The sequence below is a fragment of the Schistocerca piceifrons genome, chromosome 4 (genome assembly GCF_021461385.2).
Source record: "Schistocerca piceifrons isolate TAMUIC-IGC-003096 chromosome 4, iqSchPice1.1, whole genome shotgun sequence".
NCBI classification, from domain to species: domain Eukaryota; kingdom Metazoa; phylum Arthropoda; class Insecta; order Orthoptera; family Acrididae; genus Schistocerca; species Schistocerca piceifrons.
Window position 1 is genome coordinate 186743483 of NC_060141.1, and position 144179 is coordinate 186887661.

The 144179-nt window shown below is 38.9% G+C and overlaps 1 long non-coding RNA gene and 1 pseudogene across 1 annotated transcript; one reads left to right on the plus strand and one right to left on the minus strand.

Annotated features, from left to right (window-relative positions):
• Nucleotides 1–9087: 9087 nt before the first annotated feature.
• On the plus strand, nucleotides 9088–69632 carry LOC124795133. Its single transcript, XR_007016648.1, has 4 exons — nucleotides 9088–9220; nucleotides 14689–14823; nucleotides 34583–34761; nucleotides 69551–69632. It is a non-coding gene; the product is annotated as an uncharacterized LOC124795133 (long non-coding RNA).
• Nucleotides 57622–57738, minus strand: LOC124796844 (annotated as a pseudogene).
• Nucleotides 69633–144179: the final 74547 nt, after the last annotated feature.

Below are 144179 nucleotides of genomic sequence, written 5' to 3' on the forward strand. Positions count from 1 at the left end.
AACGTGTTTTGTGCAATCTCACGGTTTAAAGTTTACGGCCCCTTTTTCTTTTGCGAAAAAAACGTTACAGGACACGTGTATCTGGACATGCTGGAAAATTGGATCATGCCACAACTAGAGACCGACAGCGCCAACTTCATCTTTCAACAGGATGGTGCTCCACCGCACTTCCATCATGATGTTCGGCATTTCTTAAATAGGAGATTGGAAAACCGATGGATCGGTCGTGGTGGAGATCATGATCAGCAATTCATGTCATGGCCTCCACGCTCTCCCGACTTAACCCCATGCGATTTCTTTCTGTGGGGTTATGTGAAAGATTCAGTGTTTAAACCTCCTCTACCAAGAAACGTGCCAGAACTGTGAGCTCGCATCAACAATGCTTTCGAACTCATTGATGGGGACATGCTGTGCCGAGTGTGGGAGGAACTTGATTATCGGCTTGATGTCTGCCGAATCACTAAAGGGGCACATATCGAACATTTGTGAATGCCTAAAAAAACTTTTTGAGTTTTTGTATGTGTGTGCAAAGCATTGTGAAAATATCTCAAATAATAAAGTTATTGTAGAGCTGTGAAATCGCTTCAGTCATTTGTAATAACCCTGTATGATTCACTTGTGGCTGTAATCATTAAAAGTTCCAACGCAGGATGTGCTTGAATTGAGGGACTTGATTCCAAATCCCTGACAGCATTTCTAGCGCAACATTAGAGATCTAAAGAGTTAGACTAGATGTCGTACGACCTCAATCAGCACACCATCTATTACTGTTTGTGATCCTTCTCAATCAGTTATCGCGTATAACTCAGTAGACATATCACAGTACCTCTGGCATGGCATCGAGAGATAATGGGTTACAAATACTGTAGAAAGATCTAGCTGGGGTGGTGTGAGGGAGTCGCAAATACCAGTTTCATACCACTTTCCCTAGCCAAATCAGTTTCAAAATTCAACGATTTTATCACGAGGTTGCATTATGGGCTATGTCTAACCAGACTGTAAGTCTGATAATATAGAGTCCTGTGATCACCATCACAGTATCTGTGTGGAAAAGAAACCACCTCATTCAGAAGTAATTTCATACCTCGGTTTATGAAGGAAGTATAGCTTTTAACATCCATACTTGTATGCACCTGTAGAACCAAGACCCCTTGTGATGGTGATATGGTTGTGTTTTTTTTAACATCTCGTTGTTTGTAAGACGATTACACCTCTCTTTCTAAGACACGGTGGTAGCACTCCCAAGAAAAGCTTACAAGACATGTCGACCCATCTTTGATTTTCGGTCAGTGTTATTTTGTATCGCCAGCAATCAGTTACTGATGAAATGTTATACTTAGTAGTTGTAGGGGATGTGTGATAGATTCGCGTTAGGCATCAGGCTTATGAAGTATATGTTTGTGGTCAGACATGAGCAAAGGAAGGTATGGATTTGATGTGGAATACTGTGATGGCAAAGGGAAGAGTATGTCAAGTCATAAGAATGGTACAGATATTTCTATTTCCAGAGCCGTCAGCAGGTTGTTTTTCCGATATTTTGCTCATTGTCGAATGTCATTCAACTGAAACCGCAATCGTAACATTTAAGTGTAAGTATAGCGATCAAATATACATGTGATTGAATTTCGTTGGATGATTCCGTCTATGCGTGGCCTGTGGTGGGAATGATTCACGTTTCCAGCTAATGATAGAGGCTGTCCGAACGGAGACAGCTGAAAAGCGAACAAATAATTAGTATGTGTTGGATAGCTTTGTGATCACATGGAAATTTGAGAAGATTCAATATGGACGTGTGTTTGTGCTGGGCCATTATTCCCTCCTATGTAAATTGCTCAGTTGACTGCTTGTTCACATTTCATGTCTTTATTTAGTAGAGAGAACATCGATTGTGGTGTGTGCTTCTAGCAGGTGGAAGACACGTTTGCTGGTTCGCTAAGACATGAGAAACACCTCAGTTGACTTTGTAAATTATACGAATGATTTGTAATCTGTTACATCACAGACATCGGTATTAGCGAGTGGAAATATCAATTTCGTGTATTTGTTTCGAGTTCTCACGTAAAGGCCTTCGCAGACGGGATAAGTTTCTAGTTACCCAGTGGTCTACAGCACACTTGACCTAGCTAAACTTCCGGGTTGCTAGAGAAATAATTTGCAGTCTATGTCTTTGGAATTATGTTGTGCGGGCGATATTGATATGTGCTTGATATCGAGAAGTACTGCGAAAATGGTGTGATATTCTAGCAAACAATGTGAAATCAGATACACTCCTGGAAATGGAAAAAAGAACACATTGACACCGGTGTGTCAGACCCACCATACTTGCTCCGGACACTGCGAGAGGGCTGTACAAGCAATGATCACACGCACGGCACAGCGGACACACCAGGAACCGCGGTGTTGGCCGTCGAATGGCGCTAGCTGCGCAGCATTTGTGCACCGCCGCCGTCAGTGTCAGCCAGTTTGCCGTGGCATACGGAGCTCCATCGCAGTCTTTAACACTGGTAGCATGCCGCGACAGCGTGGACGTGAACCGTATGTGCAGTTGACGGACTTTGAGCGAGGGCGTATAGTGGGCATGCGGGAGGCCGGGTGGACATACCGCCGAATTGCTCAACACGTGGGGCGTGAGGTCTCCACAGTACATCGATGTTGTCGCCAGTGGTCGGCGGAAGGTGCACGTGCCCGTCGACCTGGGACCGGACCGCAGCGACGCACGGATGCACGCCAAGACCGTAGGATCCTACGCAGTGCCGTAGGGGACTGCACCGCCACTTCCCAGCAAATTAGGGACACTGTTGCTCCTGGGGTATCGGCGAGGACCATTCGCAACCGTCTCCATGAAGCTGGGCTACGGTCCCGCACACCGTTAGGCCGTCTTCCGCTCACGCCCCAACATCGTGCAGCCCGCCTCCAGTGGTGTCGCGACAGGCGTGAATGGAGGGACGAATGGAGACGTGTCCTCTTCAGCGATGAGAGTCGCTTCTGCCTTGGTGCCAATGATGGTCGTATGCGTGTTTGGCGCCGTGCAGGTGAGCGTCACAATCAGGACTGCATACGACCGAGGCACACAGGGCCAGCACCCGGCATCATGATGTGGGGAGCGATCTCCTACACTGGCCGTAGACCACTGGTGATCGTCGAGGGGACACTGAATAGTGCACGGTACATCCAAACCGTCATCGAACCCATCGTTCTACCATTCCTAGACCGGCAAGGGAACTTGCTGTTCCAACAGGACAATGCACGTCCGCATGTATCCCGTGCCACCCAACGTGCTCTAGAAGGTGTAAGTCAACTACCCTGGCCAGCAAGATCTCCGGATCTGTCCCCCATTGAGCATGTTTGGGACTGGATGAAGCGTCGTCTCACGCGGTCTGCACGTCCAGCACGAACGCTGGTCCAACTGAGGCGCCAGGTGGAAATGGCATGGCAAGCCGTTCCACAGGACTACATCCAGCATCTCTACAATCGTCTCCATGGGAGAATAGCAGCCTGCATTGCTGCGAAAGGTGGAGATACACTGTACTAGTGCCGACATTGTGCATGCTCTGTTGCCTGTGTCTATGTGCCTGTGGTTCTGTCAGTGTGATCATGTGATGTATCTGACCCAAGGAATGTGTCAATAAAGTTTCCCCTTCCTGGGACAATGAATTCACGGTGTTCTTATTTCAATTTCCAGGAGTGTATGTTCTAGAAATCACTGAGTCTGGAGATGGGTGTAGAAAAGCGAGCAAGCAAGCAGTTCCAGACCAGAAACAGTAACAGTTTGTGCCCAGGGGAAACGAGACCGAATTTATACAACAGCTCTGAGAGCGACTTTGGTCCCATGAGGGTGCTCTGGCCGCGCGTTGGGAGTGAATGACTTGTGACCGACAGCTGTCATAACATACCTAGTGTTGTGAGGAGTCTATACAGTGCTGCCTGTCTTCGCGGTGTATGTATGAAGGATGTAAAATGGGTGATTTTGTATGATGCAGAATGTGAATTGTATGTTTCCTACATCGACACGGTACATGGTCATATATTGATGGGTTGGAGATTGGTTTTACTCTAATATTCAAGCTGCTGTCCTAAGTGGGAGAGCAGTCTAATTGAGTAAGAGTCTTTCCATATTTGACCATCTGTAGGCCACTTTGCTAGATTTAATTGTCAGTTCAATATGACGATCTGTGTAAAATAGTTTTTTTGCCACTGAAAGTCTCGTCTGCAGCAAGAAAAAGAAAATGCGGATGGCGCTTCCACAGCAGCAGCATCAGTAATTTGGAGGGGAAATTCGATAAGACCTAATAATAATGTCCCATTCATTTCACAAGACATCCTTTGTGCTGGGATATTGGTACGTCTACCAACTGATTCGAACACGATGGAGGCTAGGTATCTACAGAAAGTTCTGAGAAAGCAAGTGTTCAAAGACAAGTTGGAGCAGACCATCAATCTCAGGCCAGGGATACCATCACTAATCCGTGACTGTGGCATTAGGACATCTCCAGACCAGTAGCTGTAGGATAGCGAAAATTCCTACCATTATTCTCTTCTTTAGGACAGTGGTTCGAATGCTGTTTGTGTAATTGTTCTGATTTCCTCCTCTCTCTACCTAGACAGTGCTCTCTTTCCAAACAACAAGAATACTTTTATGATTAACGGTATTTTCGAGAGCATGCATGGAGATGATGAAGACTTTTAGCGGTGAGAATGTTTAACGTTTCTGAGATGAACGCTGACAGCACGATTTCCAGGAAGGGAACACTTGAAGTCCCATTAGGATTGCTTAGGCGAAAGTTGTCGATGTTAGACCCATGTCATCAGTACATGTGCATGGCCTAGATGCAGCCCGAATGTCCCGTTAGGATGGCAAGGATACAAAGCAGCCTGTGTTATTTTGGGAACTCGATTTCTACAGCATCTGTGAGGGTGAGTCACTCTGCAAATAGGTCTTTGCTAGACTGCAGGTAGAGAAAGGGATCACACCAGCAGCAGTGAACACACACTTGGCCCAGAGGATGACTTGGACTTATTTAGACAGACATTTGATGTCAGTATAACACTCAAAGAACTTTAACTGTAGAGGTGACTTTGCCATGCCGTTGGCAGCGCTCCTGCACTGGCTTGCATCCAACTGCCCCTGCAGAGCATGTTGGTACCTCTGACAGTTGCGGTTGATGATAAATCGGAAGCGCTTTTTACGTCCACTGAGTGTTTCTGCACTGGATTATTTTCGGCTGTTTAACCGTTGTGAGCATTACACATACATTATCTTTTGACGATTTAGGAGTTGTTATGGTGCTTCTTGCATTATTTTGTGAACAGGTGTGCAGTGCATGATTTCAACAGTTGACGATTAGCAAACGTGTTAGTGATGCCACTGCCTCATGCTTGAGGGACCCAAATGGGCACCTGTGTATGGCTTGGCAGCTGACAGCTATGTCACTTTGTGGGGGCTGACGGTTGTTTGCGTGTCTGTTGTATTACTTTGCGAACAGGTCTGTAGGCTGTGCTATGCGTTATTTGGACAGATTATGAGTTGATTTCATGTTTGCACATCAGTGTACTGCATTATTTAGGAGGAATTTGCACGTCGCTGTGCTGTGTACTGAAATTATTTTGGTAATTTAGGAGTTGTTTACATGTCTGCAGAGTGTTATTTCGGTAATTTACCAGTAGTTTACAGGTCTCTAGGCTGTGTGGTGTGAACTCAAGCATGTCAGGGCATGTATTTTGTATTAGTGTGATAAATATACTATCTCAAATCCAACCCTTAATAAATTGTTCCTTAAATAAATGAAGTACCCTCCTTCCTCTCTCCAGCAGCCCAGCGCAGGTTGTCATTTTCCCCTCCCTCTACGACACAGAATGGACGACTGCACCCTCTGGTGGGGGTACTGTGTACTAGATCCGGACCCTCTGGTGAACACACTGTTTCCCGCCATTTTCCCCCACGATCTTGGATTACATCACAGAATGGACAGCCGGCCGGAGTAACCCAGCTGTTCTAGGCACTTCAGTCTGGAACCGCACGACTGCTACGGTCGCAGGTTTGAATCCTGCCTCGGGTATGGATGTGTGTAATGTCCTTAGGTTAGTTAGGTTTAAGTAGTTCTAAATTCTAGGGGACTGATGACGTCAGATATTAAGTCCCATAGTGCTCAGAGCCGTTTGAACAATTTGAACAGAATGGATGAGAGCGGCCCTTGGTGGCAGTACTGTGTACTAGGTGAGTTTGACTCTGGACCCCATGTCGACCACACTGTTTCCTGCCATTCCCCCCCCCCCCCCCCCCCCCCGCCCCACCGCAGATCGCCATCTTGGATTACGTCATGGATCAAACAACAGTGCCTTCTGGTGGCAGTACTGTGTAGTAGGTCAGTTGGACTCTGGACCCCATGGCGACTAAACTTGATGGTGGTACTGCCTCTAATTGTTTAAATAAATAGTGCATGCAAAATAAAGACTTATGTCCAACACAGGTCGAGTTCTCTTGCCACCATTTCCTAGGATGAGGTGGCAGTCGGATGACTGAGGTTAGTGGAGGTAGTCCTACTGCCCTTTCCTTCCTGCCATTTTCTTAGGTTAGTAGAGATAGCCCAACTGAACAATCTTCTCTCCAAAATTCAAACTTACCGCCAGTTACTAGGGAAAGGTGGCGGTCGGATGACTTAGGTTGTTGGAGGGTGCCCAAGTGACCTATTTTTCCTTCATTTTCTTTGATTAGTAGAGGTGTGTTGCATTGTAATGATGGAATTTGAATGCCCCGCCATTTTCTGGGGGGAGAGGGGAAGGGGATTGGGAGGGGGTTAGGTTAGTGGAGGTAGCCCAAGTGACCTATCTTCCCGCCAAAATCCGCCATCTTGACTGACGTCACAGCCGCCATTTTGGATGATGTCAGGCTCAGGTTGCCAAGTCTACAGGCCGCCATCTTGGATGACGTCATCACCGCCATGTTGGATACATCTGGGAACAATGGAAACTGGGGTGACGCTGACCTAATGCCACTACTTGCCATGTGATGTTGCGGCACTTCTGCATATTCATGGGGGCGATATGCGATATTAGGCAGATGTGCAAGTCTCTTTGGCTCTTCAGTGTAATAAATATACGAACTTATTTTGAAACCCAGCTGTAATTTTACAGTTAATATAACGCCCTTGTACACCTAAGTGGATGAGAAACATTCGTGTAGTAACACTCTGCAGATACGGGTAGATGAGTGAAAAAAAAATAATATTCGGGTATCGATGCTAGCTACTCTGCCAACAGTTGGACTGAACTTACTATCCGCTAAACAGCATCTAAATTATGACGAAAACTTTGATGGTCGTTTTCTCAGAAGCAGCTGAATATCTACAAATAAGCTGAGACACGTGTTCACTCGTTTTCAAGCCTCTTCCACTGAGCGAAGTGTCTGACAAATCAGGTTATGGCACTTGGTGTGATCTGCTAGTGAGAAGGCAGCGACTACGAGGTCTTCGAGCTCCGGGTACCCTCCAAATAACTTCCAGTGCCCAGAAGATTGTACCAAATACAACAGCTTTGCGACGAGAAATAATAAACGTTAACTGACTTAACACTTGCAACTGCAGTTACTGTAACAGACAAGTAATTCGGTCAGTTTCTAATATAAAAACCATCCTCTGCTGATACTGCCGCTTTTGAAACGTTTGACCACTGAGGCGCTTCGTAGTTAGTTTTAGCAAAAGTACTGTAATATAGATGCACACCTGTGGGTCCAAAACGCTGTTGAGCCCGCGAATCGAGTTTCTGGCATCGTGGCTTTTGAGGTGAGTGCAAGCAGGCAGGAGAGGGTGATGACACAACCGCTCAGTTACAAAATATTATTAACTTTTCGAAGCACAAAAAAATCCTAGAGAATTTGCCGTGCCCGCAGCTTGTGAGTGGACGAAGAAAGACAACGCTGATAGTGCGGGGTTGGGTGCGGGAAAGGGAGGCGGTGGCCCAGTCAGCAAAGGTGCGTGGAGCCATTAAACAGGTGATGGGACCCGCCCACTGGCGCCGGCCAGGTTGTAGACGCGGTGTTGACGTATGCGCAGTCCGAAATAGAAACAAGTCAAGCTGAACATAAATCTATAACTTGATGGATTCAGTTCATAGCATTTGCCAGTTAGTTAGCAGTACAGTCGACTCCAAATTACGTGGATAGAACGTCAGTCTCTTGTTTGATCTTGATGGGTGTTGAATAAAGTCCGATTAGCAATGAATAATTAACCAACAGCCAGTGGGTACATCGAAAGCAGTTGGATATTTCACAGAATAGAGTGTTCCATATAGTGTAGGACATTCTTTACATATCAGGACCCCCAGGTGATTTGTAGCTTTTTTACAGTTTTTATTGCTTCTTTTGGACACTTTCTTCCACCTTACTATGCTCCATTTATTTCCGAATTTCACAGCAAATGCTGGATCTGTTCCTTCTTTTCAATATCTTTAAAAATTATTTGTGACATTTATCTCGACTCCAAGAATTAGAGCAAGAGGTAGGCTTTTTCTTGTGTTCATTAGGCCTAAAGAGACCCACGCGGCTTTGCAATAACTGTGAGCTTCTTCAGTAACCCTATCACTGCTTTCTGTTTTTGGTTTTTCTGTTTCATTTCTATAGATCATTTTGATCCGTAAATAATTACAGAACAGTTTTTAAAGCAGCTAACTTTTTCTTTGTAATAAAACATTTTATGAACATACAATTTGATTGCCAACTGGGAATTTGTTGTATACTCACTGGGTTTTTCCATGGCTTCATCATTACTACTCTGTAATCTGCAAGCACAAGGTCGCCAGCGTTACTTACTTTGTAGTTCAAACTAGTGGCGTACTTTGAGGAGAAACAACTGCGGTGTTAGCAATAGCAGGCAGAAGACGCATTTTCTTAGTGCTTCACATTTTATCGATTTTAACCTAGACAAACTCACGCTGCAGTATTCGTCCTCTGCACGCCAGTGCAGAACTGCAGAAGTGTACACAGAAACTTGCTACGTGAAAAATCCATGCAATACGCACGTTTATTTATATGTAAAAGCCGACTGCGGAATTTTCCTTTCTGTGAGATTGCATGTACAAGATTTGTGTGAGGATTGGAGGTTCTAGATTCGTTTATTTTACTGTTCGCGTCGCTTCTGCATGGTCTTTCATTGATTGTACCAGTATCCAATCGTATATTGTGATATATTGCGGAATTTCGAACATTCGCGAGAACCGCGATAAACTGGTACTGTTATTGTCAATTGAAGAATTAAATTTAATTGTATTTTTTTAATTTTTGAGGACAGTAAGCCTATTCTCTCAAAACAACCGTTCTCTGCTTTCGTGGCATAATTATAGAAATGGTTATTTTTGAGAATTTTTGGAGGCTTAAAAAACCATTTTCGTATGTTACTGATACGAGTGTTTTGGATACATAGCTTACTTCGTAAGAAATCAGCGTTTGTGGTTCACAGTTACTGCCAAAGAATACATCACCCCGGAATTTCATTGTATATCAACACAAATAAACGGGCGGTTTTGAGAATTTTTGGAAGCTAGTATTGTCCTATGTGTAATTTATGAGTAATTTGTACTAAATCGGCGTGTGTGATTTTGTACTGTAGCAGATATTCTAACAAACATGTTGCATTACATCTAGCTTTCCCTTAAAGAGGATAGCTCTAGATATTATCTACATCTATCACAAATGAATTCTGTTTTCGAATTTGCTAACAACTACAATTAACCTCAAACCGTTTTAGAAAACTAGTAATTTTTACCATAGGTCTTTGGGTTGCCTCAATAGAAATCTTGATCAGTGTATTTGCTTCAATTCTTATAGGGAATTATTAACAACTTTTTGTCTCAACAGATTAAAAGATAATCAGCTGGCTTTATTTAAAGTTATTTGTTCACTGCCCTGAAATACGTTGCACCAGGCAAAATGCAGCTTCACTGCGTATGCTGTTGTCGAACAGAAGATGAGTTGGTCGGTGTTCATAAGCAGCTGGAAATCATCCTGACTGTCAAACGATTGGTAGCTGCTGTGAATTGGAGTGTTGGAAGAGCTCTCGAGAGTTGTGTACCTGTGATGCTGGTACCATAGGTTCCTCAATTACTATCCTAATCATTAGCAGTTAAAACGTTTGGCGAATGATGGTACTCCTTAGGGAAGTGGCAGCAAAGGTAAATTGCGAGATGAGGTCGATGTGCCAAAATTTCCTTGGTGTGGTGTTGATTGCATCTGCAAAAGGCTTGTGGTTGATGCAAATGGTTAAAGAGCATCCGTCAGTGTCATCTAAAAAATGGTGGACCACCTCACAGATGTCCAAGAGCTCCTTATCAGAAGTCGGTAATTTCCAAGAATCATTGCCTATCGAAGTTGGAGGGCCCCAAACGATACATACCGAACGTGTGGTAGTAAATCGATTACGGAAGTCTCGTGGAGCGCGTTACGAGTATGTTTCAAGTTGTCACTACAGCAACGACAAAAGAAAAGCATCAGAGAAGCACTTGTAAATTCAAAGGAGACGACTTACCTTACTCATCGTCGGTGTTATCGTCTTGTGACAGTCCGCGTGATGTATAAGGTACAAGGGCAATTCCTTTTTTTCCCATACCCAGGGTAAACACAGCCAATATCGTGCAGGAATATCGGCAGAGTGTCGCGTGCAAACGCAAGTTGTGGAAGTATAGGTACTGGAACAAGTACAGTTCATCCCTCTGTCTTGGACGGCCTTCTCTTTTTATGGTAGACTTCACATACTTCCACAGCTTTTCTGTATTCTGGGTATGGACACTGGCGTCATCTGAAGAGACAAACTCCACTGAGTGGTTCACAAATGCATGGTCGAACCCATCAGCTTTCAGAGTCTGGTACGACTGAAACCCGTCTGTGATGACTTTTGTTCCAGGCAGTATGAAATGTTTAATGAGACCCACTAAAGTCACCTTGTCTCGGGACAATACCCTCACAACGAAACACTTCTGGGACTCTCTTTCTATCCCACAGAAAACCTAAATATGATCTACTTCACTTTTAGAAGGTCATCCTCTCTGATTCTTTCGTCTGGCAATATGAGATTCGCCTACTTCTACTGTTTTATTCGATCCACCAATTGGCACACTGTCATTTGTCACTACCACATAGAACACTTCTCGGCAAAACTCAAGTAGTTACACATGGTATTTGCTGATAACTCAGTTTCTGATGCTGTGGCTTGCAACGTGTAATCTCGAATCCAGCAAGACACAAGAACTACACTTGTCTGAACCGATAATTTGGAGAACTTGAACCATGTATTTTTCCTGATGCTGGTTCGCTTTCTGCAAAGTACGCAATGAAATTGCAACAGAATCTCGGTGTCCACACTCCTCTTACGGAGTTTTACAGACTTCACAACACCACAGTCAACACAGTCCCTTCTTTCCTTGTCCGGCAGAAGTCCATATTTCCGGGAAAAAGTAAAACATTTGTCTATGCTGGATTTGCATGGAATTAGAGTTCTTCATGTCAGGCAATCCGCAGAAGAAACGTGAGAAGCAGCAGACATTACACTCGCTATCAAGAGAAACCGTGTCGATTTCCCAATGGAATCACAAATAATTGCGGCGGGAATGTAATGTACACGAACTAAAGAAACAACGGAAAAATGACGATCACAAATAATTGACCATAATGCGTGCCACAAGACTTCTGTAATTGATTTACTATCATACGTTCGATATGTATCGTTTGGAGCCCTCCAACTTCGATAGGCAAACGTTCTTGGAAATTACCCAGAAGTCTACCACTTCTGAGTATTGGTCAACTTTCAAGAGAAGAAATGCAGTCGCTGCAATCTTTTGTTGCAGCACCACGCCAGTCACACAGTCACTGGCATCTGCAGTCATAATGAGAAATGTATACAGTGATGGAAGGGTGAGGGTGACAGTCTTTGTGAGGCCAGGTTTAATCTCATTGGAGGCCATTTGCATTTCAGGCATCCACCTCAGTCGTCATTTGCCAGTGGTGTTCTTGAACCACTGTGGCCCACTCAGAGGCAAGAGTGTTTCACCACCATGTGGCAGAATACGCTGTAAAAGTTGATGACTCCAAGGATAGTCCGAGAGAGGAGGCAGATTTGTTCCCTTTTCTCCAGCATGTGGTGTATCTCCGAATTGTCAACCAAATGTCCAATGAAGGTGACATGATTGCCATAGTTGGAGTTTATCTTTATTAATTACAATGCTGTGTGCCACTAAATTCGTGTAAATTCTTGAAACACCACAGACTCAGGACGATGAAAACATGCTACCGTCTGGATTTGGTGCTGAATAAGTTTGATTACATCCTCAGCTCTTCAATGTTTCTATGTAATGCAACTGTAATTTCATTAATTGCTTGTACAAAAGTGATTTGTTTAATGCAGAAACCAAACTTTTTGTATCTTCCAATAAAAAGATCTCAATAAAACACTTAATTATTTATATGAAGATAGTAACTGTTCTTGAAAGAACAGAATACCATTGACGATCGTGCAGCTTCTCTAGAATAAATGATAATTAACTGAAACCCTCAGCTGCCGACAGGTGTTGTTGATATATCTCGATGGGGACAGCTGAAAATGTGTGCCCCAACCAGAATCTCCTGCTTACATGGCAAACACTCTATCCATCTGAGCCACCAAGAACACAGACGAATAGCGTGACTGGAGGGACTTATCCCTTGCACGCTTCCCGTGAGACTCACATTCCCAGCTGTCCACAATCTACATACATAATGTACCTAATAGCTATTTGCCCATCCACTCATTACTCGAGCACACTAAGGTGACGATTCCTGTATGAGTTCGGGCAACCTGTGTGTATTCGCACAGAGGAAGGTCAACGGCTGGATAGCCTTTAACTATATATATGAAGATAGTAACTGTTCCTGAAAGAACAGAATACCATTGATAATCATGCAGCTTCTCTAGAATAAATGATAATTAATTGAAACCCTCAGCTGCCGACAGGTGTTGTTATATACCTCTTGCGAATGCAGGTGTTGTTGATATACCTCTGTGCGAATGCACACAGGTGGCCCAAACTCTTATGGTAATCGCCACCTTAGTGTGCACGAGTAATGAGTGGATGGGCAAATATCTATTAGGTACATTACGTATGTAGATTGTGGACAGTTGGGAATGTGAGTCTCATGGGAAGCATGCAAGGGAGAAGTCCCTGCAGTCACGCTACTCATCTGTGTCCTCGTTGGCTCAGATGGATAGAGAGTCTGCCATGTAAGCAGGAGATCCCGGGTTCATGTCCCGGACGGGGCACACATTTTCATCTGTCCCTGTCGAGGTATATCAACAACACCTGTCGGCAGCTGAGGGTTTCAATTAATTATCACTGAATTATTTATTTTAACATATTAGTCAACATTTCATCAAAGATTAAACTGTAAAAAGTGACTCATTTCCCTCAAACAAACACAAACATGTTTCTCTAGTTTTTTTCAAAATGTCAAGAATTCCACTTGGATCATTTTGGTCCAACTGTGCAATCCAATGCAACCAAAACACTACTGAAACAAACTTGTTTAAAAGTGCAGTTAAAGAGTAGCTTTTAACCCAAACATTCTATGCAATGAAGGTTTATTTAGATTACACAGAGAGGGGTTTTAGTAAAAAGTGTAGCACAAATAACAATAACAATAATAAAACTTCTGAAATTCCACACAAGCCTTTCACACTATATCTTTCCTTCTTTTTCTTTTTTTTTTCCTCTTCAGGAAAAACTTGCTCCCAAAACTATGCAGTGTGTAGTACTAACACCATATTGTCCTTCTGAACTCAAATCTCACTCATTGTAGAGGAATGCTGTCTGACTCAGTTTTTGAGGCTAGCAAAAGGAAAGTTGCGTGGCACAAAATGTTCCGGGCATCACACGATGGTGTGTATAGTGTTATGAACCAATGTGAGTATAGTGTGTGCAGTATGTGCAGTAATTGAGAGTGAATGGAACAGGAAGAAACCTTAATAACTGGTACAGTGGGAAGTACTCTCTGCCATGCACCTCATGATGGTTCGCAGAGAATAGATGTAGATTAGCTTTTTTCATTATTAACTAACTTACTTGTAAAACTGTATTGTGTACTAGGGGTAAACCAAATGAGGCAGCAATTTTTTCAATAGATTTGTCTTGTATCTGGGAAGGTGAAGGGTCCAATCTTTATCCACTCATCCTGATTTTGCTTTTCTGTGGTTTCCCTAAATCATTTCAAGAAAAAGGACGGTTCATGCTATAAGGTCATGACATGTCCCATTCTTGTCACACTAGACCTGTTAGTTTGTAAATGTATGTTTATGTGAATTACTATATTTTTGTTTTTCTTAAATTGTGATAGCAAGGTATGTCCAATATTCTTGTAAATGGGACATGTGGATGAATAAAACTGGTTAACAACTACTACTGCTAACTAATGCAACATTCTGTTGTTGTGATCACACTTGGCCTACAGTCCCATGTTCTTATGATTTGTGGCATTTTTTTTCTGTGTATTCAACTTAAAGGCTAAGCACCCTGCAACATTTAATCCTCAAAGAAGAAACTTTGTAAGTCCAAGCTATCTAAATCAAAAAAAGGATGCATTTCTCTGATGTTGTTATTTATTAACTTAGTTTGTTGTGACATGATAGCCCTATAAAAATGAATGTCTACAGTACAATGTGTAATCCTTTGTTGCAGGAATCATGATAACTTTGACACCCCTACAACTGCATCAGCTTGTAGGATTGAGAGGAGATGTAGCTTCTGCTTGGCTGTCACAGTTAGGAGGCTACTCTGAATTTGCTAAAGGACTTGATACACATGAAAAGGAAGGTATGACAAATAATTCACGTAATTGAAATAATGTTAATTAATTTCTTCTCATACTGAATTAATGTACTGTGAATAATTAAAGTGTGTTCATATGACTACCACATGAAATCAGAATTTGATGCTGATAGTTATTGATTAAAGTCTCACTTATATGACAAAACATGAAACAACAATTTCATGGCAAAATTTGTGGGCAGCATGTAAGAAAAAGTATACTTTCAGCAAATAATATATTTTTACACCTAAAAAGATGCCTGTGTACATCTGCTCACTTCAAAATAGCAAGGAAATGAAGCATGTGTTAACTTGAAACTTGATGTGATTTTTGAAGCTGTGAAGTAAGTTTTACCCCTCCAGTATCTTCAGTTTGAATGATTTTCTGTGTAATTGGTGGACTGACAGCTACACTTTAAATAAAACAGTACTTAAAAAACCTGCAGTGACACTGCGTAGACCTGTGACGCTGCTTCGAAATTCCTTATACAGTGAAGCTAAAGTTTTTTGTAAATACACCTACATTTATCTTGTCACCATTTGTTAGAAAAAACCAAAATACCAACAAACAATTTGATTTGTAGTTCTTGAGTGTAGAAACAAATTACATTGTGTTCCTGAACCAGTATAATGATTTTTGCTGTGATAAAAGCAGAACAGGATGTACAATTATGAGGTACAATGTTTGGATGACTTCTGTGCACATCCATCTTTTTGCTGATAACATACACATATTTAAAATTATGGGTAGGATAGCTTGCCAGAGTTCAACTCCAGGGGACAATATATTTAGTACTGCCAACAGACAGAACAATTTTTGTATCCCCTCATCTTCACAAAAGGTAGGTCCCTTCCATCATGGGGTCTGAGTGAGTGACCTGCTCTTCCTCTTTAACCTTCTTCAACATATCCCCTCCCCTCTCCTCTCCTCAGAGGAAGGAGCCTATAGTTCTAAAAATTACGATATGTAGTGTTGTATAATTTTGTATCTATCTATCAGCAGTACTAAATATTTATCCTCATGGAAGTACTGCTCGTAAATTATGTCTCATGATTTATTAGTTTTTTGATTGAATTTTCCATTTAAATTGCTAGTTTTGTGTCATTTCTATATTCAAAAAAGTCTCACTTGTACATAACCTCAATCCCATGAAGAGATTTCTAACCACCTGAAGCTGTACCATCACATGGCTAAGTTAACCACAAATCTTAGTTCTGCTTGCATGTTTTTCATACTGTCACTCAGTACTGTCTTACACCATTATCTTCTAGGACATTGCTACAATCTTAAATTTATTCTTCAAAAGAGTGGAGGAAGAATATTATCTAAATTTGATTATCTGACATCTTGTAAAAGTATTTTCAGGGACTCTGATATTAGTATTCTTTTGTGCCCGTACATGTACTCTATGATTTCTGTGGTTAATAATAAATGTGAAGTTTAAAACCACAACACCACAAGTACAAATAATTTCTGTACAGACTGTATAGTGCTACATAGGGTTCAGGAGGGTGATTTATATTCTGGTGCAAAAGTCTGTATCACGTTATTGACATACACCATTCAGGGAAATAGTTCATGGGTGAACTGCCAGATGTTGCTGTCCAGTGGGCACAATATTTTGGCAAATGACCGTGTTGCCATCACCAGGTTCGCTGATGAACTGACTGATGGGGCACTGGTCCCTTGCTTCTATCTCCTCCTCCTCTCCTTGTGATTGACCACTCCATTGGCTGTCCGTGCCACCACTTCTCCCTCTGACTCAGTATTCCGTCCTAGGTTTGCGCCCCGATGCACGTGCTGGAGGCACCTCCGCTGTTCCTCTGCCTGCCCCCGAAGCCAGTTCATTGTCTAGTATTTCATCCCTCTCCTTGACCATTCTTATAATGGTGTCCCATGCCTTGCTAAGTGTGTACCCGCTATCATGATTTATTAGCAAGTTCCCTTACTCAAATCTCAATAGATTCCTTAATGACACAGTCCCAGAATTTGGATGTCTGAGTCAGAACCTTGCTGTGGCTACAGTCCATTCCATGAAATTCCATTAGGCAATGTTCTGTGACTGCTGACCAGTTAGGTTGCTGAAACCTGGTATGGCGTTGGTGTTCTCAACAATGATATTCGACAGTACACACCATCTGATCTATATAAGTTTGCTCATCTAGGTTTCTCTTGTCAGAATCCCTATAATTTTTCTGGCAGTAACCATCTGTTTTGTATCTGGATCTGTGTAGTGTGTATCTGCAGCTTCCCCTAGGCATGTCATGCCAATATTTTGAAGGTGCATTCCTGTTACTGTTATGTCCATAATACATTATTCTGTATGCTCTGTCTTTATTCTTTTGCTCTATTCTTTGAGTGTGGAAAGAATTACTACAGATTCCTATACCACATTCTTCTGGTTGCTTGAGTACCTTCCTTGCTTGATCAGCTGTATTGATAATTGTTTCAATCAGCCTCTCATGTGTGTCTAATAGTAATCTGTTGATCACCAAGTCTATAAATACGGCAGTCATTTCCACAAAGACATAGTCAATTGCAAGCTAGCTTTCTGTTGGTACAGTTACTATGTCATCATCTAATTTTCAGTGTAGATGCATAGCTCATCAAATCACTTCCTCAGTTACAGCTGGAAACGATCTAGCATGAAAGCAAAACAATGGAATACAAATTACTCGTGGCCGACAGATGTTTTGCTGTTCTACAGCAATGACAATTCATAGATATGACAGGCAACAATGACTGCTGCCAGTGCATTCTTGGTGCATCACATTGCCCACATCTATGAGAAGCCAATGTAACACAAGACATTATGTACTCTCAAGTCACTCACAGCTAAAACACATGAGTCAAACTAGTTTTGCCCCATTTTGGAATGACAGTAGTAGACTGTATGTCTTAGAAAATAAACAAATAAATACTTCCTGATCAGTACTGGCTCAGAATCAAGCAGAATTCCCAGATGGAAACCACCAACAGAGCTTACAATGCCTGCTGTTTAACTACATCCTGCAAATGATATATTAAAACTTTCAGAACACTTATGTATTTGGTGGACCTCAATCTGCATGAGAAATTTCCATGGTAGTTTCTGGTCGCAGATGTTGGAGAACTGATCTTAGCTGCAGATTTTCTGTGTTGATTTCATCTCCACCAAATTTAATATTATCTATCCTCAGGCAAATCAGCAGTGGAGGGTTGATATTCAGTATCACTGATAGTCTGCCACCACATCCACAGGCAGGTCTGGAGGAGACTGGTCTGAGAACAGCTCCCTCAGTCTCTACACATGATATCATTCTTATCTCCTTAATGACCATCATGCTTTAGATTTGGAAATACAGAAGGTGATGGTGGCTAATGAAGAAATGTGAAAGGAGGATCTGGAACTGCACACCAGAAAACTGTTATTGGAAGTGAACTGTATGCTATGAAGTCTTACCTGTGGCATGTAAAGTGGGAATGATATCACCATCTCCAAATACTCAGCTTGAAAGAGACAGCATCTGCCATTATGCTGGCAGATGGCACAAATGCACAGTTGGGACATACCGCATCACACTCAGTACAGTGAAATTTTCTAAAAGTATGCATTTAATCTCCCACATGTGCTCCCTGTGTTCTCCTGACAACATGTGTGGCATTTAAACTGAGAGGCATTAGACATGACACTGTCCACAAAATTAATAACACACTAGGTCTGCCACAATCTGTAGAGAGTGGCACCAGACAGATTCTGAGCAGCTAAAACTGACGTAGATGACTTACTGCAAGATTGCCTAGTCAGGCAGTCAGATAATTCATGGGCTTAGGCCATACACCTAGTTCCCAGGAAAGACAGATGTACATATTATGTGGTGATTATAAGTTCCTTGATACACACACAATACCTGATAGTTACCTGATACCAGACATCCAAGGCTTTACTCACACTTTAGCAGGTGATTCCATGTTTAGCACTCTACATTATAAAAAAACTTACCTGTAGATTACCATGACTACTCATGACATATTCAAAGTGATAATAACACTGTACAGGATGTATGAATTTTTGTTTATTCCTTAGAGTTCGAAAAACGTGGCCCATACATGCCAGTGGTTCATTGATTACAGTCTCTTCAATTTCCCATTTTGTTACATGTAACTGGATAGTGTTTTAGCTTTTTTGGCACCTCCACAAGAACATGATGAATGTCTTACTCATTTTTTGAGACTCGTGAACATTTTGGTGTAGTGATAGAAGACAAGTGCCAACTTTGATGACCAAAATTAACATTTACAGGACAGTGCGTTAGGCAAACAATTTTTTCATGTCCCCTGCTTTTGCCCAAGTAACTTTCATACTACATATTCCCTTTGAGTTATTGTTTGTTGGCTATTTTATGAAACGTTAGTGTCAATATATTTTATAGAAAATTCCTGCTTTGAAAAATAAATAAATAAATATACTTATTATGGGTCCAACAACCCCCCCCCCCCTCCCCCTTAGGCTTCCATGCTATAGAAAATTTCCCTTCTCATCTCTACAACAATGCGTGTTAGTTTCTTGTTGGTTGGTATTCTTGGTATTCACAACAATCAGTTTACTTTCAGAGGAAGTGATTGTTGATGTCAGTCAGCTGTTATTTATCTTGTAAACTTGTGGTGAGTTAGTGCAGTTTCCTATTGTTCACACCCAGACTTAGAAATGACTAAAAGAATATGTGACTCACCTGTAGAAAGAGTTCTGAATGAAATTTTAGACAAAGATTCTGACTTGGGGAGTGAAAGTGAATATGAGGATGGTGTTATGGAGTATGATTCAGATCGGGAAAGTGATGTGGATGTTAGAGAAGATGGAGATAGCGCAGCTTCAGGCAGTGACCATCTGGATGTTATTGTGGCCAAGTCTGGAAGAAGTTACGTAACCACACAGCCTAGAATTCCTTGGAGGTCTGTTGCTAATATAGTAAGAGAACAGGCAGGAGTAACTCCAGCTGGTGTTTGCCATTCACCTGGAGAAGCCTTGAAGTTACTTCTTACACCTGACATCATGGATGTTATAGTAAAACATTCAAATGAAGAGGCAGTTAAGCGAAATGTTACTTTGACTAATGAGAAAGAATTGTATGCTTTTATAGGAATCTATGGAGGCAAAGAAGGACAATTCTGTCAGTGTACATGATCTTTGGTCAGACCTAATGGGTCGGCCAGTTTACAAAGGTGTTATGGCAAGAGAATGTTTCAAGGAACTTATTGCAATCATAAGGTTTGATGACAAAGTACCCGCCAGCTAAGAAGGGAAGCAGACAAGTTCACAGCAATCCGTGATGTTTTCAACAAAGTGAATGTTAGATTTCCACTATCGTATAAACCAGGGGTCCACCTCACCATTGATGAGATGCTCAGCTTGTTTAGAGGGTGCTGCCCCTTCAAAGTATTTATGAAGGATAAACTGGGCAAGTATGGCATCCTTTTATGCATGATGTCCGATGCAGTTGACAGATACATCTTGAATATGGAACCCTATGCAGGTAATGTTCAGAATTTGTCGAAAGAAGAATGGGGTTCAGCAGCTGTTGTCAAACATCTGGTAGCACCTGTGAAAGATACTGGTTGAAATATTACTACAGACCGATACTACACATTGGTGGATTTGGTGGAAGAATTATACCAAGACTACAAAGTTACTACAGTAGGAATTCTCCAGTCAAACAGGAAGCATATTCCAGACATAATGAAGAACATGTCAAATTGAGAGCTATATTCATCAATGTTCTTGTTCACAGATCCATCAACACGTAGGCCTCCAGTAACTTTGGTGTCCTACACAGCAAAAATGTATTTTACTCTCTCATCAACATTTGTGCTATCAATGCAACCACCAAATTCATCCAGCAACATCCAAGATGGAATGAAAAGAAACACAACAAAAGGAAACTTTATCTCCTGCAAGCTGGGATGGAACTAGTGAAATTGTAGGTAGAAGAAAGAAGTGCCAGTGCAAGAGGGTTAGCTAACCAAATTGTTCAATCAGTGGAGACTATTCTACAAAAGAAAATCAAAGAAGTGCCAACAGAAGCATGTAAGCCTCCTGCAGGGAAAGGTCGGTGCCGTATTTGTGTAAGAGAAGCTAAAACAAAGAAGCGGAAGTACAACAATCTAAGTAAACCAAAACAGTATTGTGGACAGTGTCATAAACATTGTGTAACACACATTCAGAAAAAAATTGTGTAGTGTGTCTCTTGCCTTGAAGTTGAGGACTCAGAGTAGTCTATTGTATATGAACACATCTGTATTTTGTATTGTAATATGTCAATTTTTTATTCACTCAGTCCAATATTTATAACAATTAACAACATTTATAAACCGATGCCTTAGTTAAAATACATAAACCATTTTGAAAGTTGTAATTTTTGATCAGTAAACTTATTTAATACCTGTGGGCTCGCGGAACAACCCCCCCCCCCCCCCCCCCCCCCAAACACACACCTCAGGCATCCAAGTTAGAAAAAAAGGCTTGGGCATCCTAGTGATAAGTTATGGTAATTTTGCAACATGATTAATTTCTACAAGCATCATTTCCCACAAGTGGCAGCCATACATGTGCTGTTGACAGATGATTTGGTTGACAAAACACATGCGGTAGCATGCATCACTCAAATGCATTCAACTGATGTAAGCACAGCTTATTATGTGCTACAATGTTATCCCATCTGATCATGACAACTCCCTTGTCAGTTACTCTGATGCTAGTAACACTGCAATCAGAGCTGCATTTCAACAGAGAGTTTCAGATATGCAACTACCATTACACTTATTCTAACAAAAGTCTCAGTGTAAGTGGTCAGCTTATGACAGAGAATTGCACACTGGCTGTGGGGCATTGCATCACTTCAAGGATGACATGAAAGGTAGACCACTCACTATTTACATGGACCACCAACCAGTGCCCCCCCCCATGAACCATGGACCTTGCCGTTGGTGGGGAGGCTTGCATGCCTCAGCAATACAGATAGCCGTACCGTAGGTACAGCCACAACAGAGGGGTATCTGTTGAGAGGCCAGACAAACATGTGGTTCCTGAAGATGAGCAGCAGCCTTTTCAGTAGTTGCAAGGGCAACAGTCTGGATGATTGACTGATCTGGCCTTGCAACAATAACCAAAACGGCCTTGCTGTGCTGGTACTGCGAACGGCTGAATGCAAGGGGAAACTACGGCCATAATTTTTCCCGAGGGCATGCAGCTTTACTGTATGATTAAATGATGATGGCGTCCTCTTGGGTAAAATATTCCGGAGGTAAAATAGTCCCCCATTTGGATCTCCGGGCGGGGACTGCTCAAGAGGATGTCGTTATCAGGAGAAAGAAAACTGGCGTTCTACGGATCGGAGCGTGGAATGTCAGATCCCTTAATCGGGCAGGTAGGTTAGAAAATTTAAAAAGGGAAATGAATAGGTTAAAGTTAGATATAGTGGGAATTAGTGAAGTTCGGTGGCAGGAGGAAGAAGACTTCTGGTCAGGTGACTACAGGGTTATAAACACAAAATCAAATAGGGGTAATGCAGGAGTAGGTTTAATAATGAATAGGAAAATAGGAATGCGGGTAAGCTACTACAAACAGCATAGTGAACGCATTATTGTTGCCAAGATAGATACAAAGCACACACCTACTACAGTAGTACAAGTTTATATGCCAACTAGCTCTGCAGATGGTGAAGAAATTGAAAAAATGTATGATGAAATAAAAGAAATTATTCAGATAGTGAAGGGAGACGAAAATTTAATAGTCATGGGTGACTGGAATTCGAGTGTAGGAAAAGGGAGAGAAGGAAACGTGGTAGGTTAATATGGATTGGGGCTAAGAAATGAAAGAGGAAGCCGCCTGGTAGAATTTTGCACAGAGCACAACTTAATCATAGCTAACACTTGGTTTAAGAATCATGATAGAAGGTTGTATACATGGAAGAACCCTGGAGATACTAAAAGGTATCAGATAGATTATATAATGGTAAGACAGAGATTTAGGAACCAGGTTTTAAATTGTAAGACATTTCCAGGGGCAGATGTGGACTCTGACCACAATCTATTAGTTATGACCTGTAGATTAAAACTGAAGAAACTGCAAAAAGGTGGGAATTTAAGGAGATGGGACCTGGATAAACTGAAAGAACCACAGGTTGTACAGAGTTTCAGGGAGAGCATAAGGGAACAATTAACAGGAATGGGGGAAAGAAATACAGTAGAAGAAGAATGGGTAGCTTTGAGGGATGAAATAGTGAAGGCAGCAGAGGATCAAGTAGGTAAAAAGATGAGGGCTAGTGGAAATCCTTGGGTAACAGAAGAAATATTGAATTTAATTGATGAAAGGAGAAAATATAAAAATGCAGTAAATGAAGCAGGCAAAAAGGAATACAAACGTATCAAAAATGAGATCGACAGGAAGTGCAAAATGGCTAAGCAGGGATGGCTAGAGGACAAATGTAAGGATGTAGAGGCCTATCTCACTATGAGTAAGATTGATACTGCCTACAGGAAAATTAAAGAGACCTTTGGAGATAAGAGAACCACTTGTATGAACATAAAGAGCTCAGATGGAAACCCAGTTCTAAGCAAAGACGGGAAAGCAGAAAGGTGGAAGGAGTAAATAGAGGGTTTATACAAGGGCGATGTACTTGAGGACAATATTATGGAAATGGAAGAAGATGTAGATGAAGATGAAATGGGAGATACGATACTGCGTGAAGAGTTTGACAGAGCACTGAAAGACCTGAGTCGAAACAAGGCCCCCGGAGTAGACAACATTCCATTGGAACTACTGACGGCCTTGGGAGAGCCAGTCCTGACAAAACTCTACCATCTGGTGAGCAAAATGTATGAAACAGGCGAAATACCCTCAGACTTCAAGAAGAATATAATAATTCCAATCCCAAAGAAAGCAGGTGTTGACAGATGTGAAAATTACCGAACAATCAATTTAATAAGTCACAGCTGCAAAATACTAACACGAATTCTTTACAGACGAATGGAAAAACTAGTAGAAGCCAACCTTGGGGAAGATCAGTTTGAATTCCGTAGAAATACTGGAACACATGAGGCAATACTGACCTTACGACTTATCTTAGAAGAAAGGTTAAGGAAAGGCAAACCTACGTTTCTAGCATTTGTAGACTTAGAGAAAGCTTTTGACAATGTTGACTGGAATACTCTCTTTCAAATTCTAAAGGTGGCAGGGGTAAAATACAGGGAGCGAAAGGCTATTTACAATTTGTACAGAAACCAGTTGGCAGTTATAAGAGTCGAGGGACATGAAATGGAAGCAGTGGTTGGGAAGGGAGTAAGACAGGGTTGTAGCCTCTCCCCGATGCTATTCAATCTGTATATTGAGCAAGCAGTAAAGGAAATAAAAGAAAAATTCGGAGTAGGTATTAAAATCCATGGAGAAGAAATAAAAACTTTGAGGTTAGCCGATGACATTGTAATTCTGTCAGAGACAGCACAGGACTTGGAAGAGCAGTTGAACGGAATGGATGGTGTCTTGAAGGGAGGATATAAGATGAACATCAACAAAAGCAAAACGAGGATAATGGAATGTAGTCAAATTAAGTCGGGTGATGTTGAGGGTATTAGATTAGGAAATGAGACACTTAAAGTAGTAAAGGAGTTTTGCTATTTGGGGAGCAAAATAACGGATGATGGTCGAAGTAGAGAGGATATAAAATGTAGACTGGCAATGGCAAGGAAAGCGTTTCTGAAGAAGAGAAATTTGTTAACATCGAGTATAGATTTAAGTGTCAGGAAGTCATTTCTGAAAGTATTTGTATGGTGTGTAGCCATGTATGGAAGTGAAACATGGACGGTAAATAGTTTGGACAAGAAGAGAATAGAAGCTTTCGAAATGTGGTGCTACAGAAGAATGCTGAAGATTAGATGGGTAGACCACATAACTAATGAGGAAGTATTGAATTGGATTGGGGAGAAGAGACGTTTGTGGCACAACTTGACCAGAAGAAGGGATCGGTTGGTAGGACATGTTCTGAGGCATCAAGGGATCACCAATTTAGTATTGGAGGGCAGTGTGGAGGGTAAAAATCGTAGGGGGAGACCAAGAGATGAATACACTAAGCAGATTCAGAAGGATGTAGGTTGCAGTAGGTACTGGGATATGAAGAAGCTTGCACAGGGTAGAGTAGCATGGAGAGCTGCATCAAACCAGTCTCAGGACTGAAGACCACAACAACAACAACCAACCAGTGGCAGATTCCACACATAATCCAGCAAAAGACTGTTCTCCACACCCTTTTCCACCATTCTCTTTATGTTGCACAATTTACTACAGACATCCCAGCATCAAACCAGCCTCAGAACTGAAGACAACAACATCTCAAGGACACAGACAATATCATGGCTTATTACCTACCTCAAGTAAATGCACTACCCATTGATATCAATTACAATGAACTTGCCAAGGCCCAACAACAGGATACTCAAACCTGTACTCTCCTATATGATAGCACAACTAGTTAGAATCTTGAGCAATATACTATCCTTGGTTCCTGTCGTGTGATGTGTCACATAACTGCCTCTTGCCACTAGTCCCTTTCACTATCAGGAAGCCTATTCTTGATAGCTTGCATGGACTGCACACCTGGCAGAGTACCTGACTACTAAACTTGTTACAGAATAATTTGTCCAGTGGGGATGTGAAGTGAGACAGCAAACTGCAAACCCAAACGTGAACAGCTTGCCAGTGCTGCAAAACTTGTGGACATGCATGTCTAAAAAAAAAATGGGCAATATGAAATACTCAAAGGCCAGTTACAACATGTCCACATTGACCTGGTTGGCTCATTACTGTAGTTGGATGGTTTCCGGTATATTCTTTCCATGATAGATCGGGTCACATGCTGTGTTGAGGCAATATGCTTGCCAGACATAATGGCAGAAATGATGATGAAGAATTGTGGATACTGCATTTTGGTTGTCAAACTTCCTTCACTACTGATCAAGGCCACCAGCTTGAGTCTGCACTATTCTACAAACTATGTAACCTTTGCAACGACCAGTGCTATCATACCACAGCCTACTATCCACATAGCAATGGTTTTGATGAATTCTGGCTTTGAACACTCAAATAAGCCCTTTTGTGCCATGGGGAGTTAGTGGACAGAGTCCTTCCCTGGCTTCTTTTAGGTATCTGTTCCAAGTTCAAAGAAGACCTCGATGCCTCTTCAGCAGAACTTTTACGTGGTGGGCTACTCGATTTATCAGCAGATTTTGTCTCCCTTGTACAATGACAGATGATGCATGCCTATCAGCTCTAGTCTGGAGAGTGAAACAACACATTGCGTGACTAAGAATACTGCCACCCCAGCCGCAGGGCTCACCAAGAATATTTGCATTCATGAAGCAGACTAAGAGTACATCATGTTATGGGGTGATACAATAACAGCAGCATTACATTGTCTCTTCTTACTGAGAAATGGTGTGGCTGTGCCCTGCAATGGAACCAATCATGGCACAGCTGGTCATGCGTAGCTGACCCAGCAGCTACGAGCTTCAGCGACATCCTTCTGCCAGGGAATGGACGGTGGCAGCAGGGAGTGAGGGGGGGGGGGGGCAAGCAAGGGGGACTCAGCCTCTGTTGTGACCTCACCATCGATGACATCAAATATTAGAAACAAAACTCTTCAGGAATGAGTTTAGCCTCCTACATGGAGAGTATCTTTGGCTCAAACAATTTGTTGTGTCGTGCACACATGGTTCTTTGTATGTCCTTGTTTGGCACTAAATGTGTGTTACTTGTATTTATTGACCTTTTGCTTCTTCCTATGAGTATTCCCAGTTGGAATTCTCACTTACTTGTTTTATGATATTGATACAAATATTTAAAACACTGACTATTGAGCTGAACTTAGTATTATTATACATGTGGAGAGAAATGAAAAGCAAATTCTAGACTGGGGTGCACATTATTTAATAACAGTTCACCACATTTAATAGTTGCAGAAGGAAGATTATAGAAGAAATTCAATGAGCCTGAGGCACATGTAACAGGTCAATAACCTACAAAGGGCTGTTGTATTTATGATTTATGAGATGTGGCTATGAAATAATGGGACTGATGCTGTCCCAGAGTAAATATGCATGTGCCAAAGATAAACAACCAATAACTATGAAGTGTGGAGCCTTCTCAGTCAAATGCAACATCTCTGGTGTCCGTAGACAAATTGGTGTGGCTGTGGCTTTTGTGTGTGTAAGAGCTGTTATTTTGTTTTGCCGGAAAAAGATAAGTTTGATAATACAGCCCACAACTGTCATGATTTCACATGGAAAAGAAAAAGAAAAAAAGAAAACTGCTACCGAAACCTATCTTTTACTAAAAGAAGTATGTGATAAAGACTGTTTATCACATATGTGAATTTTTGTGTGGTTCAAGCATTTCCAAGATGGCCATGAAGAAGTTTAAGATGACTCATGCCTGGGATGCTCCTCAACATCAAAGTTGGATGAAAAAATCAAAAAATTAGTTATTCTGATTTGGCCTGACCATCAGTTGAATATTTGATTAGTTGTTGAAACTGTAGGAATTTACGAAGTATGTGTTAGGCAAATTTTATGTAACCAATGTAACATGAGAAAAATGTGCGCAGAACTAGTGGCAAAAATACAATTGAACAGAAAGTAGTTCATGAAAATGTTTCTTCTGACACTTTGAATACCATTGAAAATGATCCTAATTTCTTGGAAAGAATGATAACATGTGATGAACCTTGTTTTTTCACCTGTAATTCAGAAACCATGGAATTGTGGATTTCACTTGGTTCCTGGAGGTGAAAGATTAGAGATTGGATTCGATTCAGTTTTTGTTTCATAGTTGATTCTTGTGATGTGGAACAACTAAGTAAGTATAACATAAAAAATGTAAAACATTTGAATATAACACTCACTGCCCTGTTTGTTTGTCAGGAGACTATCAAAATAGGTGAATACGTTACAGTTAACCGGAATGGCTAATGTTTACAGAATTAATACACTGTCAGAATGAAACTTACATGTGCATCTTTAATAAATTTATCACACAAAAAATACCTAATTATCCCTTGTGACCAAGTACTCTCAAAACTGAAATCTAACAGGCAATTTTACTTAAGCTGACCTAACACTCCCTGTTAAGATATTCATCTACGGAGTAGAATCATTTGTGTATCAAGAAGTCTTTCAGACTCTGTTTAAATAGTGCTTTATCTGAAATCAAGTTTTTAATGGTTGCTGGCAATTTGTTGAAAACGTGTGTTCCTGCTTATTGGACCTGTTTTTGGACAAAGGTAAGTGATTTTAGGGTTTTATGTAGTTTGTTCTTACTCCTAGTATTGACACTATGTATTGAGTTATTGGTTGGAAACAGAGAAATATTACTTGCAACAGATTTCACTAAGGAATAAATATACTGAGAAGCGGTGGTTAGAATACAAAGTTACTTGAACAGATTTACACATGATGTTCTTGAATTTACCCAACAAATCATTCTTGTTACATGCTTTTGCATGTTAAAAACTTCTGCTCGATTCGATGAGTTATTCCAGAATATGATCCCATATAAGATTGTGGTGGTTATCGACTGCAAGAGCCCACCACCTCATGTTTGACAACGAACTTCTTTGAAAACTGTTGATCTCAGTGTGTTCTGAACTCTGTATTTGAGCAGATGTGTTTGTACCAACATGATCAAAATAAAGTTAATTCATTATAAACAAGCAAATACTTAATGTTGGGTTCGTAACATCTCGATCCCCATACTGGTGACCCCAATGCTCATGAACACCACTTACAATGCCAAAAATGTGTACTGGAACATCGCCATGGACAAACAATGCAGCAACCTTTTGTCGGATTTCTACGTCCATCGACTTTGCATCACGCCGCATCTGGATGCAGTGTACAGAAAGTGTAATTAGTGTGTAAATTCCCGACTCTTGTGTGAATTGTGCTTTTTGGTAACTTTTGTCACCTTCTCACACATCGAAAATGTGACTGAGGTGCCCACGTTGTCCTTCAAAACCCGCTCAACGCGTTGGTTAATTTCACTTCCGGACAGTGCAGTGCTCCTTCGCTGATTAATTTGGACAATTTTGACTTGCTTTTCTGTAATGAATTAACTTCGTGCAGTGCTTCGACATCGGAAAATCATGCCAAACAAGGACTGCAACAAACGGGGACTATGTTGCAAATCCTGGTTCACACGAACTCCGAATTACGGCTAAATCGCATGCCTGGTCAAATTCACAAACGCCACTCATGGCTACCGCATCTTCCATGCCGCATGCAAATTCGTTTGACCTGGTTTCTGCACAGCCCGTCTTCCAGAGTTCGAATGTTCGCGCCAACTTTACCAGCGCTTCTCCGCACTTGTCCCTCATTTGCAGCATTCAACTACCAACATTTCTCTCGGACCAACTTCGAATGTCGTTCATGGCCACGGAGTATATATTCTCCTCTTATGGCATCACCGACGAAAGTGAAAAATACCTTGTACTCTTTAGGCACCTAAAGGACTACCATTATATAATTACGGACATTATCTGTGACAATTTGAGTGACAAGTATACCTAAGCGAAAGCCCCTTTAATTCAGCACCTATCACCAACATCACAGGAGCAGTTTCACAAAGGGCATCCTATCGGTCAACAACAATGCACCAATTACACCAACGACAATGCCAGCTATTTCTCAGTGCAACACTGGATGTGCCACGCCTCCCTCTATACAGCACCTGAGTCACACCGGCTCTGCTTGACCGCTACAGACAGTGATGTCACGGCCGCCGCCTACTGGCTCACTGACCTTGGCCCAGTCAAAACAAGTAGCTGCGTGATGTATGATCCTGCCACCTCTACCGCACTCGCATCTTGTCAACAACTCGCCGACACTATGCATGCTTATCGCCTGGCCGTTCACTACTTGATTTCGCTCATAACTTGTTCACCCACCCCAGAAGACGATTTCAGCCATATCAATGTTTCATACAGCAGTGAACGTGTTCTCACTCCGCCGCTGCTGAGTGCTGAGTTTTACATTTGCGATCGCACACACGATCTCTTCTACTCAAACTGTTACGTCAATACTGTGCTGCTGACCTTGTCTTGTACGCCAGGTTACCCTTTGATAGAGACAGATTCTGATTTTGATCCCTTCTTACTCAGTGATACAGAGCACACTGCTTCACGACATACATTTTTGCCTGAACAACTGCGACAGCTACATGAGCAAATTGTGACATATAACTTGTTGGTACAAGATCAGTTACACATGCTGCAGCCGCCACTGACCAAGTGTGACATGTGAGATGCATTTTCACCTGAGCTACGTGAGCAAATTGTGACATACAACTTGTTGGTACAAGATCAGTTACACATGCTGCAGCTGACACCGACCGAGCATGACATGCAACGAGATGCTCCTGTCATTGTTCCGCCTCCGACTGCTGACAATTCTTCGCCATTACTACCAGCTACAACTAATACCCTGACGATCGCGCTACATGGATCTATGTCCCAGATGTCACAACTGTTATCATCATGCCACTTCAAGTGGAAATCCTATGTTACTGATGTGATACAAGCAACTTATTTACGCTGCTGCCACCTTCACTTGGTAGTCCCAGACACTTCGTTTCTGTACCATGGCATAACCAGTCGCATTCCAGTGCCGCTTGCTTTGCCACCCTCTTCACTATCTCTGCAATGTACGACCAACACATCTTCTGTTTCTGCTTTGACGAGTGAGCATCTTTCCACTCTGACGCACAACTGTGCAGCAGTTTCGCATGAGCAGCTTGCAGCCTTACGACTCAACAGCAGCGTTGACAGTGACAGCACACACGCAGCTCCAGTTCCATCGAACTGTGTCACCTCTCTGCCATGGACCAGTAGTTCATCCGCTGATTCGACTTCTTCACGTTCACACTACATCTCATTGCCTTCCTGCTCTGACCATGGTTTTGCCGATCACGTCCCCCTTCCACCACCTCTCACCGTTACCATGCATCATGGCCACACCCCTCAACCTTCGATCATGGCTGTTTTGCACATCAAAACACCAATACTATCAACTCCGCTTGGAGCATCCTGCCATCTACCGCTGTGACACACACACAGCCGCCAAGGTCAGTCATGTGCAGCATGCTGTTTTCTTCCCTGCTGCGACATCAAGCGCCTCTATAACTCCGTCATTACCGTGAGTGTTGCTCATCCGGATGCTGGGAAATACTTTAGCAATACATCGCATCGCATCTTCGACGCACTCCGTGCTTTTGATCAGATCAAAACCCCGCTGCGCTGCACGGCCTCAGCATGACAGTGTTCTCCCCAACGACACGCCGCCGCCTTCTGCTTTCACCATGCCATCAGCAGCATGGCACGGTCAACCTGTGGATGCCTTCCGAGCCTCCTTCCCTCCGCTGGTCGCGCCTTCCAAGACGTCAAGAATCGGTCTGATCGCGCCTCGCACTAGCGCCTGCCACGACACGATCGGTCACGCGCACCTGCGCCGTCAGTCGGCCAGGTGGACACACGCCTCTCATCATCCTTACCGTGCTCAGCACTACCGGCAGGGGCTCTGTGGCGATTATGGACTGTAAGAGTCAACTGCCTCATCTTTGAGAATTAACTTCTTTGAAAAATGTTGATCTCAGTGTGTTCCGAACTCTGTATTCGAGTGGATGTGTTTGTACCGACATGTTCAAAATAAAGTTAATTCATTATAAATGAGCGAATACTTAATGTTGTGTTCGATATTACCATACGTAACGTCTTGATCCCCACAAGATAATAGAACGAATGCAAGCAAAGTATGCAAGTTATATTTATATCTCCTACATGTGACATAACTCTCACGCCAAATACAGACATGTTTAGGTGCTTCAGCAATGCATTTCACAACTGAATTTATTATTGAGTTGTAATCCCAGAAATTTAACCCTGTCAACCTCTTCGATCTGCATGTCCTCATATGTAATACATATGCTGGAAGGAAATCTCATACGGGTTATGAACTGCATATAGTGGCTCTTTTCAAAGTTTAATGACAGTGAATTTAACTTCATACAATTTATTGACATCAGTGAAAATCTGATTAGCAGTCATTTCTGAATCTGTACTTGACTTGCCATTTATTGCAATGTTTGTATCATCTGCAAACAAAACAAATATAGCATCTGGCAGTGTAACACACAAGAGATCATTAAGACACACAAGAAAAAGCAACAGGCCCAAAATGGAACCTTGAGGAATATAACATGTAATTAATTCCCAATCAGATGAATACTGACTGCTTATTGTACAGGTATTTTGCAATGACACCCTTTATTTCCTATTGGTTAGATAAGACTCAAACCATTTTGCAGCACTGCCAGTGGCACCATAATATTCTAATTTACCCAAGAGAGTGCTGTGATTCACACAGTCAAAGGCTTTTGATGGGTCACAGAAAACGCCAGTACCCTCTGATTTGTTATCTAATGATTTAAGTAGATCTTACAAAAGCAGTTGTGCTGAAAGTTGCAAATAGGAACCAGGAATACATATTACAACAATGTTTATCATCATCATAAATGAACCACAAAGCAAAATTTGCTCAGCTAAAAGTGTATAAAAGCTCTAGAATGATAATCAGTGGAACTTTAATACTTACACGAACAATATAAACATTGACATTAGGGAACAATGTGACAAATGTGGTAAATATTCATCAATATTCACTGGCCCAAACAAATTTCCAACTGAAAAATGTTTGGAAATGGATGGCGTGCACTTATTTGGACTAGGCACAATGATCCTTAGCATGAAATAATTAAAAATAACATCTGAAGAAGGTGGTAATTCACAAATTTATTTAAGAAAAGTAAATGTAATTAAATTCATGATGCACTTAAAATTATTCACAATAACAATAAAATATAGAGAAGGAAAATGCTAAAGTAGTAATAATAAATTAACAACTGTTCACCAAAATATTCAGTGTCTAACAAATGAGGTACAAAAGCTCGAGATTGAGGTGGAGTGTGTAGATTGCTCAGTTTTTTGTATCACAGAACACCAGTGCAAATAATCTTAAATTAATCATGTAGTATTAAAGTCTTAAAATTTAGCCTGTGCATACAGTAGAACATCTATGAACTGTGGAGGTTGTTGTATTTCTGTGAAAGTAGCCATTGAATTTCAGAAGTGAGCTGTGTGCAATCAGTGAAGAGAAACATTTTAAGTTCACAGCAGTAGAATTAAGGGACCAAATAAGTGTAGAAAACTGATTATTTTATGTTTATATGGATCTCCTAGTGGAGATATGAATATCTTTTTGTCTAACCTCGTGAGAACATTGGCCTCCAAGGTACCATCACTGGCAGTTGACTCATCTCTGATGCAACAGTATCTTTGACCGACAGTTGGTCTATGCCCAGGCTACATTTTGTGACCTGAGCAGAGCCTTTGACTGTGTAGAGCATGACACTGTGCTGAATAAGCTAGTTTACTATGGTTTTGATGACAACAGTATAAATATGTTCAGCTCTTTTCTAGAGAACCATCAATAAGTTGCGTGCATTGGTAGGGAGAAATCAAATTTGGTTAATGTTAGGTACGGAGTGCCTCAAGGGTCGGTGCTTGGACCTTTACTGTTTATACTGATGATTAATGACCTGCACTTATTCATAAATTCTCATACAATATTGTATGCTGATGACACAACTTTTCTACATAAAAGCTCTGATCTAGGTACACTGAAAACACTGACCGAAAATACCCTTGCTCAGTCCTCATTATGGTTCAATGCTAATGGCTTCTTGCTAAATGAAAACAAAACCCAGACACTTTACTTTAGCCTCAAAGAGATTCCTAACTACCAGGAATTAGAAACTGTTAAATTTTTAGGTGTTACTATTGACAATAAATTGACATGGGAACCACACATTAAAAATATATTGGCTAGGCTTTCAAGAGTTATTTATCTAATTAGAAATTTAAAAAGACATGTTCCCAATGACTATGTGAGATCAGCATATTTTGCCTTCTTCCAAAGCATCATCTCTTATGGAATTTTACTGTGGGGTAGTAGCTGTCACGTAAATGACATTTCACATTTACAGAAGAAAGTAATAAGAATAATATCAGATTATGATAAAACAGAACATTGTAAACCTCTGTTTATTAAAATGTAGTGTCTTACAGTAGTGAACTTATTCATCTACAATGTTTTAATGTACATTAGAAACAATGTGTCAAATTGTTGAGAAGTGATATTCATAGCCATAATACTAGAAACAGAACATCTGTAGACGTACCATATCATAGATTATCAAAATCGCATAACTCTTACCTAGTTCTTGGACTAAGGATGTTTAATAGACTAAGTGGTGACTTTAAAGAACTACCTGTAAATATCTTTAAAGCTAAATTATACAAGCTACTAGTGAACAATCTGTTTTACACCATTGATGAATTCTTTGAAGATGAAAATACTGTATTCTAATGTGTACCTATTTTATGTAAACCAATTTACATCGATATAGTAGTTTATGTAGAAATATATGCTCTTGACTTTGTCTATTGCTGTAATCAGCTGAACGACAATACAATTATTATTATTATTATTATTATTATTATTATTATTATAATGACTTGATTGTGTTAGCACACTTATATATATATGCTCTTGTCAATAATAAATATTTTTCTACATTGCATTAGGACTGTGTGCTTATTTGCTGTAAGAATCTCATTTATGCTCTAGATCTATGCTGATGACTCTCAACAATCATGATCACACAGAAATTCATCATTCCAACAATTACACATTGACAATGCTACTGATGTCCTCCCATTGTGCTGCACAGTTTTCACTGACAGACAATGTATCTTCATCCAATATATCTGCCACCATGGATCAACATTCGCGAAACCACATATGAGGTAATTATCCTGCCAATACGATTACTACACAAGATCAGTGTGACCCTGGCATAACCGTCATTTGCATGCCGCACATATGTTTTCTGGACAGCGCAAGGCTTCTCAATAGACTCTTTGACTGTCTATAGACATAAGTTGTGCAAGTGTTGTGCTTCAGTACTGTGGTTCAGCTTATGACTGTGGTCCTGAACAAGGGGGAGTAAAAAACAATTTACTGTGGGACTTCACCACTGTTCCCATCTTGCAAAAATAGCATGCAACTGATGAACTGTGATATTGCATCTAATTGGATTCATGCTTGTTTAACACAATTCAACGTCTTTCGTGGACAAAAGATGATCAGTTACACCAAGAACATTTCAAAGAACACCAACAAGCACTCATATCATTCGCAAAAATACTGTCAGCCATGTGCTATAATGTCAGCCTCGTCATGTTTACTTCCAAGCAGTGGACAAGGCTGATAGACTTTGCCTGACTGTTTCCTTCTCTGTCATCTCTGTGCCCAGCCATACTGACGTCATTTGCTGCATGACACCAACAATCCCCCACTTCCCTGCCATCCGAGTTGCTCTCATGCTGACACAGAATACTGCTAACCACCCTGTGTCTGTACCTGTGCAGAACACCACCAACTACATTGTGCCCAGACCTGCACAGAATACCACTAAGTAAGCTGGGCTCATGCCTGCATGGAACACTTTTAACCACATCTGCCCATGCAGCTGCGATGCATGACTGGCCACATTGGACATGAGCAGAACCAGTTCTGCTGGTACCATATGACAAATGATGACATTCTGAGAAACTAGCCCCACATGCCACTATGACCACATGGGACACTATGCACACAGAACACTGTGCTCAACTGTTGCCTGTCATGTGGCCACATGACAGTGCCTGCAACTGGCTCCCCAATTCAGTAAGTATTAGTACTGGGCTTCCAAATAGGATTTCACTACAACTTCACAACAATGTCTGCAAACCATCAAATTTAACTTATCCCACACTTCAGTGTATTGCATGCAACAACTGTGTACTCCACGTTACATGTTGTGGTTGAATTTATGCACACTTTGAACATGTTTTCACATGGGGTCACACCATTTGCACTTCTGGGAACCGCATTTTCAACTGCACCACCTGCCTCTTACCTTCTGATGTAACACCTTTCAGGAGACCTAAGTTCTGACTTCAACCCTCTACCACTTGATGTCTCATTGCAAGGAACAAACCCACTGCACTGCAACTGCATGAGGCTACCAGCTCATCAATTGATGTGCATGGATTCATGACCCAGTCCCTGGAACTGTCACTATCTTGTCACATCACATGGACATTTTTGATGAAGGACACCATAAAACCAGACCTAGGAATGGACCTTTTACACTACTTCCACCTTATACCAGTCACACATCATACTGCACTCCTGCACTTTGACACAGACTGATACAGGGGACAGGGGGCTAACTGTTCTGTGAGGTATCATTGCTTTGGTTAACTCAGCTCTGATGCAAACAACTCTTTGACCAGCAGTCAATGTGGTGACTTGATTATATTCACATGCTTGTGGGTGTGTGCTCTCATTGGAAATAAATATTGTTCTACAGTGCATTACAACTGTGTGGTTGTTCACCATAATCATCTCCTACACCCTGTGGATTTACAAACAGTGAAGTTCTTGATATGATATCCACTCCTAATGGCAACATCCTCATATGTGGAGATATACATATAAATGCACTGAATCCTAATACTACCTGGAATTATTCCTTAGCATCACATAAAGTTTTAATTTAGTGTGGTCAGTTAAGAATGCAACAAGAATAACTATCCAATTAATGACAGGTACTGGCCCTGTGTTTTCAGATTTAGACAAAGTAAACTGTAGGACAGGTGTAGTAGATCTAGGATTATCTGATTACATAAGTGAAATTATGAAATTATGATTATGTAAGTGGCCACAAAAAAGCCTATCTACCAACAGTATATTTTCTATACTAAATGGCACAAGTTCATCAATCAAATAGGACATCAAACATGTAATGTAGTATACAGGGAGGTAGATGAAAATGATAAATTAAAAAATTTCATGGTGCTATTGAAACCAAAATTTGAAGAAAAACTTCTCACAAAGTATTATGTCCATTAACAACAGTTACACAAAACAAACAAGCAACAGAAAGCACCACAAAAATCATCTCAAATACCTCATCTCCATTAAAAACAGGCAAAGTAATTCAACTTTCTCAGATTTTTATAAATGATATAGGAAAAAGTATGGGAAAGTGTTGCTTGTAGTGGGGAGGGCTCATAATTCCAAAATGATACTCACTGCTGAAAGCGAAAACAAATCAGTATGGAAAACTGTAAAGCAGGAAGCAGGCCACAGAAAGATCAATCAATCAAACATAAAAGTCAAAGACAAAGGGATTCTAATAAAAAAATCCACAATATCTGGCAGACTACACAAACATCTAATCTGGCAGTATAGAAACAGAGATAATGGTAAAATTTCAAGAAGTTGCTTATATGAACAAGCAGTTTACAAACTGAGAAATAAAATTTCAGTAGGTTTTGATAAAATAACAATTTGTCTGATTAAGGACTGTTTAGAGAACCTAATATTGCCATTAGTTGCCATGATAAACCAATCATTCAAACAGGGCTGCTTTCTTGACTTATTGAAATATGCTTAAGTACTACCACTCTTCTAATTCTGATAATATAGGAAATCATAGGTCACCCTCACTGCTCTTTAGATAGGATTAGATTAGATTTACTTTCATTCCAATTGTTCCGTAGTGAGGAGGTCCTCCAGGATGTAGAACATGTCAGAAATACAACAATATATGACAAATATTTACAACTAAAACAAATAAGCTAATGTACCATTCCACAGGTCCCAAGTGGAATGATCGTCATTTTTTAATGAACACTATATGAAAGAGTCATTTTACAAATACTAATGCACTGAATTTAAAAAAAAAGTTTATTTATAAGGTAATAAACATGTAATACAACTACTATAATACTTATTTACAATTAACACATTACTGCACTACTAAAATGATGCAGAAGTTAGATTTTACTTACTTACTTACACACACACATTTACAGTGAACACATTACTGCACTGAAAAAAAAAAAAAAAAAATTATATATATATATATATATATATATATATATATATATATATATATATATATATATATATATATATATATATATATATATATATATATATAAAACTCTTTGACTTATCTAAAAACACAGATGATGTGACTTACCGAACGAAAGTGCTGGCAGGTCGATAGACACACAAACATACACACAAAATTCAAGCTTTCGCAACAAACTGTTGCCTCATCAGGAAAGAGGGAAGGAGAGGGAAAGACAAAAGGATGTGGGTTTTAAGGGAGAGGGTAAGGAGTCATTTCAATCCCAGGAGCAGAAAGACTTACCTTAGGGGGAAAAAAGGAAAAAAGGACAGGTATACACTCGCGCACACACACACACACACACACACACACACATATCCATCCGCACATACACAGACACAAGCAGACATATTTAAAGACCAATCATCATCACTTTTGGTCTTTAAATATGTCTGCTTGTGCCTGTATATATGTGGATGGATATGTGTGTGTGTGTGCGAGTGTATACCCGTCCTTTTTTCCCCCTAAGGTAAGTCTTTCCGCTCCCGGGATTGGAATGACTCCTTACCCTCTCCCTTAAAACCCACATCCTTTCGTCTTTCCCTCTCCTTCCCTGTTTCCTGATGAGGCAACAGTTTGTTGCGAAAGCTTGAATTTTGTGTGTATGTTTGTGTGTCTATCGACCTGCCAGCGCTTTCGTTCAGTAATTCACATCATCTTTGTTTTTAGATATATTTTTCACACGTGGAATGTTTCCCTCTATTATATATATATATATATATATATATATATATATATATATATATATATATATATATATATATATATATATATATATATATATATATATATATATATAAGTTGGTTTTACTGAGAAATTCATCAATGGAGTAGAAGGAGTTGGCCACCAATAAATCCTTTAGGCTTCTCTTAAACTGAATTTCATTGGTTGTTTAGCTTTTTATGGCTGCTGGCAAGTTATTGAAAATGTGTGTTCCTGAATAATGCACACCTTTTTGTACAAGACTAAGTAACTTTAAATCCTTGTGAAGATTATTCTTGTTTCTAGTATTGATTCCATGAATTGAGCTGTTGGCTTGAAAAAGTTATATATTTTTAATGAAAAATTTCATTAAGGAATAAATATATTGGGAAGCTGTAGTTAGTATTCCTAGTTCCCTAAACAGGCTTCTGCAGGATGTTCTTGAGTTCACACCACATATAACTCTTACTGCACATTTTTGTGCCTGGAAAACTTCACCTTGGCTTGATGAATTACCCCAAAAAATAATCCGATATGACATTATATAATGAAAGTAAGCATAGTATGCCAGCTTTTTCATTTTTATATCCCCTATGTCTGACACAATTAGTATTGCAAATAGAGATTTGTTAAGACGCTTCAGCAGGTCTGTGGTGTGCTCCTCCCAGTTGAATTTATTATCAAGCTGTAATCCCAAGAATTTAACACTGTCCACTTCTTCTATCTTCTTGTCATTGTATGTTAGACATATACTCGTGGGACACCCCTTACAAGTTCTGAACTGTGTGTAGTGTGTTTTTTCAAATTTTAGTGAAAAGGAATTGACTAGGAACCAGTGATTAATGTCCACAAATATTTTATTAGCCGATCTTTCTAAGACTACATTTGATTTGCTATTTATTGCAATGTTTGTATCATCAGCAAACAAAATGAACTTGGCACCTGGTAATGTTACTGATGAAAGGTCATTGATATACACAAGAAAATATAAGGGCCCCAAAATGGAACCTTGTGGGACCCCATGTGTAATTAGTTCCCAGTTAGATGATGCCTGATAGCTCGATACATGTCTCTTTCCTAATAACACCCTTTGTTTCCTGCCAGAGATATAAGATATGAACCATTAGATACTGTCATACTTGACAGTAATAATGGAAACTATTATGAAAGACAGACTTATAAATTATTTAAATAAATATAGCCAACTTTCAAAAGAACAGCATATCTTACAAAATATGTCCTAGAAGCACTGTATAAAGAGAATTATGCAAAAGGTATATCCTTCTGTTTAGCTAATGCATTTGACGTAGTGGATCATAAAATTCTATTAAATAAGCTAAATGATGTGGGCATAATGGGGTGGTTAACAAGTGGTTCCAGTCATACCTAGAAAATAGTATAGCTGACTGAAATTATATGTATGTCAATGAGCTCTAACTTTATTAAAAAATGTATTTCTGACCCTAAATACATAAATATAGGCGTACTGTGGGGTTGTGTGCTTTGTCCAGTAGTGTTCCTAATTTACTTTAATGGTTTCCTCCAAAATATCAAGTATGGGTAAACAACATTATTTGTGGATGACTCTGAAGTAATGATTACTGACAAGCCACCAGAAGCACTATGACAGAAAGCTGGACACTTAGAAGTGTATATAAGTGGACAACAAGCAATTAAGCACATTGAGCAGAAGAGAAAGTGTGTTGACTTTGCATACATTAACACAGGTGGCATAGGACAATACTGTCACTTGAGACTCAAGATGACATGAGTATGCTGTATTGGAAGGTGTGCATAGCTAGTGTCTGTACTTATTTGTGAGTTTGCGAATGGTGTTGCGAGTGAGCGCTGCAGAGTTGCAGGATTCGGTGATAAAGTGGTGTTAAGAGTTATAGCTTCTATTATTTAAATAAGAATAATAAAAAATGCCCACTTGTCTCATTCCAATATGTGGATCTGTCTACAGAGAAAGTAAAGGTAAACATTTTGTTTAGAGCTCAAAAATGGGCGAGAGCAGTACCTTGGAAAGACAAAGATCTGGTTCACATTTGTTTTGTGTGTGATTCACATTTCAGTGAAGAACTTATTACAACATCAGACTTTTACTTGAAGCAGGAAATGGGGAAAGAAACAGAAGGTGTGTATGGGAATCTATGGCTTCCAACCAGTGGTAATTCAATGGCAGAAGTCAAAAATTAGTGCTGGACTGGGACTAGAAACCTTGATTTATTGCTTCCCTTGAGCAGATGCTGTAACAGCTTCAGTCATTTGGACACAGTCCTTGAATGATTCAAATTTCCAACATATTGCACCCTGCAATGCAGTGTCCCTTGTTCATTAATCTCCTATTTACAAATTATTGGTTCTCGTAGGAGTTTGGACAATATTAGTGCATCCACACTGAAATAAACATCAAGAACCTGTCGTGCTCTTACAGAAATGCAGTGGAAAAGTTGCGCCAGACAGCACAAATTTTCAACTTTGCCACTGTGTTTCCACAATGCCCTATGGGGCTGGAAGTCATGAATTCTCACTTGTCTCTTTGCATTCTTTCCCCATTGTCTATTTCACATAAATGTATGCACCAGCTGCATCACCACAAGTGGTCTCCATTCTGTTGGACATGCCTGACAGAACTGAAACCACCCACTTTTTGAGATTTCTGGTAACAGCATTTTCACTTTACATTTTACACACAAAAATAGCTGTATAAAATCATGTGCATATTTGAATTTACATTTTTATTGATACAGGAGTAACTGGTTGTTTGTTCAAAATTATAAATCTCCAAACGTTTTTCACCAATTATGTTGAAATTTTGACACAATGTTGCATTCAAATACCTACGTCTTTTTACATACCTACTGGAGTGCCATGTGGTATATAAATATGTACATGTATGACACATAAATGGGATACATTGTTAGCAAAGATCTCATATTCGTTTGTTCAAAATCTTAACTCTCCACTATGTTGCATCTGAATACATGCATTTTTATATACCTGTGGGCACACCCCTAATCTATTTTATGTATAGACACACACACACACACACACACACACACACACACACACACACACATTTCACATGGGAAAAATATATATAAAAAACAAAGGTGCTGTAACTCCTACCCTTGTACCACCGCCGGTGTAAAACCTGTCCCATGCACCCTCCCACCACCACCTACTCCAGTCCTGTAACCCGAAAGGTGTACACGATCAAAGGCGGAGCCACATGTGAAAGCACCCACGTGATTTACCAACTGACATGCCTACACTGTGAAACCTTCTATGTGGGAATGACTAGCAACAAACTGTCCATTCACATGAATGGACAAAGGCAGACAGTGTTTGTTGGTAATGAGGATCACCTTGTGGCTAAACATGCCTTGGTGCATGGCCAGCACATCTTGGCACAGTGTTACACCATCTGGGTTATCTGGATACTTCCCACTGACACCAACCTATCAGAACTCTGGAGTTGGGAACTTTCCCTTCAGTATATTCTCTCTTTCCGTTACCCACCAGGCCTCAAGCTCCACTTATTTCAAGTTGCCACCCCTTGTACCTCACCTGTCATTCAACAACATCTTTGCCTCTGTACTTCTGCCTCGACTGACATCTCTGCCCAACCTCTTTGCATTTACATATGTCTGCTTGTGTCTGTATATGTGCGGATGGATATGTGTGTGTGTGCGAGTGTATACCTGTCCCTTTTTCGCCCTAAGGTAAGTCTTTCCGCTCCTGGGATTGGAATGACTCCTTACCCTCTCCCTTAAAACCCACATCCTTTCGTCTTTCCCTCTCCTTCCCTCTTTCCTGATGATGCAACTGTGGGTTGTGAAAGCTTGATATAACACAATCTGGAACCACAACACCCCAATTCAGTAGTTAACCTTTCCTCCAAACCTCTCTCCCAATCCGAAACCTCTGTCCTATCCAAAGGCCTCGCCTTCAGCCCTACTCCCAGATTCAACCAAACAGCCCTCGTCAAAGATTTACTGTCCTACACTCGTACTCTCTGCTGGAAGTGTCACTTTGCCACGAAGAAAAATAACCCTGATCCTACTCCTAATGATCCAACTCTCCAAGACACTATCCAAATTGAACCCTGCCTGGAACAGTTCCGTCCTATGTCACAGCGGGACCCACCTCCTCTTCCTCAAAATCACCCTCTCCAAACCTTCCAGGAATTTTTCACTTCCAGCCTTGCCTCTCAATCCTCCTTGAAAAACGTTAATTCTATTCCCAACATCACCACAGCTGAAGCCCAGGCTATCCGAGATCTGAAGGCTGACTGATCCATCGTCATTCTTCCGGCAGACAAGGGTTCCATGACCATGGTACTTGCTCGTCGGGAGTATGTGGCTGAGGGACTGTGTCAGCTTTCAGACAACACTACATACAAAGTTTGCCAAGGTAATCCCATTCCTGATGTCCAGGCGGAGCTTCAAGGAATCCTCAGAACCTTAGGCCACCACAAAACCTCTCATCTGACTCCATCAACCTCCTGACCCCACCGACACCCCGCACCCTTACCTTCTACCTACTTCCTAAAATTCACAGACCCAATCATACTGGCCGCCCCATTGTAGCTGGTTACCAAGCCCCACAGAACGTATCTCTGCCTACGTAGATCAACACCTTCAACCCATTACATGCAATCTCCCATCCTTCATCAAAGACACCAACCACTTTCTCAAACGCCTGGAATCCTTACCCAATCTGTTACCCCCAGAAACCACCCTTGTAACCATTGATGCCACTTCCTTATACACAAATATCCCACACGTCCAGGGCCTCGCTGTGATGGAGCACTTCCTTTCACGCCGATCACCTGCCACCCTACCTAAAACCTCTTTCCTCATTACCTTAGCCAGCTTCATCCTAACTCACAACTTCTTCACTTTCAAAGGTCAGACATACCAACAATTAAAGGGAACAGCCATGGGTACCAGGATGGCCACCTTGTACGCCAATCTATTTATTGGTCGCTTAGAGGAAGTCTTCTTGGTTACCCAGGCCAGCCAACCCAAAGTTTGGTACAGATTTATTGATGACATCTTCATGATCTGGACTCACAGTGAAGAAGAACTCCACAATTTCCTCTCCAGCCTCAACTCCTTTGGTTCCATCAAATTCTCCTGGTCCTACTCCAAATCCCATGCCACTTTCCTCGACGTTGACCTCCATCTGTCCAATGGCCAGCTTCACACATCCGTCCACATCAAACCCACCAACAAGCAACAGTACCTCCATTATGACAGCTGCCACCTATTCCATATCAAATGGTCCCTTCCCTACAGCCTAGGTCTTCATGGCAAACGAATCTGCTCCAATCCTGAATCCCTAAACCATAGCACCAACAACCTGAAAACAGCTTTTGCATCCTGCAACTAGCCTCCCGACCTGGTACAGAAGCAAATAACCAAAGCCACTTCCTCATCCCCCCAAACCCAGAACCTCCCACAGAAGAATCCCAAAAGTGCCCCACTTGTGACAGGATACTTTCCGGGACTGGATCAGACTGTGAATGTGGCTCTCCAGCAGGGATATGACTTCCTTAAATCCTGCCCTGAAATGAGATCCATCCTTCACGAAACCCTCCCCACTCCACCAAGAGTGTCTTTCCGCCATCCACCTGATCTTCGTAACCTCTTGATTCATCCCTATGAAATCCCCAAACCACCTTCCCTACCCTCTGGCTCCTACCCTTGTAACTGCCCCCGGTGCAAAACCTGTCCCATGCACCCTCCCACCACCACCTACTCCAGTCCTGTAACCCGGAAGGTGTACACGATCAAAGGCAGAGCCACGTGTGAAAGCACCCATGTGATTTACCAACTGACCTGCCTACACTGTGATGCATTCTATGTGGGAATGACCAGCAACAAACTGTCCATTCGCATGAATGGACACAGGCAGACAGTGTTTGTTGGTAATGAGGATCACCCTGTGGCTAAACATGCCTTGGTGCACGGCCAGCACATCTTGGCACAGTGTTACATCGTCTGGGTTATCTGGATACTTCCTACTGACACCAACCTATCAGAACTCCAGAGATGGGAACTTGCCCTTCAGTATATCCTCTCTTCTCGTTACCCACCAGTCCTCAATCTCCGGTAATTTCAATTTGCCGGCGCTCATACCTCACCTGTCTTTCAACAACACCAGGCAGTCAGGCTTATGATTTCTTGTACACATGAAAAATCTGGAACATATTGTATTATTAGTTGATAGTTATGTGAATCTTGACGTTTTTTAATGTCCTCTTCGTCTTAAAAGACAATGTTACAGTCTCCAGCTTGCTCTGCTTAAACTTCTTGGTTCTCTGAAGTATTGCAGGTTCTGGTGACTCAGTTAGATACATCAGATGAAATAAAGAACTAATAAACTAGAATGACTTGGTACCATAAGAGTTAATATATTTCATATTATTAGTGTACTAAAGAGAAAGTCACATGCTCCCTCTATCATGAATGGGAAAAGACCAACAGTGCAACACAAGAAAATTACTGTTCTTCATTTTTTCTCCCTATCTGCACAGGCTTGATTGCTTTGAGCATACTGGCGTGGTCCACCATTGCTGGATGACAGTATACAGTATTGGTGCCCTCTCTACATACAATCATAACATATTAAAATTCGTTTTCAGTTGCAGCTCATGTTGTATCCTTGGCCTGACCAGGTTTCAAAGTACCTTTAGTGATTGCCAAACTTATTTTAATGTATACCTTAGATGTGCCAGCTCTCTTTTATTTTACAGTTTTATTTGCATATTCTGAAAGTTTAATTTTCTAAGTCCATGCCGCAACAACGGGCTTGTCCAGAGTTTCAAAGTGGCTCCATTATTGTAATGTAACCACTACGTACCTCTTGCAGTGCTACATTCACACATGTGAATAAATGTTTGTTGTGGATGCACCTCTTAGGACCATTAGTGCAACACAGCTAGGTGATACAGTTAGTTTTCACAATTTTTAGATAACACCAAATTTCATGTTGTCAAAATGTCCTTAGAGCTGCTTTGTAGGATAGTGTGTATAGGCGAGTGCATGATTGACAGTTCCCAGTGCTGCAATGGAAAGGCCCTGCATTTTTGACATGTGTTACTGGAATCACATCGTGCGTCACATATTTCAGTGTCCAAGTCAGACTGTACATTTAGCATTACTTCGTGATCTCACTAGATTTCAGGTTTCAGGTAAGTCCATAAACATTTTCACCCTATGTGGCCCCTTGTGCCAAAGTGCTGCTTGCTGCTATAAATAAACAAAAAACATTTATCCCATTGTAAGGAACCGCACCTTCACTCACTATAATACATATAAATGTGAGATTTTAACAGCACATGCCAAGGGTTTGACGATTGAATAGTTTCTCTTGACATCTGTTTTGTCAATACATATATGGTTTCACATAACATCTATAAAATAGCCAGTTCAACATCATTTGATTTAACCTAAATATACATAAGCCTGTACTTGACATTGTCTCTAATCATTCAGAGGCTTCCATCTCTTACAGATTTGTAATGAGCAGATAAATTTCCTATTCTTTGAGTTCATGGAATAGTATTATCTTATACAGAATAATAATTTTTTTTTTTTCAGTTTCAAGGTTGAAAGCACAATGTACATACATACGGTCTGATGATATGCATCAACCACTCTCCTCACATTTTATCTGAGTCATACACCTGTAAATCCAGTTTGCTAACAAAAGGGAAGAAATCTTCATTATGCAGCAGCCAACATGAGCAGACATAGCTATGCTTAGCCCCACTTCTCTCAAGTCTGCTAGGAAAGCGTCTGCTGGTCTACAAAGAATGCTTACAGGGAATGGAAAGAAACACTTTTTTTTCTGCTGCTGAAATCCATCATCTACACACCATAGAATAATGGAGTAAACTCTTCGTGCACACTTCTGTGTATATTTGTGAAACTATTTACTTAGTGTTTGCTGAATTATTTTCAGAATTCTGATTGCAGTTTGATATAAATTATCAATATTAGTTGTTTGAAAGTAACTTTTGTGAGTGTAATTCAGTGTAACTAACTTATATCCATATCTTCAGGATAACACTCTTGTGTGTATAATATACTTAAATATGTCACATGAAGGTTGTCCTAAGAAAATATTTTAGAAGAACGTTCAGATAAGTCATGATACTGTGTAAATGCATCATGCACACTCATATTTGGTGCTCATATCAGTAGCTTGCATTTTTTAATATGCAGTCTGATGCCTTTGTGTTTTGGTAGTACTAGACCTAAATTTCATTTAATAACATTTTATGTACTGTAATCTCTTCATATACACGCTCCCATTCAAGCTGTTATATTTAACTTATAAACCAAGAATGTAGTTGTACCATGTTTAACCTACATATCATTTTTCTCCTGATGCACTTCTCTAGCTTAAGTAGCTGAATTGAAAATGTTCAGAGCATGTCTGTGATTTCAAATCCATCCATTTTCAATCCATTCATATTCATACTATGATTACACCTGCAGTTAATAGTGTTGTTGTAGACAGTCACAACCTCATTATCTTTCATAGTTTTTTTCAGAATGTGACCTTAGTCCTGCAATTTTTCTTTCTTTCTTTGTGTAGAGATACTTCCCTTAGAGTGCTTTATTCATTGTGTATATAACTACTATGTAAATTAGCGTAAACTGCAAATAGTAGTGTAGTGTGTAGACAGGTTTCTGTAGTTAGTCATTCTTTCTTCTTCTGTAAATTTTCTTTTATTGTAAACTTCCTTACTGTTTAGTTTCATTAATGTAGACTCCTTCATTTTAATAGTAATTAACTTATATTAAAACCACCAGAGTATAGCTTATTTGGCAGCTAGATGCCAAGTTTATCAATGCATTAGGTGTGCAGAGAGGCATGTTGGATTGAACTATTTCTGTGTATGCACTGAGGTTGCTGACCTACGTGTTCGCTCCTACTATGCCTGCACATCCTCTCCCTTTTGTAATGTTACTTCATGTGTTTAGATCTCAAGTGCATCATCTCATTGTATTTGGAAGTGTGTGTATTGTGGAATGAATCAGCACTACTGATTCGTGTTTGATTTTCAGGCTTCTTATAGCCTTTTGACATTAAATTACTATACTTTGACATTAAATTACTATAACTTATTTTGTTTCTATTTAAAAAAATTGATAGAATGGAAATTTTCTCTTAAAATGAAGTGAACAATTGTTATATACCTGTTATATTGAAATATTTCATTTATACATGCACATTACTTCAAGTGAGGTTTGACCTTTGTCCATTCTTTTAGTATAAAAATTCTCTTAGATCCTTATGTGGATAAAGTCCCTTGTCCTTTCCACTGTTAGGGTAGGCTAGTCTACATGCATCTGGATGTGGGATTTTAGTAACCACAAATGGTCCTGTGTACAGAAGCTGCCATTTATGATTGAGCTTCCCATATTTATAGATGTAGGGTGTGTTTTCAGTAATACCTCCTGTCCTACTTGAACTTGTACAGTGTGCCCTAATCTTTTGTTGCGTGACTTTTTCCTGTGTTTAGCCTTTTCCTCCAGATTAACCAAAGCCTGTCATACTTTTTCTTCAAATGACATCTCTCCCCTGGCATACTGGACAATAGTTTTTCCCACATTGACTTTTCTTCTTTTAAATGCCAATTCAGTAGGTGTGAAACTGATGGGTGAAGTGTGTGGTAAGTTGTTAATGATTTGTTGAAATGGTGAGACAAACTCAAACAATTTGTGTGCTTCTGGTGTGTATAGGTATGTATAAACCTGTTAAATTCTTTGAATATCCATTCTTTTGCGCTTGCCTGTGGCTGAAATGTATATACTAATATATATTTTGAAATATAGATACTAATATATATTTTATTTTGTTTGTGTTAGTAAATTCCTTCCATCTACTGCCTACAAAGTATGATGCATTGTGCATTAACGGTATCTGTGGCTTTCCCACTCCCAGGAGATAATCTTCTTAATCCTCCTAATAACAGAACCTGCGGTCACAAACCAAACTGCACACAACTTAACATAGTTTGTGAAAACATCATATAAGGCAGTAACACATTTGACACCTCCATTCCCTTGTGGATAGTGTCTGGCTGTATCCAAGGACATTAATTCCAAGGGTTTTGGGGGCACTATAGGATGTAGTTCAACCAACTTGGACTTGTTTGACTGCTTTGTGTTTTGTAAGTAATGCAACTCTGAATTACTTGGAGAACTCTTCTCCACAATTTGGGAAAATAGCAGTATGTATTTGTCTCTGTAGTGCCTTTGGAAACTCCATAGTGACATCATACATTGTGAGCGCACAAAATGAAATCGTCTATGCAACTTTCTGGTAGACTCACACATCACTGTTCTTGATGCCGTGTATGTTGATGAAGCAGGACTCCCTTGTGCATAGCATAGAATTTCTTCTAATTCTCATCGTTATTTTCAGACAGTTTCATCCTTACCTGTCTCCATCACAGGTCTCCCTCTTGCAGTTGCTCCCAACCCTTACACATCTTTACATAATATGGTTGTTGTGTCTTGTCCTGCATAAGCAGCATCATAATTTCAGAATTCAGTTCTGTGAATTCTAAGAATTCATTAAGCCCTTAAGGTAACCTTGACATCTGCGATCATATTTTGTTTACCCTCAATGTATAAAATTTCAAAACTGATCTCCTGCAAGTACATGCATTACCTGGTTAATCTTTGATGTAATAATCTGCAAGCCAACAGAAAAGAAAGTGCTTGATTATCACAGTAGACTCTGGTGTGCTTACCCCAGAAGTAGTACTCAAACTTCTTAAATGCCCATTATAACCCCGAGAACCTTGATCTCTGTCACAGAATATGACTGCTCAGATTCAGAAAGCGTTCTACTAGCAAAACAATTATCGTTGGGGTCAGTTCCCCATCATCTTCAGCGATCTGAAATAGGCATGCTCCTAGTCTCTGTAAAGCAGCATCTATACTCAAGCAAAAAACCTGTGACATATCAGTGAGGTGTAGTATGTTTGCACATAGTAAGGCTTCCTTTATTTTGTTGAAGTCTGCTTGACATTGATCAGTCCATATCCATGGATTTTTTTTTCCTCAATAGATTCAGCAATGCGTCACAATTCAGTAACTGATCTGGAATGAATTTCCTAAAAAATGAAACCAAACCCAGATATGCCTTGAGTTGCGTTTTATTCTGTGGTGGCAGGAAATTCTTGATTGCATGAAGTTTACCTGGATCAGGTGGTATATCATATGGTGAGATAATATGACCCAGGAATTTGATCTCTTCTTTTTCAAACTCCAACTTTGTTGAATTAACTGCGATACCATAATCTGTAAATTGGTATAATATCTCTGCCAAAAGCCTCACATGTTCTTCCCATGTGGGAGTAACTATTAGCAGGTCATCCACATAGAGACTTTGTCTAGTGTGGAAGTGAAATTACCCATATTCATGTTTAAGCCAAATGGCAAAACATAAAATTGACAGCTCCTGCTCCCACACACAAGGGCTGTGTACTTTCTATTATCTTCTTGTAATGCTATTTGCCAATATGACCCTCTTAGAGCAATTGTAGTGAGGTAGTTCACATTGTAAATTTCAGTAACTGTTCTTCATGGTTGTCAGGGCGTTTCCTGACAGAAACAATGATTTTGTTTATACTTTGGGAATTAAGCACAACCTTAGCATTGCTGTCAAGCTTGGTGATAGCTAAAACGGGGCTACAATATGAGGAATAGGAGTTTTGTATGATCTTCCAATTTATCATTCTTACAATTTCTTTTTTCACAGCTTCTCTATTTGCCCAATTAATTGGATGTGGAGAAAAGTGGAATGTCTCATATGGGTAAACATCCATTTTATACTCGTATCCCTTTATTACCCCTGGGCAGCTTCTAAATACTTGTACTTACTCCTTGTAACTCCACCTTCTGATCCTTTGATAAACAGCAAATTCACTTACCTTGGTTCAGACTGTCTCTGGGTTAATGTCTTCTTCTGACAGCTGCTCACCCCTTTGTGTATCAACACGCAGTACATTTTGCTACGAGAATTGTACTCAGATATCAGTACTCACTTTGAGTGTATTTTCAGTTGCACTGGTTTTAATTAAATTTACTGATAACCACTATTCATTGATTGTAGATCAAACATTCGGGCCTTAATTACAGCTTGCACTGACTGCTTGTTATCCACGTCTAAGTTGTTTGCATCTTCCTGACACAGTTCCTCTTTCATATCTACCCTTTGATCATACTTGGGAAAATAATTTGGAATAAATTACACACCTCCAACCCTTTTATTGGTCTGCAAATGGTGACTTAGCATGACCTGTTTGCATTTTGCTCATTGGTCTGGGAGTAAGCCTCCTCATTGTGAGTATTTTCAACTATCTGCACGTTGTGGGTTTTACCTTGCCAGTTTGTGTCCTGTATTGCCTTGGAATTAAATTCTTCTTGACCATGACCCCCACTGGATAAATAATTATTACTCTGTTGATTGTAATTTCCAGGTGGAGGACAGCCCTAAGGTCTATTTGCGGTCATTTCTTGCTGATGATTGTATTGGTTATTGCCACCTGCCTGGAGTGCATTGCGAATTCTGTCTGTGATTTCCTTTGAAACCTCATTTGTATATTTGGTTTCCCAAATTACCATAATTTTTTCTTATATTATTGTTGTTGCATGGGTCATATGAGTCCAACCATGTTGGTTATTGACATCATGGCCATTTTGCTGTTGACTATTTTGTGGAGGTGTGCACTGTGTATTAATATTCTGTGGTTGTGATGGCCCTCTTCATATATTAGGTCAATCAAGTCAAGTATAGATAAGAAATACTATATATTACTTTCAGGTGTAGTGATCAGCATTTCCCTGATACAGGCAGGCAGGCAATTTTTTATTATTTTCGGTACATCCATGTGGGAAACTGGGTTTGTCCAATATCTGGTTTTATTTAAGTATTTTTCAAAATGCTTCCTTAGTCCCCCGTGTTTACTATTGAATGATGGTGGGTTAAACTTCTTGACATAGCCCCTCTTGGATGGCTGTGGACCAATACCTGTCCAAAAAAGCCCATTCAAAATACTCATAGGTATTGGATCTTTCAGGCATATCTGTTGACCACAATAAAACGTTGCATTCAGTGTACCCCACAATGAACTGGATCTTCTGTGATTCTGTTCAGTTGTGGGCTAAAACATTGCAAAAATCTCTGATAAACACTACAGGGTTTATTCTCATACACAACATTGAAAAAATTATAAATTGCCTATGACAGAGCAGACCCTTGTCCACTAATATAGTAGACAAACATGCAGTATTGTCTGCCATCTGATTATACTCTGGAGGCGAAACAAGGCCCTCTGATAAACACTACAGGGTTTATTCTCATACACAACATTGAAAAAATTATAAATTGCCTATGACAGAGCAGACCCTTGTCCACTAATATAGTAGACAAACATGCAATATTGTCTGCCATCTGATTATACTCTGGAGGTGAAACAAGGCCCTGGGAGTAGACAACATTCCATTAGAACTACTGACGGGCTTGGGAGAGCCAGTCCTGACAAAACTCTACCACCTGGTGAGCAAGATGTGTGAGACAAGTGAAATACCCTCAGACTTCAAGAAGAACATACTAATTCCAATCCCAAAGAAAGCAGGTGCTGACAGATGTGAAAATTACCGAACAGTCAGTTTAATAAGTCACAGATGCAAAATACTAACGCGAATTCTTCACAGATGAATGGAAAAACTGGTAGAAGCCAACCTCAGGGAAGATCAGTTTGGATTCCTTAGAAATATAGGAACACGTGAGGCAATACTGACCCTATGACTTATCTTAAAAGCTAGATTAAGGAACGGCAAACCCATGTTTCTAGCATTTGTAGACTTAGAGAAAGCTTTTGACAATGTTGACTGGAATACTCTCTTTCAAATTCTGAAGGTGGCAGAGGTAAAATACAGGGAGCAAAAGGCTATTTACAATTTGTGCAGAAACCAGATGGTAGTTATAAGAGTCGAGAGACATGAAAGGGAAGCAGTGGTTGGGAAGGGAGTGAGACAGGGTTGTAGCCTCTCCCCAATGTTATTCAATCTGTATATTGAGCAAGCAGTGAAGTAAACAAAACAAAAATTCGGAGTAGGTATTAAAATCCATGGAGAACAAATAAAAACTTTGAGGTTCGCTGATGACATTGTAATTCTGTCAGAGACAGCAAAGGACTTAGAAGAGCAGTTGAATGGAATGGATAGTGTCTTGAAAGGAGGATATAAGATGAACATCAATAAAAGCAAAACAAGGGTAACCGAATGTAGTTGAATTAAGTCAGGTGATGCTGAGGGAATCAGATTAGGAAATGAGACACTTAAAATAGTAAAGGATTTTTGCTGTTTGGGGAGCAAAATAACTGATGGTGGTCAAACTAGAGAGGATATAAAATGTAGACTGGGAATGGCAAGGAAAGTGTTTCTGAAGAAGAGAAATTTGTTAACATCGAGTATAGATTTAAGTGTCAGGAAGTTGTTTCTGAAAGTATTTGTATGGAGTATAGCCATGCATGGAAGTGAAACATGGACAATAACTAGTTTGAACAAGAAGAGAATAGAAGCTTTCAAAATGTGGTGCTACAGAAGAATGCTGAAGATTAGATGGGCAGATCATATAACTAATGAGGAAGTATTGAATAGGATTGGGGAGAAGAGAAGTTTGTGGCACAACTTGACTAGAAGAAGGGATCGGTTGGTAGGACATGTTCTGATGCATCCAGGGATCACCAATTTAGTATTGGAGGACAGTGTGGAGGGTAAAAATCGTAGAGGGAGACCAAGAGATGAATACACTAAGCAGATTCAGAAGGATGAAGGTTGCAGTAGCTACTGGGAGATGAAGAAGTTTGCACAGGATAGAGTAGCATGGAGAGTTGCATCAAACCAATCTCAGGACTGAAGAAGACAACAACAACAACATGTTTGTGAAACTGGTGTTGAGATTGGCAGTGCCTGTTCCATTTTGTACTTCCTTTCTTCTCCATTTGAAGGGTGGTATTAAATGGTTGATAAGTGTTAATGCCATCTATCCTGCCTGACTGCACCCGAATGTGTCTCTCTTGTGACATCTGCAACATTAATAGACTGCTCCGTAACTTGTCTTCTTCTCCCTTTAAGCCTTGCGCAATCCAAGCAATCGATTGTTTCCACTTTTCTTTACCATCTCTTCAATTGTTTTGACATATGTCTTTCGCTCTTGTACTACCCTCTGTGTGAGGATCATACTTTTATCTAGCATTCACACTTTGGCTCTGTCCTTTAAATTCCTTACCTTCATTTTGATTTTTTCATATGCTTTCTTTACAAACTTTGTGCCTAAATCTGAACTAGGCCTATTGAATTTTACCGACAGCTCCTGTAGTACTTCTGGCAGATCTTTATATAAAGATTGCAACTCATTAACAGTCATAGTTTCTAAATTTCTGCAGATTCCTGATTCAGCCTCTTGCATTTGAGTCTACACATCACACACAACCTTTAGTTTACCTGCAATTTCCTCTTGTGCCACATCTTTAGATGACACTTTTTGATCTAAGTTTTTTTCTTCAAGCAAAAAAATGCTTCTCAGAGTAGTCTCATCAACCGTGAGCATGATAGCATCATGAAGTAACACAATATTGTCATCAGCATAAACTGAATTCATGTAATATTCCTGGCTGCCATCAATATCATCAACGTCTTTGCTGTCACTATCGTTTGTCGTTGCACCCATTGTGGCATCATTTTGTATCCCTGTGCTATTTTCATTAGTTGACACAGCCTTGTTAACTTGTTCCATTTCATAAATTCTTTTTTAAAGTTGTAAATATGAAATAAAATTGAATTTCAACTTAAAATTGATTGTGAGAGTTCTCACTGTCACTACATTATGTATTCTACACTAATTCACTAGTTGATTGCGCTCACAACTTGTTCACCCACCCCAGAAGACGATTTCAGCCGTATCAATGCTTTATACAGCAGTGAACGTGTTCTCACTCCACTGCCACTGAGTACTGAGTTTCACATTCATGATCGCAAACACAATCTCTTCTACTCGAACTGTTACATCAATACTGTGCAGCCGACCTTGCCTTGTACGCCAGGTTACCCTTTGATAGACACAGATTCTGATTTCGACCCCATCTTACTCAGTGATACACAGCAGACTGCTTCAGGACATACATTTTCGCCTAAACAACTGCAACAGCTACATGAGCAAATTGTGACATACAACTTGTTGGTACAAGCTCAGTTGCACATGCTGCAGCTGCCACCGACTGAGCACGACATGCAACGAGATGCTCCTGTCATTGTTCAGCCTCCAGCTGCTGATAATCATTTGCCGTTACTACCAGCTACAACTAATACCCTGATGATCACGCTACATGGATCTATGTCCAAGATGTCACAACTGTCATCATCACGCCGGCTCAAGTGGAAATTCTACGTTACTGATGTGATACAAGCAACTTCGTTTCTGTACCACGGCATAACCAGCTGCATTCCAGTGCCACTTGCTTTGCCGCCCTCTTCACTACCTCTGCAATGTATGACAAACACATCTGCCATTTCTGCTTCGACGAGTGAGCATCTTTCCGCTCCAACACACGACTGTGCAGCAGTTTCACATGAGCAGCTTGCAGCCTTATGACTCGACCGCAGCGCTGACAGCGACAGCACACATGCAGCTCCATTTCCATCGAACTGTGTCACCTCTCCGCCACGGACCAGTAGTTCATCCGCCGATTCGACTTCTTCACGTTCACATTACGTCTCATCACCTTCCTGCTCCGACCACGTCCGCCTTCCACCACCTCTTGCCATCGCCATGCCTCATGCACAGGGCTCACGGCCACGCCCCCCAACATTCGATCACGGCTGTTTCGCACATCAAAACACCGACACTGTCCACTCCGCTTGGAACATCCTGCCATCTACTGCTGTAGCACACTCACCGTCCATGGACTCTGAGGTGACGCTTCCATCTACATAGAAGTCATCCACCGCTGTTTTCTACCCTGCTGCGACATGAAGCTCCTCTATAACTCCGTCATTACCGCAAGTGTTGCTCATCCAGCATCTCTTATGCAACCTGTCAAGCCACAGCATGCTTGCTACTTTATGTCATACGGCCAACAACAAACTGTTACCGGACACGTTGCACTTATTGCAGCACTCACCGGCAAGTACTTTGGCAGTGCATCGCATCACATCTTCGACGCACTCCACACCTTTGATCGTAAGAAAACCCCTCTGCGCCACACGGCCTCGGCACGACGGTGTTCTCCTCACCGACACGCCGCCGCCTTCTGCTTCCACCGTGCCATCAGCAGCATGGCACGGTCAACCTGTGGACCCTTTCTGCGCCTCCTTCCCTCCGCTGGTCGCGCCTTCCAAGACATCAAGAATCAGTCTGATCACGCCTTGCACTAGCGCCTGCCACAACACGATTGGTCACGCACACCTGTGCCATCTGCCGGCCGGGTGCACACACACCTCTCATCATCCTTACCGTGCTCCGCACTACTGGCTGGGGCTCTGTGGCTGTTATCGACTGCAAGAGTCGACCGCCTCATCTTTGAGAACAAACTTCTTTGAAAACTGTTGATCTCAGTGTGTTCTGAACTCTGTATCCGAGCGGATGTGTTTGTACCGACATGATCAAAATAAAGGTAATTCATTATAAACGAGTGAATACTTAATGTTGGGTTCGATATTATCGTATGTAACATCTCGATCCCCACAACACCATTATTGCAGCTTATTGTTGCCATTTACAATTTTTATATCCAAAAAATCAAAATAATGTTAACTCAAATCTCTATTGCTGTTAAAAAAATGCTTCACGTATATGATTGAACAGGGTAAGGTACTCATACTACTCTTGATTGAGGTGTTACCGAGTGCAGTCATGCAAACTGTAAATTGGAGTTCTTTCTTATTTTATAGACAATCTTCTTAAATGTTGTTGTTACAAGCCCTCCAGTTAATCATTTTGTAATTTATGTGTATTATGTGTTGTTTGCCCTTGATTTTCTCTTGGAATTGGTAATCCAGTTGTGAAACGAGGCAAAAAAAAAAAAAAAAGATCAATTAGTACAGTAGAATGCTACACATTTAATTATTGTGCCTGTCTTTTCTTGGAAATATCATTGGAACAGTCACCAGTTCTACTGATTAATTAATAATTTTAAGAATAATAATTATGATGATGAAAATTTGCTGGCACCACACAAGAGGCATAACAATAGTTAGATTTTTTGCAGTAAGTAAAGAGGAATAGCTTTGGGAAGGTGTGGATAGTGTGTCAGCTGATTCCGATCCTTAGGTAGAGAGAGACCCACTGGTAATGGGCACAGTCAGAAAGAAATGCATTTCATTATTCATAAAGGTTACCAGTGCACCTGAAGAGACTTTTCAGGTGAATAATGGAGAAATTATAGAGTAATTTGATGGAGTATGTAAATTATGAGTGATATGAAGGAACTACAAATTAGTGTAGAGGATTTGAAAAACAAACCGGATAAAATATAGAAACTCAAAGATAAACAAAGCAAGCTACAAATGAAGATCATCAAACAGATAATGAAAAGGATGATTTCAGACAAATAATTCTTAGAGCTGAGAGGATAATGAAGTACTGTGCCAAGAGTAAACTGAAGATGAATGCTGTAGAAATGTAAATAAAAAAGCACTCCATCTTCAGGCCACAAGTGGCCCACCGGGACCATCCGACTGCCGTGTCATCCTCAGTTGAGGATGTGGATAGGAGGGGCATGTGGTCAGCACACCGCTCTCCCGATCTTGATGATGGTTTTCTGTAACCAGAGCCGCTACTATTTGGTCGAGTAGCTCCTCAATTGGCATCATGAGCTGAGTGCATCCCGAAAAATGGCAACAGCGCATGGCGGCAGGATGGTCACCCATCCAAGTGCTGGCCACGCCCGACAGCGCTTAACTTCGGTGATCTCACGGGAACCGGTGTATCCACTGCGGCAAGGCCGTTGCCACAGAAATGTAAATCCATAAATAAAAATCTGGATTACTTTATGGGACCAACATACTTAGGGACATAATAACTTTATTAATACATGTTTTGAACAATCCACATCTTTCAAATTCATGTCTATCAGCAGGCTTGTCAAATATAAAATTTTTGGCTTATTAACCGCTTTCCTGTTCCTTGATTGAACAGGTATTATATCCACTTGCTATTCCTGTTTGAACCAACCACTTTTTACAGATTACAAAAATAGAAATTCTTCTGTGGAGTAGAAGCAGTTGTCTGGATGAAATTTCTCAGTCTATTTTCAAATTTTACTTGGCTGTCTGTCAGACATTTATATCATTGGGTAAGTGATCAAAAATTTTGGTGGCAGCATTGTCACACCTTTTTGTGTTAATGTTAATATTAATGTGGAGTAACATATGTCATTTCTTCTTCTGGTGTTGTAAGTATGTAATCATTGTTCCTTTTGAACTGTAGTGGATTATTTATAAGAAACTTCCTGAGGGAATAAATATACCATACTGTATATCAGTAGTCAAAATGCCAAACTCCTTAAACAGGTGTCTTCAAGATGATTGTGGGTAAGCACCATCTATTATTTTGAACAATGAACACTGCTTTCCTAAAGATGAGGTACTCCAGAACATTCCTGAATGAAAACACATAATATGTGTCAACTGATTTGTGTCTCACCAAGACTCAGAATGATGCAAAATGCAAATGTAGATGAACTAAGTTGTTTTAGAAGTTCCAAAATGTATTTTTTTTCAGTTTAAATTCTCATAAAAACAGTTATTATGTGCTTACAATGTGTTACACGTATCATTGCTGTAGCATCTCTGAATGTGTAGAACTGATTATGTTGTGTCATGCTGAGATTGAGAGTGTGACCATTCACAGAAAAGCACTCAATAATACTTTTTAATCCTTTATTTGGTAATGTTGCTCTCAAGCAAAATGTTCTTTCCTATTATCTTGTGGATGGCCTTCATGAATATGGACGCTTATTGTCAGTTTTGCAGTCTGCTAACAATCCCTGAACATGATTCAGCACATTGTTGTTCTAATTGTTGGCATAGAGGTGTGCAGAAATTGTTTGTTTCAGTTCATGTAATGATTAGCTGTGAGTAAGATGTTTAGTGTTCTAAATTCTTATATGATTTACATGGTAGAGCTCAGAAAAGGTAAATGTATCTGCAATTTATTTGTAGAAAAATGTCTGCCATTGTAATATGAGGCGTTATTTGTGGTCCATAAACAAATCTGAAGGACAGAGAAAAGACAAGATATACACGCTGCTGTAGAGCAACATTGACAGTAAAAGTAATTGAAAAATAACATCACGGCTAATAGGTACATTCATTTGCAGCTAAAACGAAGATGAATCCAGTGAGTTTTTATGGAAAAAGGTAGTGTAAAGCCACTATATTTCCTCCTGTGGATCCTTTGCTATGTGACTGACAGTTCAAGTTTGGAACTAGATATTCTAGAGGACAATTCTGATGAAAACCTGGATTACCAGCCTCAAATTTCACAAAAATAATCAGTTTTGTAGCTGAAACTGATTCAAAAGATGATGAAGTATCAACAGACGAAATAGAACCAGGTCACCAATGTGACATAAGTGGAACACCAGGCTGCTCCACCTCTCCCAAGGATAGAGCTCTGCTAGCAAGTCAGTTCAAATGGGTGAAGCAAGGCCTTATGTGTGTGTATTCAGATTGGTCTCATGAATTATGTGAACCATGTATTGAAACTCCTTTACAGAATTTCAGAAAACTATTTACAGATAGTGAAACTGCTGGTTGATCAGACAAAGCTATATTCTGTGCAGCAGACATTGTCATCACTGAATACAAATGTAAATTAAATGGAGCCATTCATTGGCATATTAATTTACATGGATATAACAAGTTTGCCTTCACAGATTACTGGGCTCATTGTAGTAATATAGAAAAAAATCTCCATGCTAAGAGTTTGAAAAGATTTCAGAAACACTGCAGATACCTTCACTTCTTGAATAAGGAGAATTATTCCAGTTCAAGTGATAGGTTGGTAAAGATTAGACGTGTTCTTGATGCAGTAGTAAGCAAGTTTCAAAACCTTGATGCAGAAAATGAATATTCAATCAATGAAATTATGGGTCTGTATAAAGGTACCAGGGCTGGCAATCTACATCATTATATTCAGAAGAAACACCACAGCCTGTAGCCTGCCATGGATTTACCTCAGGTCCTTGATATACTGTCAGAGTTACTGATTTTTTTTTTTTTTTTGTAACATGCATGTTCTTTGATACTTTAATAACTTTAACAGTAATTTTCAGTAGTTTTGTAGTTTACAACTACTGACAGATCTTTGCTTGTTCATACCAAGATACATTTATCTTTTTCTTTCACAAAACACTTCACTGTCCCTAGTAATCCTTGTTTCTTATGGGCCTGTTTAATGGCCTTTTTGATTAGCTTATGTGAAAAATTAGTCTTAAATAGTGATATGGATTTATCTTGGAATAGATTAAATTTATGACAGCATTTGGTTCATCATAAATTTCGTCCCAGGTCATCTCTTATAAACTATTCATAAAATGTTTGTCCTGGAATCAGTAATTATTCTGAAATGTTTTCCTGTAGAGTATCAGTACTGTAAGGCACTTTCTTGTTTACTGAAAGTAACTGTGCATCATCATCATCATCATCAGAGATTGTGTTTGTTACTGGGTATACAGTTATTTTCTTGCTTTGAACTTCATTGAAGGAAACTTTATCGGTCAGAGTCCTACTGTCTTTATCCACCCATATTGGACAGCTAATTACTGAGATCAAATTGTATTATCCAAATAAGTTTTCCAGATCATTTTTCTTATCACATACATTTAGAAAATCTACACTAAGATCACCGCAGATTATTTACTGCTTGCTGCTGTCTGCATATGCCTCATAAACAGCTCAAAATTTCCCAGTCAGGATAATATACATTTACAATTAAAAATGAACTGTTTTTCAGTATTGATTCACAAACACAAACTTCTATATGCTGATCACAATAAAATCTACTTGTTTCAATTTTTTTGAAATTTTGTTTTAACTTAAAATTTCCCATATTAATTTCAGATAAGTAAGATGCTAGAGTGTGAGTTTTTATATTTAGTTTCTCTAACCCTGTGATTTCATTTCATTCAGTGGCAGTCTGCTCAACTTTGTGTTCTCATGACTCACAGCAGTGTTATCCCAGGGCTGGTCATGGGAGTATCGGAAATCAACAAAACTCCTACTTATATGACTAGATTAGATTAGATTAGATTGATACTAGTTCCATGGATCATGAATACGATATTTCGTAATGATGTGGAACGAGTCGAATTTTCCAATACATGACATAATTAGGTTAATTTAACAACATACTTAAGTTAATATAACAACTTTATTTTTTTGTGTTTTTTTATTTTTATTTTTTTATTTTTTTAATATTTTTTTTTCTTAATTTATATCTAAAAATTCCTCTATGGAGTAGAAGGAGATGTCATTCAGAAATTCTTTTAATTTCTTCTTAAATACTTGTTGCTTATCTGTCAGACTTTTGATACTATTTGGTAAGTGACCAAAGACTTTAGTGCCAGTATAATTCACCCCTTTCTGTGCCAAAGTTAGATTTAATCTTGAATAGTGAAGATCGTCTTTTCTCCTAGTATTGTAGTTATGCACACTGCTATTACTTTTGAATTGGGTTTGGTTGTTAATAACAAATTTCATAAGAGAGTATATATACTGAGAAGCTACTGTGAATATCCCTAGATCCTTAAATAAATGTCTGCAGGATGATCTTGGGTGGACTCCAGCTATTATTCTGATTACACGCTTCTGTGCAATAAATACTTTATTCCTCAGTGATGAATTACCCCAAAATATGATGCCATATGAAAGCAATGAGTGAAAATAGGCATAGTAAGCTAATTTACTAAGATGTTTATCACCAAAATTTGCAATGACCCTTATTGCATAAGTAGCTGAACTCAAACGTTTCAGCAGATCATCAATGTGTTTCTTCCAGTTTAATCTCTCATCAATGGACATACCTAAAAATTTGGAATATTCTACCTTAACTATATGCTTCTGATTAAGGTCTATATTTATTAATGGCGTCTTACCATTCACTGTGTGGAACTGTATGTACTGTGTCTTATCAAAATTCAGTGAGAGTCCGTTTACAAGGAACCACTTAGTAATTTTCTGAAAGACAGTATTGACAATTTCATCAGTTAATTCTTGTTTCTCAGGTGTGATTACTATACTTGTATCATCAGCAAAGAGAACTAACTTTGCCTCTTCATGAATATAGAATGGCAAGTCATTAATATATAATAAGAACAACAAAGGACCCAAGACTGACCCTTGTGGAACCCCATTCTTGATAGTTCCCCAGTTTGAGGAATGTGCTGATCTTTGCATGTTACGAGAACTACTTATTTCAACTTACTGCACTCTTCCAGTTAGGTATGAATTAAACCATTTGTGCACTGTCCCACTTATGCCACAATACTTGAGCTTGTCTAGCAGAATTTCATGATTTACACAATCAAAAGCCTTTGAGAGATCACAAAAAATCCCAATGGGAGGTGTTCGGTTATTCAGATCATTCAAAATTTGACTGGTGAAAGCATATATGGCATTTTCTGTTGAAAAACCTTTCTGGAAACCAAACTGACATTTTGTTAGTACTTCATTTTTACAGATATGTGAAGCTACTCTTGAATACATTACTTTCTCAAAAATTTTGGATAAAGCTGTTAGAAGGGAGATTGGACGGTAATTGTTGACATCAGATCTATCCCCCTTTTTATGCAAAGGTATAACAATAGCATGTTTCAGTCTATCAGGGAAAATGCCCTGTTCCAGAGAGCTATTACACAGGTGGCTGAGAATCTTACTTATCTGTTGAGAACAAGCTTTTAGTATTTTGCTGGAAATGCCATCAATTCCATGTGAGTTTTTGCTTTTAAGCAAGTTTATTATTTTCCTAATTTCAGAGGGAGAACTGGGTGAGATTTCAATTGTATCAAATTGCATCGGTATGGCCTCTTCCATTAACAGCCTAGCATCTTCTAATGAACACCTGGATCCTACTATATCCACAACATTTAGAAAATGATTATTAAAAATATTTTCAACTTCTGACTTTTTGTTTGTAAAGTTTTCATTCAATTTGATGGTAATACTGTCTTCCTCTGCTCTTGGTTCTGTTTCTCTTTTAATAATATTCCAAATCGTTTTAATTTTATTATCGGAGTTGCTGATTTCAGACATGATACACATACTCCTGGATTTTTTAATAACTTTTCTTAATATAACACAGTAGTTTTTATAATTTTTGATAGTTTCTGGGTCACTACTCTTTCTTGCTGTCAGATACATTTCCCTTTTCCGGTTACAAGATATTTTTATACCCTTAGTAAGCCATGGTTTGTTACAAGGTTTCTTACGAGTATATTTAACTATTTTCTTGGGGAAGCAGTTTTCAAATGCATTTACAAAAATGTCATGAAATAAATTATATTTTAAATTGGCATCAGGTTCACGGTACACCTCATCCCAGTCTAACTGCTGTAGGCTTTCCCTGAAATTTGCAATTGTTAAATCGTTGACTGAACGTACTACTTTGGAGGACTGTTTAGTATTGCTGAATGGAGCTATGTCATATATTGTAACTAGCTGTGCACCATGATCAGAAAGACCATTCTCAACAGGCTGAGCATTTATCCGGTTAAACTTATCTTGGTCTATAAAGAAGTTATCTATCAGTGAGCTGCTATCCTTTACTACCCGAGTAGGAAAATCAATAACGGGTGTCAAATTGGAAGAACCGAGTAATACTTCAAGGTCATTTTTCCTATTACCCTCTTTCAGAGAATCTACATTGAAGTCCCCACAAATAATAATTTGCTTCCCCCTGTCTGACAGATAGCACAACAAGGAGTCCAAATTTTTCAGAAATAGATGAAAATTTCCTGATGGGGACCTATATACAGTTACAATTATAAATGTGCCTTTATTTAATTTAAGCTCACAGGCACATACTTCTATATGTTTCTCTACACAAAACTTTTTTGTTTCTATACTTTTTGCACAATGATAACTTTTGACATATATGGCAACTCCTACTTTCTCCGTATTTTCTCTCATTACATGTGCAGAGAGCTTATAACCACTTACATTTACCTTATCCATATCAGTAACAATGTGATGCTCAGACAGCCATAGTATATCTATTTCATTCTCAGCTTCTAAATCTTCTAAACCAACCAGAAGCTCATCTACTTTATTCTTTAAACTCCCTATTTCTTGATGAAATATACTTACATTATTTTTAATTATACTTTTATGAGAACCTTTCCTTATTCTAACATTTGCAGTACTCTCCTGTCTGAGTTTCTCATTGTGCTTAGGCCTAGTTCCTATACCAGTGGTCACATGGTGTTCAGAGAGGCAGATTATGTCAACTGGGTTGGGTGACTTTAATTCATCAATGGAATTACCTAGGACTGAGATACAACTTGGTGGAGATAAAATTTCTGGTGATTGGTGAAAATTTGTAATTGACCGCTGTGATTGGTGATCCAATGTGCTAGAATCGTGCTGTTTAATTTCTTTCCTAAACTGAAGATTTGTTTCAATCCTGACCTCTCGTAGAACTTGACATCTTTCTGTCTTACCTATCCTAAAAAAGGTGCTGCTCCAACACCTGTAACCACTGGTATTTTACCATTCATGGCAGTGCCTCCCCCCTTAAATTTCCTGCTATTACCCCAGCCAGTTTCCCCTTCCCTTTCCTGTTGAGATGTAGGCCGTGCCTGGTATAGTCCCACCTACTGAGATAATCAACAGGAACCACACCAATATGAGCCCCCGCACCCGACCCAAGCAGCCGTTCCAACTCCAAATTAACTCTCCCAACAGAAGAGTTCAAATGAGGCCGGTCATGGCGTCTCAGGACAGATACAAATTCAACATCGGTGTGTCTTGATGCCGACGCAATCTTTACCAGGTCACACTCTATACTGTACCCAGGATCTCTGTCGATGCTGTTCCCTGGCCCTCCCACAATAACCACGGTGTCTTCCCTGGTAAATCCTTTACAGAGTGAACCTAAATCCTCTGTCACCTGATCCAGACTAGCACTTGGTTTGAAAAAATTTGTGACCTGGTATTCTGGTCCTAATTCCTCCTGCAGAAGTTGGCCTACACCTCTGGCATGAGAACTGCCTAACAACAAAACATTCTTCCTTTTCGATGACTTTCCTACATTCTTTTTCAATTTCCTATTGAAAGTTTGTTGTGTCCTGTCTACACCTACCTCTGCTTGAGGCTCATCAGTTTCTAACTGAAGCAACAGGTCAAACTTATTTTTGACATTCACCACAAAACTGTCAGACTTAGTTCTAGGCCTGTTCCTTCTGCTACCTGTTGCCACTTCCCACCTCTCTTTGCCCTTCTCCCTCCTTAACCTGTCCAGATCTTCCCTAGCCTGATCTAGCTCAGCCTGAAGGGCAGCAATTTTCCCCTCCTGTTCCACTATCTTCCTATCTCTGCTGCAAATCCTACATAACCACTGATGAGCCTGATCCACTTTCCCAACACCCACGCCACTGCAGTCCCCCCAGTGAAAAAAACTACTGCATCCATCACACCAAACCCCAGAACTAACAATTCTACGGCAAGTCAGGCACTTCTCACCTATGGCAAAAATAATACTTTAGCTAGAATAAATCAATTAAATTACCGAAAATCAAAAAAGACGTTACAAGAATTAAGCCTATTCACAAATGTATATAAGCAAGTTTCTGATTTAAAATTCCGCTGTTTTTCTGAGATCTGTATTAAAACAACGAAGGTATACGCTATTTATTATATATTTCACTCAATGGAATGAAAAAAAGGACAATTAAGCGAGATACTTTAACTTTGATTCTCCAAAAACGTTAAGAGAATTAGACCTATAAACAAATGTATATAGGCAAGTTTCTGATATAAAGTTACGCTGTTTTTCTGAAATCTGTATTAAAACAATGAAGTTATACGCTATTTACGGTAGTTTACTTATTTGTTACCGAGAAACTAGTTAAATTACCGTGAAACAAGAAACAAACACGTTTACAAAATTTAAGCCTAAGTGCGACTTCGCGAAGTTACGATCTTTTCGTGTTTTCTGAAAAAATACGCAAAGAAAAGTCAAACCTTTAACGGCAAGACTAAACAATACACTAATGCACGTATTTAATTTGTTGTCGGCGTTAAACTAAATTATATTCCTGTCTAAATCACTTAACTTTCTGGAAATGGTTTCTGGCGTCACTTACTCGGCGGCCGTCTTGGAACAGGAGAAGTTGTTGGTCCTTTTCCATCCAGGTCACCCCAAATTCAGTAATTCCTGTCTTTAGCCAGGCTGATTCCTGCTCCACCTACTGTGATCACCTGTCCTGTTTATCAAAATCCTTACACAAATTCACTATGTCCTCTGTCACTAAACTAAGGCCCCAGATAGCACTTGTTTCCAGATGTAAAGTTCAAGTATATAAGCTTGATCAAAGCTGGAATATTCAAGCCTGTTAGTTGGATTCAAGCTTGAAACAAACATCAAAGTTGGCAGAGTTCAAGCTATATTTCAAGCTTGACTTATCAAGTTTGGCTCCAGCTGTATCTACACACGTGGAATACAGCCTTGTATTTACAGCTTGTTTTGAGCTATATAATTATTAATCTGAATTTATTGAACCTAATTAATTAAATAAATATCAGAATGGAAATGGTGTGAAAAAAATTATCAAGACATGTATGTTTAAAAATTTTTATTTTCAAAGTGTTTAAAATTGTTTTATTTTAAAATTTAATTATTCTGAAGCCCCTCTGGCCCCAGCACACAGACCAGAGCAGGATCAAATATCGCTGACTTCTGCTGGTATAATGATCCTGTAACAGGTAAAAGAAAATGTTAGCCATACCTAAACGTAAAAAATGTAAAAAGTTGAAACTGATCAACCTAAATATAATTTATGCCCCAGATTAGCAAAATAACTTCAAACTCACTGATGTAGTAAGAATCATTAACTAGTATAAACGTCACTGAGTAAGCAGCTGCTTCTGGTGACTTCATTCCAAAGGGTTTTTAAAGTAATTTGAAATAACTTTTTGTTTGAAATTTTGAAAGTAAAGATGACATTTGGGTAATTTTGCGATGACTTCATGAAGAAGCCACACATCACTATTTCTAACAGTTTCAGAACCATTTAATCTGAATTATAAAGAAACAATTACTTGAAATCATATACACCTCATACTGTAAGCTTATAAGGAAACTACCGTTTAGAAAATGTAGACGGTTTATTCTATCCACAATTATATTATGGTGAATAAAACTGAATCAAAATGAAATAAAAGATGAAATCAAAATGAATTTAAGAAATTATCAGTTCAGTGGAACTGAAATGTAAAAGAACAAAAAATGTTCTCCTTGTCCTATTTTAATATTACCTTTTATTAGATTTCAGCCACATTACAAATAACAATAAACCTAAGAAGTACCAGTAGGCCTTGCAGTATTATTTCACCTAGGGAACAATAAAATTAAGAGCAATTGAAGACTAGTCAAAGCTATGTAAATAAAAAATACTGACACCTATGTAGTGACTGGTTCTTGATGCACTTTTCCCGTTCACCATGTCATTACTATTTGTATTAGCAAAGAAACTTTTCACACTTCACGATTATTCATTAATGGTGTGACACGCACGAGTATTTACAAGTAAACAAATGTAATAGGGCGATATATATAAAAAGGCGAGATTTTAAAAAGGTAAAATAACATTAGGTTTTAATTTATTAGTGCCACGTACTAGAGAGCTAGTTTAAAATGACCTCTTTTTGCTGAACAACTTGTAATATGTTTTCTTAGCTGGTAATCCATTTCACTTTCATCCAGGTTCAATTTTTCTATGTAAAAGAATATGATATTTCTTTACGTTACGTAATAATATTTAACATTTGTAATATGAGAAAAAATGCACCAGCATACCTGTTATACACTATATATCTTCTTCAGACCCGGTGTAGCAGTAAGGCAGGGGACGCCACACACTTTCCGAACTATTTTCCAGTATAAAACAAACTTCACAACAGTCAACAATCATTAATGCACGTCACAAAAATAAAATGGCCGTAAAACTAGCAGAGTCAGTGCAACTGCAAGGCTTATAAACGCTTGTGGTGCTTCCCGTGGACGTCTATGGAAGCTATGCTGCGCGCGCATCTGCTGTACAGCCTCGCAGAGAAATTACAGTTTATTTCAAGCTTGGGAAAATTATTTTAATTCAAGCTAAGTTTTTACAGCTTGATGTAAACTGTGTAACAGGTTGATTTTTCAATCTTGAATTTTCAACTGAACCTAAACTCGATATCCACCTTGAAATAAGCTGTGTAACAGGTTGATTTTTCAATCTTGAATTTTCAACTGAACCTAAACTCAATATCCACCTTGAAATAAGCTTGAGTGCTAGCTGGGGCTAGTGCTTCTCTTTACAGTACTTGTGACCTTGTATCCCATTCCTAATTTGTCCTGTACCATGTGATGTAGCCCCCTTCCATGTCTACTACCTAGCACCAAGACCTTTCGTTCTCACTCTCAACACCTTTTGTTCTTACTCTCAATGCTTAGTTTCTTTGTTAGAAGTTTGCTGCACTCTAGTGTGACCTACAGCTGGATGAGGCTCTTCCCCTCCAATTTCAGATAGCAAGTCAAACTTACTAGATTCTGTGAGGTCAAATGTAGTTGATGAGCTGTTCCCCATTTGCCGATTACTTGTTACTTTTACTTAGTTCCCAAAACCTTCCTTCCCCTCCAATGTATCTAGTTCAAATTTCATGTAAACAAATTCAGTTTGAAGGTCACAAGTAATTGCTTCCTTTTCAGTAATTCTCTTGTCTAGTCCTGTGGGAGAACCTTGAGTTCCCCACTACAATTGCCCAAATGGAATTCCAGTCCACTATCTACATACACTCTGACTACTATATAGCAACACCCTCACTTATTATGCATTGCAACACAGATCAAACACTTAAGAATAGATATATCTCTCTTAATACACTTTACACTACACAAATTTTCATTATTTCAGGGCTCACTTAACTGCACAATGTGGTGATCAACTTATTAAAAAAATGATAATTTCTAATTATCACTTATGATGAGTAATACTTGATTTAGGCATTGTTTAAAATTGGCAAAAAATGTTCTACATATGATGTGGTTTTCTGTGATAACATAAACACAGAAACTCAGATGATGATGTCTTCAGTTGTGCAGATTAAGGAGATAACACGGGAACAAAACATAAATATAAAAACTCAGATGATGAAATCTTCAATTATCCAGATTAAGGAGATAATAAAGGAACAAACTCAATTATAAAATATGTTTACAATAATCACTTTTCCCAAAAAAATGTGTTTTCCACAAGTAACACAGACACAGCTACCGATGGACACTGGTGCTGCCATCCTCGGCTTCACTGAGAGAAGGGACTTTCTGCAAATGAGAAATTTTGAGCTTTTGTTGTCAGTTAATCATTACATGTGATTTTCATATAACTGAAATTGGAAAGAAAATTAAACTGTATTAATTTTTCCATGACACCACTATTCTTCCCCAATTTATTAATGAATCATTAAATATATATATGTACAGTAGACAGGGCTGTCATTGTAGACATCCATTGTGTTTGTTTAAATTATTCTAAAAATACTTCCTTTCTGTGGCTTTGTAGGCATACAAGGGTCAAATGAAGATATACGAAACAGAAGAAAAATATTTGGAACAAACAAAATGACTCTACCAGAAACTCCATCCTTCCTAAAGCTTTTGATAAAATGTGCTAAAGATATCATACTTTTTGCACAACTACTGGTTGCTCTGATCGAGATTGTGATTTCTCTTATAGAGCTTATCAATTCATCATTAAATGGTAGGTACTAAGATTCTCGTGTCCAATGGAACGTCTTTTCTTATGTGAACATTGCACTGTTTGAAACATAAGAGGAAGTTCTAGCTATCAGTTTTTGAAACATTAACAACTGTTGCATGTTTGGTAGACACAAAAACAAAAACTGCTGTATTTGCTATTTATCTTAAAGACCTTTTAAGGAATTTCATCATTAGAAGCAAGAGACAAGTAGACAATGGGAGAAATAAAGGAAGGTGAGTTGTAACATCAAGTATACCATAAATTAGATCTTCTTTACATTTATTCTTGATGGTCATGCCAGTACCTGTTTGTCAGATTTCTGCACCACATGTACATATCTACTTCTTGGACTATTAGTTTCAGTTCTGGGATACAGTTTAAGCAGGAGAAAGAAGGGGAAAGTGACCATGTTGGGAAAAGTGTCTACCGCATATCTGATATCTTCAGCAATGCTGATTCCTACCAAGAAGTCGCCAGACCAGATCTAATGGAGACCATTAGTGTTGTCAGTGTTGTTGACAGTGGAAGCTTGCTCCATCATCTTTCTGTGAAATTGTTTTAAGTTTTTTGATCATTTGATGTAAAGTAAGTCACTTGTATTACTTTAGTTGCTTCACTTTTATCTAGAGCAATACGTTTTTGGAATATCACAGTTCACTCAGTGCAGTTTGGCTGACAAATGTAAGTCATGGTCATTTCCTTTGGTTGTAATGTTTCACTTGTGAACCACTGATACAGACATGGTGTCCAATTAGGAAACTGGCCATGCTACATGTTGGGAAAAGTAGCCAAGATGGTATCTTTTCCAGAAAGATGGCCACTATTCCCAACAGTTCATTATCAGTCTGTTTCAAATTCCATACTTTATGCATAGTATAACAACTGAAATTAAAACATTACAAATTGTTTTATACACAAAACTAATACCTGCTAGTCACCTCTTCTGCAATGGTTTGCAAGAAATTGATGGTGCCAAGAAAATACATCCAGAAAACAGAGCATCAAGCATGGTACCCTATTTCGGTGCAAAAGGCAATTGAAGCAGTAAAGAATGACAACATACCATTTACAGAGGCAGCAACACAATTCAGTATTCCATTTAATATGCTAAAACAAAGAGTTCTAGAGAAAAATAGAGATGCAGTTGACAGCAAAAGGGTTATGAGCAGCTTAAGGGGAGTGTTCAATGAAGAACAAGAGCAAAAAATCATAATTATATTTCTGAAATGGAAAAGTGATTTTATGGAATTACAGTGAATGACCTGCAGTGATTAGCATTCCAGTTGGCAGAGCATAACGAAATGGCACATTGTTTCAACAAAGAGTCTGAAATGGCAGGCAAAGACTGGGTGGCATGCTTTAGAGAACAGTTTCCTACTATTAGTCTTAGCAAGCCAGAATATACCTCTGTGGTAGAGCACAACAAGCATTTAACAAGGTGAACACTCACAAGTTTTTTCTATATCCTTAAAGCATTGCAAGATAAATGATTTCATCATGCTCATCATATTTGTAATGTAGATGAAACTGGTCTTCTGACAGTTCAGTCCCAGAACAGCAAAATGATTGCACTCAAAGGAAGACGACAATATGGAGCCACTACTTAAGCTGATAGAGGTTTGCTGTCAACTTATGTGGTGTGCATATCTGCAGAAGGAAATTTCATTCATCCTTTTGTAACCCTCCATAGGCAAAGAACGAAGACTGAACTTAAAAATTGGGCTCTGCCAGGAACCAAATTTGCATGCTACCCTAGTGGGTGAATGCAGAGTGAGAGTTTTTTGATTTCGTCTGCACATTTTTTTACAATAAACAAACCAAAATGTTCAGTTCTACTAATTTTACAACTAGATAGTCACTCTACCCCTATTGAGAGAACATAGGTTTTGTTGATAATGTGAGAGAGAATTATGCAGCAGTTGTGTGTTTGCTCTCACACTGTAGCCACAAGCTCCAACCTTTGGATATCTCCTTTTAAAACATTCTACACACAGGCTTGAGAAAATTTTCTTTGCAGTATAATCCAGGACAAACTATTACACAATTTCAAATAAGTGCACTCTTCAGTGAAGCATTTCTTCATACAGCCATTCCAGAGACAGCTATCAATTGCTTTAGAAAGAGTGGAATTTTTCCTCAAGCTCTTAAAGTGTTTATTAATGAAGACTGTACTGCAGCTAAGGTTGCCGATATTCCTTTGGATAGGGTCAATAATACTGTGCCTCATTCAAATTCTGGTTCTTTTCATTGTGAAACTGCTGAGTCTTCTACAAGAGCTGGTCTCTCTGAATGCCAGACTTCTGTGTCTCATTCATATGTGCCTCCAGGTTCATTTATGGAACCAACTTATGAGATGTCTTCAGTTGCAGGCTGCCACCAGATTATAGGTATTAAGCCTTCTCCGAGAGAAGGTTCCCCTCAGAATCTGTCCACTGAAGAACATCCCTCTGAGTATCCAATTGAAGGAACAAAATGTGAATCAAAGACAAACTAGGAGTTAAAAAAGGAAAGATTGCCATAATTGCTTCAAGTCCTTACAAAAAATGTGTTGGCTGAAGGTAAAAGAAAGAAAGACAAAGAACTTTTAATGAAAGAAAATGAAGTTCAAAAAGAAACAATCAGATAAGGCCAATGTTGTACAATGTAAGGTGGTTGTTGTTGTTGTTGTGGTCTTCAGTCCTGAGACTGGTGGAGCCGAATGTTAAGAGAGTTTCTGCTAAAAAGAAACTTTTTCTAGAAGTCATGGAACAAGAAAATTCCATTGATGAGGATGGTGACACAGACTTCTTTTATTGCAAGAAAGCATTTTCTAGATCTGAAGAAAATCAAGGATGGATGCTCATGAGCTGTGTGCTGGATGTGATGAGGACGATGACAGCTTCACATGCAAATTTGATACATGACTTAATATTGTTTCTAAGTGGATTAATTGTGAATGACTTAGATTGAAGCAGTAACATGTAGTTAGTTGTTGGCTTCTCTATTTACATCATCAGGAAAAATTAATACTTCTCATTTGTTGACCTTCTTGTGCCAGCAATGTATTGTCACCCATTTCTTTCTGATTTATAATATTGTTCTCTTAATAATAATCAATGGTGAAGTAAAAACTATAAACCTGCCCAATTTTTCAAACTAAGCAGTCTGTTTGGAAATGGTGCAAATGGCAGGCCATGTTACCTCATTACCTAGGGAAAAGTGGTCACTATGTAAGTGTTCAGAAAAACTTCTATGTAGTCTATAAAATATACTTTTACCTCAGCTATAAATGTATAGTGTGATAACATACAGTATGTAGATTCAAGATGTATATGCCACAAACTTCTGTTAATAGCCAAGGTTTCATGAAAAGTCAATTTCACTTAGAAAAGCCACCCCACCTTTCCCTAATGATACTTTCCTGATTCTTGACAGTTTCCAATTCTTGCTTAGGAAATCACTATTTAAGACAAAATCCAAAACCTTTCAACGCAAAATGTGACAAAGGACAGAAAAATAATAATAAAAAATGTTCTGATATTTATAGAGCTCACTCAGTTTTGCTGTGCAACATGCCACTTTGAGATTTGGACTCTACTGTGTCACTGTAACTCTTGGAGGAGATGTGAAGTGGTTACACAACTATCTCATGAGCCAGTTTTTGCCGTGTATGTGCCAATCACTACAACCAGTCACCATCTGCCAAAGCAGTCAGTTTTCTTCCATTCTGATACTTTATAGAGATCTTCTTTTTACCTTTCACTGCCAGTCATTAGTACCAAATATCTTTATGACAATCATCTCTAACAGTTAGTTTAAACTGCATAACTTCTTACTTCAGTTTGTTATCTATTCAGTTGCTAGGGCCAGTGAAACATATTTATGATAATTCTTCACAGATAAACAATTCTCTCCCTTATTAATTTTATTTAATGTTCTTCGTATTTCTGGCAATATGTTTGCCTCTTGTGAAGTTTACGTTTCATTTCCAGGTATAAATGGTTATCACTTATCTGTGTCCTTCAGTGAGGTATGTGTGTCAGCTTTCAATGTAATTTAGTCATTCTTGACCATTTAACCTTTATCTGTTTGTCAGTCATCTGCTCCATGTGTAATTTATTTAAATTAAAAATAGTTATACCACATTTGTACATTGATATCAAGTAACTTCTGACATAAATTAACAACTTGTGCATTAGCTTCACATTAAGCCAACCACATCAACTATCTTTTTTCAGTACACTGAATTAGAATGAATGACAAAGAGCATCTCAAACATCATACAGCAAAGTCCTTTGTCCATACATATCTATTCTCCAAGGCAGGTTGGCAATCCATCGAACTTTTATTTCTGTGCACAAGCAGGTATTTCTTCTTCCGAAGTTGCAGAGATCACTGTCCCATGTTGAAGACATATGTCATCCTTGCTATAACTCATCACATGCACATAAAAATTGCAACCTTACACCGTATTTGCACCTTTACATTTGCCATCAAATAACTTTTAGTAAGAATACATAGGGCTATGCATCACTCCTATTGAGCTGTAAGTATCATAAAAAAGGATGCATATGTACTGTGGTGGAAGAAAAGTTACTTTAAACACTGGATCAGAAGGGATCCTAAGTGCTGAAATGGAAGGATTTCTGGTTTCAGTAATGTCCTTGAACATCTCGTAATGCTAGAAGAGAAACTCACATCTTTGGTCAACCTTTTACAAGGAAAGGGAATGTATAATCTAGTGACTATGAATTTGCATAGATTATCACAGTACTTAGATTACCTTGTGTTCTGTCACTGTAAGCACACTTGTTTATATATGTGTATGCATGACATGTTTTTTTTGTTTTTTGTCAATAAATATATTGTTTCAATATAATGGAAGGAAACATTCCACGTGGGAAAAATTATATATAAAAACAAAGATGAGGTGACTTACCGAACAAAAGCGCTGGCAGGTCGATAGACACACAAACAAACACAAACATACACACAAAATTCAAGCTTTCGCAACAAACTGTTGCCTCATCAGGAAAGAGGGAAGGAGAGGGGAAGACGAAAGGAAGTGGGTTTTAAGGGAGAGGGTAAGGAGTCATTCCAATCCCGGGAGCGGAAAGACTTACCTTAGGGGGAAAAAAGGACAGGTATATGTCTGCTTGTGTCTGTATGTGTGGATGGATATGTGCGTGTGTGCGAGTGTATACCTGTCCTTTTTTCCCCCTAAGGTAAGTCTTTCCGCTCCCGGGATTGGAATGACTCCTTACCCTCTCCCTTAAAACCCACTTCCTTTCGTCTTCCCCTCTCCTTCCCTCTTTCCTGATGAGGCAACAGTTTGTTGCGAAAGCTTGAATTTTGTGTGTATGTTTGTGTTTGTTTGTGTGTCTATCGACCTGCCAGCGCTTTTGTTCGGTAAGTCACCTCATCTTTGTTTTTATATATAAATATATTGTTTTGTTGTTAAAAGATCCATGGACAGATAGACTACTTTTCTAAGTACAAATGTTTTTGTTGAATGTAAATACTTTAAAATTAAAGGAGACCATTCACGGAAGAGTAGAAACATTGAGTTGTCAATAGGCACACACAAAAAAGAGAAAACTTGCTATTATCCTTTGATGAGCAGTACACACACACACACACACACACACACACACAGATGGCTGTGCCTCTATGTGGTGCCAGTTAGACTCATAGTACTAAGTATAAAGTTGTTTAAAATGATAATTTTCTTACTCCATCAACCTAGGTTAGTCATTAACTTAAGTTACTATTAATTGTTGATTCATTAAAATGGGTGAACCTTATTTTGACTACATATTATGATATTTAATTATGCATAAAGTAAACCCTTTTATCCATTTGCTTACTAAAGATCTCTCACCACTCCTTCCACCAGCACCACAAATGTCATTCATATTGTTTAGCAGTTTAGGTAATGAAGGTAGTGACTGCATATTGTAACATTCCTGCTCACATATTAGACGTAAATTTGTCATTTCAGATGAAAGAAATATAGCTTTTTGAGCATGAGATGATACACTGTTGTACTGATATTTACACTGATGTATTGAGTTTGTCCACAATTGTGGATCAAAGTAGTAAACAAAGGAAACTCCAGGTTGGAATATGTACATGTGAACAATCTAGTAAAAGATAGATTGTTACTTAGAGTAAAGATGAAGCATTAAATTGCAGACAGGCACAATTAAAAGACATTTACACATAAGTTTTGGCCACAACATTTGTCAAAAAAAGAAAGTGGAATATGTACCATTGATTCACACACGCAAATACATCTTGCCCACGCTTGATTGCCATCTCCGGCATTTTCGTCTGAACTGCTGGGGTTGGTGGTCATATGTATGTGAGGTGTGCTTGTTTGTGTTAATGAATGGTGTGTGTTTCTCTTTGGTTTTCTGGCTAAGGCTGTGGCCAAAAACTTACATATAAATGTCGTAACTGTGCCTGTCTGATATTCAACGTCTCATCTTTACAGTAAATAACAATATATTTTTTCCTATATTGTTGATCAAACTATTAAATCATTCTCATTCACTGCAGAAACCAAAGAATTGCATCTTTTGGTTTTTGCTGGATTTAGTTGCAAATTTTATGTTTTACACTTTAAAATAAAAAGGCCAACACACATATAAAGTTAATTTTTTTCATTTATTCATGCCTAACAAACTGCAACTTCTTACTGTGAGAACACAGAATTTTTCTGAATTAAATTTAGCATTTTTCCCATAACTGTTAGCTTTGTTAAGTTTTCTGTTTTCTAATAATCTATAAATGAGCAGTTGTGTTGATGATCAATCATATTTTAAAGATTACTCTGCATAAATGTTACACAAGTGTGACAGTTCTGGATATTAGATATACTGTATTAGTTCAAATAGTTGTTTCGTTGGTAGTATTTGTTTGAGGTACCCCTAGGGCTACATGTGTCTGTTAAAGAGTTCATCAGTGGAAGCCCTTTTGTCATAGCAGGTGCTTTATGGAGCTACCAACAGTGTGCCTAGGGAAGCCTCAGTATAGCAAACAACACAAGTCACCAGTGAACAGACATTCAAGAAATATAGAAAATCTTTTGATTCTGAATTAGTGTGTAATTAGTTTACACTCATGACAAATTTCTGTATTGAATCTGTAATATGAGTGATCACCAACTATGTGTCAAAAATTAATTCAAAGAAAATAATGACTCGCATAATAACATAGTAATTAAGTAACATTATATGAAGAAACCCATATCAGGAAACAAGTTTAAAATATTGGATTACTGTCTTTGGAGAAGAAACAGAAGTCTATTTTTCTTAGCAACATTAATAATTAAGCTGCTGCCAAGAAATTTATGAGTGAGATCAGACAGTATAGTGTGATTAAAATTAATTGTTATTAGACACTTCATTCATTGTAGCAGGTTTCCTCCAACCAGAGTGCTCAGCATCATGCCAAAACCATTCACCATTGCCAAACTGCAACAACAGTTTGTTCACTTCCAATTCGGTAATGAAACACACACATTTCATACACAGCACTAACCAAAAAGCATTATTGGAACCTTCCACATAATACGTGATCCAGCATCATTTATACAGGTATTATAATCACATCTTTAAGTAAACTTCATATGACATCACTTTCATCATCATATTTGCTCTTCTTTTTCTTGCTATTATTCTTTTTTCATTTGGAATGTGCTTGTGTCACCTATAATTTGCATCCAAGTGCCAACAAGGACTGCTCATTCATTGGTAACATGATATCCCTTGTAGCCAGTGTGAGGGTAGTTTAAGGTTAACAAATGACAGCGAGAAATTACAGTTTGGTTTTACCACTAAAACGTAAGCTTTTCTGTGGAAGATGGCTATGCAAACAAATATAGTATGAAATTTTTCTGTCTTGAGTTTGCTAGTAGATATTTGCCTTAAACACTGTGAACAGAGCGATTGTGATTTTAGTTTTGTCGTAGATTATAGATCACTGTTTTCTCAGAGACATTGCACACCATGGGGCTGTGATTAGGTTAGGACACGAGTTTAAATTCAGGGCTACAGGACCATCATCTGCCACAGTTCAGTCATTGGTCACTTAAAATCAGCTGTCAACAGAGCATTTCCAACATACCTTGCAGTGGCCGATTCCAGTCTTACTCCGTATTACACATTAACAGCATTTGTGGAGTGACCTGCTGTGTTTGTGTGTTGCATAAAACCAAGCAGTTGGCAGCAGTGAATGTGGTAATACTGTAGCACCATGTGGCAGATGCCATCAAGTAATTTTAATTGGACTATAGTAAAAAATATTCTATGACATTTTGCAGTCAAAATTTGATTACGAATAAGATTTTCCATAAATTGAATTTAATTTTAAATGGTCTTCAGAAACAGAATGGTTCAAATGGCTCTAAGCAATATGGGACTTAACATCTGAGGTCATCAGTCCCGTAGACTTAGACCTATGTAAACCTAGCTAACCTAAGGACATCACACACATCCATGTCCGAGGCAGGATTCGAACCTGCGACCATACCAGCAGTGCGGTTCCTGACTGAAGTGCCTAGAACCACTCAGATGAACCGGCTCTTCAGAAACAGATAATCGAAAATTACATATTAACAATAATTACATGTTTTCTCAACAATAATTACATATTTGTTGGGTGGGAGCTTGCTTCATGAGAAGAATAGTGCAAGGTGGTGATGACAGAGAGTGCATTGGATGTGCTTATCCATTTTTGGGATGATTGGCAGCTTGCAGCTCAAGTTCACTGTTAGCAGTTCTACACAATGTCAGCAACCAGCATGCAGCAACTAAGACAACGAATGGGTGTAGCATTTATAACTCTAGGTGGCATTCACTTTATCAAATCCTGGTGCGTCCTGTTTCTTATGATGTAAGTTACTGTGCAGTGAATTCTTAATTTCAGTTAATACATTGACCTTGTCAGTTGATCGAGTGAACCAGTTAAGTGAATCCCAATTATATAGTTAAATTGTTAGCCAATCATCAATTTTAGCAGAGAACTTGTTCAGGGAATTTAATTGATTTCTGAATGTTACAGGTGGAAAAATGTCATTTACTGTTAATACTTTCTTGATTAATTTCAGCGCCAATTCTGTGGCTTTTTACCTAAATGTTTGTGAATGGATTGACAACCATAGCTCTCAAAGAGGGAAAAAGTGACTTCAGAAACAATCATGCAGGTGATTTTAAAACAACCGAAGCAGGCAATTTCAGGGCTGAGAACACAACTCAATGAAAGATTTGATCAAATAACAAATTTTCTAGCTTGAATGATAAACTGCTTTATGTTGGTCTGCAGTTAAGTGGAAGTATGAATAAGTTTCTAGAAAGAATAAATATTAAATAGAAATATTGAACATTTGTATACAGTTAGTTCAGTAGACAACATTCAAGCAAATAATGTGCAAATAATAAAAGAAGCATTATTAGAGACACTAGTTAATTTAGCACAAGCTACAATTATGAATGCAGAAATGCTTACAATATTTACAAATGAAATGAAACCACAGTTGAAGAAATTGGAATAGAATTTGGGTTCCAGAAGATCCTCTGTTAAAGAAGTAAATACTCATAATAGAAATTTGACAGATGATAAGTTACTACCTGTTGTTACTAATGAGCCACTCACGTTAGCCACCCCAAGCGGATGTGCATTTGTTATATTTCACAATTCATATTGTCTTCAAGAGATATATTGATGCTTCAGTATTCATCTTTGTGCACTAGTGTCACAAGGCACACCAAATCAGATAAGTTGCAAAATCAGTGCAGTTAATATGTTTATTTAATTATATTTACATATTTATGGTGACTTAGGGTACTGCTTTTATCTTCAAATAAAATCAAATGAGTCAGATAAAATACTTTCAAAAATTTAGGACCAAACATGATGTAAAATTTAGATGATTTTACAAAACCTTGTTCAAGCATCATGATATAATGAATGGTATTGTAATGTTAATTGTAAGTTTTATATTGTCAGTTGTAAACTTAACTTGTGTTTTCAGAAACTTTTGACCACAGTACCGTCATTCAAAATCAACATTTCCCTAATTTTGTTATATATTTACAGAAGAAAGATATATTTTTGTGAATTGTCAGACTCTTGCAGAGAAACAGAAGTAAGGACTTTGATAATGTTGCTTTAAATATTCCATCAGAATGTAAGAAGTGTGGTAAAAGGGAAGAGCTGCTGCTTTCAATTCAAGATAAAACAGATTTAGATGAAACAGCTGTTACGTACTTTTCTTAACAGAGCAGCATTTAGGATCTGCAAAAATTCAGCAGATACACTTAAAAAATTACAAAATAAGTTCTAAACATTGTAGAACCAACTTAAGAAAAAGAGGTATTGCAAATTTTATTCACAACACTCTTAAGACTCAGGCTGCAAATGGAGGTCAACACTGTGTTGAAGAAGATTTTGAATGCTGTGCAGTCAAGTTATAACTAGAAACACAGTCCATTGTGATTACAGCCATGTGCAGGGTACCAATAGCAAATATGCCAAAGTTTCTTACTCAGTTAGAAACTGCCCTTATAAAACTTTACAAGAGCAACAGTAAAATCATTTTGTGTGGGGATTTTAACATAGACTTTCAATCAACCAGCAATAACCACAGACAATTAGAAAGATTGATGTCTCGCTTTACCTTACACCCAGTGATTTCATTCCCAACAAGGGTAGATGACTGCAGCAAAACAGTGATTGACAGTTTTTTTCCTGGATCCCATGCAGTATTGTGATGTAAAAACACCAGCAATAGTAAATGGCCTATCTGATAATGATGGCCAAATAGCATTCCCAAAACTCATCAACAGAAAAATGGTTAACATACACACCCAAGTAAGGCATGTCAGAATAATAAACAATGAATCAATCAATATTTTTAGAAATAGTCTGCAACAGGAACTGTGGGAAGAAGTTGTGAAATTATTATTAAAATTCTTATAATTTTGTAGGGTGTACTCATCCAACTGCTTTTTATCGGCTGCTGCCACAAGCACAGTGTTCCTTCATGTCCACTGTAACTTGGCTTTTACACCAAGGATGACCAATTTAACATTATGTTTCAGAACCTTTATTCTATATCATATCACAATTATTATGTTACATTGACAAAACTCAAAAATACTGTCGTGCTTACAAAACTGACATACATCTTACTTAAGCAATTACATGCGTCTTGCACAAAATCTCATAAGACACAGATGTAAAATGGCAACATGGCTGCCCCTTTATATATAATTCCAAACAATCCTCGGTATTGTTATAAAGACTTACGGAATTTCAATAATTTCAACAGTAACATACATAGTTATCATGCACTTATCTCCATAAGAAAAACATCTGCAGTGATAATAAAACATCAGTTCATTTCAAAAATAAGTTCTCCTGTCTTACATTTCATAGGCATGGCTTACAAAATCAGCATAAAATCTTATCACCTTGTAATATACCTAATATACAAAGACTTAATGAAAACTTTGATTCCCTGACATAGTGTAGTACAATACCTCACTTTAAAATGATTGGTATTGTGGTGATTCATGAATTTCATAAAAATGACACTAAATTGGAGACTAATTAGCAGACACTATTACAAAATAAAACAAATGACGATGTATTTTAACAAACTGTGGCATTCATTGTAGTAATGGGAAAGACTTGAATTTGTGAAAATGGTAGGAATAAAATATACGGTATTAATCACCAGCTGTAATTATTCAAATAATTGACCTTTAGAAATGTAGTTCACTCATTCAAGAAGTTATTCTGTCGCTTGCAAATGAAGGCACATATTGTAAAACGTAAATTTAAGATGAAAACTGTAAAGAACATTCCGTCTTAATGACTTTATGAATTAAACTCATATTGTTGTAACCAGATATACGCCTAATTATAAAATTCCAGGCATCTGTTACAAATTCTGTCAATCAAAAACTGTTTCGTTTTACCCTCTTAGTTTCAATTATTGTTAGGAATGTGAGTCACTGTGTAACTAGCATGTATTCATTAATTTTGTGAAGTTCATTATTGTACTCATATTCAGATGGAATTCTCACATTTAAAAACATTTTTACATTATAAATTTCACATATTATTCAATTCTGTGATTTTAGACAAATTATCCTGTGTAATCAGAACATCTTAGCTTTGGAACTTTTAATTGGAAATACGATTAAAAATATGTTGTCATTATTAAGTAATAATGGTCCAAGTGACCATCCATTATTTAGAATATATAAATAGGGAAGCAACGAAGCTGCTGGGTCAGGCAGTTTGAGCTGATATCTCGAAGTGTAACCTGTGTTAGTTACTTGAATATTATTTCACTAAGATTTAAAGTTGTGAAAAAGTATGTTTCTTGATTTGTGAACCAGTCAGTTGTTTTATGAAGACATATCGTTCAACTCGTCCTCGTTGCAATGTGTCATTATGGATTTGATCAGCTGTTACGAACGGAAGAATAAATGTTTAAATACTGGAACTGATCACTTTCACTGTAAACCACACACTTCATGAAGATCCAGGCAATCTATGAATATTTCAGTTATGTGGAGAAAACTTTCATTTTAACCTTCTACTTATGATTCTAGATAACATCAGACGACATGCACTTTTGATAAGTCGGTTTATCTGCCTTCGAAGTTTTGAGGATTACCTTACCGACGAGTAGATAATAATTAAGTGGAAGTGTTAAAACCTTTACCACAAAAATCTTTCTTACTCTGTTATATCTTACTGGTACACAGTGGCAAACTACTACATGTTGAATCTTAATAAGGAAAATGGATATAATTTTTGAAAATACTGATTACTAAGAAATGAAATTGGTGTTGTTTTCTTTTACCACACTGTTATTTAAGTAACTGGTCAAAATATAGTCTTGTGTCTTACATGTTGCACACTGTATACTCTAGGATAGTAGAAGAAACCTAACTGTGCTCATACTATCTAGATAGGATAGTAGAAGAGGAGCGATTCCAGAAAATAAATATTAAGTCACTGGCTGGGGCAAGGCACCATATGCCACATGGTGTATCTATGAAAGTACCACAAATCCTCTATGAAAGTACCACAAATCCCCTACCTGTTACATTTCACCACAAATTTACTGAAAAAGTGATTCTGAGAGGATTTTCACCCCCAGATTTTGTCTTGACTATACAGTGCACAAATGTAGTCTCAACTATTTCAAGTCCTCAAATCACTTTTTAATTCATAATTCATGATGGATATAAGAATTAAAAAAAAAGTTCAAATATTCAGTGATAACTGAGATGATAATAAATTTCCTTGTATTAGTTATGTCACTTTCACTGGGTTAAAGTACACGCCGTAGAGTTTACTAAAGTATACAGTATAATCTTGACTGTGTAATGTAAGATGCATTTCAAATAAATTTCTGACAATCAAGACTGTGGAAGACTGGTGTATTGAACATAAGCATCACACATACTTACAACATCCGAGCAAATCCGCTATTACAGAACATTGCCTTGACACCGGTCATCCTATGGAATACAACAACACGGAAATTCCGGCTTGCACGTCCAGCTATTGGGATAGTGTTATTAAGGAAGCTGTTGAAATCAAACTAACAGGCAACCTTATAAACAGAGATGGTGGATTTTGTTTAAATGCTGCTTGGAATTCGGCTCTGTCTCTCATCAAAAAACAAAGGGACAGAATTAGTGCTACCTCACCTGTTGATTAATAGTCACTATCGATATTTCTGATGTTGGTTATCTTTGGTTGTGTGTTGACTCTGCAGTGACTTGTTCTGTGTGTGGTATCGTCCTTGTTTCTCCTCTGTGAACCAAGGTATTGAATTCCCTTGCACATTGCTTCCTCCTTGCAGTTGTGCCTTGAGAATGGCAGGGTGTACTCCTGTCAAAATATCGGTGGTGGTCGATGACATCACCCGGCAGCAAATCCATAAGCTATTTGAACATTCAAATTGCGAGGAAAAATTAAGGTCTCACATCCTTGTACAAATTTCACATCATTAATTTTAAATTCTAGTAAAACTTGTCTGGTACTCAATTTACTACTTTTTCCTGTTGCACCTTTTACCCTTACCACTGTTACTGGAAATTCTGTGAAATTCTCATTATTTGTAATCCTGTCTCTTAGCTTCTTTGATAATCCTGTAATTGGGCTACCTGTGTCTAGAAGACAGTATCCTATCCAATCAGAAATCTGTACTACAATATATGGACTTCCAACTTCTTTACCAATTTCATTAACTTCATTTTCAAATAACAGATCCTCCTCTATATCCTGTAAATTCACCCCTTTGTCACAATCATGTCTTTCTTCTACTGTTTCTACACATCTACTGATTATTTTTCTATTAGGTGTCTGTTTTAGATTTTCAAAACAACTTTCCTTCCCTAAATACACATTTTGACAAATTTCATTTATGATTTTAAACCTTTAGTCATTATGGTTACATTTGTTATCATAGTCACTAACTACTTTCACTGTTTTATCACTGATCAAATTTTCTCTCTCATTTTCATTAATACATTCAGACACAATATCACTAACATCTTCTGGCAAAATTATACCATCATGTACTTTTCTACTTGTTTCAGAATCATCACTCAAGCTTACATCAGCGTTTCCAGAATCATTCAGCATACAATCATCACCCTTAACTTCTGCATATACCATTCCATCCAATTCTGTGAGGAAGCCGGTATCACCAACCTCATCATCATCATCATCAGAAACATTATCATCACACTTAATATTACTCTCAACACTAAATTCATTTCTATCTTCACACACCTCTTCAAATACACCAACAACTTCGACACTATGATCCCTCTGTTCTACCACATCATCATCTTTTTCCTTTTTATTGCTTACTGACATTTTATCTGGAATAACACTGTCATCTCCACTTTCATTTCTAAGTACATGATCATCAGCTTCCATACATAAAACACCAGTATCAGTTCTTTCACTCATTTCCCAATCATTCAACATTTTCACTAAACCATACTCATCAGATGTGTTCTCAGCAATTTCAGGAACTGCTATTACATCTACTATCAAAGAAATTTGTCAAAATGTTTTCCTTCATTTTAAATTCAGATTGTCTTTTCCTTTTTTGTTCATCTTTGTTTTCAGATAAAAAATTCTCCCAAAATTCCCTATCAAAATTCGTTCTGTTCACTCCAGGTTGTCTTCTGGATACATAGTTTTGGTATATCCTATTTGCTCTACCCCTTCCCTTTCTGAAATCAGCACATTGTGCCTGATTATAAACACCATTTCTATTTGCGTCACTCCATCAGGCTCCAAAAGAAGCAGGCCTTAGTTTGCCGGACCATTCCTTCTGTTATCAAAATTGTTACCATTATTTCCTTGATGTTGTCCCCACTGCCTGTTTCTTGGTTCAAAATTTCTGTTCTCTGATCTCTGCCTATCATTTCTTTCCACATTTCTTCTGCCATCATTTCTGAATTTACTGTTTCCTTGGTACTCTCCCCTATAATTTTCATTTCTAAAACCTCCCCTTCTATCCCTATGTTCAAAATGACCTTTGAAAGCTCTGTTGTTTCTATTTCTACTGTCATCTTGCCTGTCATTATACCTTTCATTTCTTTCCCTGGCTAAGTCTAATTTATCAACATATCTCAAAAATTCCTCACTAGTGTTGTCAGGCCCATAGACCAGACTCCACTGTACTCTTTGTGGTAAATGTCTTTTGAAAGCACCAATTTGAGTTATCTCATCTAGTGGCTTATCTAAATGCACTAATGTTTTTAACTGCTGTTCACAAAATGTTTTCATTCGACTACTACCTTGCTTGAAATTTGGACCATTTAAGAAATTGGACTTGATTCTGGCTTGTATAGTTTCCAACCAAAATTTATTCATAAAAGCACGTTCAACTTCACAAAAAGTCATGTCAGGTTTGATTGTCTGGTTAGCCCTCGAGAGAGCCTCACCATTCAAGAATTTTTTAACGAATTTAATTTTTCAATTGTCACTCATGCTACTTTCAAAATTGTCTTTAATTTGCAACATAAAGTTGACAGGATGTATATTCCCTTCCCCTGAATAGGTTTTGATATTATTCCAAAATTGGTTGTAGTTGCTCAAAGATTTTATAGTAACAGTGTCGTCAATTTCCTGAATTTTTGATTTGAAATTTGAGGTTCACCCTAAACATATACCTACATCTTCTTTTAATTCTGTAAAATTATCATTCACAATTTTGGTAAAGTTTTGTATACTTTAATCTGTATCAGTAAATTTTTTCGCTACATCTTTGTTAAACTTTTTTAAAAACTGAAATTTTGAGGTTGCAAATTTTTTGAAACTATCATCTTTTCTTTCTGCAGAATCTAACCTTCCTTCAAAACTCTGCTGTTGTTGTTGTAAAGTAGAAATTTCCCCCTCCGTAACTGACACATTTTTGGTATTTTTGTCTACTTGAACCCAACATTTTTCTAAGCTATCTTTTGTTTCACGTACTGGGTTCCCATGTCCATTTAATTTCTTTTCAGTAGAGTGAAGTTTTTGATTGAGAGAAATTTTATGTTCATCAATCGACTTTTTCTGTTCCTCCATCAGTTGAACTAATCTATCCAAAACAGATGCACTTGACTCGAACTCATGAAAAGGTGAACATACACTTACATTATTGTGGTCACTGGTCTCCCCAATTCCGTTGTTTCAATTAACTACATTATCTTCATCATGGATTGATGGACAAATAGTTGTGTCATTATCATTTATTTCCTCCCCACTAACATTTTCACCTTTCTGATTATTTATGTCAACCTCCCTGTTGTCTTCCCTATTAACAAAGCTAGTGAAAAAAAAAAAGTACTTACAATACTTTTCTTCTTCTATGCTTTTTGATTATTTCAGTTTACCTTGTTTTTGGCACTTATTATTACTTTCTTTGTATTGTAGTGCTGCTGATTACCATCTCATTGTTTTCTTTGCATAAATCTTTCAAATACAATATAGAATTACAAACGATTTCTGAAAGAAAATATAAGATTAATTTACAGAAGCAGGACATATCCCAGCTTCATTCACCAAATGTGAAATTATTATTAAAATTCTTATAATTTTGTAGGGTGTACTCATCCAACTGCTTTTTATCTGCTGCTGCCACAGGCACGGTGTTCCTTCATGTCCACTGTAACTTGGTTTTTACACCAAGAATGACCAATAGTAACATTATGTTTCAGAACCTTTATTCTATGTCATGTCATAATTATTATGTTACATTGGCAAAACTCAAAAATGCTGACATGCTTACAACACTGATGTACATCTTACTTAAGCAATTACATGCTTCTTGCACAAAATCTCATAAGACACTGACCTAAAATGCCAACATGGCTGCCCCTTTATATATAATTCTGAACAATACGTGGTATTGTTATGAAGGGTTTTTTAATAAAATTACAATTAAAACTGTTGCCTCAAAATTAAGACATATTTCAGCAGTTACACTGGCTCTTATAGAGCAAATACATATATGGATTTTCAAGCATTTAACATTTTAGGAGTGTGCAAATACTCAAAATATGAAATATTTACAATACTTTTACTTTTTTTAAAAAAATGCAGAAGATACATGGCTTGGAAAATGTTCCTACCATTACAGGACCTATACATTTCAATACAATTGTAATTTAGTAACCAGTTTTACTGCAACAATTCTAGAAGCACAGAGCCACCTTTTGTTTACATGATTCCTGTTTATTTCAATTTGAATTGAAAAATACGTGTTTTAAATGGGTTTCAATGGACTGTTATGTTTCAGAGTCTACCTCGAAGACACTATGGATAGAAAATTTAACTCATTTTTAAATGTTATTCTCAAACACTTTGAAGGCAGCTTCACCTGAAGACAAATCAAAACTAAAACAGATATAAGTAGGCAGAAAGAATGGATAACATCTGGGATTTGAATAAAGTGTCAGAAAAAGGGAACTTTTTCTGGAACAGAAGAACAGTACAAACAGAGCAGTGAAAATAAACTATAAGAGATACTGTAAAAGTTTAAATTGTGTAATCAGAAAGGCCGAAACATGCATTATGCATGAAAAAATAACTGGTCAGAAATAAAACAAACACCTTATGGCAAATCATAAAACAGAAACAAACAGGGACAAAATCCGAGAAGAATCAGGGGTAGCACAGTGCATAGAAGATGGGATAGATTACAGTAATCTGAAAAGGGCAGCCTCAGAATTCAATAAATTTTTCCTGTATAGACAAAAACATATGAACACAAAACACTCATCCTCCTTCAGACACTATAAAACTACTTAATCTTACCCAAAATACACCAACAATTAAACAACACTTAAAACCTCAAGAACACCCAATGAAATTATAAAAACAGTCAATTCCCAGAAAGTACCAGCTCTTCTTGGCATGATGAAATGTTAACCAGGGCATTAAAATTATTTGGTGACTAATCGGCAATGTATTGTGCTATTTATGAAAAACTGATATATTTCCTAATAGATTAGAACATGCTACAGTGATGACAGTACACAAAGGTGGTGAGAGTCATGTAATATCTAACTATTGGGCTATCTATTTACTGCCAATTCTTTCAAAAATGTTTGAGAGAGTAGTGTACAACAGGCTGTATCAACACCTATCACAAAATAACTCACTGATCCCTCCCAGTTTGGCTTTCACAAAGAGCTCTCCACACAGGGGGCTATATTCAGTCTTACAAAAGAATTTTTGCATCAACTGAACTATGGAAGGTATGCTGTAGGGATTTTCTGTGATCTCGCTAAAGCTTTTGACTGTGTACAACGCAACATACTACTACAAAACTCCCACACTATGACATCAAACAACAACCATTAGCTTGGCTAGAATCCTATTTACATAACAGGAAACAAAGAGTTGCCCTAACAGGCGCAAGTAAAACAGTAAAATCAGAGTGGGGAACTGTGAAATACAGTGTTCCCCAAAACTCAATCCTTGGACCACTGATCTTCTTCATGTACACTGATTTGCCAGCATCAATAAATAACAATGCAAAAATATGGGAATGTTTTCCAATGATACTAGTATCTTGATCAAGGACATGAAATCCTCAATACTGACTACAACTGAAACAGTAACACAGTAAGCATACAAATAGTTTACAGCAAGTAGTCTACCATTAAAACTCTCAAAATCAAATTTAATCAGTTTCAGACAGCAAATAACAAGCTTCAAGACCTTGAAATAAAAATCAATGACCAGAAAGTAAATGAAAACTTCACATATAAGAGATTTATGGGTCTGTAAATGGATAATAAATTGAGATGAAATAAGAACCTAAGCAGTGTTTTGCAATGTTTTGCACTAAGAGCTATTTTGCTTCATGTTTGGCGGGGAAACAATCATTTTGTGATATTTCGTATATTTTATCCTCTGACCTTGTATGATGTAATACTGTGAGGAAATACTTCAGAAGTGGAAAAAGATTTCAAAATACAAAAATGAGCTGTGAGGTTGATCTGTGATGTTTCAAACTGGACATCTTATAGGCTCCTTTTCTAGACACTTGGTGTATTGACACTCACAATTCAGCACATCTACTCATTGATGATATTTGTAATCAACAATAAAAACCTTTTCCAGGCTATCTTCATTATTCATAGTCATAACACAAGGCAGGAGCAATATCTTCACAACTGTAGTTCTGCTGTTCATGCATTTCTGTGGTATGTCTGCCACAACAGCAGTCAGAATGATTTCTGTTTATGAATAGAAAGCAACTCATCCCCTGCCCCAGAACAGCAAACACAGTTTGGCTGCATTATGTCCAGTGCAATATTTTACAGAGCAGTAAATAAATGACTTATGCCTCATGCAATATTTTACAGAACAAGCTACAAGTGCCAGTACTGATAACTTTAAACTCAACTTGATAACTCTCTTTTAATTTATAAGTCTGAAGTGCTACAGGTATAACCAAGAGTCTTTTAGAACTAAAGAAATTTACACCAAAAACGAGATATCTGTTACGAAAACAGAAAATCTGGTACAGGTTCTATCTTGCTCTGAAATGTTTTTCAGGTTATAGTCACTAATAAATTTGCAAGTAGCAATAATTTACAATAATTGCCAACAGTATGCACTCTTGTTGGAAGAGGAAACTAATGTGACAAGGCATGTTACTTTTTTACACTAAATGATAAACCACAAATGATGATCATTGTGAAATATATTACCATAAGCAAAACACATTTAATTTACATAAATTTGAATCGATTTTTATTTGGTCCTGTAAAACTAAAAGGTGTACAACTTTACTTCCGCCATTTGCTGATAGGTGGCGACAATGGTAAGTAGCAGTCAAAAGAAACAGATCGCAGACATTAGGTAGTTAGTTTGGGCCTCGTCAACATACCTCATTCAAACATTAGTCCATTTGTGTCCACACCATAAAGTTGTTCTTGATTGAAAATGTCAGTTTATGAGCCTAATTCTTGTCATTTGTGGGAGGTGTCACTGTTTTGTTTCAATTTGAAGAAAACAGCAGCTGAGTCTCATTGAATGCTCTCAAGTATGTACGGTAAGGATGCTACTTGTGAAAGAACATGTCATGAGTGGTTTCAACACTTCAAGAATGGCGATTTTAATGTCATAGACAGGCATAGTGGTGGAAGAGAGAATGTTTTCGAAGATGCAGAATTGGAGACATTGCTGAGTGAAGACTCATGTTGAACTCAAGAAGAATTGGCACGATTAGTGGGAGTGACACAGCAAGCAATTTCACAATATCTCAAGGCCATGGGCATGATTCAGAAAGAAGGAAATTGGGTCCTGAGTGACCTGAAACCAAGAGACGTTGAACGGGGCTTGTGTGTTTGTAAATAGTTGCTTCAGAGGCAAAAACAGAAGGGATTTCTGCATTGCATTGTGTCTGGGAATGAAAAATGGGTTCATTATGATAACCCCAAATGCAAAAAAATCATGGGGATATCCCAGCCATGCTTCCACATTGATGGCCAAACCGAATATTCACAGCTCCAAGATCATGCTCTGCACTTGGTAGGACCAGTTTGGTGACATCTACTACGAGGTGTTAAAACCAAGTGAAACAATCACAGGTGCTCGTAATAGAACACAATTAATGTCTTTGAGCAGAGCATTAAAAGACAAATGGCTGCAATACAGTGATAGGTATGATAAAGTAATTTTGCAGCACGATAACACTCGACCCCATGTTGCAAAAGAGGTCAAAACGTACTTGGAAACATTAAAATGGGAAGTCCTACCCCACCTGCCATATTCTCCAGACATTGCTCCCTTTGACTATCATGTGTTTAGATCAATGGCACATGGCCTGGCTGACCAACACTTCTGATCTCATGAAGAAGTCAAAAATTGGATCGATTCGTGTATCACTTCAAAAGATAAACAATTTTTTCAATGCGGGGTTCATACACTGCCCGAAAGATGTTCAAAAGTAGTGGCCAGCAATGGAAAATACTTTGAATGATATATGTGTAACCAGTTTGTTTCATCAAAGCCTCAAATGTTGGTGAAAAAATGGTGGAAGCAAAGTTGTACACCTTGTACATTTTGTACAAAGATTGTATTGTAATGCAGGACAAATCAATGAATGGAATATTATATGGGCAAAAGGAGAAGAAAAACAAACAATAATGTAAACAATATAAATATAAGATATACAATATTACACTCAACATTGAAAAAAATACTGCAGACAATATACTTACAAGATAGATGGTATTAAATACTTTCACATACAAATTACATCATTTATAATATAATACATCTTAAAGAAATCTTATAGCTCTAGAAATTCATTTTAATTATATACAGTGTGGTTATGAGGAATTGTTTCATTTTTCTATGTCCTTGTGCACAAACAGTGCCTACTGAATGGACAAGCCAATGAGAGTTTTGTTTGAAGTTTTTTTTGTTTTCTATGGGTGCTTTACTTGTGAAGATTCTAGTGTTTTCTTTCATGTGTTGTATTATTTTTGGTGTGTATGTCCCCACTGGCACGAGAACTTCTTTATAAAGCAAGACGGTGACCTTAAAATAACTCCAAAAAATGATAGATGAATTGCTGGAGCACAATCGGAGGATGGATAGTGAGGTACATGCATGCATCACATATGCTGACTCTGCCCACCCAGAGCTGGCAATAATTTTTACTCTGCAGTGACACACGCCTCCCACACCTACCACTGTGAATGTTATCCTGTGCCACATAGTCCAGCTGCTCAGGTAACAGCACTAACCACACAGCTCAACTGGATTGCATACTCATGGCCAGAGAGCTGGAGGAATAATGACAGCAGCAGATCCAGCTACCAGCAACCTGAGTCATGGAACCAACAATCAACACCTGCACTAGCCATTCTTAGCAGTACTCTGCCAGTAGGAGAGGAGCCACTTAATGGATTTTGTAGGTGTCATGCCCACTCTGAAAGTGTTGCAGCCAAGTGCCAGCCATCCTGTTCAAACCCAAAAGGCAGCTGTGAATAGGCCTAGAAACAGTCAGCTTCAAAGCTATATCAAAGTGTTTCTTCTTAGCGGAATGAGATGGCAGTATAAAATACATAGTTGACACAGGTTCTTTCATCTCTATATTCCCATACACTTTGCTGAGAGACAGGATGACTGCCAAGGCACTGTCTCATATGGCTGTGAACAATTACACCATAAAAATGTATGACACGCATCACCGAAATTTGGAACTTGCACACCAGTGCTTGGACATTCCCTGTGGCTGACATCAATGAGCCAATACTGGGTGCTAATTTCCTCTGACCGTACAAGCTGCTATTTGATGATGCTAATTCCCAGCTGATTAAATCTAGGCAAAATTTGAAGATAGTGGGGCAGTAGTAGCAGGTTGCTTTCTCCAGTGTAAAACCTGTGAAGTGCCCTGGACCATACACAAATATTGTGGACAAATTTATGGAGCTCACTTGCCTACCTGGTGCACTGAAGGACGTTAAGTATTATTCCACCCATCTTGTGTCATTAATGTTGACATACTACTGATGGGCTGAGAAAAGGCCAACTTGTCACTAGGGTGTTTCAGAACAACCACATCAAGTGTTCACTTTGTCAGTTCTAGCATGTGGAATACCCGCCCCAGTTCTCCATGGGCATCTGCCATATTTCTGGACTAGACAGTATCATCATTGACTGCTTGTCCTGTGTTTATTCACTTAGCTCTCCTCCTGTGAACTTTGAGGCCATCACCCAAGGACAGGAGGATGATGAACAACTGGACTGCCTCCCTCACAGCACCTGTAGTGGTCAAACATGAGCTATAGTTGAGTAGGCATAAGAAGATCCATGACAGTTTGCAGAACTATTGTCAGCTTTTGAATGCCTAGCGCTAACAGCTTCAAGTAAAACCAACAGTTATCTATATAGCTATGACACTGCTGAGGCTTTTTCATAGAGATGTTTACAAACTTACATTATATGATTGGTTGACAGAGGTGTGCAAAGCTGCCATGCCCAGCCCTCTACAACTGTCAGCGACCTTTCTAAGCTGATCTGACAACCTCTCACCACCTCTGGCAATTTCGTGGAGGAAATACCATAGGCATACCAAACCATTCACCCACCTGCAACCAAATGTCTCAGGACCCATAAGGTGAGCCTCTGACCACATGCCCAGACATGGCATGGTGCCAGAAAAGTGTTCATACACCTGATCTATAGTAGTGTACACACATCATGTTGTGTACTGACACGGTACAGACATAACTTCAACTCCCTGCTCAGGATCACATTGTGTGATCACCCACAATTAGAGAACACTCAGCATTGAGTTCAATGGCAACCATACCAAAGTCTCAGTCAGCTGAATCAGGTCACCATTCATCATGAGTGCTCCAGTCACCATTTGTTTATTTAACCCAGAGGAAGACTTTCCAGTGGATGATGCTTCCTCCACCTCCAGTCAGGCAGAGTCCACACCCACGGCTGCTGATGAAACAAGATACTGCCAGTTCTCATCATGCTGGTGTGTGCATCTTGGCCTCACCCCCATTCACCCAGCCATCCAGCACAGCTACCTGGTTCACACTTACCAAAAGTGCCAGGGTCACATGCACCACAGCCGGTGGCAGACTACATCACATGTTATTTTGTGCTGTTCTGAACAATGTGATACATGGGCAATTTGTTCCATTATCTTGTATTAATTGTATGAATGGCGAATACTTGTTTTGTTATTTTGTATTAATTATCTGTGCACCAATATTTCTGAAGGTGACATCTTTTCATGTTAATCACAGTCAGGAGGCCTGTATGAAATATTACTACAAACAGTTCGCAGCCAGTGCTGTTTGCCACTGCTGTCACTAGTCTGCTGCAAAGGACACACTCACCATGCCCGTTACCAGTCCCATGCACTGACATATATGTCCACAGTTTTCTCACCATCACATGATCTGGTGATGTACTCATATGACTGGGGGTATTCTCCCTCTAGGATTAAAGTCTGAGTCAAACTATTTGCACTATAGCCATTTTGCATGATTGGCAGTGCATAGATATTACAAGAAAATCTCATTTATCAGTTGTCCATTTACTGATTCATGTTGAATGAATGTGTTTATGGCAAACACGTTCTCACACTGTCACAATAGTCTCTTTCCCAAACATGGTGCATTGGTGCGGCAGTAAAGTTGGCTAACTGCACAACTGACTTTTAAGCAGTAAAATGTACACATTCACACTTCACTGTCAAGAAATTGGAAGCTGCTGCAAATGAGTATGTTGGAAATGCTATAAAGAGTCTATTACCAGAGATAGCTCGAGTACTATCCTCTTGTGTGGATACTGTCACTTCTGCAAAAAATACAGGACCCATCATTGCTCATTCACTTGACTGTGTATGATGTGTCAATGGTAGGCCTAGGCATCTTGTACAGGGGAAATATGGATCAGAGAGAACTCAGGATGTTACACCATCCATCTAACAAACAGAATAAGGTGCTGTCTTTCATTGAAACCAAAACGGAGACAGTGAGACTTACTTCGTCTCTTAGGTGACCTCTTAGGAAACCCACTGTGACTTGTGTATTGTGTCCAGTAGAGGCAACATACGCAGGTAGGGGTCTGTTAATAGTTGCAACGTAAAATGTGTGGCAAATAATGGTATCATTTCTGACACCTTTTCTCTCTTTTTACCCATATAAAGTACCTAAATTTAATGAAAATTTTGTCAATTACCACAAATTTTGCACTATTACTATTTGTGTTTTGCAAAAAATCAAACAATGGAAACTCCAGGTAGTGTATTTTCAATTGTGCCTATCTGGAACCTGACATGTCTTCTTGACAGTAAGTAGCAATCTGCCTTTTCCTATTTGTGTTTTGGATGGTAAGAATCTTCAGTTATTTAATCCTTGAAATGCAGAAAGAGAGAGAGAGAAATAGTCAGTAAAAAGTACTTTACACATAACTTATTTCTCATTCTTTGCTGTAGGTTCTCCTTTGTGTAGGCTTGGTAATCATGGGTTAATGATCTCTTCAAGCTAAAGCTGTGGGGAGAAGTCCAGATTCTGTTTATCCATAAATCAAATAAATGATATCTTGTAGCAGGAATGTACTGTCTCTTCAAAATTATTTTATTCCATATTTTGCAGCTTTCACAAATTAACACAATTCATGACAATAATGACTAACTTCAAACTGTCAACAAAAGTAACAACCGCCCCCCCCCCTCCCCTCCCAAGTGAACAAGGATAGAGATGTATCCATTTCAGTTCAAAGATATGTTTATATGATCAGTATAATCAACATAATTGTCGTCTTTGACAAAAGAATTGCAGTTGATTAATATTTCATAAAAGTGAATACTAAGAAAGCCTTCTATTGATTTTATCTTTTTGAACAATTACAGTGCTGAATGTAAATGTTTTTAACTTCACCAATGAGCATAACTATGAAGTACAATTGTATTACATAATTATGTTTCTCATAAAATAAGTAACTTTATGTCAGTATTAAGCTTCATCAATGTGCATTTACTCAAAATTCCGAAAAAGTATACAAGCTGTAATTTCAATCTCTTTTTGATCGTATTCTAAATTATAATATATTGGGTTCACAGATTCTCATTGGGTGGTGGGGGTGGGGGGGGGGGGGAGGGGGAAGAGAAAAGATGTGTGTTGAACAGTTCCATTACCCCCTCAGGAAAATGTCAGAAAGGGATGGGAAAGAACACCAGGTGCAGTTACTGTATATGCGTGATGGTCTCATTCAGCATGTTGAAGGTGCTGTTACATGAGCCACTGAGAAAACAGAGTGTAACCAGCTTTCAACTGTGGTTTGAAGTCATACTTGGATCATTCCAGACTAGCAAAGAAGGGTGAGATCACCAACCTTACTCATGGAGTTTCAACAGAGCTCATGATCTGCAGCGTTGAACCCCAGACCAGATCATGGACCCAGGTTCTGCTGTGAGTGGCAGGCTTGAAACAGAGACCATTCAGGTTCTGTGACAATCTAGGCTGTGATTTCCTGGATCTGCCCCATACATTTGACAAACACGGGGTCCCCCAACATTTGTAAGATGTGCACTGCACCTCAGAGGCAGCTACTAAGGTAGCTGAATGTGTGTTACATGCACACAGGAGTTCTTAGATTAGGGGACTGTCCATCCATTTGAGATAATGACAGCTATACAAAATCCAAAAGTATTGGCATAAGATACAAAGAAATGATCCTCACAGGTGAGAGTATTAAAGTCCTAACGTTTTACTGCTGAAGCATTCACAACAAAGTTTATGAGTTTGAAGCACTTTATGGAAAATTTAGGTTTATACTGAATGAATAGGCTAATGGGAAATATAGGCAGTGTATTTGTCATAGTAAACAAGAAACTCATATCCACTGAGATAGAAATTGAAGATGCATATGAGACTGCAGATATTCATTATCAAGAATGGACATAAAATTATACTTAATTGGTCTATCTACTGGCCACCTGACTCACATTCTGATGTAACCAAAAACTTTTGAGGAAATTTAATTTTGTTTGTGTGTAAAAACATTAGTCATACTGTAATATTCTCAGGAGACTTTAACCATCAAACAAGCAGCTGGTTAATGGTGTGTGTAACAAAATATCCTGGCACTGCCTTTTTTGAAAACTTCCTAGACAAGAATGTTCAGAATGTCACTCATGAAGGAAATGTATTAGATATAGTGGAAACAAATAGAACTGACAATTTTGAGCATGTATGCATCAAAAATGGTGTCAGTGACCATGAGGCAGTTATAGCAACAATGGGTACCAGGTGCAAATGGCAACTAAAACAAGTAGAAAGCTTTATATGTTCAGCAAACTAGAAAAAGAAGAAGTATTGTCATATCTGAAGACAAGTGGATGTAAAGGAACTTTGACCAAGTTTAAAAACAATAGTTTACCGTGTCCCAGGTAGATATGCACCCAGTAGAACAATTCATGATGGGACAGACCCTTCATGGAATACAGCGACAGTAAAGAAACTTCTAAAGAAACAGAGACTACTGCATAATACATATAAAATCAAGCATATGGCCATAGAGAAATACTGAATGAAATGTGCCTGGCTGTCAAAAGAGCAGTGTGATGCCATCATTACTACTGTAGCAGAAGTTTATCAATCTTCCACAGAATCCAAAGAAATTCCGGTTGCATGTAAAGGCTATTAGTGGCACTAAAGTTAGTGTCCAGTCACTCACAGATGAGACAGAGATTGAATTTGAGAGTAGCAAAGCCAAAGTAGAAAAGTTTAACTCTTATTTTCAAAAGCCTTTTTATGAAGGAAAATCCAGGAGAATTCCCCTAACTTAGTTCTCATACCACTGAAAAGAAGAGTGAAATAGATATTAGTATCAGTGGGGTTGAAATTGTTAAAACAGAACAAAGCTCAACGGCTCAATGGAATCCCTGTCAGATTCTATATTGAATTTGTGGCTGAATTAGCCCCCCTTTGAACTATAATCTATCACAGATGCCTTGAACAAAATCAATACCCAGTAGTTGGATGAAAGCACAGGTCACACCCATTCACAAGGTAATAGAATGGATCCACAAAACTACCATTAAATGTCCTTGACATCAGTTTGTTGTAGGATCATGGAACATATTCTGAGCTCAAACATAATGAGATATCTTGAGCAAAATGACCTCCTTTGTGCCAGTCAGAATGGATTTCAAAAATATCAGTCATGTGGAACCCAGCTCATACTTGTCTCACATGACATTCTGAAAGCTTTGGGTCAATGCAGTGAGGTAGCTGCAATATTTCTTGATTTCTGAAAAGTATTTGACTCAGCACCACATCTAAGCTTATTATCAAAAGTATGGTCATAGTGAGTAACAAATGAAATTTGTGGCTGGATTGAAGATATCATGGTAGGGAGGAGGCAGGAAGTTATCTTGGATGGAAAGTCACTGACAGATGTAGAGATAAATTCAGGTGTACCCTGGGGGAGTGTATTGGGTCTCTTGCTGTTTGTGTTGTATATTAATGAACTTGCAGACAATATTAATAGCAACCTCAGACTTTTTACAAATGATGCAGTTATCTACAGTGAAGTACAGTCTGAAGGAAGCTGCACAAATATGCAGTCAGATCTTGAAAATTTTTCAAAGTGGTGCAGAGATGGGAACTTGCTTTAACTGTTCAGAAATATAAAATTGTGCTCTTCACAAAATGAAAAAAAAAACCTAGTATCCCATCACCAAAATATCAGTGAGTCACAGCTGGAATTGGTAAACTCATATGAGGTCTTCATTAATTAAAACTTCTGGGCTAAGAGGCTGTGATCAAACTGTAGAGATTCTTTCTCCTGTTCAAAAAATTATGGAATATTTGTGATTTTGTGCCAAAGGTGTGTTGGAGTGAAATTCAGTTGGTATTCCTTAACATACCTGTGTTTAATGTGTAACTGACAGAAGTTTCATTGTTGTACATCTGTTAGTTATTGTTAGTGTTGTATTGAGTAGAATACTGTGTCTCACAGTCCATGAATTTCGAGATGTCAGAGTTAGAGGAGTAATAAGTCTGCATTAAATTTTGAATGAAACTCAAGAAAACATTTTGCAGACAGACCAACTGTTTAGGCAGCCTATGGTGATGAGTGTTTAAGCTGTGCTTGGTGTTATGAATGGTTCAGTTGGTTTAAAAGTGGCCAGACAGAAGTTAAAAATGACCCTTGCTCAGGACTCTCCCTGACATCTACCAATGATGCTCATGTCAGGAATGTCAATGAAATTGTGAATGGCAATCAAAGACTGACTATCTGAGAGATTGCAGAAGTATGTAAGATTCCGTTGGATGATGTCTTGAAATCCTGACACAGCATCTTGGAATGCGTGTTGCTGTTAAGTTCATCAAATGGCTCATGAGTCAAGACCAGAAATACCTTCACCTTGCAATCTGTGAGGAGCCTTTGGATCACACAAGTGAGAATGAGATGTTCCTTAAGAGTATCATAACTGATGATGGGACATGGGTCAATGTTTATGATGTTGAGACCTAGGTTTAATCTTCACAACGGGTTGGGGAAGGTTTTCCAGGACCAAAGCAGCTTGTCAGGTCAGGTCAATTGTCAAAGCCATGCTGATAGTTTTTTTTTTTTTTTTGACTTAAAAGGATTTGCATGAACTCACGCCATAGGGACAAACTGTAAATTGATGGTACTATTGGGACATGTGATGCCTGTGAGAAAACATGAGAAGGAAACAGCCTGAAATGTGGCAGAACAAATCATGACTCTTGCATCATGACAATGCATGCACACATTCTTCCTGTTGGTTCATGACTGTTGCACAAAAAACGAATTCACTGTGCTGCCTCATCCTCCATATTCTTTAGACTTGGCCCCTGTGGACTTTTTTTTATTTCCAAAGCTGAAGACCCAATTGAAAGGATGAAGATTTGCAATGGTGGACAAGACAAAAGAAAATTCACAGACTGCACTTCACAAGATCCAGCAAGAGGAATTTCAAGACTGCTTTTGGAAGCGAAAACAGTATTGGAAGTGGTGTATAAATTGTGGAGGAGAATATTTTGAAGGAGATCATGTAGAATAAGTAAAAGGACAAAGTTCCAAAATTTTCAAAAACAGGCCTCATACAAATATCTGGATTTAACTCTTTGTAGGGACATGAAATGGAACAATCACATAGGCTCAGTCATGGGTAAAGCAGAGAACAGAGTTTGGTTTAGGTTTTGATGAGTGTTAAATGAAATAGGGGATGGTGAAAGAAAGGGAAAGGATGGGCTGGAACTCACCTGAATTAGAGAAATTAGAAAATATCAAAATGCTTACTCATTTATAAGGGGCAGTGTATGTGAGGATACAGAATTTTTCTGAATTAAATTTGAGATTTGTGGCCATAAGCATTAGAGGTGTGAAGTTTTTCAGTGCCCTTGTTATCTATAAATGAGCAAGCGTATTGGTAATTAATTTTAGTTTAAAGTTTCCTCTGTGTAAATACTATGCAAGTGCATCTTTTCTATATGTATAGAATATTTCGTTTTAGTTTAAGTATTTGTTCAGCATTTTATTATTTGTTTGTAGTACCCCATGAGCAGCATGTGGCAGTTTGTCAACTAAAGAACTTACATTGCACCAGATCTCTGTAATTTATCTATAATAAAAGTTAATCATCATCTGTATTTGTCAAAAGTTATAGTGAAGAAAATATTAATATAAAAAGATTACCAGTTGATTTAAGTTTGATGAAGAAACCCATATAATTTTTTTTTTGTTTTGCCACCCTGGAAACCTCTCATTATATCGCCCACTTTCACTAGGTGGTGGCTGTGCATATGAATAACAATGTTCTCAGTTCCCCTGAGACTTTCAGGTGCCTCTATATCTGAGAAGGACCTCTATTTCTACTGTCGATAGTTTAATTTATCTGTTGAGAAATCAATTAAAGCATGAGCATTCACAACAACAAAACAACTTTAAGGACAGACATTGCTTTGGTGTTGTGTTACTTCTACATGCATTAAACAAACAGAATGAAGTACCTTGGTGCTAGTAATAAGCATTTCATATATGGCAATTTGATGTAATGAAAAAACACAACATGCCCTGGAGGGTTTACTGCTGCAATCCCTGTTGCTATTCTCTAATTGCCTCCCAAAACTATGCTTGGTATGCTGCCAATTATTTCCCTTTTAAACTGTGGGTTTTTGTTTACCCTTCCATATTGAAACCACACTTCTGAGGCATGGAACCTTATTTCTGATCTCAGTTTCTCACTTAACAGGCAGAAATAGGATGGAGTTCCTGTCTCCATGGAACTGGTGGTGGTGGTGGTTAGTGTTTAACGTCCCGTCGACAACGAGGTCATTAGAGACGGAGTGCAAGCTCGGGTTAGGGAAGGATTGGGAAGAAAATCGGCCATGCCCTTGCAAAGGAACCATCTCGGCATTTGCCTGAAACGATTTAGGGAAATCACGGAAAACCTAAATCAGGATGGCCGGATACGGGATTGAACCGTCGTCCTCCCGAATGCGAGTCCAGTGTGCTAACCACTGCGCCACCTCGCTCGGTTCCATGGAACTAACCGACCAATAGGGTAGCATTCTCTTTTGCTCAAGGGCAATGATCCCTTTGAAAATGCATTACTTTCTGGGACATAAAAGCCAGAGCAAAACATGGGCTACCAGCTACCAAGTCACTACATGCTGCACTCTTATCTATGCATGGAATGTGCTAGGCGGTCTTCAGTCACATACCAGCACCTTATATTCATGCAACTTATTCACACAAGCTTGAAGTCCTACAGCACTATATTATCTATTGTTTCACTGCTATACACATTTCAGTTTTTATGTGTTTTGTATGTTCTGACATTTATACACTAATGTGATGTGACATATTTTCCTCCTTGGCTAATTTTGATAATGTGAATTTAAAAAGGCATGTTGCTGCTATACAATGAAGTAAACCTATGTGAGATCCTCTTCAAAGCTGATGGCAGGCTGAAGCTCTTGTACCACCTGGATTTTCTGTAGTATCTCAGTTGTGCTGTCTGTCATACTTGACAATTATTTGCTGTGTCTTTTTACTGTGCAGTCCATTAGTACACTAACAAGTACACTTTGTACACACCACAACACTTTACACTAACAAATCATTACATTTTCTCGCAGTTAGGGCATCACCACTTACGCATTCCCATGCTATGTCTGGTATCTATTTTTTTGAACTGCCTGTATCAGCCCCTGCCTATAGTCACTGTTGGGAAATATACTATTGTATAACTGTACACTCTAGTTTGCAGCTGAGCATGCTTTGATTTTTGTGTTACTTGCCACACTGAATCAGCACTTTCCAATGTCTGATCAATTTGCTGACCAAATCTGTCTGTCATAAGATAAACAACTTCAGGCACCAGATTACACCCACCCCACATGAATGCCAACTCTTGTGATTTTGAAGCAATCAGTATCATGCAGTGCCTCACATTTCCCCCCTCTTTTTCACTTTTGGGTTGACATCAGGCATGAGGCAAACTTCATAGCAGTTGACTATTGTCATTCAGCAGTTCCTGCTCCATGCACTCATTATACATCAGTATGGTTGAAGGTCTAAGGAAGATCATGTGATGATCGAAACCAGTGACCTTTTTGTTTTGCTTAACACCCACACTGAGTCCATGTGAACTTCGTCCCACAGTAGTACCACTGACAAGGTACACTGTGTTTGAGTACCAGTGATGGAGGGACACCCACAGAAGCACCATATGCCCACCATTGGGAGGATGGGGTGGTCACATGGAGCGTTCTGAACAGATTGGTGAGAGTGTATCAGTTTTCTGGATGCTCTCTTGCCTGCCAACTCATGTCCAATAGTTTCACCCTTTGGGGTGCAATGCCTCTCAGTTTAACTACAGCAGCCTCGTGTTGCCATAGAGAATTTGAGTTTAGTGTATCCTTCAATTATGGGCTTTTGGAGAAATAAAACCTCCACTAGTGACTGGAATCAGTCTTTTCTTTTGAAGCTTGCCTCCCAACAACACATGAAATCCCACTTTCTGCTAGTTTCCCATTCTGATTGAGTCCAACATGTACACCAGCAGTCTTTTCCTGTAAAGTGGCTGTTATTATGTAGTAACAGTCCCTGGTAGGTTCACAAATAGGGTTTATTATCTCAATCACATATCAGTTTAACTTCTGCGTACAGTGAGTTCATACAACTAGATCATAACATTAATAGTCTCTCCTTTGGATCTGAGTCAAAGTTGGTTCTGAGTTATATGCAGATCTCCTTGTTACCAAGTCCCATAATCATGGAACCTCATCATGAATGGAGCTGCATGGCATGCTGCATTGCTCTGTAGACTCTGAGCCCCTGTCTTCTCTGACATAATGAGTTGCTAATAACAGCCCTGTAATAACCCCAACATAATTCACCACCACATCAATCTGAACAAATCCTTGCTTTCTTTCATCTATAAGTATTATTATTATGTATACCTAATCTTTCTTACACTGAGGTGACAGAAATCATGGGGTACTGAGATGCACATATACAGATGGCAGCAGTATCATACAAGGTATAAAAGGACAGGAATTAACAGACTTTGCATGTGGGATGGTATTTGGAGCTAGAAGCATGGAACATTCCACTTAAGGAATCGTTATGGAATTCAGTATTCTGAGATCAACAGTGTCAAGAGTGTGCCGTGGACACCAAGTTTCAGGCATTACCTCTCACCATGGGCAACACAGTGGCCAATGGCCTTCACTTAATGACTGAGAGCAGTGGTGTTTGTGTAGAGTTGTCTGTGCTAACAGACAAGTAACACTGGATGAAATAGCTGATGGTGGCTCCATAATGGTGTGGGCTGCATTTACATGGAATGGTCTAGGTACTCTGGTCAACTGAACTGATCATTGACTGGTACTGTTTATGTTCAGCCACTTGCAGACTGTTTGCAGCCATTCATTGACTTCATGTTCTGAAATGGAAGTTTTGTGGATGACAACAGGCTACCAGTATGTCACCAGCCTGCAATTGTTCATGATTGGTTTAAAAAACTTCCTGGGCACTTCAAGTGGATGATTTTGCCACACAGATCACCTGACATGCATTCTGTCTAACATATATGGGAAATAACCATAACAATGATCTGAAAAATGTGTAACTTGCAACTTTAGTGAATCATGACTAAACTGCACAGTAGAAAATAGTGCATTGAGTGGTAGTTATATAAAATATTGGTCTCTACTTGTCTTTTTGATGGCCTCAGTGGTCCAGGGCCTAAAATACATTTATTAAAATTTTATGGTTTGGAGGGTCTGGGTTTTTGCTTTATAAATGACCAAACATTAGTTGTTTGCTGTTTCTGATTTATTTCACTGTTTTTCTTCAGTGCAAATATATTGAATGTCACATTTTTTATCATATAGTAATTCTCTGGCCCACAGCCAAGCAGAGCCATAGCCACAACAACTAATATATCAACAGAGGCTGCTTTAGATCAAAGACCATAATACACCAAAGATCATTTGAGAGAAGTTACATTGATCTGTATTGTGGTATGAATTTTGTACATTAGAAAAGTAGGGATTCATACATTATTGTAAAATATAACTTGTGTTAACCCAAATAATTATTTTTATGCATTTTTGTTTAAAATATAAAACCTGATGACTAGCCCTCTGGAGCATTCATATTGTTATGTAAAAATCATAGCGAATATTTTCAAACAATCCAATAGGAAAAAGAAATAGAAATTATTGATAAATTCAATAAAAAACCAAACACCATAACAAAAGCTGAGAATAAAGAAAGTATTGATCAAAAGTGGTATCAGATGATTCATAAGCAGTGAGACCAGCATTAATAAAATCAATATGGAAAAGAGAAAAACATCCTTGGGTTATTTAATTGCTCCACCACTATACTATTACTAGAGAAGAATTCTTCAATATTCTAGAAGGGTTGCTCTTTTAGCTTACACAAAATAGTAGTTTTAAACTGCTCCCATGGTAAAGACTGAATGTGATCAGGTAGAGCATTAAACAATTTTAGGGCCACCATTGGGAAACTGTTTTGTGTCTTTGCTAATCGACACCTGGGCATGTTGATACTGTCTTTGTTGCGAGTGCTGTATTTGTGAACTTCATTTCTCTTTCTGTAAATATCATGGTTTTTCTTTATGTGGAAGAGGCAGTTCAATATATATTGGCTGTAAACAGTCAGAACTCCTAATCTGTTGAAAATTGGTTTACAGTGGTCTGTTTTTTTGCTTGAAGTAACAATCCTCATTGCTTTCTTCTGCAGTAAAAGCACATTCTTGCAGCCTGCAGAATGGCCCCACAACAACAGCCCATAACTGATTTGACTGTGGAACATTGCATAGTACACGGTTAGAAGGTACTGTTCTGGTACTACACTTTTCAGTTTCCTGAAGAGGTACAGGGCCCATGAAAGTTTGGAACGTACATGTTTGGTGTTGCTGTTACCAGGTTGAGTTTTTTCTTCATTAATTTTCAATTTGTTCATGATAAACCAGGCCTTAGCTTCATTGAACAAGACTTCTTCTTGTAGGACTGCCGGTTCGACATTCTCTCCTTTTGAGAACAAGGTTGTGTCATCCGCAAACTGCAAGGTGTGCCCATTGGAGCCTATGTTATTTAAAAAGATAAGGAACAGCAGGGGCCATATTACTGATCCTTGTGGCACACCATGCTGAAGCTTTTTCTCACCTGAATCAGCTCCTTGCACAGAGACAATCTATTGTCCGTTTCTCAGGTATGATTTAAGAGTTTGCAGGACAGATCACCTTATACCATATGTTTTTAGCATTTTGAGCAGGGCCTTATGTGGGATGCAGTCAAATGCCTTATTAAGGTCACAGAGTACTAGTGCTATGGACTCTTTGTCTTCAAAACCCTGACTTATGTTTGTAACTAAGTCAAGAACAGCTGTTGTTGTTGACCTGCCCTTCCAAAAGCCATGTTGCGCGTCATAAAAGAGACTATTTCCTTCAAAGTAACTTAATAGTTGTTCTTTCATTATCAATTCCTTCACCTTTGCTAGTACTGGTGTTATAGATATGGGCCTGTAGCTTGACACTTCATGTGGACTGCCTTTTTTGTAAACAGGCACTGTGCATGCTACTTTCACGAAGTCTGGAAATTCCCCTGCATGGAGGCTTTTATTTATTACTACTGCTAATGGCTGTGCAGTTTCACTGATTATAGTTTTTAACATAGTACAGGACATGCCATAAATATCAGGGCTCCCTGAAGATTTGTAGCTTTTTACAATTTTTATTATTTCTTTTGGATACACTCTCTTCCACATTACCATGCTGCATTTATTCTCAAATTTCACAGCAGCTGCAGGATCTATTCCAAAGTCAGGAATTTCATCTGCTGTGTTTTCCACTATTTTTATAAAAGTCATAAAACTCATCTGGGCTGCAAGAATTAGAGCAAGAGGTGGGCTTTTTCTTGTGATCATTAACCAGGTCCCATGCTGCTTTACAAGGAATGTGAGCTTCTTCAATAAACCTGGCATTGCTTTCCTTCTTTGCTTTTTCTACTTCCTTTCTGTAGATCCTTTTGGTCTGTAAATAACTAGAGCGCAGTCTATCCTTAATATCTATATCTTTAGCAGCTTTGACCTTGTCATTTAGTGTTTGGACAATACATTTTATTTTGGCTAGTCTAGGAGTATACCTTCTCTTTACTTTGTTAGTTTTTTGTCTACATTTTGATTTAGCATTTGAATGTCTCTTGGGTTTTAATGGGAAATGTTCATCAAATTTCACTTCAAAGTCTGGAACATGTCACTGAATGCAGAATTTGGTGGCAATTCATCAATTATTTGATGCCAATCTATAGAAGACACTGTAGTTTTGAAATCATCTAAGCTTTTCTTTGTAATAACTCTATTCCTGAATACATAATTTGAATGCCAGCTGGGAATTTGTTGTGTACTAACTGAGTTTGTCCATAACTTCATGATTACTGCATGGCAATCTGCTAGTATAGGGTCCACCACACTTACTTTGTAGTCCCAACTATTCAGGTTTGTCACAATTGTGTCAAGATGAATAGCTCCTCTTGTTGGTAGGGAGTTTCTTACGAATAGCCCATAGCTGCTTACTAAGTTCAGAAAAGCTCTATCTTTATTATTACCTTCTCCAATATGAATGTTGAAATCTCCACACAAAGCAATTTTTGTCCCAAAGTGCACTATGTAACACAGACAGCTTTCCTACTGGTTGAGGAGGTTTTCAAGATTTCCATCTGGGGAATGGTAGACAGAAACAACAATTAAGTTGGCATCTGAGAGTCCCAAAGCAGCTAATTCTAGGTCTAGAGCTACACAAAATTTACTTAAGTCAGTTTTATTGGCACTGAGTTTACTATTTACATACACAACCACACCACCATGGATAGTAGTTTCTTACACCATGCATTCATCATTTTTAAATATTCAATGTTTCTGCAGTATTCTGTTTGTGGTTGGGCTAACCAGTTTCACATATACATAATACATCAGGTCTCACTCTGTCAACAAACAGTGATAATGTATCAAGTTTTGTTCTGTGGCACTGCACATTTACACTCGCTATAACTAAGACAGCAGTTTCTTCAGTGATATCATTTCCTTTTTCACTGGAATGTTTTTGGTCTTGGGAGTTTATCACACTAGTGCACTGGGCATCCTCTGGAATAAAAAATGTTTTATCACAATGTTCTTCAGCCATGTACTGTTTGTCCATTATTTTATCTTTTAGGTCAAAATCAACACCAATTTTGAAGCCATTATTTATTCCCTTTGTTTCCAGTTTTTCAACTGCAAAATTGTTGTGATTTGGGAAAGTGTTCTGTAAGAAGTTAGTTACAATTTCAGCTGTGCTGTCACCTCTTAGTTTGCTTAGGGGGAACCAGGCTTTTTTTGTCTCCATACAGCATTCCTTTTTCATCGCCAATACCTATTATGGCTTTATTTCTGTTTTTAGTACTGGCATTCACAAACGTTTGTATAGTGGCCTCAAACACTGTTCACCATATTTTACATTTTGGTAAGATGTTTTGTTTTCTTTTCCTGTGTTTTCAGTGGTTTTGGCCAGTTCATTTTCTTGTTTCGTTACACTCAGATTTCTTCTGCCTCCTAGCTTGTTTTTCACTTCTTGCCAGTCTGCATTGATGCCTTCTGAAGAGTTTTCATCCATCAGATTGTTTATGTCTGTATTTGGTTTGTTTTCAATGTGGGATTGAGTTTCACTGACACTCTCATTGTTTACATTTGTACTAGATGCCACTCAAATAATGTTTGGGTCTTCAATGTTATTTCTCATTGGAAAATTACCACGTGATGAATTTGCAGGCTTTTTGCTGCTGTTGCGATTGGTGATGGTGATAGGTGCTGCTTCTCTGACACACTCCAGACCAGTATTTGAACTTTGCCTCAGATTAGCAATGTTTACCTCTTTATTTCTGGCTATAATACATGGCATGTTGTTTTCTATGTCCTCTGCACACTGTCTTGCTGTGTTTCTCGATGACTGAGATGCTTCTTCACTTCGTGACACCAATATTTCTAACTTAGAGTTTGTGGCAATCACAGTCTCTAGTTTTTCTTTTATTTATATGCTATCACTGATAAGTTTTTTCACAATTTGTGTAAGATTATTCACTGAGAAAACCAGATCAACACTGCATTGCTGCTTAGAGTACAAGATTTGTTCATGTTTCACTGTATTAATGTCTTCTGAGATTTCATCAGCTAACCTCACTTCACAGTTGTCACAAACATATTTTAAGTGACCTTTTGAGCACTTTAGAATGCGATCTTTGCTGTTGGTGAGCCCCACACATTCCATGTGAAACAATTTTCCACACCACAGTTCACACAAAACACTGAATTCCTTATTTTTAATGTTTTTCTCACACTTAGCACATAGGATGCTTTCACTGGATGCCATCTTCCCCAACTTCATCTTCACCTTACTATTGTTATCTGATAATCAAAATATTTTCTCTAATGGAAATTTATATCAGATGCCACAGAGATGGTAAACCAAGTTCACCTAATTTACAAAACTATATCTCTAAGGTCTCTATTCACATTGAGGATACATGCTAATGCTTCAGATATTTCCAGAATAATCATTTATTTTATCTATTTATTTATGAATGTTGTCCAAAAGTACATGCAAATTTATGGGAAACAATCTGTGCAAATGGAACATACAAAATTTTACATTAAGTAGTACAAAGAATAATACATACAAAATTATACAAAAAATGTACAAAGAATAATACTTGGTCATACAATATACAGTAATACAACTTTTTATACATGTATAGTAACAGTATTGTAACTGCATAGTCTGTTTGCCCTAAGGCTCTAATTTTGTCTTCTCTAAACAGGAAGCCCTTATATTCACTACAATAATTCAGTAAAGATTTTACCACACACAACACCTGTCCATCAGATATAAAAAATAACAGAAACTTTAGGGCATGAAAGACAGTGTTTTCAGTTTTGCTTTAATATAAACATTTTCAGAATTGTTTATTGGCTTAAGTAGTCATTTACTGAGTAAAAACATTGTTCATGTAGAAATTCCTTAAATTTTACTTTAAATCTGTTTTCATCTTGTAACTTTCTGATGTTGTCTGGCAGTATGTTGTACAGTTATGTATCGAAATGGCTCATATGCTTTTGTGTGTGTGTTCTTTTTGTTCACTGAGTATGGAGTGCTGGGCTGTTTGGAGTATTATACACTCGTGCTCATAAATTAAGGATAATGCTGATGCAGGGTGAAAATACGCTCTGGTGGACAGTTTGTGGATTTAAATCACCTTGGGGTATGACCATGCAGTGCATTTGACCTGCGGTCGTCGCACGGTGGCGCTGGCAGAGGTCCACATATGCAGAGGTGTGTTGGTGCATGTCATAGTACGGGGCAGCGAGTGAGTGTGCAGATGTTTTCAGACATGCTAATGGTAACTGTGTGTTGAAAATAGCTCAAAGAACACATATTGATGACATTATGAGGGGTAGAATACTAGGGCGATGGAGGCTGGTCAAACACAGTAGGTCGTAGCACAGGCCCTCTGTGTGCCACAAAGTGTGATCTCAAGATTATGGCAACGATTCCAGCAGACAGAAAATGTGTCCAGGCACTGCAGTATGGGACGTCCACACTGTAAAACACCACAAGAAGACCGATATCTCACCATCAGTGCCCTCAGACAGCTACGGAATACTGCAGGTAGCCTTGCTTGGGGCCTTACCCCAGACACACAGTCTACAGATGACTGAACAGACATAGTTTATTTGCCCAGAGACCTGCAAGGTGCATTCCACTGACCCCTGGTCAGAGGAGAGCCCATAAAACCTGGTGTCAAGAACACAGTACATGGTCATTGGAACAGTGATCCCAGCTTAACTTCACGGATGAGTCCAGGTATAGTCTGAACAGTGATGCTAGCTGGTTTTCACCTGGCATGAACCAGGAACCAGATACCAACCCCTTACTGTCCTTGAAAGCGACCTGTATGGAGTTCATGGCTTGATGATGTGGGGTGGGATTATGATTGGTGCACGTACACCCCTACATGTCTTTGTCAGAGGAACTGTAACAGTTCAGGTATATCAGGACGTCATTTTGCACCAGTATGTCTGCCTTTTCAGGGGTGCAGTGGATCCCACCTTCCTCCTGATGGATGATAACACAAAGCCCCACCAAGCTGCCATTGTGGAGGAGTACCTTGAAACAGAAGATATCAGGCAAATGGAGTGGCCTGCCTGTTCTCCAGAAATAAACCCCATCAAGCACGTCTGGGATTCTCTTGGTCAATGTATTGCTGCACGTCTTCAAACCCATACAACACTTCAGGAGTTCTGACAGGCACTGGTGCAAGAATGGGAGGCTATACCCTAGCAGCTGCTCGAACACCTGATCCAGAGTATGCCAACCCGTTGTGCGGCCTGTGTACGTGTGCATGGTGATCATATCTCATATTGATGTCAGGGTACATGCGCAGGAAACAGTGGCATTTTGTAACACATGTGTTTCGGGACAGTTTTCTCTACTTATCACCAATACCATGGACTTACAGATCTGTGTCATGTGTGTTCTCTATGTGCCTATGCTAATAGCACCAGTTTTGTGTAGTGCCATGTTGTGTGGCACCACATTCTGCAATTATTCCATAATTTATGAGCATGAGTGTATTTATGCAAGTCAGCACTTGTCCGAAAAGCTGCAAGGTGGGCCCTAACATATAAAACCCATTTGTATATGTATAAGGAAGTAATTTTTAGAACTTTAAGCTTGTGTAATAAGGGTCTGCATTGTGTCTGTGGATGATTGTGTGTTATTATTTGCCGGCCGGTGTGGCTGAGAGGTTCTAGGCACTACAGTCTTGAACTACGTGACCGCTATGGTCACAAGTTCGAATCCTGCTTCAGGCATGGATGTGTGTGATGTCCTTAGGTTAGTTAGGTTTAAGTAGTTCTAAGTTCTAGGGGACTGATGACCTCAGATGTTAAGTCCCATAGTGCTCAGAGCCATTTGAACCATTTGTTATTATTCGGATAGACCTCTTCTGTAACAGAAAGATTTGTTGTAGGTGGCAAGTGGTGGAACCCCAAAATACTATGCCGTATGTTGCAAGAGACTGAAAATAGCCAAAGTATGCCATCCTGGCACCCTCTGCAGTACAAACATTTGCAATAATTCTAAGAGCAAAACAAACTGAGTTAAGTTTCTGTACAAGTTTCATTAAATGATCATTAAAATTAAGATTTTCATCTACCTGAATCCCCAGCAATTTTATTGATGCCACTTGTCTATGGCCTTGTCACCCAACAACAGATCAAGGCTTACATTTCGACATATTTTCCCAAACTGCATATAATTTGTTTTATTTGCATTTAATGTCAACTGGTTTGCATTGAACTAAGTAGGGATCAGTCGTTGTCTGCAGCATTTGTTTTGATGGACCTATTATCACACTAGTGTGATCTGCAAATAGTATGACCTTTGCTGCTCCATCTGAGGTGTGAAAATAATTTATGTAGACAAGGATCAATATGTTGTTGTTGTGGTCTTCAGTCCTGATACTGGTTTGATGCAGCTCTCCATGCTACTCTATCCTGTGCAAGCTTCATCATCTCCCAGTACCTACTGCAGCCTACATCCTTCTGAATCTGCTTATTGTATTCATCTCTTGGTCTCCCTCTTCAATTTTTACCCTCCACGCTGCCCTCCAGTACTAAATTGGTGATCCCTTGATACCTCAGAACATGTCCTACCAACCGATCCCTTCTTCTGGTCAAGTTGTGCCACAAACTCCTCTTCTCCCCAATTCTATTCAGTACCTCCTCATTAGTTATGTGATCTACCCATCTAATCTTCAGCATTCTTCTGTAGCACCACATTTTGAAAGCTTCTATTCTCTTCTTGTCTAAACTATTTATCGTCCATGTTTCACTTCGATACATGGCTACAATCCATACAAATACTTTCAGAAATGACTTCCTGACACTTAAAACAATACTCAATGTTAACAAATGTTTCTTCTTCAGAAACGCTTTCTTTGCCAATTTCCAGTCTAAATTTTGTATCCTCTCTACTTCGACCATTATCAGTTATTTTATAGCAAAACTCCTTTACTACTTTAAGTGTCTCATGTCCTAATCTAATTCCCTCAGCATCACCTGAGTTAACTTGACTACATTCCATTATTCTCGTTTTGACTTTGTTGATGTTCATCTTATACCCTCCTTTCAAGACACTGTCCATTCCATTCAACTGCTCTTCCAAGTCCTTTGCTGTCTCTGACAGAATTACAATGTCATTGGTGAACCTCAAAGTTTTTATTTCTTCTCCATGGATTTTAATACCTACTCCGAACTTTTCTTTTGTTTCCTTTATTGCTTGCTCAATATACAGATTTAATAACATTGGGGAGAGGCTACAACCCTGTCTCACTCCCTTTCCAACCTCTGCTTCCGTTTCATACCCCTCGCCTCTTGTTACTGCCATCTGCTTTCTGTACAAGTTGTAAATAGCCTTTCGCTCCTTGTATTTTAACCCTGCCACCTTCAGAATTTAAAAGAGAGTATTCCAATAAACATTATCAAAAGCTTTCTCTAAGTCTACAAATGGTAGAAACGTAGGTTTGCCTTTCCTTAATCTTTCCTCTAAGATAAGTCGTAAGGTCAGTATTGCCTCACGTGTTCCAATATTTCTACGGAATCCAAACTGATCTTCCCCGAGGTTGGCTTCTACCAGTTTTTCCATTCATCTGTAAAGAATTCGCATTAGTATTTTGAAACTCTGACTTATTAAACTGATAGTTCGGTAATTTTCACATCTGTCAACAACTGATTTCTTTGGGATTGGAATTATTATATTCTTCTTGAAGTCTGATGGTATTTCGCCTGTCTCATACATCTTGCTCACCAGATGGTAGAGTTTTGTCAGGACTGGCTCTCCCAAGGCTGTCAGTAGTTCTGATGGAATGGTATCAACTCCAGGGGCCTTGTTTCGACTCAGGTCTTTCAGTGCTCTGTCAAACTCTTCACGCAGTATCATATCTCCCATTTCATCTTCATCTACATCCTCTTCCATTTCCATTACATTGTCCTCAAGTACATCAGCCTTGTATAGACCCTCTATATACTCCTTCCACCTTTCTGCTTTCCCTTCTTTGCTTAGAACCGGGTTTCCATCTGAGCTCTTGATATTCATGCAAGTGGTTCTCTTTTCTCCAAAGGTCTCTTTAATTTTCCTGTAGGCAGTATCTATCGTACCCCTAGTGAGATAAGCCTCTACATCCTTACATTTGTCCTCTAGCCATCCCTGCTTAGCCATTTTGCTCTTCCTGTTGATCTCATTTTTGAGACGTTTGTATTCCTTTTTGCCTGCTTCACTTACTGCATTTTTGTATTTTCTCCTTTCATCAATTAAATGCAGTATCTCTTCTCTTACCCAAGGATTTCTACTAACCCTCATCTTTTTACCTCCTTGATCCTCTGCTGCCTTCACTATTTCATTTCTCAAAGCTACCCATTCTTCTTCTACTGTATATCTTTCCCCCATTTCTGTCAATTGTTCCCTTATGCTCTCCCTGAAACTCTGTACAACCTCTGGTTCTTTCAGTTTATCCAGGTCCCATCTCCTTAAATTCCCACCTTTTTGCAGTTTCTTCAGTTTTAATCTATAGTTCATAACCAATAGATTGTGGTCAGAGTCCACATATGCCCCTGGAAATATCTTACAATTTAAAACCTGGTTCCTGAATCTCTGTAATACCATTATATAATCTATCTGCTACCTTTCAGTATCTCCAGGATTCTTCCATATATACAATCTTCTTTTATGGTTCTTGAACCAAGTGTTATCTATGATTAGGTTATGCTCTGTGCAAAATTCTACCAGACGGCTTCCTCTTTCATTTATTATGCCTAATCCATATTCACCTACTATGTTTCCTTCTCTCCCTTTTCTTACTCTCGAATTCCAGTCACCCATGACTATTAAATTTTCATCTCCCTTCACTACCTGAATAATTTCTTTTAACTCATCATACATTTCATCAATTTCTTCATCATCTGCAGAGCTAGTTGGCATATAAACTTGTACTACTGTAGTAGGCATGAGCTTCGTGTCTATCTTGGCCACAATAATGTGTTCACTATGCTGTCTGTAGTAGCTTACCCACACTCCTATTTTTTATTCATTATTAAACCTACTCCTCCAGTACCCCTATTTGATTTTGTATTTATAACCCTGTATTCATCTGACAAAAAGTCTTGTTCCTCCTGCCATAGAACTTCACTAATTTCCACTATATCTTACTTTAACCTATCCATTTCCCTTTTTAAATTTTCTAACCTACCTGCCCAATTAAGGGATCCGACATTCCACGCTCCGATCCGTAGAATGCTAGTTTTCTTTCTCCTGATAACAAAGTCCTATTGAGTAGTCCCCACCCAGAGATCCGAATAGGGGACTATTTTACCTCCAGAATATTTTACCCTAGAGGACGCCATCATCATTTAATCATACTGTAAAGCTGCATGCCCTTGTGAAAAATTACGGCTGTAGTTTCCCCTTGCTTTCAGCCGTTCACAGTACCAACACAGCAAGACCATTTTGGTTAGTGTTACTAGGCCAGGTCAGTCAGTCATCCAGACTGTTGCCCCTGCAACTACTGAAAAGGCTGCTGCCCCTCTTCAGGAACCACACTTTTGTCTGGCCTCTCAACAGATACCCCTCCGTTGTGGTTGCACCTACGGTACGGCTATCTGTATTGTTGAGGCACGCAAGGAACAATAAGGGACGTAGAATATTGCCTTGCGGCACTCCTATTTCCACTTTTTTTTGCATCTGATAGTAAATTTATTTTGTGGTTGGATTAATCTAACATCAGTCCTACAATCTGTGTTCTGTTTTGTAGTTATGATTCAAACCATTTTTTCCCTGTCTTATGAACACCTAATGCTTCCAGTTTTTCTAAAAGAATGCCATGATTGACAGTGTCAAATGTTTTGGAGGGATCATTTATTCCTGCTGTGCTGTTGTCTTTTTTTAGATTTTTGATTATTTGTTCAGTGTGGCACATTAGTGCTGTTTCTGTATTTTTACCTGCCTGGAAGCCATGCTGATTTCTACTTAGTAGCTTATGGTCGTTTAGATATTTGTTGATTCTGTGCTTCATTAATTTTTCTATTATTGTGGAAAATGCTGGAAGGAGGGATATTGGCCTATAGTTTTCTACCTTATACTTGTCCCCATTTTTGAATAATGGCTTTACTTTTGACATTTTCATCCTCTCTGGAAAAACTCCTTCACTGAATGATAAGTTGGCTATGAATGTCAAGGGCCTTGAGATTTGTGCAGCTGTCATTGTTATGATGTAAACAGGCACCTCATCTACTCCTGCTGACATTTTAGGTTTCAAGCTTTTTATTACTTTGAACACTTCATGTTCATCTGTTGGATCTATCTTCATGCTACAAGCACCTTTTGGAAATTAAGTTTTTTCTTGGTTTGTAAATTTCAAGCTTAATGAAGTTATTGCATTTATGAAATAATTGACCTTACATGCATAAAATCATAGGAAAAGTATTGGATAAAACTGATATTAATACATCATTTCAAAGGGCTTATATTACAAAAGAACCTGTTACAAATAAATGGTACACTAGTTATGAAGTGAAGTGCACTGTGAGGTATGTATGAATGAGTTGAGATTGTTACCTTTCAAAGTGACAGGCAAATGTCACTATATTTCTAATGTGGCATATGTTGTATGTATGCTTACTTGCTTGCTACATTAATTCATATGTGTATGATCATTTAATCTGCACATGTCTTGATGAAATGTTACTTGCAACAGGTACTTGTGTAATATAATTCCTGTGAAATGATGTATTAATATTAATTTTATTTAATACTTACACATGTAAGCTCAATGAAAAAATAAGGGTTTGGCTTTGAATTTGGCGTTAACACTATGGATGATGATTGTGTTGGATGATGCTTAGTATGGTGCTGCATATTGTTTATTCCTTGCACAATGACAGGTTTGTTACCAAAGGTTAAATAAATAGCATAAATAAAAGAGGGGCAAATTTTTATTTATCTCATCATATTTCATTTTATTTCTTTGGACAGTTTAGGATAATATATAATGAAAAGGAGATTTTATGTTTTAGCAATGACTTCCTGTTTGGAATGTAACAATTTGTGATACTGTATTATTATTTCAAGAGATAGTTCAATAATATTTTGTGTTGCCATTCAGGGTTGTATATGGGAGAGTGCATTAGTCATTGCCCATAGACTTTGTATGTTAATTTGGATACCATGTTATTTAAAAAAAAAAAAATATTAATAGTTCTTGTGATGTAATACTGATATTTTCCTATGTTATAAAAATGTTACCAATAAGTGACAGTGTGTGCAGCTGCACCATAGCAAGTTGATAGCCATATGTACATGCTCTTATGTATGAGGGTGACACCTGCCAGAGTGTCCTGTTGACCATTAAATATTACATTTATCACTTTGATTGTGTCATCCAAGTAAAACAGTAGACAGATAGGCTGTCATATCAATGAGCATATTTGTTCCTCACAATTAGATTTTCTTTTATGAAGCAATTTGTGCCTCTTGGCACCATGTTGTGTAGCTAGTAACAATTAGTAACAAGGTATGTCTGTAATCATATAAGTACTTGTAATGTACATGAATGCTGAATGTAAATATTTTCTGTATGATGTATACCTTGCAACTGGAGATGTGTCATACAGTCATGCAGCTAAGAGACTTAAAATTTTTTTTCAACTTTGTGTTTCTGAAAGATTCGTGGATGTTCATAGGAATTTAATGAAACTGTGTTTATGTTTGCAATATATTCAACATATTTTGCCATGTTTGATGAACCTTTCAGTGTTAAAAACTAAAACTGCAAGGTAAATTCCTAGATAGATGATAGATAATTGACAAGTCTAAAGCAAGCATTTTGATTTATATTTTGTACTCATGCACACATGGAAATTGCAAAATATTCAGAAATAAGCAGCCAATATTTGCAACAAGATAGAACAGAAATGTCATATATGTTAGATAATGGTGAAATCCAAAGATAATGGACAAGTCTAAAGCAAGTGTTTTGATTTATATTTTTTATATTTACACACTTGGAAATTGCGAAATGTTCAGAAATAAGCAGCCACCATTTGTAACAAGATAGAACAGAAATGTCACTGCTGCTCATCTCACTCAAAACAATGTAACCTTTCATTTTTTAATCAGAATGATGTCACAAAATCTAACAGTCACTCTGAGAGAGAGTGCTCTTATACATAAAGAACATTGGATATTGCAGAACACATTTTTATTAAATTAATGTGTAAATCTGTGAATCTTTTACAAACACAAAGGTGAAAAAAAAATTTAATGCATGGTCACAATCAAAGCTGCTTGCCTTTGCTTCTTAACTAATTCCCTCATCATACTAGGCCACACTGTAGTTTCATGATATTATACTTTAGCCCTCACAATACCATTGGGTGGGGGAATGGGGTGGGGGTACTTTTGGCCTACCTTTTGAAAATATTGAAATCTACTCAGGTACTTTATTTTTCAAAATTTTGTAAAAAAATATTTATTATCTTTCCTGAAGTCTTCTTCCAAATGCTATGATTGTTTTACATTATTTGTTTAAGATTAATTGCGAAATTTAAGTTTCAGCAAGGTGATTATAGAGTCTCCCAACCTTGGTAGTAGATGCGACTTCCCACAATGGTTGTCTTACTCCACAAATAATAGCATTACGTGACTTTAGAACATATGGAAATTACATTTCTCTTTGTTGACAGCAACAATCATCTCAATAATGATTCATTTCCCTTTGATTCTTTATTGCTTCCTGTTCAGTTGAACTTAGTCCATTGTTAGATACCACTGTGACTGAAAAGGTATTGCCAGTCACTTACTGGCAGAGAAATATCACAGATTTTGGAAGAATCCACAGATTCTCAAATTGAATTTGATGAAACTGATGATGTAGTGAGTGAACCTGAAGAGGAATGTGTTGTGCGCGAGGATGTGAACACCGATAGATTACCTACATACGGTGAAGATGAATTCTGAGCACCTGAAACTGATGACGACACAGCTTGCAAGGTTAGTGACAAGTATATTACAAGCACTGGAAAAATTTGTAGCTCCAAACCTCCTCACATTAGGAGACAAGTAGCACAAAACATAGTGACTGAAAGAGAAGGCATAAGAGACAATGGTAAATTAGGAACAAGAAGAGAATGATTTGGAAAGTTTTAATCTCCAGAAATTGTCAACATCGTAATAAAGCATACCAATGAAGAGGCATTGAGGCAGGAAATACCCAAGGCAGACAGACTTGAATTCAAGTCATATGTATTGGGATACTTTTTATTAAGGGGGAGGAAATGACAGTAAGTAATCTGGCAATGATTCATGCTGAATGTTAGTTAAGTTTCTTCTGCCTGGTCCATTGATGAATGAATGCGAAATTTTCATGCTTCACAAAATTTATTCACATTAATTGACATCTGAACTGCACACTCGTCATGTAAAGAAAACATGGACAGACTTCACTGATCTCTTTGACTTCCAAAAGTAACTTAAGAGCTGACTCATCAGAGCATTGCTGCATTGCTTTATATAGAATTTTAACAATAGCTTCCAAAATAAAGCATTATTAATTTTGTACAATTTTGATGTTACAGTTAAAATTAACAAAAAGTAAAGAAACTGATGTTAACAGCTGAATAAGGTATAAAATACAATATTCAATGACAATCTTTTATAGTAATATCTTTAGTTTTCCATAAGAAAATCATTCTGAAATTTAATTACAATAATGTCTCTTGTATTATTTTAGTTATGTAATTAATTACAGTTTGGATTTGGTTATTAATATTCAATGGTAGTACAGAGCTTGTGCTTTATCCGATTACATACATAAAATGCACAAATAAGGCCTCAAATTCTGGAAATTGCAAAACTGTGAGATGTAAACAATTGGAAAGTTAATTAGAAATTTAATTACAAAGAATATTAATTACAGAGGAAGGCATAAAAATAAATAACAAATGAAAATACATCATTTAGTAATAACTTTTTAGCTGTTTCTCAAGATAGTGAGGTCTTCTGTTACTGGATTTTTAGATTTACTATTATGTAATTGAGAAGAAACATTGAATTTAATTGATGAAAGGAGAAAATATAAAAATGCAGTAAATGAAGCAGGCAACAAGGAGTACAAATGTCTCAAAAATGATATTGACAGGAAGTGCAAAATGGCTAAACAGGGATGGCTAGAGGACAAATGTAAGGATGTAGAGGCTTATCTCACTAGGGGTAAGATAGATACTGCCTACAGGAAAATTAAAGAGACCTTTGGAGAAAGGAGAACCACTTGCATGAATATCAAGATCTTTGATGGAAACCCAGTTCTAAGCAAAGAAGGGAAAGCAGAAAGGTGGAAGGAGTATATAGAGGGTCTATACAAGGCTGATGTACTTGAGGACAATGTAATGGAAATGGAAGAGGATGTAGATGAAGATGAAATGGGAGATATGATACTGCGTGAAGAGTTTGACAGAGCACTGAAAGACCTGAGTCGAAACAAGGCCCCTGGAGTTGATACCATTCCATCAGAACTACTGACAGCCTTGGGAGAGCCAGTCCTGACAAAACTCTAGCATCTGGTGAGCAAGATGTATGAGACAGGTGAAATTCCCTCAGATTTCAAGAAGAATATCATAATTCCAATCCCGAAGAAAGCAGGTGTTGACAGATATGAAAATTACCAAACTATCAGTTTAATAAGTCACAGCTGCAAAATACTAATGCAAATTCTTTACAGATGAATGGAAAAACTGATAGAAACACACCTCGGGGAAGATCAGTTTGGATTCCGTAGAAATGTTGGAATATGTGAGGCAATACTGTCCCTACGACTTATCTTAGAGGAAAGATTAAGGAAAGGCAAACCTACGTTTCTAGCATTTGTAGACGTAGAGAAAGATATTGACAATGTTGATTGGAATACTCTCTTTTAAATTCTGAAGGTGGCATGGTTAAAATACAAGGAGCGAAAGGCTATTTACAACTTGTACAGAAAGCAGATGGCAGTAACAAGAGGCGAGGGGTATGAAACGGAAGCAGAGGTTGGAAAGGGAGTGAGACAGGGTTGTAGCCTCTCCCCAATGTTATTAAATCTGTATATTGAGCAAGCAATAAAGGAAACAAAAGAAAAGTTCGGAGTAGGTATTAAAATCCATGGAGAAGAAATAAAAACTTTGAGGTTCGCCGATGACATTGTAATTCTGTCAGAGACAGCAAAGGACTTGGAAGAGCAGTTGAACGGAATGGACAGTGTCTTGAAAGGAGGGTAAAAGATGAACATCAACAAAAGCAAAACGAGGATAACAGAATGTAGTTGAATTACGTCGGGTGATGCTGAGGGAATTAGATTAGGAAATGAGATACTTAAAGTAGTAAAGGAGTTTTGCTATTTGGGGAGCAAAATAACTGATGATGGTCGTAGTAGAGAGAATGTAGACTGACAATGGCAAAGAAAGCATTTCTGAAGAACAAAAATTTGTTAACATAGAGTATAGATTTAAATGTCAGGAAGTCGTTTCGGAAAGTATTTGTATGGAGTGTAGCCATGTATGGAAGTGAAACATGGATGATAAATAGTTTAGACAAGAAAAGAATAGAAGCTTTCAAAATGTGGTGCTACAGAAGAATGCTGAAGATTAGATGGGTAGATCACATAACTAATGAGGAGGTATTGAATAGAATTGGGGAGAAGAGGAGCTTGTGGCACAACTTGACTAGAAGAAGGGATCGGTTGGTAGGACATGTTCTGAGACATCGAGGGATCACCAATTTACTATGGGAGGGCAGCGTGGAGGATAAAAAATTTGTATCGGACATTTCATATGAGTCCTTGGGGAGGCTGTATCGTTATAATCTGTTACAGATTTATGGTCCTACACTTCAGAAAGGTATGTTTATACTGCTACCATTAGCTGAAACAGATTTGAGCGGCTTACTAGAATGCTAACATCTGATGACAGAGAGTCATGAAGCGACTGCAGGAAATGTGATAAGTCCGCTGCAATATGAGAATTTTTTGATAAAATGAATGAATTACTGCCCAAATATTATTCTGTTGGGATGTACACTGTTATTGATGAAATGTTGTCATTGTTCTGTGGCAGGTGTCTCTTCAATGTCTTAATGAACAAAAAACTTGGTAAATACGGTATACTTATACGCATGCTCACAGATGCTAAAACCGGATATGTAATCAGCATGGAGCCTTATGCTGGGAAAAGAAATGAGGGTACACAACAATCAAATTCTGCTGCAGCTTTGGTCAAACACCTGGTGGTTCTTATACATAATTCAGGGCAAAATGACACCACAGACAGATATTACACTTCAACTGATTTAGCCAAAGATCTAAGGAGGAATCACAATCTAATTCTTTTGGGAATATTGTAAGCTAATAGGAAACATATACCTCAAGAACTGAAAAATATCTCAAGACAAGAATTATATTCTAGTAAATTTGCTTTCAGTGATACTACACTCCTGGAAATGGAAAAAAGAACACATTGACACCGGTGTGTCAGACCCACCATACTTGCTCCGGACACTGCGAGAGGGCTGTACAAGCAATGATCACACGCACGGCACAGCGGACACACCAGGAACCGCGGTGTTGGCCGTCGAATGGCGCTAGCTGCGCAGCATTTGTGCACCACCGCCGTCAGTGTCAGCCAGTTTGCCGTGGCATACGGAGCTCCATCGCAGTCTTTAACACTGGTAGCATGTCGCGACAGCGTGGACGTGAACCGTATGTGCAGTTGACGGACTTTGAGCGAGGGCGTATAGTGGGCATGCGGGAGGCCGGGTGGACGTACCGCCGAATTGCTCAACACGTGGGGCGTGAGGTCTCCACAGTACATCGATGTTGTCGCCAGTGGTCGGCGGAAGGTGCACGTGCCCGTCGACCTGGGACCGGACCGCAGTGACGCACGGATGCACGCCAAGACCGTAGGATCCTACGCAGTGCCGTAGGGGACCGCACCGCCACTTCCCAGCAAATTAGGGACACTGTTGCTCCTGGGGTATCGGCGAGGACCATTCGCAACCGTCTCCATGAAGCTGGGCTACGGTCCCGCACACCATTAGGCCGTCTTCCGCTCACGCCCCAACATCGTGCAGCCCGCCTCCAGTGGTGTCGCGACAGGCGTGAATGGAGGGACGAATGGAGACGTGTCGTCTTCAGCGATGAGAGTCGCTTCTGCCTTGGTGCCAATGATGGTCGTATGCGTGTTTGGCGCCGTGCAGGTGAGCGCCACAATCAGGACTGCATACGACCGAGGCACACAGGGCCAACACCCGGCATCATGGTGTGGGGAGCGATCTCCTACACTGGCCGTACACCACTGGTGATCGTCGAGGGGACACTGAATAGTGCACGGTACATCCAAACCGTCATCGAACCCATCGTTCTACCATTCCTAGACCGCCAAGGGAACTTGCTGTTCCAACAGGACAATGCACGTCCGCATGTATCCCGTGCCACCCAACGTGCTCTAGAAGGTGTAAGTCAACTACCCTGGCCAGCAAGATCTCCAGATCTGTCCCCCATTGAGCATGTTTGGGACTGGATGAAGCGTCGTCTCACGCGGTCTGCACGTCCAGCACGAACGCTGGTCCAACTGAGGCGCCAGGTGGAAATGGCATGGCAAGCCGTTCCACAGGACTACATCCAGCATCTCTACGATCATCTCCATGTGAGAATAGCAGCCTGCATTGCTGCGAAAGGTGGATATACACTGTACTAGTGCCGACATTGTGCATGCTCTGTTGCCTGTGTCTATGTGCCTGTGGTTCTGTCAGTGTGATCATGTGATGTATCTGACCCCAGGAATGTGTCAATAAAGTTTCCCCTTCCTGGGACAATGAATTCACGGTGTTCTTATTTCAATTTCCAGGAGTGTAGTATTGGAAATATTTCAATCACAATTGTTTCTTATATCCCCCATGAAAAACCAAAGAGAAGTCTGCTGTTTCTATCATCTCAACATTGTGATGCTGCAATTGGTTCACATACTGCCACTAAGGAGAAAACGGCTATAAATTTATATTATAATGAGATTAAAGGTGGCATTGACATGATAGATTAAATGGTGAGGAAATATTCAACTATGGGGGCTACAAGAAGGTGTCCAAGATCTGTTTACTATACTCTTGTGGACATAGCAGCAGTAAATAGTTATACACTATTTTTGTTGAACTTCCTGGACTGGAATAAAAAGAAACCTAATAAGTGACAACTTTTTCTTCAGAAACTGGGACTATAGCTCACAAAACCATACACTGAAGAAATGGCCACAAAATTGGAGTACTGCCAAAGCCTGTTGTTTCATGTATGGAGGATATTCTCCCATGAAAAATGAAGCAAAACTGTGGTGCAAAGGAAGCTCATGGAAGATGTCATTTGTGTGCTAGTGAAAGCCATTCAAAAGCAGAGAAATACAACAAAGTGAACAAAAGAGCAATAATCTGCAACAATTGTAAGAGATACACATGTGGCAAGTACAGCAAAATGGTTCAAATGGCTCTGAGCACTATGGGACTTAACATCTGTGGTCATCAGTCCCCTAGAACTTAGAACTACTTAAACCTAACTAACCAAAGGACGTCACACACATCCATCCCCAAGGCAGGATTCGAACATGTGACTGTAGCGGTCACGCAGTTCGATACTGAAGCGCCTAGAACCACACGGCCACACCGGCCAGCCAAAAATACAGCAAAAAGACTGTTATATGTTCTAAGTGTGAAGTAGATTCTGAAGAAAGTGGTGAATAATTCTTCTCACAAAACTATGTTATGTATCTATTTGTATATTACTTCAAGCTTTTGTGATATTTTTTATTTATAGTAAAGTGTATTTCAATAGTACTAAATGACTTTTACTACTAATTTTTCTCAAGATAATTAGACTTACTAAAATTAAATGACAAAGTAAATGAATAAAATGCATTTTAGAAAACAGTTTTAAAAGAAATATTCAGGTTCTACATCCTGAATATGCATCAATGATCTTTCAAAAGTATGTTATTAACATAATTCAAGAACAATTAATGAATTTTATTTATTTTTTAAATTTTTTTGTGTTGGGCACAAAGTACCCACTCCTTGGTAATAAACGTTACTAAAAATTACTTGGTATTGTGAGGGTTAAAAGAATGATGTATTCATCATGAATCCTTAATGTACCATTGCCTTGAATTGGATGCTCTCAACCTAAACAGTACAAATGGGCTCCCTGGACCCACAAAGGATCATGGTAGTGTGATCAATGAAACATCTATTGGATTGCTTGGTAATTGTGAGTCCCTATTTCTGTTGACCCTGGATGCCTGTCGCATTTCTCAACACAGACTGCTTCACTTGGCACCAACTTGCAACCAAAGACTATAATACACCAATGGTAATTTTCAAAGATATTATATTGAACTATACTGTGACATTAATTTTGTACATTACAAAAGCAGAGATTCATACATTCTTTATGAAATATAATTTCTATTAACATTAATAATTATTTTTATCCAATTATGTTTAAGTTAAATGTGAAAATACATGGATGGTTAACATTGTGGAGTGTTCATATTTTTGTATAAAAAGAATAACAAATATAGTCACAACTACTTAATAGGACAAAGAATAAAAAATATAGAAAAAATCAGTAAAAAACCAAGCTCCCCAGTAAAAGCAGAGAATCAATCAAATATCAGCCTAAAATGATGTTGGGTGATTCATAAACAGTGAGATCAACATTAATATAATTAATTAGGAAAATGGAAAATTACCCTCCCTCTTATACAATGTTCCATTTACTACCTGTAATTCTCCTTTGGTTGGTTCCTCATTCTTCTTGGCTTGTATGGTTTTCAGCAATGCTGGGTCTTCCCACTATTCAGCAGCAGTGACCTTCAATGCAGTGATGAGTGAGATTTCATCCACACTGATGTGTTACCCAAAGGCTTGAAAGGCTGTCAGCTGTCTTTGAATCTGTTTTTCTATGCCATTGTGACATTATAGTCGTGAAGCCACAGTGCCTGTATCAGTAGTCACCTGATAGATCCTTCAGACTAATCACTTGGCATAGAGAATGGTGATCCATCACTGTGGTGAATGGTTTGCTACATAAATAAAGCCAGAACATGTTGATGGCCCAACAGCTACATATGTGCTCTACCTCAGTTGTAGAGTAGTTCATCTTGACTTGAAGAATACTTTGGAAGTATAGCCTATCACCTTTCCAGCACTTTTCTGAATTTATACTAGAACTAACCTATCCCAAAATTGCTAGTGTAACTTGATGTTCACTCTCAGCATTCATGTCATACAATACCAGAACTGGAGAAGATGTTAATGCCTCCTTAAGGACAAGGAAGGAACTTTCTTGCACATTGTTCCAGGATAATTTGAGCTCCCCGTGCAGTAGTTCCTGCAATGCGCAGTCCATGTTTCAGAAGTCCTTTATGAATTCTAGTAGTATGAACACATTCCAGAATAACTTCTCATATCAGTAATGCACAGAGGAATTGGAATATCTGTGACAGCATGTGAGGGTATGGGAATATCTGTGACAGCTTGTGAGAGTAAAAATTTTCCAGATGTTTTGTAGTCAAAGTTTGGAAGTAAATAATTTCTTTGAGTGCAAGTAAAAATCTTGTACTAATTTTGTATATAAATGAACACTCTTTGTTAGTGGAATTATATGCATTTTTGTTATGCAGAGTAATCATTCAGAATATAAAGTTTTAATTACTATGTAAGAAGATTTATCAGGGGAGAAGCTCTGTTTTGTGTATTTTATTATTTGTATGAGGTATTTGGCCGAATCTCTGTGCTGTTCCATGAAAGTTGAAGTTGTACTTGGAGTCTTGTTGTGCAAAGCAGTCAAAGGTGGCAAAGAGTATTCTACACTTTCTTCATATATGTGTTGTTTTCAAGAGCATGATAGAAGCTATAAAAGATTGGAGTTTCCAAGTCCTTATTTTTAGTAAAAGTTAAGTTATTCTACAGGTAAGAAGAATATTTAACAAGTTGGGGGTTTGCAGAATACTCTGAGCTGAAGATTACAATGAGATTACTTAAAATATAAATGAACCCTCACAAGCCCATATTTTCCATGGATCAGGACAGATATTCTATCTGTGGTGACTATAGACTGGCAGTAACTGCCACCTGTGAAGTGCAGAGTAAACGGTCTTCGGGACTCTGTGTTCTTTGGAGTGGTCTTGTTGCCTTGGGTGCTTATGTTCGTGTTGTGATTTTCTGTATTGTTTTCCTTGTGTGTTGTGTAATTATACGAACCTTAATGAAAGTGCCAGATTGTAATAACTTGTAGTTTTCTGTGTGTAGTCAGTTGCTATAGCAAGAAAATCCACATTGGTGACCCCGAGTCGCAAAAATACGTTGCATTTACTTGCTATGCATCACCGGTTTTGTGCCACTAGACAGTGTCGCAACCTCCAGTTTCCAGCAGTGCAGGATGCCACGACCTCAGAATGGACCTTTGACTGTGAAGCACAGTGCCTTATCCTGTATGCTACTAATACACTGGGAATTTTCGTGTCTCCGGTGTTTGCTTCGACTGGCTAGATGACCCTAACCTCTGCCAGCACACCATACTGGGCACTGTACACTTCAGTGCAAATGCCTTCTATGGCATTGTATGCTTAACAGAATGCTCCTCCAGCACAAGATACCGGAAACCCCTGCACCCCAACATGGGCCATGTGGCTGTCCAGTTTCGGGGCCCACAAGCATGGCCGCCCCCTCCTGAGAGCGGTCCGTCGTTTAATGTGCCCTCTCTGCACTGGTTGAAGGGACACTCACGTCAACTGTGCCGGGCCATGTATATGCCTATCTGTCCTACTCCCATGCACACACCTCAGGCAACACACCTGCCATGGTTCCGCACTGTCACTCGGCTCTCAGTCGCGATTTCATGCATCTGCTCGAGATTTTGGCTGCATCACCCATTGATCCCTCCACTCCTGTCATGCCATGCTCAGTGTGTGGCCGTACAGATTTACTGCCTACAAGGACTGATTATCACATCTCACCTGCACAGCTACTGGATGTCCAATACACCACATCACTCGTCACTGAGGCAGAGTTCGCATCAGTGTACACTGTGCAGAATCCACTTACAATTCATGCCTTTCCTCCACCCCTGCAAGCAGTGGCCACTGGTCGTTTTTAAAAGTGGCTGCCATTACAACCGGATAACGTAATGATGTGGTTTACCATGGTGGATAACATTTTGGACACAAGGCATTCAGATGACGGCACTCATATTGTATGTTTAGTGAACCATCTACATGACCACCTTGATCTCATCAGTGACTTGTTGCTGAAACTGTCCAAGAGGAACAAATATGCCTTTGTGCATGCATTAGTCATTGAATGCCTCTCTCATCCACCAGCTGATACTATTCATAACATTATTTATGACGAGACTATAGGCGACAGAACCCCCCTCACAGCTGTGGTGAAGCTTGCGTGCGCAGGTCAGTACTGAGATCTTGCCAAACTTATCACTCTGGACATTGTGGTTGGTGAAGCTGCTGCAAGAACTACAATTCTACAATTACTTTTGCTTCCACATATTGCAGCATCACTTGAGGATAAACTACGTCTGGCAGACCAGGCATACACCATTATTTGGCACCGCCATATCCTTTCACGCAGCACAGTGCCTAATACTGCCGAGGTTGGTAATCCTGTGAATATACTTCTACCATTGGGCGGTAGAGGCCAGGCATGTGTGTATCATGAACAGCACATGGAACACCAGCCATATAGCAGCCAAGACCGGGAATCACCAGAGGGTTTGTGCCAGCCGCTCCCTACTGCAACCAGGCTAGCGCTTGCCCACCCCATCTTCCCCTTGCCTGATGCTTTGGCTGGCGGGATGAATACAGCTAACTCATCTCACTCATATGATGGTTCCACTCCACTTACAGGGACGCCACTCACAACTGCTGCCCACCCTGCACATTCCCAAACACCGCACATGGGCCACAGTAGGCACCACGGCTCATGGGTACATGAAGGGGCACCCACAGACGTTGCATTCTGTCAGATCCCCCACTTCATGAGGATGTCTGTATGCCTTGGATTTAGGTTCATGCCAGTATTTTCTCATAGAAACTGGAGCAAGTGTCATACTTCCCTCATTAACTGTAAAGGAAATGACACCAGCCAAACTATTTCTTCAAGAAGCAGATAAATCACCACTTTGTTTCAACGGTTTTGCCAAGTTACCTTTTGAACTCATATGTGGGAGACAGTTCATTTGGTCCTTATTTGTGGCTGACGTAGAAGACCCAATATTAGGCACTGACTTCCTTTTTCACCATGGAATGTCTCCAGACCTCCAGTCGGCTACATTATTACACCATGCCTCGTCTACTCATATTGTGTGTTCAGTTGCCTCCTCGGCTCCCTCTCAGCTTCCAGAAGATTTAGACACAGCTTTCATCGAGTGCTCTCCACTGGTGGACAGCCTCATGATTTCCATGGCCCAACTTCAGTCTGAGTGCTCTGCAGTCGATCTCCTCACTTGCAATGCCGAACTGCACCACCCCACTGCGGCTATGTAAGTCCTCGCTGAGGCATGATACCTTGTACAACTGCTGTCAACACCGCCACCCACTGACACTGGTGATGCACCATGTGGAACTTTGACACTGCCACCCCCTGACATGGGAGATGCACCTCTTGGAACTTTGTTGCCGCTGGTGTGGACAGCTTCCGCAGCACATCAGGTTAGTGACTCTTGTGTGCTACCGATTCCCGTTAGCAATACCCCCGAGTGAGTTCACCGGCCCAGCTGAATGCTGTCATGAATGGGACAACACACAAAATTGCCATGACAAACGGGCCACCAGTATGTCATAAAGTGCGCCGACTGCCATCACATAAACCATGCCTTGCTAAGGCTGCAGTGGAGAAACTACTGTGGGCAGGTATTGTTCATCCGTCAGACGGTAACTGGCCTTCACCCATACATTTAGTTCCCAAAAAGGACAGCGGAGTGTTCCACTGCAGCGACTGTCACTGAATCAATGTGCGGATCATATTAGACAATTATCCGATACTTCATATAAAAGACTATTTGCAAGTACATAGCAGAGCACGCATCTTCAGTGTCTTGGACTGCTGCAAGGCATATTTATGGATACCCATGGAACAGAGTGACATACCAAAGACAGTGTTGATCACACCTTTCGCCATATATGAGTTTTACTACATGCCTTATGGTCTCAAAAACGCGACCCAAACTTGGCAATGTTTTATAGACTGACTTCTGTTTAACTGCATGTATTGTTATACATACCTCAATGACATACTTATTTTTTCCTCCTCTGACAGAGAACATGAACTCCACCTGGCCACAAAACAGGACATATAGACATGTAATGGAGTTGAGATCAATAACAAGAAGTCACAATTTCAATGCACTGCTGTCACTTGTCTGGGGTACACCATCTCCTCTGGAGGTGTATGCCCCCCTTGGGAGCAGGTTGACTGCATTCGTGATCTACCTCTCCCAGTGTCATTTTGTGAATTATGCTGGTTTTTAGGAACTATCAGTTTCTACCATCATAACCTGCCAATTGTGGCAGTAATTCATGCCCCTCTGACTGACGCATTGGCCGGGAAACAAACCTCAGGTAATCACCAGGTACAGTGGTCTGACTACATGGTGAGAGCTTTTGAAGACCTTAAATCAGCCTTTGTTAGATGCCTACATCTCTTATTACAGCGGATGCAAGTGGTTTCGCAATCAGTGCAGTCCTCCAAGAGCATGTTGGTGACACAACTCAGCCGCTTCATTTTTTTTTTTTTTTTTTTTCAAAAATCTATCTATAGCTCAATGTAAATGGTCTGCATTTGACAGAGAATTGCAGTTTATGAAGCCGTAACATAGTTCTGCTCAGACATTGAAGGAAGGAACATAACAATTTTCACAGATCATCGCCCCCTCGTGGAGGCAATCAGTAGCCCCACTGTTGACCTTCCCCCATGTAGGTTTTAGCAGATGGGCTTAATTTTGCCAATACACAGCAGACTTCTATTACATCTAAGGTTCAGAAAATGTGGTGGCCGACTACCTATCACGTATCAATGCAGTTTCGTCCCTCATTAATTTTGGTGAATTGGCCCACTTATTGGACAGTGATACCAAATTGCACAACCTCCAACAGGACCCAGATACTTCCCTCCAGATTGTTTTCTGCAATCTGCTGGGCTCGGTCAGGCCATTTTGGTGTGATACGTCCATGGGCACTGCCCAGCCTATTTTTCCCCCTGTGCTACGTCGCCAAGTTCTCACTATGTTACATAACCTTTCACATCCTGGTGCTAAAGCTACTATACACCTTGTTACAGAATGATTTGTGTAGCCAGGTGTGAAGAGAGATTGTCACACTTGGGCTCATGCTTGTTTACAGTGCCAGTGCAGCAAAGTTGGCTGGCACACACAACCCCGTCTAGGTAAATTTCACATCCTGAAAGGCTGCTTCCAACATATGCATCTGGACCTCGTAGGACCATTACCCGTGTCTGATGGTTTCAGGTATATCCTGTCTGTTATCAATTGTGTTACATGTTTGGTGGAGGCAATACCCCTGCAGGATTCCATAGCATGTGCATTTGTATCCTCCTGGATAGCTCAATTTGGCTGCCCTACTTCCATCACCACTGGCCAGGGAAGGCAGTTTGAATCCCTGCTGTTAAACGAACTCTGCATGCTCTGTGGGGTCTGCACTATGACTACCACCCACAGAGCAACGGACTGGTCAGGCGGTGGCACAGGACTAGGAAAGTGGCCTTCATGTGACACAGGATGAGTGGTCCGACGTCCTTCCCTAGGTTATGTTAGGAATGTGCATGGCTTACAAGACAGACCTCCAGGCTTCACTTGTGGAGCTCCTGTATGGTGAGACCCTAGTTCCCCCACAGAGTTTGTCAAATCATCGACCTATCCAACCTCTCTGCTTTAGTTCAGTGTGTCTGGACGCACATAGCCACGATCTGCATGCCCCCTCCATGACCACACACCTGTCCTCGGGTCTTTCTACATTTGGTGCTGGACTCTTGCGAGTTTGTTATGTTACAGGATGACACAGTCAAATTCAGACGTAGCCTTAAACACTTGTGACCAAAGTATTTAGGCCAAATGGTACCACTGTGTAATGGTAGCATTTGCCATTGAACAAAAATGCCGTGTACTTCCTAGACTCCTCACTTAATGGGATTTGCCAGTATCCTGTTGTTAGGTCTAAACTAGTCATGTACTTTACGCCATGAAACTTCTGCAATAAATTATCTATGTTCTCTGGACGATTCGACTCCCTCTTCACTACTTTATTCAGTATACGAGCATCTATCACTATTCGTACACTGCCATCCTTCTTTCCTACTATCACCAATGAGTTATTATATGGGCTAGAACTCCGTTCAATGACCCCACATGAAATCATTTTATCTATTTCTTTTTGAACTGTTTCTTTCTCAGACGAGGGTACATTATATGGAAGTTTAAAGAAAGGTTCATGTTCCTCTACCTCCATGCAGTACTCATAATTTATCACTCGACCCAGTTTGTCCGAAAATACTTCCTGATTTTCTTTCAGAATTTGCCAAAGATCCTCCTTTGGGCATCAGATAGTCCTTCTGTTTTATCCACTACCTTGTCTCCTTATCTCCATCTTCAACTATCTGCCTCACCAGAAACCAATCGAATTTTTGACCTATTCCTGAATCATGATAACTTAATTCTGCCCATCTCAGCTAGTTCTCTTCCATTACTCTAGATGATTCCAATGGTATTTCTAATACTGCACTATCAACTTGACAAACTATTATCCTTTTGTCACAATCTATAATTACTTTCTGTTTTATTAACCAGTCAATGCCAAAAATGATTGCGGCACTGAGCTCTGGAACTACTAAAAATGCATTCGAAAATAGCTTGTTTTTTATCTTAAATTCCATCATCACTTGATGCTTAACAGGCTTACTACACTTCCCTGTCACCTCTATCACTTTAACACCAGTTACTGGCATCATGACTACTTCTCCTTACTCTTTGATCATCTCAAAAAATGTGTGCGAAATAGCACTTATTTGAGCACCCGTATCTAACAATACATATAAATCATACCCACATACATTAATGGGTATGATTGTTTGCATCCTATTGTCCTCTTTCATGCTTTCTTTATCTTCCCATAATAAATCCTTTTCCAATGCCGAGTCTTGCCATATTATTTTTCCGGTTTTTATACTGACCATTCCATCCGGAGGTTTCTTTCTCCTTTTCATCCTAAATTCTTTCACCACTTTTTCCAATAGTCCTTCGTCTAGGCTCCTTAATGCTGTCTCTTTCTCATTCAAATCTATCATGCCTGAACACTTGGTTGCGGAATAGGAAACTTCCTCTACTTCTGTTTCTCCCTGGATGCTTTCTGATGACTGATGATAATTCCTCCTCCTTAGAAATATGACCTTCTTCGGATTCAAATAATTCTCGCAAATTATAATCCATTTCTCTACTTTCCCTTTGTTGGATAGTACATCCATCACTCTTACTTTCATTATTTTCCCCTACTAATGGAATTCCAGTCTCACTCAACTCATTTGCTTCAGTGCTACAGGGATCACAACACTCTTTCTCTTGGTTAGATACACTTTTGCTAATTTCTTTAAAAGAATCTTCATCACATTCGTGTACTCTTGCTGTCACCAGGTACACATTATAATTGGTATGGCTCTCAAACACTGTCATATTCGGGTCTGAATTAATCACTTGAGTGGAAGATCTTTCTAATTGTGCAGGCTGGCTTTTGAGGTGATGTACATATTCTGAATATGAGGTAATTTCTGAATCGGCATGCGTCTCTGCACTATGCTCTTATTTCTTATCCACCCTTTCCTCTTTAATTACTTCTCGATGCGATTTGTCGACTATTCGTACGAACCTTTTACCATAAGTAACATCGCTCCTCCCTTGCCCTTGCCTCTCTGCACAGTTGCCATCCCTACCGACAAACAACCCATTCTCTGACTCTTCCCTCATTAATTCATCACCCTGACCTCGAATTGTACTTATTCCATTCACATGAGCCTTCACATCCGACCAATATTCTTTTCCTACTTCATTTCCCTTAATAATTCCTCCCTGCTCTCTCTCCTCTGTTTGTATCTCTGCATTATACTTCGCAAAGTTTCGTTTATGAAACTGCTCTTCAGGCAAACGACACACTATCCTACTATAGTACTGAATACTCTGATCTTCCCTATATTTGGGCCATATCTTTCTTTCCACACGCGTTAGGCCCTTGACCTGCGCGGCATTTAGTTTTCCTGATTTTGATATTGCACCCTGTTTCCCTGATAGTTTCCCCTCCCTTGCTGAGAGTTACCTCCTTGACCTCTTCCTCTCATCATGTTAATTTGCAGTTCATTCCTACCACCTTTTACTATTCCATTCTGATTTCTGAAACCTCGAAACTCTCTAGTTTCACGCCACCTATCTTCATTCTCAATTTTTTCTAAAAATTCATTGAATGTTCAATGAGTGCCTCCTACATAACGCTTTGAATCATCAGGTAGCTTTTTCCACAACTCCCACACTATCTCTGATTCTGATCTACGATCTTTAAGATACTCCAAACGCTTGAACCATTCTTCACAGTATTCTTCCATGAGCCCACGCCCATGTTCTGGCATTCTGGTGACAACAAATTCTCTCCACAACCTATCTCTCTGTTGTGTGCCCCAGAATTCCTCTAGGAACTTTTATTTGAAGTCTGTAAACTTCAAATTGTCCATATCCAGATTCAATCCCCAACGTTTAGCATGACTGCTAAAGTGTCTATTACTAAATTAATTTTTTCTTTATCTGACAAGTCTGTTGGTAAGAAACATTCGCAATTTTTTATAAAATCCATTGGATGCCATCCACCTTGTTTCTTTTGAGGATCGTATTTTTCCTCCCTGATCAGTATTTCTGATTTTTGCATTACCAATGGAATACCACTACAGTTAAGAAACGTCTGATTCTGAACTTGCTGACTTAACAATTTTATCTCATTATGCAGTTTAGTTTCCTGTTTCTGCACACATGCATCAAAACTCGACATGGTATTGCGCAGTGTTTCATTATCAGCTGCTGTTTCTTTAACAATCTCTGCCTTTACAACTGGTACTATTACCTGTAATTTACTTTCAATTATCAGTTCTAATTTTCCACTATCCAAAGGTTCCACAGATTTCTCTATTCTCTGAATTTCAGTATCAAATCTTTTCTCTATTTCTGTGACTTTTGTCTGAACATTTTTTATTTCAGCCCTAATGCCATTTACTGATTTGTTTACCTCCGTGATACGTTGGCTTTGCGTATTCAAAATATCTAAATTGGCTTTTATTTTTCCAGATAGGTTTTCATCCAACTGGGATATATGACTAGCCATTTCTGCTTTCAAACTAGCATTCCCTTCTCGAATTTGTGCCATCATCCTATTTAACAAACTTGTTACATCCATATCCTCTCCCTTTTGACTTGTATCCACAGATACATTGTGTTCACTTTTCACTATCTTTGGTTTCACTTCCCGTTCCTCCTGTCTTAGGGGTGTGGATTCATCTATAGGATTTTCCAACTTTGCAACAGTATCTATGGTCCCTAATTCTGGGTCTGACCTTGCAATGTTTTCGTCTTGCTTGTTACCATTCAGCTCCATCTTATGTGGCTGTTTTTCATGCCTAATACAAATTTTTATTAAATCAAGTATTACTTGTTTAACTCCTACTATTGGACTTTCTTTTGCTGCTTTGCAGGTTGTCGTCTTGAACTTACCAATTGTGGTATATTTGTCTACAACAGAATTTTAAATTTAAAATTTTTCTTGAAACTACAAGTTTATATAAAACACTTTTATGCAGACATTATTCTACAAACTTGGTAAGTCCTGTCATGGTCACCACATGCGACCAAACCACCGAATCCTTCAGTCAGTAAATGGGGTATGTTCTCAACTGACTCGGTTGTTTTAACCCCCTCCCCTGATGGAATGACCTGCTTTCTAATTCCGTATGTATATCACCAATACAGACTTGTAGCTGTCATGCCTTTGCGCTTACAGCTATGTATTTTAACAGTAAATAGCTCAGTCCTAATGGTAATTCAAGTTTTTAATATTTGAATACAGCACAGCTGCCACACGCTCAGTTCACTTTTACTCCGCTCCTACCCTCGCCATTGCACAACATTAACTTTGTGATACTTGGACCTTGCTAAGCTATTAAATTCACTTGCATGTACATTTTGACTGTTACTTGCCAGTATTTACCTAATGATTAAAGCACACTCCTAACCGGACTATCTCCCAAAGAGCTGTGATGATTGAACGGGTTTGATCCATGGCCTACAGTGCCCTTCAGTTCACATGGTAACACTACATACCTGACCCATTTAACTTGGTACTGAGCTTATGTACCCAATCATCACTGCTAGCAGCAGTGGATAATACTATCAGCACGACGAGAGCAGCAGACTTACCGTCGAATCCTCCTGAAAAATACTTATAACTATGGTCACCAGCTCTGAAGGAGCAAAAGAATAAATCAATTTTTCACTTGTTTCAAAGTGCAATGGCTTGAGTTGAATTGAAACTTAATTTTGAATATTAATATTTCTGATCATTCGAGGTGATTCTACAAAGCAAATACTCTTTCAATTTCTGTGTGTTGGCTTGGTAATTACTACCAAGACTATTTATGCAACTTGGGTTAACAAAATTCTGTCCTTCAACTTTATGTAATGATTTTGGATATTAATCTTTGAACAATTGATATAGAATTACTTAAGTGATGTTACTTAAAAAGTTACTCAGAAAAATTCAAGTTAACTATAATATGGCAACTCATTCTGGTGTGACCATTGCTCTTTTCAACGTTCTTATACGCTAAAGTATTCTACAACAAAATGAATCGTAAGCGAAAGAGGCAATGGTGGCCTCAGTCTGATTTCACTATACTATGTTTGAGGTTACTACACTTTACAATGAACAACATGCATCATAATTGTACTCATAACTGTATTCTGTCCTCTGTACTTGCATAAAAAGAACAACTGTTATTCTCCTCTTACATTTCTATAAAGTTCAAATTAACAATTACAAGCAGTCTTGCCTTGGGTAGATGTGCCGGTGCTGGTGGTGAGATGTATGTGGATAACGCAACTCTTCACGCCTCATGCCCTTAATGGCGGCTGGAACTACGAGCCGTAGCACTCGTATAAGCTACTGCAAGTTCGCCATAAAATCTGGGTGCAGGAACTCTTACAATCAGCCCCAGTGGCATAGAGGCGACTTCAATAACCATTCGTCACATTTTACTCCACAAACGGCGACGATATTCACCTCTTCGCGATTGCACAATCACTTTTGCGTGAGCACACTTACACACGTTTGATCACGTCAACTCTCCCCAGGCCATTCTATTGTTCAGTCACTGTGTCTCCAGCTACCACGAGCAACGCTCGTATCACCAAGAGTGGGAGCTTTCGCCTACCACATTTTTATCAAAATCATTTAGTGTTTAAGAAATTTTATATTTATTACCCTGGAGTTCATACCAGTCATAATGATTTACTACTAGCACTTAACAACATTAAATTATACAGTAATAACTTATAATTAACAAGAAAAAGAATACATTTGAGTCTGAGAGCTAAGGGCATTGTGTGACAGATAGTGTGGTGGTGCCTTACCGCTAGTTCCCACTAGTGTCAGTTCGCTAATTCCTGGTTTCGCGAATAGCTGGCATAAGGGTGCGCTCCCTGGCAGTCTCATGCCAGCACACTTTTTTTCGATGCGCAGGCTCCAAATTACCAGTAGCCTACCATCATTTCAGTTCCGTTACATACTTCATCAAGATTTTCTGGTGGGTAGATGTTCTTCAATCTCTGTAAAAAGACAACAATGTCATTCAGATAATAACTACATTTTAGATGACAACACGTGTTTTTCATCATACATCTGAATGTAACTTGGAGCTGTAAAAAGTCAAAACAGCATTGCTTAGAATTCAGAGAGGCCACCAGGAGTTATGAAGACAGTCTTTTGCCAGTCTGCCTTATAACCTCATTTTGCCAGTACCTTTCCATAGTTGAGAAATCCTATGTTCCTTTCTTGTAGTCTAAGGTACCATCAATGTGTGGCAATGGATAGACATCTTTCTTCTCAAAATAAAAGAATTTATCAAAATTGTTATTTCCATCTCTTCATCAGCTGTCCTTATCCCATTTTCCAGTGTGGTTCAAATATAATGTTTATCTTGGAAGGTGCTCAGATGGCATCCTTTTGATGTGGCTGTAAAATATTGTTTTTGGTAGTGTCTTATCTCTTCTGTCATTAAGACACAAAGGAAATACAGACATTTGCTATGAGTGAACACTGATTTAAATCAATGGAGCAAGTTGAAAATTTGTGCCATACTGGGTTTTGACCCCTGGTCAGGCAGATGCTCTGACCACTAAGTCATCCAGACACAGTGGTCATTGCACCTGCATGGACTTCCCTAGCACACCTCCCATCAGACCCAAATTCTCAACTTATCCATGCCTCTTATCTATTGTCCTCATTACTTGCAGTGTTTCAATGATTCCCATAAGAGTTTGATCCTGCTGTGCATTTGCACAGAAGAGATCATTGGCCATCTTTGCCTTGATTATATGTATGTGGTGTCTGTTCTTTTAGACATATCCAAAAGCACAGACACCACATGTCTCTCCTGTCATTGTTGTTTAGACATCTAGTTGTTGTCCTATATCTTCACTCTGCACTCTGTCTCTTAGTATTAGTCCAAGAAGTAGCCTTAGGAACTTCATCTCAGCTGCTTGAATTCTTTATCTCCTGTTCTTATGATCCAGTTTCCACTACCATACATAAGGTCAGGCTTGGCCACCATGTTGTGTAGTCTTAGTATTACCTCTTTCCTCATAGTTCTACCCAGATACCTCCTCATATAGCCATTTATAGCATTTGGTTATAATAGAGGGAAACATTCCATGTAGGAAATATATATCTAGAAACAAAGATGATGTGACTTACCAAATGAAAGTGCTGGCAGGTCGACAGACACACAAACAAACACAAACACACACACAAATTTCAAGCTTTCGCAACAAACTGTTGCCTCATCAGGAAAGAGGGAAGGAGAGGGAAAGACGAAAGGATGTGGGTTTTAAGGGAGAGGGTAAGGAGTCATTCCAATCCCGGGAGCGGAAAGACTTACCTTAGGGGGAAAAAAGGACGGGTATACACTCACACACACACACACATATCCATCCACACATATACAGACACAAGCAGATATATATATATATAGCATTTTGTTCCTGTATATTTTGGATCACATTTGAATAAGTTTTGTATATTGATATCTTTGCTCTGAGATATTTAAACAAATTAACGTGTTCTGTTATTTTTTATCACTGTTTTTCCAGTTCTTATTGTGTTGAAGCAATCTGGGATAATTTTACTTCCACTCCTCTTGTTTTGCCATCTGCCTCCTGAAAATTCATTTTGTTTTTAACTAATTGCCATTAACATACATGAGTATAATCTGCAATTTCATAAAAGAGAAAGGTTGGCCCTCAGTTTTAAAGAATATAACACCAGATCTAATTTTGTGATTAGTTTTATGTATGTAATTGATTTTCTAATTTATATTGACTATGCCTAGTTAGTATTTGTTGTTATAGGGTGAAATCAGTAATTGTTTTGTAACATAAATTCTATTGTTGATGTATAAACAAATATAAATTCTGTACTAAGTATAAACATTTGGAGGAACAACAAATAGTATTCTTAAAGTATCTACTTGGCTCTATTCAAAAACATTTTAGCAAAGCCAGCCCTTAATTAATTCCAAAGTAACTAACAATTTATTGAAAGTATTGTTAGTGTAATGATATTTGTTAATTTCATGATTTAAACAAATAATTTGGCTTAACCCTTGTAGTAGAAGGAACTGTTAAAAAGAACCAATGTTTCAATGTATTCAGTTAATTTAATGAGTTAAATTTTAATTGTAATTTCTGTAAATGAAACTTAGAACAATGTGTAGTTTCAGTACCTATTATTGTGAGGATATATAAGGACCCAATTTTTGGTCATGAGACAGTCAGTCCACAGCTGAGTTGCAGAAGAGAAACTGTGTTCGTTAGAACAGCAACAGTGCTTCAACTTAACTGTGGAATAAGTGTTACACAGTTAGCCTGTGTGTAAAAACAATGACAGGGTGTCTGCTCTGTATGTACTTTTCTGTTCTTCAAGAACTGTGAACTTTGTAGTTAGGTTTTTATTGCTCACAGATATTCAACAGTAAACTATTGTAGCAGTATGTGGATGTTCGCCTGAAAGCTATTAATAAAGCTTATTGAACGTTTGCTATGTAATTTACAGTAGGCAGTACTGCACTTCCACTCCCTATTTGTTTCAGTGACTTTTTTTCAGCCAGTACAAATGAAGAAATAAAAGAGGGCAAACATCATCACATGTAATGCCCCGGTTGAGGTATATTGTACATAACCACAATAAAATAGGACTCCTGAATTTTGAACAGTTTACAGTGCAGCAGCCAGTCAGCGCATGGGTTTCATGGCCACAGTAGGACAGCAGTCAATCAGTGAGCGGGTTCTGTTGAAGCAGCAATGAGTACATGAGTAGCCAATCAGTGCGCAGGTGTACACAGCTTATTGAGATAAACAAGATGCCTAGCTAATAGAATTACAACTTGCAGCAGACAAAAAAATCGAGATGACAACTGCAGCAGCAAGCAGCAAACGAACAATTTAAAAAAAAAAAGAAAAAAAAAATTTCCTAGCAGAAGGTGTTCTGTATTAAGTGATACATAATGAGTGGCTTTAAAGAGCAAGACAGTGTGACTGAGGACAACAGATTTGTAGAGGTTAAGTTTTTAAATAAACAGAAAGACTTAATGGGGGCTGATTTGCAGGATAATAGTCGTTCCAGGAAGTGGAAGCAATGTTAAGGCATGGAAGCAATGTTAAGGCAAATTATGAGTAGTTTGTGTATGAAAGAAGACATTAGTAGGTGGGAAAATAGTATGGAAAAGGACATTAATAGGTTGGGAAATAGTATAAAGAAAGTAGTACCTAACACTAATGAGAAATTTCCAGTAATAAGTAGCAAATGTGTAGAAGAGAGAGAGAATCTTTGTGATGATTATAGTAGGAGAGTGGAGGCTTCCAAGAAATTTTGTGCTCAAAGTAGAATTAAACTTGAGAACCAAATGGATCACATCAAAAATGATACAGAAACTGAGGTAGAAATCAAGAGTGAAGTAGCGGTAGAGGAAAAACTGGTAAAAGTAAGTGAAAATGTAGATTCAAATTTGGCTAAAATTGAGAAAAAGGTGGAAGAAGTACAAAATCTAAAGCATAGAGAAAGTGAAAGTGGGTCTAGCAGTTGTAATGATGAATCCAATAGTGATGAGGATGAGATATTTGAATTTATAATTGATAATGATTGCAATGTGTTAAAAAAAGAAAGAATACAGGAGGATAATATTCGGCATAATGAAGAGCTAGAGTTTGAGAGTGGTAAGGGGGAAGAGGACCGTGCTATCTGTCTTTTGACTATGTCTGATAATCAGTTTGGTAAGCAGGATGTTAGTTTTTCCACAGACAGGATTAATGAGGATTTGTTGTATGAAGAAGATCACATCATACATAAAAAGGAAGTGCGTCAACCTATTATAACAGCAAATGTACAAGGTATACATGTTAAGTGTTTACTGGACAGCAGCAGTGATTTGAATGGCATTTCACAGGCATTGAATCTATTAAGAACACAGATGATATAGTGGTGATACATGTTTCTGGAATAAAAATGTAGTCGAATTAAGTCGGGTGATTCTGAGGGAATTAGATTAGGAAATGAGACACTTAAAGTAGTAAAGGAGTTTTGCTATTTGGGGAGCAAAATAACTGATGATGGTCGAAGTAGAGAGGATATAAAATGTAGACTGGCAATGGCAAGGAAAGTGTTTCTGAAGAAGAGAAAATTGTTAACATCGAGTATAGATTTTAGTGTCAGGAAGTCGTTTCTGAAAGTATATGGAGGGTAGCCATCTGTGGAAGTGAAATGTGCACGATAAATAGTTTGGTAAGGAAGAGAATAGAAGCTTTCAAGATGGGGTGCTACAGAAGAAGGCTGAAGATTAGATGGGTAGATCACATAACTAATGAGGAGGTATTGAATAGAACTGGGGAGAAGAGGAGTTTGTGGCACAACTTGACAAGAAGGGACCAGTTGGTAGGACATGTTCTGAGGCATCAAGGGATCACAAATTTAGTATTGGAGGGCAACGTGGAGGGTAAAAGTCATAGAGGGAGACCAAGAGATGAATACACTAAGCCGATTCAGAAGGATGTAGGTTGCAGTAAGTACTGGGAGATGAAGAAGCTTGCACAGGATAGAGTAGCATGGAGAGCTGCATCAAACCAGTCTCAGGACTGAAGACCACAACAGCAACAACAACAACAACAATGAAGCAATAATAAAATAATGAATAATGTTAGAGTCTTAATTGTTAGGGAGCCTGTCTCTGCAGTAGGGGTATTTTTTGAGAATGCACTCCACTGACTAACAAGGTAAGAAATGAATAATGGAGCTGGCAGACTTGAGTAATGAAAAAGATAACTGTGTACAAACAAATGTGGTGCACCTGTATTAAGGATCTATTTGTGAACCAGGCAACATTGGCTACTATATACCGGGTGATTAAAAAGCCAGTATAAATTTGAAAACGTAATTAACCACATAATAATGTAGTTAGAGAGGTAAAAATTGACATACATGCTTGGAATGACATGGGGTTTGATTAGGAAAAAAAGAAAAAAAGTTCACAAAATGTGACTGTGCATGACAATCGTGTAAAAAAGGAGCTGTAATGAGAGAGAGAATCAGATGCGCCAGTAGTCACAGCATGTTGACGTTACCTGAAAAGCCGCTTTTAGTGAAGCTGTATTATCAGAATGGGGAATGTGCTAGTTCAGCACTATGATCCTATTGCTGTAGGATGGGGATTCGATCGGGTAAAGATCCATTGACAAATGCAGCTGTGGCGAGAATGATTTCGAAATTCGAAGCCATGGGATGTTTAGACGATAGACCCTGTAGTGGCCGACCAAGCACAAGGTGTAATGCTGCTGAGACAGTTCAGGAAGAAATGGGGACTGTAGTGGGTTCATCTATGCATGGGGAAGTCAGCGCTCGTGCAGTCACACATCGCACCAGCATTCCATACACTACTGCTTGGTTGGCACTTAGGCGTACGATCCAATGCTATCTGTACAAAATCCATTGGCATCATGAAGTGTTACCTGACGATTTAGTGAAGCAGAGGGCATTTGCGGTGTGAGCGTTTCAAAAGATGGCGGAAGATGACGATTGGTTGAGTAACGTGTTGTGGACCAACAAAGCTCCTTTCATGCTCCGAGGGTCTGTCAACGCCCACAACTGCAGAATTTGGGCTATCAAAAATCCTAGAATTGTCATGGAAACTCCTTTGCACGACGAGAAAGTCAGGGTATGGGTTGGATTTTCCACATCTACCGTTATCGGGCCTTTTTTCTTCGAGAAAATGCGTGATTCTGGTTTTGTAACTGCTACCGTGGTGGGTGAGAGGTACGTGGATATGTTACAGAATCGCATCATCCCCAGCCTGGCTGATAAACATCTGCTGGAACGTACGACGTTTATGCAGGATGGTGCTGCACCCCATATTGCTAGACATGTGAAAGATCTCTTGCGCACGTCGTTTAATGATGATCGTGTGCTCAGCTGCCACTTTCGTCATGCTTGGCCTCCCAGGTCCCCAGACCTCAGTCCATGCAATTATTGGCTTGGGGGTTACCTGAAGTCGCAAGTGTATTGTAATCGACCAACATCTCTAGGGATGCTGAAAGACAACATCCGACGCCAATGCCTCGCCATAGCTCCGGACATGCTTTACAGTGCTGTTCACAACATTATTCCTCGACTACAGCTATTGTTGAGGAATGATGGTGGACATATGGAGCATTTTCTGTAAAGACCATCATCTTTGCTTTGTCTTACTTTGTTATGCTAATTATTGCTATTCTGATCAGATGAAGCGCCATCTGTCAGACATTTTTTGAACTTTTGAATTTTTTTGGTTGTAATAAAATCCCATGTCATTCCAAGCATGTGTGTCAATTTGTACCTTTCTATCTACATTATTCTGTGATTTATTCAGTTTTCAAATTTATACTGACTTTTTGATCACCCAGTGTATTGTGCAATTCACGACACTGCAGGTGAGGAATTATGAGCTTAAAGTGGTAATACTGGGATGAAGAAAAGTAATTTTGCTGATTAACTGATAATGGTTGTGCTAGGCTAATGTGAATATGCTGACAGGTCAACTATTTGGTAGCATTGTGTGAGAATTTAATTTTCTGGTTGAATGAGAGTAGTGCTCAGGGCTGAATAGAGAAGTGGGGCTATGATTTGGTATAACTTTCATCCCCTTAACTTTGATTTGAGTAGTAATTCAGTTATGTGATGGTGACTCTATTCTTTTTTCTTAGCATAATGGTTCGTAATTCTATCCAACTGAACATCTTGACTTTTTGCTATTTTGCAAATAGAAGAGAGACCCAAATCTTTCAGG